General features: G+C 40.2%; 1 protein-coding gene and 1 long non-coding RNA gene across 2 annotated transcripts; one reads left to right on the top strand and one right to left on the bottom strand.

The window, feature by feature from the left end:
• The first annotated feature begins 28,625 nt into the window (after positions 1-28,625).
• On the top strand, positions 28,626-112,564 carry WNT7A (Wnt family member 7A). Its single transcript, XM_003762513.2, has 4 exons — positions 28,626-29,299; positions 32,175-32,401; positions 73,140-73,411; positions 112,041-112,564. Exons 1-4 carry the CDS (start codon positions 29,229-29,231, stop codon positions 112,518-112,520), a joined length of 1,050 nt encoding a protein of 349 aa, XP_003762561.1. The 5' UTR covers positions 28,626-29,228; the 3' UTR covers positions 112,521-112,564.
• Positions 112,565-114,903: 2,339 nt separating this feature from the next.
• Positions 114,904-119,075, bottom strand: LOC116421963. The gene is made up of 2 exons (XR_004232562.1): positions 118,953-119,075; positions 114,904-116,491 (listed from the first exon to the last, which is right to left on the bottom strand). It is a non-coding gene; the product is annotated as an uncharacterized LOC116421963 (long non-coding RNA).
• Positions 119,076-122,246: the final 3,171 nt, after the last annotated feature.

Below are 122,246 nucleotides of genomic sequence, written 5' to 3'. Positions count from 1 at the left end.
AGCTTGTCATAGTTATCCCGTTAAGTAAGCGGGGATGACTGGAGACATCAGTGAGCCCATCAGTCAATCACATTGAAACGCCACATCTCCACCTTAAGATAAAATCAAGGAGCTCATTTTTAAAAAAGGGACCTTTGTTTATAGCGGCTCTTACCTTATTCGTTTTCCAATTACTCTTTCTAAAAGATTTTTGATCACTAGCCCCAAGCATAGATTGACCCTCATGTCTAGTTTTAGGGTAATGATCTTATTCTGTGTTCTACAATTCTTTGTCAAGGGTTATAGGTAGTTGATTTTAAAGACTGGAAGTATTTAAATTCTTAATTCAATTGGTTGTTCAATAACACACCAGAATTTTCTTCAAATAATAATTTTACAAGTACAATTAATGTCTCAGATACATCCTCACATGTCATATTGAAAACTATCCTGGTTTAATTAGACCACGTCTGGAGCTCTGTTCAGCTCTGAATGCCACATTTTAGGAAGGGCTTTGACAAGCTTGAGGCAATCCAAAAAGAGCAGCCACCAGCCAGGAAGAGCCTGAATGATGTGCTATGATGTAAAAGAGCAGATGGAAGGAGCTGATCATGGAGGGGAGAATCTGATAACTCTTCAAATGTTAAAAAGGCTGGCACTGTGGAAGGGGGATTGGGCTTTGCAGATGTTGGCTTATAAGGGAACACTTCCTAATAATAAGAGGTATCCAGAAGTGAAATGTGCCATCTTCAGAAGTAATAAGCTCTCCATCCCTGAAGTTCTTTAAACAAAAGCCAAGGTGCTATATAAGAATATTATAGAAGATCTTGTTCAGGTATGGGTTGGAAGAGAGTAGATTGAAATTTTGAAAGTCTAGAATTTGAATCTCCATCTTCCAATAGCAAGTTCAGTCTTCTTTCTATAGATACTAATATGTCATCAATTTGATGCCTTAGTTTTTTATGTAGGAGAACAAAACATTCACAATAAACACAAAATCATAAAATATGGAATATATTCATAGGAGAGGTATAAATAAGAGGTCTCTCTATTTCAGGGGTCCTCAAACTTTTTAAATAGGGGGCCAGTTCCTTGTCCCTCAGACTTGGAGGGCTGGACTATAGTAAAAACAAAAACTTTGTTTTGTGGGCCTTTAAATAAAGAAAGTTCATAGTCCTGGGTGAGGGGGATAAACCTCCTCAGCTGCATCATCTGGCCCTCGGCCGTAGTTTGAGGACCCCTGCTATTTGTTCTATTCCATTATAACAACTCTGAGATTTAAAGAGGACTTTATTAAAAAAAAAAAAAAACTGTCCAAATGCAAAGAGGTCTTTATTGGTTAAGTTGTAACTTGTAGAAGTAAAGACAATGTGACATCTTGAAGCAACTAAAAATGGGAGTGTGAAAGAGGAAGAAGGGGAGGAAAGAATAATCACCAGGATAGTGCTTATTCCCCGATCAGTACATCAGTACAAATTCCTTCCCCTAAATTTGATAGGTGGGACTCCCAGGTGCATAAATCAGACCATCTCCATGATTCAGAAGCAGGGAAAAGATTTTTGTAACAAAAGGCCCAATTGGTTAAAAAATTCCAGGAAAAGGAAGGGGATAGGCTAAGGAATTGGGGCATGTTTAAGCCTGTTACAGGAAAATCTAGACCCTGAATATGTTTAGAGTAGTAGGGGAAGGTTTTTAACCAAATTAGAAAATCATAGGAAATTCCATTTGAATATTCTATGTCATATTCCAAATGCCAAAACCTGTGTTTTGTGTGAAGGCATAAAAGCTTTGTGACCATTTATTTAGTATAAGTTATGTAGAAAGAACAGGGAACAGGAAATGACTAGAGGAAGAATATGTTTGAGCACAGAGCATAAATCTCAGAATTAGAATCTTAGCAGTCACCCAACAACATTGCTAATCTCTTGTAGAAATTCCCTTAACAAACCCTAGGTGATAGGGCATCCACACTCTAATTAGATCAGAAATTGAAATGTATCAATCCTAGGACAGAGAAATATATATATATATATATATGTACCAGCCAGGTTTCCTGTTTCCAACCTGAAATTCTAGAAGGTTTTCCCAAATGAATATATCGAGTTTATTTTAAGGCAGCAGAGATTAATCAGGGTGGTAATAATGACTTCTGGGTTATAGAAAGGAAGAGACAAGTTTTCTTTCTCTTCTGTTCCTTCTACTGTGCTGTGAGAGGGAGACTGGAACTATGGGCTAATATCTGATTGATGGGGGCAATAGCATCTATAGAAACAATAAAAAGAGGATACATTGTTCTAAGGGTTTGATGATAGTTTTTGACAACAATATCTGCATTCTTGTGAGCCTTCTGTTCTACTTGCTATTGCTGTTATAAAAGACTTGATTTCCCAGCTCCTCACCTTTGCACAGATTATTCCTCATTCCTGGAATGCTTTACTTCCTCACCTCTGTTTCTTGGAATCCCTTTGAGGCTCAAGTCCTCCTCCTTCCTATTTCTCTTCCCCCCCCCCCAATTGTTATTATTATCTCATTATCCCAAGTTAGTTTGTATTTACTTCTCTGTTGTTGCCTTGTGATAGAATACAGTCTTCTTAGGAGGATAGATTATTTCTTTTATGTATTCATCTTTCTATGTATGAATACATTCTATATATTCATCTTTAGTAACTAGAATTGAGGTGACCTTAGTTACATGGCACACAAATGTTAGAGGTCAGAACTAGAATGGCTATCCCAAGGTCTCTTGATTGCAAATCAACACTTTTTCCTCTACATCCCAGTGCCTCTCTAATATCTTCCAACTTGAGCATTCTTTTTAAATTTTATTTTTTATTATAGCTTTTTATATACAAAATATATGCATGGGTAATTTTTCAGCACTGACCCTTGCAAAACCTTCTGTTCCACAAGTTGAGCATTTAATGATAATATTTGCATTTCTGTTTGGAGTAGGACTTGAGCCATAAGCTAATTCAGAGCACCTACCTCATTAGTAAGGGCCAAAGGAAGAGATTAGGGTATAACTAGGAGTCAAACTTCATAATTTGGTTATAGGTGACCTGGTCAAATTATTGAGAATTCCAAATCAAATTGCAGGCTGTTTTTAGGGAATTTTAACTTTACTACTTTAAAGAATTGGACATTGCTAAGAGAAATAGGGACTCCTGGACAGAAGAGACAGACAGAAAGTGAGACACACAGAGGAAGTACTGATGAGGTCTAAATATGGGGTACCTAAATGAAATTAGGGTTCAGTTGAAGTCTAGTGGCAGGTTCAGGGTACAGGGAGTCAAATAGAGCTCCCCTGCAACCCCCTTGGGTTCAGTGCAAGGATATTGAGTTAAATGAAGTCTAGTGGCGGCTTGAGTCCCCAATAAAAGCATTTATTGGCCCAAAAAGTTAGATTGATAAAAGAGGTTTATTATGGCGTTTGGAAGTAAAGTTAAAGTATAGTTAAGGAAATAGACAAAGGTAGAGATAAGAAGGGCACCAGACACAGGATTCCAGTGGACAGAGGGGGCCCCAGCTTGGCCCTTTTATAAAGGGAGATTTAGCTAGAGGGGCCTGTGGGTGTAGCTGCAAGTTGGCTCAGATCTGGGTCCCCAGGTTGGGACAGGTCCAGATCTTCTACTGGAATTCAAAGGGACCAGGATTTGTGAATCAAAAGGTCTTTGATTGATAATTACATTAACTAGGAAGGGTTGGGAATCAGAAAGGAACAAATCAATTCTTAAAGGGACCACACCCACATCAGTACAGTTTATAAAATACCCACCCTGGGAGAAAAATGCTTATTAAATAACCAAATATTGGGGAGGTCCAGGATTTTTTCCTTCCTATTTCCCCATTCTCTGTTAGATCAAAGCAGCATTTGAAGGACATTGCTGATGAGATTGGATTGATTTTCTCCTTAATCTTGTTGAGACTCCATCCAAGTGAGGAAACCCATTGTGTCCTATTCAGGCTTGGATGGGTAAGTGGGGATAGACCCTTAGTTTATGCAGGAGGCTGGGGGTGGTCTGGAAGAAAGAGTGATCAAAATCAACTCCCCTAGTTCCTCATTAGAATAGGTCCACATCTCATTGTAACATTCATTCTCTCATTATTTGTTAACCAATAAGAATTGACTTCCACTCTCAGGAATACCCAATTTTCTAATGGCATATAAGTGTTGAGTGGGTTGCATGCCAGGTGTCTTTGGCATTTGAGAATTTTTGTAATTATTTGCTAGCATAATTAGGAAAATGATTAGTTACCCAGAAACTATGACTCTTGATCTTTTTATGTATTACCCGTGCATAGCCAGCCATACCATCCAATAAACATTTACCCACCTACCTTCTAAAAGACTTCTGGGCCCTCCTGCTAGGATGGAACTCTAGTGTTGAAAATCAACACGTGGGGAAGGACTGGCCTTTATCATAATTTAAGCATGATAAGAGTGAAATGATATGAAAAGGTATGAAAGACCAAGAGAAGCTTTGAGCCAAAAGCAGGAAACCATTTGCAAGAGCAGCAGTTCAGGCTGGGAGGTCAATGCTGGACAGCAGACAAGATACAAGGAATTAGGGGGAGCAGTGGGGAGGGAGCTGACTGTTTCCTGAATAAATAATGTACATTTCTCATGACTTCGGTTGTTTCAGAAGTCATGAACTTTCTTAAAGATGTTACTTTCACTGACAACTCCTTAGAATAGAAATCTATTTCCTTTTCCTGAATCAACAAAATTTCAATAAGTATTCATGGAAGAAATAAGTCGAACGCTGAGCTTTGATGGATAAGTTGGATTCCAGTAGGTAGGGAAGAAGGGGAGGGCATTTGAGGTGCAGAGGGACGTCTGTTGTTGTTCAGTCTCTTTGAGAGCCCATTTGGGATTTTCTTGGCAAAGATATTGAATGAGTCTTTCTGACTCCAGGTCTAGCACTTTATCTACTTCGCCACCTAGATAAGGAAGGTTCTGAGATTCAGCATTAGGCCAGCCCCTTTTAGAAATGTGTACCTATCTGGATTGGCATGTGCTTATCATGAAAGCTGTCTATAAAAAAGCAGTCGGGAGTTTGAAATCGTCTCTTGGCCAGCTACAACACACTTTTGCCTCGAGTCTTTCCTGGGTTTGCTTCATTATTGAGGACAAAGTCCAAACAAAGGTTTTCTTTTAACATTTGTATTCTGATGAGGTTTTCTTTTAACATTTGCATGCTGTCTCTCTCATTGGACTGTGAACTCCTGGACAGCAGAGTTGCCTTTTGCCTTTCCTTGTATCCCAAGTGCTTAGCACAGTGGTTGATATACAGTAAGCACTTAATTAATGCTTATTGATTGAGTTTAGAGATGAGGAACCCAAAGCCTTGAAAGTCACCTTATCTAAGATAAGTCATCCTCTGAACACTGATTTAAACCTGGGTCTTTCCCTCCATGTAAGGCTGTTATCACCATCACCTGCCTTCCAGTTATAGCTGACATTATGTTTCTTGGCTCATTCTTCATTCCAAATGGATCCATCACTACTCCAAGTTCAGCCTCTTGCCTTTGTACCTACTGTCCCCCAAGCCTGGAATGTACTCCCAATTCACCTCTACCTCTTAGAATATGTTCACTTTATCTCCCAACTTGGCACTGGTGTTGCCTTCTACATTAATGCACTCTCCCTTCTTATATTATCTTTAAAAAAAAAAAAAAAACTTATCTAGGGGCAGCTAGTTGGTAGAGTAGATAGAGCACCAGCCCTGAAATCAGGAGGACCTGAGTTCAAATTTGACCTCAGACACTTAAAACTCCCTGGCGGTGTGACCCTGGACAAGTCACTTTACCCCAATTGCCTCAGCAAAAAACAAAACAAAACAAAATCCAAAACTTATCTAGAATACAACTATGTCAACACTCAAACAAAATGTCCCCAGTACCTTGTACATGGTAGGTGTCTTATAAATATATATTCAAATGAATGGAATTTAATTCAGTTCAATTCTCCTTAATTTACAGGTAAAGAAACGGAGGGCAAGTGGTTAAATGACTTTTACTTGATGCCAAATTTGGATTTTATGCTTGGGTGTTTTTCCCAAAAGCCAGTCTAGTTCTTTTTACCTCAAAACTGCCTTTTTTTTTTTTTTTTTTTTTTTTTTTTTTTTTGCTAAGGCAATCAGAGTTAAGTGACTTGCCCAGGGTCACATAGCTAGGACGTCTTAAGTGTCTGAGGCCAGATTTGAACTTAGGTCTTTCTGACTTCAGGGCTGGTGCTCTATCCACTGTGCTCTATCCACTTAGCTGACCCCAAACTGACTTTAAATGAAAAGACACAGTAAGACACAACCTACAAGTCATTGCAATCTAAACACTATATTTCATAAGGCCCCAAATTCAGTGGGTAAGAAATAAAGATGTCACAGTTGAATGCCGATTAGCAACGACAGATGATAAATATAAATCCTTTCAATATTTGTGTGTACCTTTGACGTCAGAATCATGCATGTTTTCATACTGTAGTATGTCTCATTGTTGTTTCTATTTCCTTATTTAAATGAGAATTCTCTCCAGCAGTGATAATAATAATCCATTCATATAGTTTCATCATGATGGAATCAGAATACAGAGGGCTGGATGTTCAGTCAGGAAGATATGTATTCAAATTCTGCTTTTGAATTAGCCAGCTATGCCATCATTAGAGGCAATATGCTCAAACACTCTAAACTTTGGTTTTCTCATTGGTAAAAACAACAAAAAATTAAGACTTAAAGCATTTCTCCCTCAGGTATATGGAACTCATGTGAGAACATTTGCAAAATATCTCCGGTTATAGAGAGCTATAAAAGTGTCAGTTATTACATTTATTTTGATTTTAATCATTTAAAAAAAATCTTTCAGGTTGGATCAATCTATTCAATGTGCTTGAGACCTTCATCTAAGTCTCTTTTCCTGAGGTAGGAATCAATAAAGTACATGGCCTATCTCCTGTGGTCTGCTGCTATCAGTAATTGTCTCTCACCTCCTTTTCCATGCTATCCACTCTTGGTTAGCATCTTCTCTACTACTTCTGGCATACAAGTCATTGCTAGTAATAGGCCAAGTCTACTCATATCCATGAGAATCATGTATCTTCCTTCTTTGTAATTCTGCTGAAGTTCTGGGCTCACATGAATTGGACTCATTTGGGGCTGATCTCAAGAGGATCCATTTTTCTCTTTGACTCAGAGTCCTTAAATGGACATTCCAGGAAAATCTTATATTCCCATGGCCAAATTTCTTCAAATGTGAGTAAAAGAACCCCTACAATAATATATACTTTTTTTTTTTTCTCTGAGTCAATTGGGGTTAAATGACTTGTGCAGATCACACAGTTAGGAAGTGTTAAGTGTCTGAGACTAGATTTGAACCCAGGTCCTCCTGACTTCAGGGCTAGTGCTCTAATCACTGCACCACCTAGCTGCCCCAACAATATATGCTTTAAAGGTACATGAGTGTTAGATATAATTCCCACACAAGTGCAAAAGACATAAACGATTCAGAGGATCCCATAAACAGATAGTTATACAAGCATATAGAGCACTTAAATAGTCCCTCCAAAAGGGGACTAAGTTTGTTGCTACTCCTAATAATTTATAATAATAAAGATAAAAATGATAATAGCTAACATTAATAAAAGCATTATAAAGTTTGTAAAGTAAGTTACATATATTATATCATTTGCTTCTTACCATGTCCCTGTGGAGTATTTGCTATTCCCATCTCTATTTTTCAAATGTTGAAATTGAGACACACAGAGAGATAAAGTGACTTGCCTAGTCTACAGTTACTAAATCTCAGAGGCAATATTTGAATTCAGGTCTTCCTGAGTCCAAGGCTAACACTCTATCTAGAGTGCTACTAACTAGGATATTAGGGGTAGCATTTTGACATTTTGGTTTAATATCTCTTTTCCACAGTCATACACAGAGTCCCTTCTAGGTTCATAATGGCACCTCTGTGTTTTAAACTCCCACAGAAAAGTAAATTTAAAGATTGCTAAAGAAACAATCTCCTTACTATCAGATCTATGACCTAGTAACTATTTGGCCTTTCTCTCCAAGTAGGATGTGGTGCAGAAATTTCTCCCAGGAATAAAATAAATCAGAGAATTATCTTCTCTCTAAAGAAGGACCAATACCAGATGCTCATATCTGGGAGCTCTTAAGTATGGGATCATGTATATGGTATTCCCAAAGCTGTTGTTTCCTAGAAAAATCTCCCTTTTCTAATTAGGTTAGATTTTAAGATCAACCTGCTAAATCAGGATCAAATCCTGTTTCTGATTCTTACTAGGTTCATGATCTTGGGTAAGTAATTTAACTTTTCTATGCCTCAGTTTCCTAATCTGTAAAATGAAGGGGATGAGCCTTAATAGCCTCTAAGAACTCTTCTATCTCTAAATTGATGATCTTGAAGGAATCCAAATTCTCTTCTTGCACAGGGGTTCATGTACAGTGTCCTTGAACTTCCTTCTCAGGCCACATGCAAGTACATGTTACCAGCCTTTTGATGTTCCCACAAATCACCATTAACTGTTTTGGGATAGGGGAAAGGAGGGAAAATTCACCTCCTCACCTCTCAACACTTGAAAGAAAACACCAAGGGAAAGGGCAGAATGGAAGACCCAGAGAGACTCAATAGTTCTATGTGTTCAGGCACATGAAGTAGCCGATATGGACAATTGTCAGAAGGTAGCATTAGTCTCTGAAATCTAATTGTTATATCCCCAGTGAGCATACTCACACTTCATGAGGAGGTACCTTTCAACTATCTCCAGATAATGATTTATACTTTACAATCTCATCCTTGAATGGACTTGTAACTCTCCCTTCCATTTCAACTATTATAAATTCGAATAGTAAAGGGTTAAGAAGTGAATGAATGAATGAAAAAAAAATTAACAGCGTATCTAGTATTGTGCTAATCGTTGGTGCTACAAATACAAAAGTGAAGACAGTAAGCTTTAAGAACTTCAAATAGGGTAAGGTAACACATAGAGAAGAGTGGTAGCCAGGGAAGAATATTTTGGTATGGAAAATTACAGGGATGATTGAGTAAAGCCACAGGGAAATTGATTCACACCCCTTTTCCAGGAGAAATGACAGAGTTCATTTGATGATAGTGAAATGTTATCACACAGTACCGTATGGCTAATTCCACTGGCATAATTTTCTGTGTTCCCAGAGTACCACAACATGTATACACTATTGTCATTGCAGCAAGAAATAGTCCTGAATATGAGATCTGAAGATCTGTGTTTGAATGCTTACTTTTGTTTTTTACTAACTGAGTGACACTGGGTAATCTTGTTAGAGAATGCTTTGAGGAGCAGGGGTTAAACTATATTTACATTTCCCGAGCCCGGGACTTTAGACTATTCAGGGTGATGTGCTTGCAAGAACTCTTTTAGGGGACTTAGTTTCAAATCTCACTTCTGCTACTTATAAGAATGATCATGGGCAAAGTCTCTGGGGCTCAGATCCCTCATCTTTAAAACAAGGGAATTGTTACAAAACAGTCAAAAATAAAAATTGTGAATTTACAAAGAATAAGCTTTATTTTTAAAAAGCTCTGTCTCTTTTTCTCCCTTCCTCTATTTATGTCTCCTTCCTCTCCCCTTCCCTGCTTATTCCTTCCTTATTCCCTGACTCCTTTACAGAGGTGCAGGCTTGTGGATGGATTATTATTTAGTCAAGGCTGACTCTTTGGAATCCCACTTAGAGTTTTCTTGATAAAGATTGTGGAGTGCTTCGTCTTTTCCTTTTCTGGCTAATATTACAGATGAAGAAACTGAGGCAGAGTTAAATGACTTGCCTCGGGTCATACTGTTAATTAGTATCTGAGTCCAGATTTGAACTCATGAAAACAAGTGGTCCTGATCGAAAGCCCATGTTCTGTGCACTATGGTGCCACCTAATTGCCAATGCATATGGTGTAAGATTCCTTCATTGTTTTGATTGGTTTTGGTGAATTCCCCTCCTCCCCCAATTTATTTTTTTTTTTCCTTTTCTTCTTGTTATAAGGAATAAATCTCTGGGAAAGAGAGCAAAGGATACGGGAAAAATCTAGGTGACATAAAACCAAATTATATTAATAGATATCTGCTTTTTTTTAGTTGAGGGAGTTGCAATAGTTGACTTCAAAAGTCCCTCCATCTTTAAATCTATGATCTTACTACTTTAGTATAAGATGATAACAACATAACTGCCCAACTAACCTCAAAGGCTACTTTTTAAAGTTTCAAGACAATATATTTATAGCTCTTTGTAATTATAGGGCGCTGTGTACATAGAAAAGATTATTGTTATTACTACCAAAGGCATCTGCCTGTGACTCAGGTCTAATGCTCTAGAAAGTGGTTTAAGAATCATTTGTCAATGTTTATTCTAAATTCTAATTCTGGTTTTCTGTTTTCTCTCTTCAGTGACTCAGTTATTTACTTCAGGGTGCCTCCTTTTTCTTATATTAACCAGAATAATAATCACTTAATTTTAAATCACATTTTGTGATTTCCACATCACTTTAATGTATGAGTACAGATATGTTTTATCTATGTTATGGTCTTGATTGTCATTCTAGTGACTTTATCATAAGATGAAATGAGATTCATTTGAGATGATTTGTTCTTTGTAAATCTATGTTCCCTCCTAGTGATCACCTCATTCTTTTCTAAGAAGTCACAAATTATCCTTCTAATAACATATATAAATTTGACATCTTTTGTATAACTTTAATTCTTGGGAGATCATAGGGAAAAATGATAAAAGCAGTGTGATATAGTGGAAAGAGTACTTGGAAGAGAAGTGTCAGGAGACAACTGGGTTTATGTCCCACTTATAACCCTTAGAGTTATATGATCCATTTAATCTTTCCAAACCTCAGTTTCCTGATCTATAAAATTGGGGTAATAGTAACTGTAGAATTTACAGGGCTTTTGTGAGGGTCAAATGAGCTAATGTATATAAAGTGCTTCAAAAGTCTTGAAATGCTATGGGAATGTCAGCAGTTACTGTAGTGTTCCATGATTCATGGCCATATATCATCATTGGGAGAAAATTGGTGATAAAAAGATGGATTTCATGCCAGAGAGTGATTTGGAATTACTGAAAGCATTGGTCTATTTCTCCATTGCAATGCAGCCCACTCTTTTTTTTTTTTAATTCTTGGCCCAGCTCAGAACATCTTTTCATCTGAAGGATGAGAGAGCTGTACAAAAGAACTATGACAACTGCCTATTCAACTATGGAAATAGTCTGGGCAATGAGCATCTTTCATACATTTGTCCCCTATAGGTAGCCCAAAAGGCAATAGTAAGATATATGATGGATATCAATAGATTTTAACATTTTATCCCTGATGTTTTGTTCGCAAAAAAAAAATAGCAAACATTCATTCAGGCAACATATAAACAGAAAAAAAGGTTGGACCAGTCATATAGTGAGAGGAAAAGAGGATTTACAAGATGTTAAAAGACCAAGAAGTTCTCCTCGAGTGTATTGGATAGAATTTCTATGGAGGATTTATGGGAGAACATGGTATAGTGGTTTAACTACCTCAGTAGTATGCAGACTGAATCAACTTTATTAATAGAGTTGATAGGCTCTCTTTCAGTCCTTAGAAACTGAGCCAAAGACAGTGCCAGCTGGGAAAACTTACTTGCTAATGGCTCAAACTGCCCAGCTTATTGACAAAGCACAGGAACAAATGTGCCACTTTTCCACAGAATCAACCTAGGAATCCAAGCACTCCCTGAATTTGAGATATGCAACAGTGAAAATTTTTTGAGAGTTACACAAATTGGGAAATTGCCTAGGCAACCCTTTGGACCCATGTCCCTAGGCATGGGGAAGAAAGTCTTTTATCAGTCACAGCACGGGAGGATGGTCTAATAGAAATTGGGTATGCCAGTATAGGTGAATGCCAATGCTTGACTAATAGCAGCCAAGGAATAAGGTGCTATTATGACTTCATGTATAAGCAATTCGAGGCATACAATAGCAAGACAAGTCACACAATAATTCAAAAGCCTGGGAATGTTGCCAGTCTGTTGAATAGTTCCCATAGAAGTCCACAATCTATGCTAATGAGGGTCCCCAGATGAGATGGTATGAATAGGTTGTGCTATGTGATGGAAGGATTACTCAATTCATTAAGATCATGGATACATTGAAGTATATAAGAATGATCAAAATGACTTGTTCTTAATGAATTCATGCTGGTTCCTAATTATCCCTTCATTCTTTTCTAAGTTCCTTAATTTTTTTCTTTTTATTGTGAACTTAACATTCATCAACAAACATTTCAATATATAAAAAGAACAAGAAAGAAGCTTGTATAAGAAACCTTGAACTTTGGTTAAGAAGTGTGTATATCTACTCAAATATATGTATGTATTAAAAAAAATTTAACAAGATAGTAAAAAAACTGGTTTATTTGTAGCTCTTCTGTACTTCTTTTGTTTCATCCTATAAATTGAAAAAAGTTTTTATTAATTTTGAGGGGGAGTGTTGTAGCTATCGCTGTCTATTTATATGCCACCTTACCTCTCCTGTTTCAATAAGAAGTCTTTCCTTGTAGTAATGCTATAGCTAAAATCTAGAGCTTCCATATCAAGGAAAAATAATGTTAACAGCCAGAAAAGAGAAATTAACTACAAAGGTACCACAGTCAGGGTCACACAAGAGTGTGCAACAATATTATAGAAGAAAGAAAAGCTTGGATTTACCCCAAAGACAACAGAGAAAAAAAATCTAGCCCAAGAATAGCTTATTCTTTTTTAAATTCTTGCAAACAATTAAAAATTATCCATTCTGGAATTTTGTTAGAGATCCAGATGAAGTTCATCTACATATAGTTTCAGGAATCTATCCTTTCTTTTACAGAAAAAAATGACTCAGTATTTGTCTCTTCATTTTTTTTGCTACTCTTTTCTGTGATTTCTCAGAAATTAACAATTAAATGCCCCAGAGTTCACCATCTCAAACTCTCTCTGTAAGCTATCATATACCCTGTGTGGATCTAAAAATATATAGTTCACATATAGTCCCTTGATTTTTTGCTACTCTCCTTCACTCATCCTGTGACTCAATTTCTCCTTTGCAATTTTGTACCAAATCAAAAATAACATACTCTTAGATGAAGATTATAAAATCAAAATAGAAATTGAGTAGTTATGTCTTTTTTTTTGGTCATTTGTTCATTATTTTTCCTGAAATGGGAAACAGCAACAGCAATAACAATAACCTTTCCCACACTGAGAGGTGATAGTAGTTAGTCAGGAGGGTATGGATTCAGATTGTGCTTCTAACACTACTTGTGTGATCACACACTAGTCACATCATTTTTCCAAGTCTGTTTATATGTAAAATGGGCATATAAATACTTATAGAGTCTACTTTATTGGTTAGTTGTGAAGTTATGAATGGGTTAGTGCTTATAAAGTTATTGGAACTAGTATAGTTCAGTGTAAAGTATGTTAGATTTGAGTGTTAGACCTGAGTTCAAATTTGGGTTCTGGCTATGTGACCTTGCAATTCAGTTTTCTCATCTATAAAGGAAGAAGACTGCACTAAATGACCTTTAAGTTTACTTCCAGTTTTACATCTGTGATCTAGTTCTTAATTTGCTATACACCAGTTGCCTGATCTATAAACTGGGAACAATAACATCTTCCTGGCTTACTTCATAGAGATATTATCAAGACCAACTTAATCTCTTATAGTTTGCATTCTTAGATATGTGCCCCAAAGAGTAAGTCCTCCCTTCTCTACTGTTTCAAAAGCAGACTGTGAATGCTTTGTCTTGGATTTTCAGTGTCCTATCGGCTTTTGTTCAGGAAGCAGTGAAAATCATTATGTGGACATGACAACATGAACACACTTGAATAGAAACAGAGTTAAAAAAAAAAAAAACCATGTATGGACAACTCAGATTGCATAGAGTCCTAATAGAGGCCTGATAATGCTTGTGGCTTCCATAGAGAACCATGTATATATGAGATGTGGAAGGAAGGAATTAGAAAATACTTGTTAAGTTCTTCTTATAATCATTATTATTATGTTGTTGTTATTGTGATTCAGTTGTTTCAGTCATGTCTGACTCTTCATGACCCCATTTGGGGTTTTCTTAGCAAAAATACTAAAGTAGTTTTCCATTTCCTTCTCCAATTCATTTTACAGAGGGGGAAACTGAGGCAGAGTTGTCCAAGGTCATATAGCTTGTAAGTGTCTGATTCTTTATTTGAACTCAGGTTTTCCTGACCCCAGTTCCCCTATGCCATCTCACTGCCCACAACACCACAAAATCCTGGAAGCATAAATACAAAAATGACATAATCTCTGTCCTTAAGAAGTACACATCTTTTGTGTAACTAGCATTTGGTGGAAGGGAGACAAGCCTTCAAGTCTAATCTTGTTTTACTTTTGTCCTGTAAGGAATAGTAACCGGGGAAGGTAGTGGTTTTGTGGCTTTTGAACTGAAAAAAGTTCCAGATCAGCAATATTTGAAAGGGCAGATAGATATAATTCTAGGTATCCCCTCTCAAAATAGAATAACCAGATTTATGATTCCTTCTTCTAACTCCCTTTCAGATAAGAATCAAAATATCTCTTTCAGATACATAGGCAAAATTCCAAAGATATGTGACCCTGAGCCACTTGTTTATATATTTAGATATCTGAGGAAATACTTATCTTTCATGGGCAACCCAAACTTCATAAGAGTAAGAAGTGGAAAGGGAGCAAGGAAGGTATGAACATGGCAGGAGGATGGCAAGATGTCTAATATGATTGGCCGGATGGGATGGTCTGGCAATTGGGGCCAGCTAGATAGGGTGGGCCATGTGACTTTCTATTCCCATTCAGGACATGCTGGCTCCAATGCCCAAGTTCCAAACTAAATCCTACAGGACTTTGGAGGTCTGGTGAAAGAATCTCAACAATAGAGAGAAAGAGATTTAGAGCCTTTATGGGAGAAAGTGGAAGAGGAGGCTGAAACATTCAGCATTACTCCAACCTGGGAAAAGGCCACAGAATCTGTAAGCTACCAGAAGGCAAAGGATTGGAACTACAAAAATCCATGCTTGTTGAACCTATCCTGAAGAACCTGTATTCCTATCCCTCCACTCATATGATGAATCATGTAGACTATACAGGTTCAAAGGGAAGGTAGGACTCAACAGATAAGATTTTCTCTGATGCTATTCAAAAAAGAAAGGAAAATTTTCCTTTTAAGAGCCTGCTCTCTCTATCTCTGTCTCTCCTTCTCTCTCCACCCCCCCCCCCGTTTTATTTAAGTATATAGCCTGCCTTTGCCTAATGACTCATTACCCTGAATACTTGCAGGGGAAGCAAGGACCCTTAGAGAGACATGAAGCATATTTTGTTGTACATCATTTCATATGATTCTTACAATAACTCTATGAATCAAAGTAATGAAAAAGTTATCATCCTCAATTTGTCAGTGAAGAAACTAAAGTTCAGAAAGATTAATAATTGAATAGATTTGCTCAAAGTCACAAAGTACCAGATATAGGACATGAACCCCTTTCCATCTTTTCAGGGCTTACTTCAACACTGCACCATGTTGCCATGTAAATCAGAACTCTCTGTGGATGACTGACTTGAAATGCAACAGTGCATGCAACAGAATACTACTTTTTGGGAGTGGCAGGAGACTCCGGTCTTTTCCTTTCACCATAAACATTGAAGCATTCCATGGATTAAGTTTGTTTCCCCTGGCACCTCTGCCCTCAACAAATCCCATGAGGTCCCAGGGTCTTATTTGGAAAGTGGTGACCCTAGGTGTCAGCTGCCATGAAAAATAAAGTCCAGCTACGCCAAGATGACCTGGGGAAACCTTTCCTGATGAAGGTGTGTGAAAGGCAAGGGGGTGGGGAGGGGAGTTAATTGTGGTGGTGGTAATAGCATGGGCAGGGAAGGTGGAGGTATGGGCTGAAGGTAAGAGAAGTCCTCTGACTCAAATCCTGGCAGACTGCCTTGGAGAATAAGGTACTATTCAGGGGGAAAGGGTGGCTGGGGAGTGGGAATGGTCTGAAGGGGGAGGAAGGGCTTGGCTCGCCTGGGCATGTGCCGGGGAGGAAATCACATGTGGCACAGGCCTGACCCAGGGACCGTGCAGGGAGGGAGATATTTTAGTCGAGAGAGGAAGGGCCGGGTCCACAAGATGAATCACCACAACCCTGATTATCCTGAGGAAAAACCTTGAAGGGTGGGAGAGCCCGATAACTGTCCTCTCGAGGTGACCACAGAGCCAACTGTCAGCCAGCTCCTGTGAGGAGGCAGGGAGGGGGGCAGAGCACAGAAGGGCAGTCTTTCTCTCACCCCTCCCCCTGAAAAAAATCATCCCTAGTCAAGGCCTGGGATACACACAATACTTGCACCCAGAACAATGAAGATCAGGCTATCTTTAGGAAACCTGACCAAAAAATCAAACACACACACACACACACACACACACACACACACACACACACACGTCATGGGTAAAACCACCTTATAACAAGGTCCTGTTGGCATTTCAATAACTTCACCCTATGTATAGAATCCAAATCAGGGCTACTTTATTAATACAGTGAGTAATACTTCAAGAGTTTTATAATTTCATAGATTTCAGAGCTTGAATGCTTCACTAGATTAGACCAGATGATCTAACCTCAATATTTTCTGGTAAAGGAAACTGAGATCTAGATAGAGGAAGATCATTTAGTTATTAATTAAATGAAGATATGAATCTGAGTCATCTGCCCCCAAATTTAGTCCATATAGGGATTGCTGGACCTAAAATCAAGGAAATCTGAGTTCAGGTAGCTTACAGAGCTATTCTAAATAATGTAATGTGTACCCATGGTTCCTTATTCAGCCCTCTGGGGCCAAGCAGAGGAAGTCCAATCACACACCTCATGATAAGAATCACATTTAATCTCTCTGCCATCTTATAATCCTCTGCATCCATGAAAATATTTATCATGGACTCCTCAAATATTCTCTTCCATAAGCCAAAGATTCCCAATTCCTTCAACTAATCTGAATATATTTATATATGCATACACATGTATATATTATATACAAATAATCAACCATGTATAATATACATATAACATTATATAATATACAGAAGATAGAAGAATATTTATATTACATATGATATACATAGAATATGATACATACACAAGTATGCATATATACATTCTTAGCGTTAGACTACTTAGGTGATTCAAATTTTAGTTTTGCTTACACAGTCAGTTAACCTACTATCTGCCATGCATTATACTAAGTACTGGGGGATAAGAAGAAAGGCAAAAATAATCCCTGCTTTTAAGGATCTCACAATTTAATTAAGGAAACAACATTCAAACATTTATGTACAAACTATATCTATGTGTATATAAACATAGATAAAATACAAATACATACACAGATACTTACACAGAATAAATTAAAGATCAAGAGGAAAGGTATAGCACTGACAACTGAGGGAGAATGGCTTTTGTGGAAGGAAGTCTTTTGTCTGGGACTTGAAGGAAACCAGGGAAGCCAGGATCCCACATTTTGACTGTGTGATTTTGTCATTTTGACTCTATGGCTTTCAGTGTCATCATGGATAAAATAAAAATTAAAATTCAATGAGAGATTATATATATATATACATATGTATAAACATATACATATGTATAATGTATATAATATTAATAAAATAAAATGGTGGATAGTATACATCACAAGGTTTAAATGAGATAATAATTGTAAATCAGCCAATTGTCATTTATTAAACATCTATAAAATGCCTATTGCATATGGAAATATGCTTTATATGATTGTACATATATAACCTATATCAAATTGCTTATCATCTTAGAGTGGGGGAGGAAAGGGGGAAAATTTGGAACTCAAAATTTTATATTAAAGTGAATGTTAAAAATTGTTTTTACATGCAAATTACTTGAAAGTCAAAAAAATGGTTGCAAAGACAAAAGTGAAATGGTACCTGCCCTCAAGAGGCTTTCATTCCATCAGGAAAGGCAATATATATGCATATATAAGAAATAGCCCCTTGCTAGAGGTCATGTTTGGCCAGAGATTCTTGGCTTGTCCTTTGATTTCCGTGATGGATGCTGCACCAAGCGAGATTATTGAGGAGGAGGCCAGGAAAAACTGCTCTATGGGCCATAAGTGATGAGGGGAAATGGATTCTTTCCCTTTTTGTGGTCTTATTTGTTGGGACACAACTATGGTCAACTCTCTTTTGGACTTGAGTGTATAGGAAAGTAGTTTCTTTCTTCTGCTTCAATTCCCAGGAGCCTTTATGAAAATTACATACCAATGATAGGAAGTATGTAGGTATACTTGGGACAAGACCTGGAATCTCTCGTTGCCCCTTCTATGTCTTTTTCTGACCACAGGTATTAATACTGGAGAGGTTTGCCATTTCCTTCTCCAGCTCATTTTACAAATGAGAAACTGAAGCAGACAGAGTTAAGTGACTTGCTCAGGGTCACACAGCTAGCTAGTAAGTGATGGAGGTCAGATTTGAACTCAAGAAGATGAATCCAAACAGGCTGGGCACTCTGGTACCCCCTAACTGCCAGAGCATAGGTGACCAAATGATAATTCAATGAGACAATTTTTACAATCCCAGGAGAGGCTGCATGAAGAGTATTTGCTGCATTAGAGGCAGCCTATGCAAAGATGTGGAGGTGAAAGACCAGGGCCTTGGTGAGGAAGAGATTGTCTGAACACAGAGAATATGAAGGGGATTGGCTAGAAGTAATAGGATAATAAGGCTGCAAGTCCTTGAAATTGTCATGTCAGTTGAAAGGATGTAGCCTAGCCAATTCAATAAGGTTAAAAGATAAAACTTGTGGGATGTTGATTATACCTCCAACATAGGAGCCACTGGTTGAGTCTTACAAGCCATTTAGGTAGAATTTTTAAGTTTAATTTAATTTTTATTGTTTTCTTTATTTTTATGATTATACAGGTATATTTTTATTATTTTAAAATACACATTTCTTTACGAATCATGTTGGCATAGAAAAATCAGAACAAAAAGGGAAAAACCATGAGAGGAAAAAAAAAGTGGAAGAAAAAAACAAGTGAACATAGCATGTGTTGTTTTATATTCAGTCTCCATAGTTCTCTGGATGCAGATGGCATTTTCTATCCAAAGTTTATTGGGACTGCCTTGGATCACTGAACTGCTGAGAAGAACTGAGTCTCTCATAGGTGATCATTGCACAATTTTGTTATTCCCGTGTACAATGTATCCCTGGTTCACTTGTTTCACACAGTATCAGTTTATGTAAATCTTTCCAGACCTTTCTAAAATCAGCTTGTTAATCATTTTTTACTGAACAATACTATTCCATTACTTTTATATACCATAATTTACTCAGCCATTCTCCAACTGATGGATATCTAGTCACTTTCCAATTCTTTGTCATTAAAATTGGGTCAGGATCTTGTAGGTCCAAGCTGTAATTTGGGACATATAAGAAAAGGCTGATATATCTACTAAAATTCTGGTGAGATTCAAAATCAAGTGAGATCAAAGATTAGAGTGGAATTTGATTTCCAAAGGAGGTAAAAAAAATTGTGGATTGACAAAGCCCTTACTCGGATACATAGCTAAGCACTTACTAAATGTTTTACCTCTATTTACCACTCCCAGCCACAGTCACAGGGATAACAGCCAAAGAGAGTCTCTTGGCCTGGCAGCTACCTAACCTCAGGAAACGAGGGAAGCATATGGTGAGAGCCGCTTGACTTGGGTTTCTGGAGGACTGACAAGAGCCTTGGGCCCAGGCTTCAGGAGGAAGAATAAAAAATCCAGGATCCAGCATTCTAAAATGGAAAGGGGGAGGGGCCTGGGCATTGCCTCCTAGAGAAAAGGGGAAAGATCCTGGATAGCCTCAGAATCCTTTGGAGAAGAGATGCTAGTCCCACCAAGCTCCTAGGAGATGGGGGATCAGCAAAGAATAGAGCTGCATTCAGACTATGTAGATCTGATAACAATAAAAACAGCCAGCATTTGTATGGAGATCAAAAATTTATCTTTGTTATCATTTTTGAGCCTCACCATCACCCTAGGAGCTTAGTGCTATTATTAGCTCCATTTTACAGATGGGAGAGCTGAGGCTAAGAACTTTTGATTAACTGGTTCAGAGTTCTGCAGCTAGCAACTGTTTGGGACAGAAGCTAAAGTCAGGTTTTCCTGAAGCCAAGTCCACTGAAACATTTAGATCCATGGAAAAGGGAGTTCCTATCTTGGCAACCCCAAATGTTAAATGTATTTGAATGGAACCCAAACTTTTAGGGTAGTATTATAAGGTTGAAAATCTCTACAGGTCATTAGGGTTTATTGTCCAAAAACCCAAGTTTATTTTCCTTCAAAGGAGAGAGTCCAAATGGAAAAGTAGTGGGATGAGCTGGAGTACAATATGGATTCCTGGGGAGCAGGATTCATTAAGAGAGGGAAGACTCATTAGTCTCAGGGTGCAAACTCAATAAATAAGATAAGATTCTTTTGGTTAGCTTAGATGCTTTCTTCTCACATTCTTTCAATTTCTTACAATCTCAAAAAACTCCTTCCTTCTGAATATACTGTTATCTTTGGATTCTTTCTCCAATACCAGATGCTTCCTCTCTCATTATTCTAGATCCAAAGGATCAGAAGGAGGAGGAGGAGGCATATCCCTTGATCCTCATTTTCTTGTCCACCACCTCCTTCAGCTGATAGCACCCATCATCCTTTCTTCTTTTTCCATCTGTCTTTATCACCTTTTCCCACCTGCTAGTTGCAATTATGTACAACCCTTAGGTCATTTTTTCTTCTTTCCCAAGAAATTCAGCACCTGGCTCTCAATCCTCCTCTCTGCGTTTACCCTAGGTAATCACTGAATGGGTATTGCCTCAGACAAACTGAAGACCTGAAAAAGACCTTAGCTTAAAAAGACCAAAACCACACTTCTGGGGATCATTTCCTGTTGTTTTGACCTATGTCTTGCCACTGAATTCAGATGACCTTGGAGGAGAAAGTGAGACTGATGACTTTGCACAGCTTGCTGACTTGCTCACTTGCAAGTCAAGATATCACTCTCTTGATATCATTGGTTCTCTTTGAGAATGAAGGTAAAACAACAATGTATATTAATGTCAACTCAATGACTCAGTATTCATGACCAGCACTTTAGCCATCAAACATCTATTTATGAGCTATTAAGTTCCTCTTCCATTATTTGCTATGAAGTTCCTCCTTACCATGATCCCATGCTCTTCCAGTTCTCCTTGTGTTTTACTCTTCCTGATCTAATTCTTTATTGTCCTCTCTACCTCAGTCATTCCACCCCTCCTAACTCTCCCAGTTATCACCTCCACTCTGGGCTTCCTTTCTGTCCTTCCTAATCTTGCCCTAAAGTTGACCAGCTCCAACCATACACTGTTCTTTACTTCTCAGTCCTCGGCATCTCATCCTATCACATCTTAATGTGCTGACGAACACCAATCCTGGGTTATTTCCACCATCCACCATCTCTATTCTAACACATGTGTTGCTGAATGACTAGAGGAAATCCTATAACCATACCAACTGGATCCACCACAAATTTATGCAATCTAGTCTTAATTTACCCTCATAGTTATATGCAATCCTTTTATTTTCCTATAGTTGCCTCTTTATCTCATTTTAGACAGTTGTTCTGACTTAGTCCAACCACATGACCCCTCTCCCTCTCAAGTAGAGAACTTTGCTTTTTATTTAATTAGAAAATAGAGAATATCTACTTTGGGTTTCCTAATCTCCCTTATTCCTTACATCACAGTTCCTCAATATGTTCTCAAACTCCATTCCTTTGTTCCGGTATCTTCTGTTTTGGATAAGGAAATGGCAACCCATTCTAGCATCTTTGCCAAGAAAACCTCAAATGGGGTCACAAAGAGAACCTAAATGGGATCACATGACTGAAATGTCTGAACAAACATTCCCAGGTCTCTACCATTCTTAAAAATACCTTAATTTGACTTTCACATCTTTTCTATTCCACTTTGCCTAAACTTTCTTATTTCTACTGAGGTTAACACCATCCTTTCAGTCATCTAGTTTTGGGACCTAAACATCTGATTCAACTTTTCCCTCTTCCAAGGAAAAGGACTCATATGTGCAAAAATGTTTATAACAGCTCTTTTTGTGGTGGCAAAGAAATGGAAATTGAGTGGACGCCCATCAATTCAGGAATGGCTGAATAAGCTAAGATATATGAATGCGATGAATACTATTGTTCTAAAAGAAATGATGAACAAACTGATTTCAGAAAGCCTGAAAAGACTTACATAAACTAATAGTGAGTAAAGTCAACAGAACCAAGAGAACATTTTATACAGTAACAGCTGTATAACAGTAAAAAAATTGTGTGATGATAGAGATGTGAAGATAGACTTACCTCTACTCAACAATTCAGTGATCCAAGGCAATTCCAATAAATTTTGTATGGAAAATGCCATCTGCATTCAGAAAAAGAACTATGGAATCTGAATGCAGATTGAAACACCCTATTTTCACTTTTTTCCCCTTTTTGTTTTGCTTTGTTGCTCTCCTGGTTTTCCCCCTCTCTCCCTGAGTTTTGGTTCCCAACATGACTCATATGGAAATGTTTAAAAAACTCAACAATACTTTCCCCTCTTCCTCCCCCAATAGACAATTAGTTTCCAAATCTTATTTATTCTCTCTTCACATCTTATATATCTGTTCTCTTCTCTCTACTTCATTGCCTATTGCTGAAATTGTTGCATAAATTTCCTAAATTGACTTCCTATTCCCGGTTTCTTCTCTCCAATTCATATTCCATATAGCCACCAATGTAAATTTCCTAAATAAAAGGGTAGAATCTCGTTCCAGTTCACTTTTCCAATTTCCACTCACACTAAAAGATTGGGATAGCAAAGGATAACTTACTCCTTTCTTCCTCAAGGTTCTAAGGATCAGGATTTTTAGTACTATTCCACAAGCCCCTATCTAAAATGATCCTCAGTATTATTCATCCAGCTGGCATTAATTAGCTTTTGTAAAAGGGTATTTATTAGGAACGTATAGCAAGAACAATAATTATAAAAGTAACCCTTCTATTATAGTACCTAAAAAGCAGGGGTCTCATTCTCTCCTTGAATGCATACAAGGTCCCTGAGCAGAGTGGCCTAAATACAAATGTAGTTAGGTACACAAGACTGACAATACCTCTAAATTCCTGGGTGGGCCATTTTCTTTCTTTATGTAGTACTTAGGAAGTTCTTCTTAGGTGTATTCCTCAGTTTGGATCCAAAGATTATTGCTACAGCTGGCACATCTCTCTGTTCTATCTCTGAAGCTGCTGCCATCTTCAGGTGAACTTCCATTCTTTTGCCCATAACCACTGCTACCAGCTGCTTTGACCATCAATACTTCCTGGGATGTGTAGGACAGAGTCTTCAGGGGAGAGGTGCTATCTGTTCTTTTGTTTGCAAACTCATTTCTGACTCAATGCCTCTTGAATAATGAATTTTTATGTATCTTCCATGGGCAGCTACATGGCACAGTGGTTATGGTGCTAAGCCTGGAATCAGGAAGATGAGTTCAAATTCAGCCCCAGTCACTTTACTGTATGATCCTTAGCAAATCACTTCACCTCAGTTTTTTCATTGGTAAAATGGCAATAACGATAGGATCAAATGAGATAATGTTTGTAAATCACTTAGTATAGCACTTAATTTGGCACATAATAGATAATATATAAATATAAGAACTGTTCTTATTACTAGGGTAGAAGATGGCACAGTAGATGGAATGCAGATGATCTTGGAGTGTGATCTTGATCAAGTCACTTAGCCCTGTTTGCCTCAGTTTCCTCAACTGTAAAATGAACTAGAAAACAAAATGGTAAATTATTCCTGTATCATTGCCAAGAAAACCCTAAATGAGGTCATGAAGAGTCAGACATTACTGAAGAATGACTGAATGAAATTATTAGTAGCTACAACCCATACTATCCCTCACTCCTCCCCTCTACATTCACTCATTGTTAAAAAGACTCATCAAGCCTTGACACTGGGTTGGATTGGAAGCAGATTGGGAAATATCTTTATTTATGAATCATGGGCAAAGCTGATTATTGAATCCATGGGAGTTGATGAGAAAGTATAGTATAAGAGATCTCTTGAAAGAGGATTGGGGTATACCCACAATTGGTGGGTGTGCCATAGATGAAGAATCAGCAAAGGAGACAGAATAAATAATTGGACAGATAGGGTCACAAAAACCTAGAGGGCAAAGAGTATGTAGAAGATGACCAATAGTATTAAATGCTGCAAAGAATACAATTTTGACCAGATCATTTCCCTGCTCCAAAAGTTTCCTCATTTCCCTATTTCCTCCAGGATAAAATTCTCAATTTAGCATTTAAAATATTCTATATTCTGGATCCTACTTTCCTTTCCAGACTTCTTCCATACTATTTTCTTTTCTACCCAGGAGGATACCCTGTGAAAAGATATGGAATCGGGAGATAGAGCATTGTAGGTATTATTTATTTGTACTTTGTCCTCTAAAAGGCCATGAAATCAGGGATGTGATACTATGAGTTGCAAGTGAATTGGATTGAAGTGAGGGAGGGTTAGGCAAGGTCATCTGTCTTACTTTCTCCTCTGGAGCCATCTATAGCTCAGGATATAGATGAGGACGACTGAAGATAACCCTGGATACAAGGGGGAGAACTGGATCTTTTTTAGCTAAGAGCTTCAATAGGTCTCAGTTTGACTGAGGCAATGTGCATTCAGTGATTAAGGTTAGGTAATAACCGAGGCAGGGAATGGCCTCTTTTACCTAGTCAAAAAAAAAAAAAAAAAAAAGTAAGGGACAGCATGGAGACTCATGTTTCTGGATCATAAAGCACATGGAGGGAATTAAAGGAGTCAGACTGAAATCAGTGAGCTGAGACCCAAACTCAAGATTCCCAACTCATTCTCAGGTGTTCTTTCACATAGAATTTGCTTGTATTTTAGACCATCAAAACTGGTGGGTTTGCTGTTCCTCAAATTCAGCATTCTATCCCAATTCCTCTTTTTTAAAAAAATCTGTATATGCCCAGAATTCATTCTCTTCTGATTTTTGTATTCTCTACCTCTTAGAATCCCAAATTTCCATTTCAGATTCTGATTTTTTTCCTGGACTTGTGATTTCTTCAGGGTAGAGATCGTCAGGAATTCAGAGGCAGTTAATTTGTAACCCTGATCAGTCAGAGGCAGGATATGAACTCAAATCTTTATCTGGTTTTAAGGTTGGTCCTCTATCTGTTACATCTGACTCCCTTTCCCTAGCCTCCTTGAAGCTTCACTTCTCAAGTTGTTTTCTTTAGAAAGACTTTTCTGACACTGTTCCCCTTCATCTTGCTGTCCTTTCTCAAATAATCAGAAATTATCTATATTTTTCTTCCAGTAAACTGTAAGCTTCTTGAAATCGGGGCTCTTTTTTGATTTTGTCTTTATATGTCTGGCACCCAGTAATGTACCTTGAACATTGACATCCCTTAATCAATGCTTGTTGAATAAGATTGAATATATTCCAGGGTCCACTGTGGAGATATCTTTAATTCCCTCATCTCTCACCCACCTTTTCTCCCTCACCTTCTACATCTTCATCAAATGTTATTCATCTTCATAGCTTTCCTCAGAGCTATCCTTTCCCTTCCATTAATCGCCACCATCTACAGACTCATCATCTGTTTAATTAAAAAAAAAAAACCACAACTTCTAACTGGTTTCTCTGAATCCATTTACTACAGGGCAATCTGTATAAAATGTCAGAAGTTTTTCTAAAGCCTAACTCAAAACCCTTCAGAGTATTCTCTATTGTTTCTAAGATAAAATTTGTCCAGAAAGGTTCACTGATTTGCATCTTTGAAACTTTCTCTAGGTCTTCTTTTTTTTTTTTTTTGTAATAAGATTTCAATACAAAATGGAACTGCTAAATTTAACTATTTTGGTTCTTTCCCCTGACCTATCAGATTGGATTTTGGGGTGAAACACTTTATAAACATGGTTAACATGCTCAAGGAGTGGCAGTTTACATACTTACAGATTTTTAGCTACTTATCAGGAAAAAAGACCTTTAAGCAGAACTTGTGGGAAGCTAGACTTCTTTGTTATTTCCCTTTCCTCATGTCTTCTGATAAGGTAATCAATCAATAAGAATTAATTGAGCCCTTATTGTATGCCAGGTGCTATTCTAGGTACTGAGGCTACAATATTAAAACGAGCAGTCATTTGCAAGGTGATTTTATTCTATCCAAAAAGACAACAGGTACCTTTACTAGTACATACAAAATAAATACAACATAAAATTTCTGGGGGAGTTAAGATCCTATCAGTTTGAAGGTTCAGGAAAGAGTTTATTTAGTCCAGCACCTGCCATTAAATAGCTATGTAATTTTGGGCAAATCATTTTATCTTTTTAAAGTCTCTGTTTCTATCTTTAATATGAAGGGGCTAGAAGAGATGATCTCCAAAGTCATAGGATCAAAGAAGGATGGGACCTTCTGAGGTCATTTTGTTGCCAGTAAGCAGAAGAGGCAGAATTTGAACCCAAGTCTTTTGACCCTTAATCTACCATATTTTCCACTGTATTATGTGGGATCACATTCCCTTTTCAGGGATCACATTCTATGATCACTATCAGAGCTCTCATTTCTTAAGGCTTAAGTTTTACATAATGTACTCCCGGTTTCTTCTCTCCAATTCATATTCCATATAGCCACCAATATGGCTCTGTGGCTCTGTATGATCACTCACAGTGGCTCTGTATGATCAATAGGGAAAGTACTACTCCCTATTTTACAGATGAAGAAACTGAAGATCTTGATGTTTTGCATGTACTAAACCAGCTTCTTCAGGTGAGAGCCAGAGTTACTAGCTCCATCTTCGCAAACTTCATTCAGAAAGAGTGAATTTCTCCCTTCGTTTCTGGCGGGGCTGTTTCCCTGCACCTGCAACTTTAGAAAGCCCAGGACCACACCTGGCCTCCACCTGTCTGTCCCTTAACTGTAGGACTTTCCCTTACGATAGATGCACTTTTCCTTCTCTCCCGCCAGGTGGCGCAGCGAATGTTAGATAGTACGGCTCTATCCAGGTGGATTGACTTTTGTCTCGTCCCAGCCCGCCAAGTTCCCCGTCCCAAACCGGGCCTCGCAGCCTGGCCCCTCTTCATCTGTCCAGGGGCCCGAGTTCAGCCCAAGAGTGGTCGGGGCAGGAGTGGCCATGACATGCTCCTCAGCAGGGAGCCCTCCGCCGAGGAAAGGGGAAGCCCCCACTCCCGTTTTGCAGAGCGTTGCCCCCCATCCTGGCAATGTGTGGAGCCAGGGTCCCCCATCCATGCTTGTAGTCTAGACCCGGAGCTCAGGGAGCAATTCGGAGCTGTGGCTGGAGTGCGAGTGTGGGGGAGGAGAATGGCTACTGATTTATTTTTTAGCTTAAAAAAATATTATTTCCTTTTTTAGGAATAACACCGGAGTCCCGATTCCGGGCCCCACCCCCGTTATCACGGCAGTTCCCTCCCCGGCCCCCTGCGGGGCCACGAGCCTCAGGGCGGGGGCGGATAAAAGGCCGGGTGCGGCCGGGATGCTGGGCACCGTCCCCCAGGAACCAACGGCAGGCGATCGGTGTGGCGCTCCCCGAGTCAAAGACCACGGCTTGGGCCCGACGTGTGCGGAGGGGGCCGGCCAAGACCAGAGTTGCTGGTGCCGCCTCCCGATTCGGGCTAGCAGCTGGGCTGGCGCGCTCTCACACCTTGTTCGGGGCCACTGGGCTCTCCAGCTTGGAGGGAGACAGAGTCAGGGCGCCTCGGGGAGCAGTCCGGGCGCGTCTGCGTGACTACCTGGGCTCCAGACCCCGGCTCAGCGTTCAAAGCCCGCCGCCCTGCCCCCCCCCCCCCCGGGCCCCCGGCCAGGTGAGGCCCCCTCCAGTCCCGCGCTGACAGCTGGGGCCGGTGGGCACCTCGGCGGACCTGGGGACTCCAAGGCGGGGCGCTCCGAACAAGAGTAGCTTGGGGTTAGGGCAGAAATATCTGGCGACCGAGAAGCCTTTGGACCCTGGCTGCTCCTCGACCGAGAGGGAGAGGTGGGAAAGCCGGGGGAGCGAGGCAGGAGGTGCGGCAGTTCTCCGCGAAGAGGTAGCGCCTGGCGCTGCGCTGACTGAGCCCGGGCGTTTGGCTTGCGCCTGCAGGCTAGAGGAGTGCGCGAGCTTGCGCGCGCGCGCGGGAAGACTGTCTCCCCCTCCTCTTTGTCACCCCCCCCCCACCCCTAGCTTTCCCTCTTCCCTCCCCCTCGCGGGGCCAGGACCCCTTGTCTGCCCTCAGCTGGGGAGGGGAGCCTAGAAGGCTACGAGCTTGGGAGGCGGACCGTGCGGCCTCGGCAGGTGATAGCGAGCCAGTTCTCACGCCCCCTCCTCCTCCTCCTCCTTCTTCCACACAGACACACACACGCGCGTACACATACACACTTACACATCCAGCCCTCCTCCTCTCCCGGCCCCCACCGTCTCTCCCCCTCTCCCGCCCCCTTCTTTTTTTTTTTTTTTTTAAAGCAGCACCCTACCCCCACCCCACCCCCACCTTCCCGGAGAACACGCCCCGAGTATTTGGAGAAGAGGCAGATAGTAGCAGTAGCATTGAACCTGAGGGGCTCCGGCTGTGCGCAGACCTGCCGCTCGCGGGGCGACGGGCGACAGACGAAGCGAGAAAGCCGGAATAAAAGAAAAGGAGGGCGGGTGGGGGGAGCGACTAAGAGGCTGGGAGAAGGAGAGAGACAGGGAGACAGACATCGAGAACCTGAGAGATCAGACAGACGCGCACGCACACACACACACACTCTCACGGACCCTTAGCCTGCAAGCGCGGGAGAGAAGACCGGTCTAGAGCCAGACGGACAGACGCCCCGGGACGACCCCCTGACCCCAGCCCCCCCCGCACCCCGGAGACCCCAGGGCGGGATATGGTGATTGTCTCCACTGCCTCTCGGGATTTACAAAGACAGCGCCGCCTGCTCAGGGCTCTAGCTCCAATTCCTGCCCCTTGCCCCCGGGGCCCCGTCCCCCGCCTCACAAGGCGGGGCTCAGCCCCGTGGGGGGCGACCCTGGCCCGAGACTGAGCCCCAAACCCCAGCCCCCTCCCCATCTAGTGCATGTGGAGCTGAGCGCCGCTGGCCAGCGGGGAATATGAACCGGAAAGCAAGGCGCTGGATCTGCCCCATCTTCCTGAGCCTGGGCATCGTCTACATCAAAATTGGGTAAGGCACTTTGGAGGACTGGGCAGGGCTGGGAGGGGCGGGGGCGCACGGTCCAGGACGGGGGTCCGCGAGCATGGGGATCCCAGTGCTCAGACTCTCTCGGGAGCTCTTTGTCCCTTCTCTAGCCCGCGCCGGCTCCTGCCTCCCTCGGAAAGTTTGCGGTGCAGACAAGGAGAGAGAGGTTGCGATAGGTAGACCCGGGGGCGGCAAACTTCCCTGTCCAGGACTCTGGGCGCTGGAGCCTAGAGCGGTGGCGTGGAGAGCGGAGAGCCAGACAGGAGAGGCGGAGGGATGGAGATCAACGCGCGCTCACGTCACCAGATCCACCTAGACCCACATTACAGAGACACATACACACCACAGACACCCAGAGAGCCACGCAGACACAAAGCGAAACCCACAGTCCCCAGACGCCAGAGACACAGACACCCAAAATCATAGACTCACTTAACAAGGTACCCAGAGCACACGCACTCTAGCCAGCCAGCCACCCACTATATAGATACACACGGTACAAGCTCACCCACACAGGTAGTCACGCATACATCACACGGGCGCGCACACACACTGTCTGTCCCTCTGTCTCTCTGCCTCTACTTCTGTCTCGTTTTTCTGTCTGTCTGTCTCTCTAATCAGGTGCCCATCCCAATTCTACACAGTTGGGAACCTTCGCCTCCTTGCAGCTTCATCTCGAGCCTCTTCCTTCACAGTCTAGCCAGCTATCCCCATTCCTAGGCAGCTTTCTTCACCTGGGGGAGACAGACCCCAGAATTTGGGTGGGCTCAGTGCGGCGGTCGGACCTGGGGAGTGGGCGGAAAGGTCCCATTAGCTCTCTGTCTTCTTCATACGGGCCGACTCCTTTATTGGAGTGTAGAACTCTTCCCTCTTCTTCCCCGTATCCACCACATGCACCAGCGACCTTCCAAACTAATCTCTCAGTCCTTTTGGGATACCAGGACTTTGCTTTGGGCTCACTTGGTGCGAGCGGAGCACACTCCCCCTACTACTCACTACCTCTCTCCCTTTTCCCTTCCAGCACAGACCCCGGGCAGTGCGGCTCAGCGCAGCTGGGGTGGGGGCTGGGTCTGGGGTTGGGGCGGGCAGGCTAGGCCTCTGCCGTTTGCTTTTCTGATTCTTTTAAAAAATAACCTCATTGATTTATTTTTCCCTCCCTCCTCTCTCACACATGCCGGCCCATCACTCTCACTTAGCAATCTGGGGGCAGGGACACTTGAGAGCTGGTCCACTGGTTCTTTGGGGTAAAAAAAAAATTTTCCCTCTTTACCCTCATTGACTCACATCCTTTCTGTGATAGGGAAAAGTTGCTATCAGAGTCTACCCCAAACCTTCTGAGTTCTGGAGCCTTGGGTTGTACCTGGCCTAAGGGGCACACTATTGGAAGTGGGATGGGTTCATTGAAAAGGGAAGGAATACTTTCAGTTTTCCTGGAGTAATGTCCCACTTACAAAGGGGAGCTGCTTCAGTTTGCTCTCTCACTTACTCTCTGATGCCATTGTGGAAAGGGCACTGGATTAAATGAAAATTAGGGAACTTGTGTTCTAATTATGTGTCTGAAGCTTACTAGCTCTTTGACCCTCCCTGGGCCTCAGGTTATCTGATTCTTGAATCTAGCTTTTTTGGGACCTTATAGCTTTTCTAGTACAACCCTCTCATTTTCATATGAGAACATGGACAGAGGTTAAGTGATTTCCTCTCCTCCTCCCCCCACTACCCAGGTAATGTGGACTAGAAATGGAATTTGAACTCAGATTCTCTGATTTCAAATGGGTTCTTTTTCTACTTCAGGAAAACGAAGGGACTTTTAACTAGGTTATCCTCACAACCATAAACTGCTCAGTTTTTTGTTTTTTTTTTGGAAATGTGTAGGTTCCTTTTGCACTCTCATTACTATTTTACTTTTCTGACTCAACTAAGTCATATGTTAACTTGTTATAGGACTCCTAGCTTTTTTTTCTTTAAGAACTTTTTTTTCTTCATTGTATACTGTTATGGTGATGTAGAAATTTCCCAGTGATATAGTCTGTGTCTAACCTTTCTCTTCTGAATTCTGGTCAAAATGCCATTGGAAAGCCATGGCAGGTAAACTAGAGCCGGAAAAGAACTCAAAGATACTTTAGACCAACTTTTTCTTTTTACAAATGAAGAAACTGAGCTTAGAGAAGTTATGTGTCTTGCACAGTCACATGAGTATTCAGTGTCATAATGTCTTTTGATTTCTAATTCATACTGTTAGGATCATTTTCTTTCTTTAGCTGAGACAGCTTTGGTTCATACTAGTAGTAGTGATGGTCTTATTTGGCTAATTACTTTAAACCATCTACCCATTCCTTAGGTTATTATTATAAGTATATTCAATTTTAAACAAATTCATTGTATAAAAATTCAAATTTACAAGTCGTATAATTGAGAGGAGTGATTTTTGAATTCTAAGTGATGTCCTCAAACATATTTAAAAATGATTCTATTTAGAAAAAGGTAATTTACACGAATTTATAGAAACACATTTATTGTACAAACTGATGTTTACCTGTTCTACCATCCATTTACAAGTAATGTATAATTGTTTTATTATAATTGTTATTGTATAGATGTTATTATCAACTATAGAGCCATCCCAGAATCCTTCTTCAAAGTTTCAGATTCAGAGAACAGACTATTTTGAGTTGTTATCCTCTTGAACTAGGCACTTGAAATGAGTGAAGGAGATATTTGGCTGAGATAAAGTTGTAGCCTTTGTTGTTAAAAAAGAAAGCTTGGAGTCAGTGTTTGCCCCAGAGGGTGAGTCTGGTCTGACCCTGACCCCACAAACTGCTCTCTGCCTTGATGACCAGTCTGTCTCTCTCCTCCTTTGCAGGGGCTTCTCCTCTGTGGTGGCTCTTGGGGCCAGCATCATCTGTAACAAGATCCCAGGGCTAGCTCCCAGACAGAGGGCAATCTGTCAGAGCCGACCTGACGCTATCATCGTGATCGGAGAAGGGTCTCAAATGGGAATCAACGAGTGTCAGTTTCAGTTCCGAAATGGTCGTTGGAACTGCTCGGCCCTGGGAGAGCGGACAGTCTTTGGGAAAGAGCTGAAAGTGGGTATGTTACCTCTTCCTTGTTTACTACAGAGCTGGGAAGAATCTCAGGGCCACCAAACAAGACTTTGAGCCTTGGTCTTGAGTGCATTGTTACCTTGTAAGAAACCTTACCTATTCCACTTGTTTATTTCATGCCCTTCCTCTCTCTGTGGCTATATTTCTTTGTCATCATTAACTTGTTTCACTCATGTTTGATTCTTTATGACCCCATTTATAGCTTTTTTGGCAAAGGTACTGGAGTAGGTTTGCCATTTCTTTCTCCAGTTCATTTTACAGATGAACTGAGGCAAACATGGTTAAATGACTTGGCCAGGGTCACATATGAGTTTTCTTGACTCCAGGCCCAGCATTCTATTGACTTAATTGCTTAGATGCCCTTATTTTTGAAAATATTACACTTCTTTAAATGTACTATCTCCTATACTTTAATGGAGATAACTCCAACTCTCTTTCTGTCTCTCTCTGTCTCTGTATCTGTCTGTCTCTCCCATATATGCACACACCTTGTTCAGATATTTGTTTCTTCACCAATGAATAAAAAGAGAGGGATGAAATACACAGTTGATGTCAATATTTGATCAAATGCCAGATCCAGAGAAGTAGCCAGTTTATGTGGATTTAATGTGTTTTGTTCTCTTTGACTTAGCTGAGGGAGGCAGGAAGTTGTATTAAATTGTTGTGTAATTTTAATCCCAAGATTAAATGGGCTAGTGTTTTTGATTTTGACCTTAGTTATCCAGATGGAAATTTATGATAATTATGTACTACAGGTTCTTAGCTAACCATTGGTTGCCGCACTTTACTTGGGATATTGCCTACTACTTCCAAAATTTCTTTTACCCCTCTTATCTTATTAAATCCTCCCAACCATCTTAGATGGACAGAGATTATTGTTCATTTTACAGATGGGGAAACTGAGGTTTTGAGAAATTAAGCAATTTGTGACCAAGATCAAACAGTTAGTAGTAATGTTAAGACTGGAATTGAGGCCTTCTTTTACTCTAGTGCTCTCCACTTTAGAATCTCTTGTGGCATTTTTTTTTTCTTTTTGTGGAAATCTATGACTGTTTGGAGTTGTTTGTTTTTGTGTCAGAGGTCAAGATTTCTGGAGCACAAATAATCTCAGGACAACATTAGAAATATGGCATTTAAGTCATTATAATCAGTGGTGATAATCGCCTTGATGACTATACTTCTTGGTCTCCTAAACCTCTTGTCTCTCTGGCTCCGGATAAAAAACTTTCCTTAGGGCCACTTTCTGGAAGGAACACAAATGTGAGTCACATGCCCATTGGGCAACAAATAGAGCAAGATCATTGTGATCACATTGTCTTTCTGTGCTGGAGAGAATTCCTAACTCTTAGTAGCAGTCAGATTACAAAGTATCTCACTTTGCCAGGAGAGAATGATGCCGGCAAGTTGAATTTTGCCAGTGGTCTTCTGCTACTTACATCCTTAATTAAATATCTTGTAGTTAATCACTTCTTTGGCTTGAGATGGATTCTAAGTTTCTTTCCTTGGAATTGGTCCTTGCTGGTTGCTTCCTCTTTGACTTTCTCTTTACTGGGGTCAGATAGCCTCAGGTGCCTGCTAGTGACACGTTGGTGGATGGATGGATGGAAGATGAAGAGGACTGGTTCTTGCCTATTAGGGTGGTCTTCTTGGATAAAGAGCAAGATTGAGAGGTGAGGAGAAGAAGATGTGGCCATTGTGAAAAGGAAGCCTATTGGAGGTAGAGTGGTTCAAGAGAAAATCATACAGAGATAGGTGAAAGGAAACAGCAAAGAATGTGTTAAGAAAGCAGATACAAAGGAAAGGAGAATAGTCTCCTGAAAAGATAGCATAGCCGTTTCTTTTTGTTTCTAACTAGAAGCTACAGAGTCATGCAGAACAGGTTTAGGGAATCAGAGAATCTCTGTTAGAAGGAATCAGGATCAGGCAGTTCAGCCTCTATTGGAACTATAAATCCTGATTTTCTGATATCCAACAACTTTTCTGAACACTGTAAGCGACAGAGAGATCAGTACTTCCAGAAATGGGGCATTCCATTTTGGAATAGAGCCAGTTGTTAGAAAGTTCTTCATCTGTCCAGTTCAGACATAGCCTATTGTACAGGGAGCCCATTGGTAAAGATGTGGCCTCTGAGACTATGTAGATGGGGAATAATTCCTCTTCCAAAGAGTAATTGGATTTGAAAGATGTTTCCCCTGGGACTTTTCTGGGTTAAGCACCTTGGTTCCTCCAGCTGTTCACATGACATGTGCCATACTTTCAGGTCCTTTCTTTGATTGCTTTCAATTACCTGAGAGTGGATAACTTGTAGCCATGCTTGCTGGCTTTCTCTTAGGTATAATCCTTCTCATATTTTGCTCTGTTTTTTCCGCTTCCTTTCTTAATTTCTTCCCACTCTTTATCTTCCTTCTTTATTCTTCCCTACCTATGCCATAGGATGATTAATAGTGAGTAGAGTGCTGGACCTGGAGTCACAAAGAGCTGGGTTCATATCCAGCCTTTTATACTTACTAGCTGAATTACCTTTCTGGGTTTCAGTTTCCTCACCTGTAAAATGAAAAACTTGGATTAGGTGGCTGTTTATAAGATCCTTTCTAGCTCTAAATCTGTGATCCTTTGAGCATGTGGTTCTTGATACAATATAAGCTCTTTGAGAGCAGGGATTCTTTTTCCTCCCTTCTTTCCTTCCCTCCCTCCCTCCTTTCTTCCCTTCCCTCCCTTCCTTCCTCCCTTCCTTCCTTCCTTCCTTCCTTCCTTCCTTCCTTCCTTCCTTCCTTCCTTCCTTCCTCCTTCCTTTCTTCCTTCCTTCCTTCCTTCTTTTCTTCCTTCCTTTCTTCCTTCTTCCTTCCTTCCTCTCTCTCTCCCTCTCTCCCTCCCTCTTTCTTTTCCTCCCTCCCTCTCTCCCTTCCCTTCTTTCCTTTCCTTCACCTCCTTTCCTTCCTTTCTTTCCCTTTCTTCTCTCCCTCACTCCCTTCCTTCCAGGATTTCTTTCTTTCTTTTTGTTTTTGCCTCCTAGGCACCTTATCTACTGTGTCTGACACATACGAGGCATTTAAATGATTATTGATTGACTGTTTGAGGCTATGTTTCCTGTGATCTCTAACTGCAAAGAATCTTGATCAGAAAGGGAACTTAAGGAACAACTGAACCTTGGAAATAGGATCAGAGGATCATAGATCTAGATCTATCTAGATCATTTTGATCTGGAAGGGACCTTAGAGGTTGTTGAGTCCAATTTCCTCATTTTACAGAAAAGGAAACTGAGGGTCAGAGAGTCTAAGCATATAACAAGACTCATATAACCAATACACAGAATAATTTGAACTCAGTTCCTCCTGATTCTAAATCAAATATCCTTTCTAGTATATAACAATACCTCTCAGTAAAAAACCAAAAATATCCAAAGACAATTCCATGATTCAGTTTATTGTTTCCAAATTAGTGGGATTGTGGAAAGGTAGATCCTTCAGTGATGGTGAAGAATAGAGCTAGAGAATAAGAAGAGAGCTGCCTTCCTTATGCCATGTAGTCTGTAACTTAAGATGAGATACTAAATCCTACAAGGAAGGATCTTAGCATGAAGTGAAGATTGGGTTGGTAAAGGAAGAGTTTGATACAAGGTAGTCAACACAGGGAACTCTTCACATGGAAGGAAAAGACTGGTGAGTGGTTTATGCTAGAGCTAGGCAAGGGGGTGAAGCAATTATTGGACAGGGAACCAGTGCTAGGAATAGAAGAACCTTTGAAAGCGATGCTAAAGAAGCCATCAAGGAGACCAGAAGAATTCTTGAGGAAAATAAGTCAATATATATTTTATGAAAAGCTAATAACTACTGGCTATGTAGGTAGTGGTACTAGGAACCAGCCTGGGTTCACCGAGAATAAGCCATGACCAAATGAATTCAGGTTTTGTAGCCTGGCTTATATCTCTACCACTGGAGGGGTATCGTGTAGAAGGATCTGGGTTCCTTTCCTAGCTTTGATACTTTTCAACTGAGTCACTCTGATCAAGTAACTTAATCCCTCTAGGTCTCAGTTTCTTCATTTGTAAAAATGAGGGGAATGTTTTACATTGCCTCTGAGATCTCTTCTAGCTTGACTTCTGTGATTCTATAATCCTAAAACCACTTGTTGAAAATGGTTTCTCTTCATGCTACTCTGTAGTTGTGCATCCTCAGCCAAGTTGCTTAATCACTCTTGGCCTTGGTCCCCTCATCTTTAAAATGGGAATGATAACAGCACTTTCTTCACAAGATTCCAGTGAGGATCAAGTGAGATGTATGTATCAAAAAACTCTGAAAATCTCAAACTTAAGAGTTAACTGTTATTAATTGCTAAATCTTATTTTGCCTTTTCTCAGTACTCATCTGTCTTGACCTATTTACAGGTGGGGTTCTTTTGATAACTCTCATAAAGACTTTTCATAAAAACTTGTTTTCTCTTTTGTCCTTCTTGACACTGTTCTCTCCTAATTCTTTTATCTTTCTGCCCATTTGGCCTCCTTTGTCAGATCTTCATGGGTGCCTCGTTCCCCAATGAAAGGTGAGACTTAGGACTCTGTCCTGAGCTCACCTAAGGTTCAGCTTAGTTGTCCTCCCCTCCGGGGACACCTTTGTTCATCTTTCTAGTTATTAATAGTTTCCCCTTCTTCAGATGTTATGTGTTTCATATATGATTTACATCAGCATAACATACATCATCTTCTCCCCGAGGGGAATGTAAGCATCTTGAAGGCAGGGACAACTTTTGAGTTCTTTGTGATTAGTATATGTTTAACCCGCTTGAATTGACTTTCTTGGTAGATTTACTAGATTGGTAGGTCAGGGCAGTGCTGTAGATGTGGTTATTATGAATTTTCAGCAAAGAATTTGGTAGAATTTCTCAGGTTATTCTTATGGACCAGATGGAAAGATGTCAGCTGGCTGATAGAAGACAACTAGATGGCATGATGGATTTGAGTCAGGAAGATCCAAGTTTTAACTGTGACTCAAATACTTACTGGTTCTATGAGCTCACTTAATCTTTCTCAACCTCACTTTCCTCAAATGTATAATGGAGATAATGACATTTTAGATCTGGGTCCTCAAAAGCCAACTCATTTAATTACCTTATTTTTACAATTGAGTAAGCAGAGACCCAAAAAAATTAAGTGATTTGCTCAAAATCACATAGATAATAAGAATCAGAGGCAATCCGAGGTCCTCTGATTCCAGAGTTCATGCTTTTTTTCTTTCTTTTTCATCATAATGTTTTATTGATGTTTTTAGGTTTTTAAAAAATATTTATTTTTAACATTCTTTTCTTTTAAAATGTTCCAAACTCTCTCCTTCCTTTCAATCCCTTTCCCACCCATTGAGAAGATAAAACAATATAGTATCAACTATACAAGTAAAAGCATGCAAAATACATTTCCATTTTAGACATATTGCCAAAAAAAGAAAAAAAGTGAGAATATACTTCAGTTTTCACTCAAAGTTCAACAGTTCTTTTTGTGGAGGTAAATAGCATTTTTTCATCATGAATTCTTTGAAATTGTCTTGGATTGATCAGAGTAGCCAAGTCTTTCACTATTGATCATTACAACATTGCTATTAACTGTACACAATGATCTTCTGGTTCTTCTCATTTCATTTTGCATCAGGTCATATATACCATGGTTTTGTTTTGTGTTGTTTTTTTCTTCCTGAAACTACCTTCTTTGCCCTTTCTTTATAGCACAATGGTATTCCCTCATAATCATATGCCACATCTTGTTCAGTCATTTTCCAATTGTTGAGTATTTTAATTTCTTTCTCATTGCAAAAGGATTTGCTATAAATATTTTTGTGTGTATACATCTTTTTCCTTTAAAAAAAAATCTCTTTAGAGGTACTGACCTATTGGAGATATTCCTGGGTCAATGGATATATATACAGTTTTCTTTGGGGTAGTTTCAAATTATCGTTCAGAATGGTTGGACCAATAGTACTTTTCTTATTTCCCTCATATCCTCTAACATTTGTCATTTCTGATAGGTATGAGATGACACCTCAGAATTGTTTTAATTTGCATTTCTCAACTCAATAGCAATTTAGAACATTTTTATATGACTATAGATAGCTTTGATTTTTTTCGTCTGAAAACTGCCTATTCATATCCTTTGACCATTTGTTAATTGGGGGATACCTCTTATTTTTATAAAATCGAGTCCATGCTTTTTCAACATTACAATCCTGCCCTTCTCCAATCCCCTGCAGAACTGTTCCTCAGATATAAAGATGAAGTAACTCATTAAAGAAAGCTTATACATGAAACTACCATAGAGTTAGGACTTAAAAAAATCTTGAGACCATCTGATAAAATCCTTAAAAATCTGATCCCAATTTATGATTTCATCAGTAGGTGAACTCCCAGTAAGGAAGCTCCCTTCACTGATACAGTTCAGTCACTGCTTTAGAACTAGTGGTCTCAGGGAAGCTTGGGGCTCTTTGCCCATAGTCATACAGATTGTGACTCAGGTTGGAACCCTAGTCGAAAGGCAGAACTGGAACCTGGGTCTTCCTCTGTCTTTCTGTCTCTGTCTATTGTGCCATACAGCTTTTCACCAATGAGTAAAAATTGGATTAGGATAACTATCCTGCATGTAAGTGAAACCAGTACTGAAATAAAGTATAGGATACACGAGCTCTGGCTTTGCAGCAGTTCATATGAAAAAAGACAACAGGTTTTAATTGTCTGAAAGCTTAGTATGAGTCAACAGTGTGATGTGGCTGCCAACACAGCTAATGCAATCTGAGGTCATCCTGAGAGAAGTGTGGTGTCCAGAAGAAGGTCAGACCACATCTGGAGTATTTTGGGTGCCCTACTTTAAGAGGAATATTTATAAGCTGGACAGCTTCCAGAGGTGTAAAGCAGGGTGGTGAGAGGTCAAGAAAGTAGACCATCTGAAGAAGAGGCAGAGGAGCCAGGGATGGAGGCTTTACTTGGCAAAGTGAAATTTTAAATGGGGTTGAAGTATGGCAGAATTAGGATCTAGTTTTTAGATATCTGTAGAGCCTGTGAAAAAGGGTTAAATTTCTTTTCTATCTACTTGGTACTTATATATGAGTCAGGATTTGAATGCAGGTCCTCCTTATTCCAACTCCAACACTCTCATCTATTTACTGTCTTATCTAGCTGCCAGAGAAATGATAGAGATGGCAGAATACCCAGAATCAGATCTTAAAGGAAAAGAGTCCTTGGCAAGGATAATATTTATGAATGTACATTCATGGGAATTACCCTCTCAAGGGGGCAGGAGAAAGGAAGCAGGACCAGGTGGGAGGAGGGCCTTATAAGTCTTAGAAGGCACAGTCCTGGTGATCCAGGGCTTAAAGGACTTTGTTTCTTGCCATTGTTCTACATTTTGGACTAGTGGTTCCTCTCCTCCAAATTTAATCTACGGGGATCTTTGAAGGAGCCAGGAAGGTGAGATGTCAGGGAAGAGGTTGGGCTACATTGAACATGCATTGTCTAAATTCTGGACCCCTCACACAGGACATTGACCTTTGGAATCTCCTCCAGGAAGACCCTCGATGGGGTCTGGGAAATCAAGCTCTCACTTTCTGTAATCCTGGCCAGCTTGTGTTTTCTCTCTTATTCTAACCCCCCTAAGGCTTGGAACAGAGAGCAAAAGCAGCTCAGGATCCCTCCCAAGATGTGGTTAAGCTGATGTTTTCCCCTGTTCTGTGATCAGTGGTTCCTTATTTACTGTAAATTAAAAATAAATTTGCCTAAGTAATCCTCCAAGTATACCCACAAGCTTAAAAAGAAAAGCTATTAAATTGGCTTGACCTTGAACTCAGGGCTTCCCAGGGCTTCTTCTGAGGTCTTTGCAGTGAAGGGCTACTTTGAGCCCTATTCAAATTGGAGTACAAAACTTAGGGAAAAAACAACTCAATCAATAGGTAGTACTATGGGCAAGAATTTGCTAGGATATACTATGGGATATGAAAAATTATGAGACAAGGTCTTGCCCTCGAGTAGCTAATACTCTCCCTAGGGGATATTGCAATGTATGAATATGGCTATATACATGAGATTTATGGGTAGATAGTAAGTCTCATGAAGGTCAGGTAAGATTTTAAAGGTTATCTGGAAGTGATCTCCCTGGTACATGATATCCCCTCTGAACTCATAGCATTTTATTTTGTAACCCTTTAAAGAACTTGTCTTGTATTATTATGTATTATGCCTTGACCCTTTACTAGAATTTTAAGTTCCTTTTGGGAAAGAAATCTAGACTTTGTGGTTCCTCCAATTCCTAATTCAGTGCAGTAGGCAATATTTATTTTTTATTTTGTTTTTAATTTTAAAGAAATGGCATGGTCAGGAGGTAGAAAACCGCCAGGTATATCACTTTGCCTGGAGAGGGTGGCTTCTTTTAGGATAGTAGGAGAAGAACCTGGAAATGATAAAGTTGGGCCAGACCATGGGAATTCTTGAATGCTATTCTAAGGACCTAGAACTTTATCTTATAGAGTATGTGGAATTTATATAGGCTTTGAAGCAAAAGAATGATCTAAGTGATAGAGGCATTTCAGGAGATTATTGTCTTTGGCAACAAAGGAAGGGAAGGAATGAGGGCCAGAGAAACTGGAGATAAGGGGACCAGTGTAGAGAGGGGGACATGGTGATTGTCCACATATGAGGTAATAAGGGTTTGAACCAGTGTAAGAGTTTCCTAGTGAACCTGCAGGGGAGAATGTTATGATACCTTCTGATCAAAGAGGGCGGCTCCCCTTTTCTTGGCAAGGGATTAATTTCTAGAGACCTAAGTCTGGAGGGTTGGGGGCGGCAGTGTCAGATGGTTAGAAAGCAAGATTTCGGAGTTCAGGAGGCCTTGATTTGTTGGTAGATGCTGGATGGGATGATATCAGTTAGATGGCACAAGACATACTACCCATCTCCTTCTCACAGCTACAGAGAAGGAACAAGATAGACTGGAACTGAGGAGGGGTTTTCAGTGAGCTTTCCTTACTAACAAAGACTAAAAAGAAAAATTTCAGCAAAATCGATGAACCCATGGCCACATTTCAAACAGTCCACACCCATAGATACCACCTTTCCAATACAAAAGGAGAGAGGGACATTTTTTTCCTGTTCTTCTTTGGGGTCATGTTTGTCCATTGAGTGAATTTCTTTTTCCAATCCAATTTAAGTTCAACCCAGTAGACATTTATTTAGTGCCTATTCTGTATAAGGCATTGTGCCAGAGGCTCTACCCCTGAGGAACTTAACCTCTATTGACTGTTCAGATGGCTGATTTGGTTCATTCCATGTTGTTTCTGGTTTTTCAAATTCTAGGGGTTCTCACCCTTAATTCTAAGTCCTGCTCCAATAATGATGTCCTGCCCACAATTAGAAGGATGTGAAATTGGAGGGTTTTTTTTTTCCCATTATTGGGATCTGTTGTACTAAGTCACAATAACCCTGACAACCCAGGTTTCTAGCTCTGACTACAAAATGCTTTCCTCATAACAACTTCATTAGGAATGTGATACTGATATTCTTATTCTCATTTTACAAATGAGGAAACTGATTCAGAGAAAGGTTAAGTGACTTTGCCAAGATCACAGAATAGACAGATAAAGCAGTGATTAAGTACTTAATGTGGGCCAGGAACTGTGGCAAGTATGAGGGGAAAAAAAGGTGAGTAAGCCAGTGTATATCCTCAAAAAGCTTCCATTCTGATAAGGGAAGGCAACACAGAAAGGGGAACTGGGTAGGGGTTCTTGTTTGTGCATGGTGGGTTGTCTGGAAATGTCCAGGAAGTGCTGCAGAGGTCTGAAATGGAGGAAGGTAAGCCCCAAAGCTGTCCTATCAAAGCCTACGGTGGTTCCCTGTTGGCAAAGTCCAGTTCCTGAAGGAAGGGAGTGGATATGATGGTCCAAATGGTATTGAGTGAAAATAGCATGTCTGGAGATGTTCGGGATATGGACCATTACTCAGCATCAGAATTCAGATTTGAACTCAAGACTTCTGACTGCAACAACAGTAAAATGTCCTCAAGGCAGGGTTTTTTCAGTTTTGCTCAGTACTTAAGATTAGGCACTTACTTTCAGTATTTGTTCAACAGGATTATTTGTTGAATTATCCACATTCTCTCACCTGTTCCTTTTTAATCATCATAGGACCAAAGATTTTTAAGAACTAAAAGAGATTTTAGAGACCATCTAGTTTCCTCATTTCACAAAGGCTGGTAGAGTGGGGATGACTTCTTCAAAGCCACACATGAGGTGCTCAAGTCTTCTGTCTTCACATTCAGTGTTTCATATTGCCTTAGAAGTCTGGTAATAGAGGGAAAATCTGAACAAAACCACAGATCCTTGAACTATTTTTTTTTATCAAAAAATTTTTAAATGTTTTAATTTTTTTCTTAATTTTTAAAATTAAATTTTTGTTTTAAAAAAATTTGATCCTTGAACTATTAAAGAAATACTGAAAGATTACTACAATCAGATACTAAGCATTCAAAGCTGGTTATCTTCTGTCCAGTGGCTGAATCCAGTCTACAACATCACCAATTAATAGCCATAGTGTTTTTGCTTCTAATAATAATAGTTGACATTTATATTGCACTTTAAGGATTAAAAAGTGCTTTCCATAACTTATCCTGTCAACATGTGTTTTTGAGATGACTTTAGGAGGGCTCTGGCCAGCTTTTGTCAGGGAACAGCCAAGATGTTTGACTTGGGAGTTAAGAACGGAACTTTTCAAACTTGATTTCATCAATATTAGTGTGCTTTTTCTGGTGCATGTTTAAGGTTTTAAGAACAAAAGATAGAACAAACAAAAAAAGAACTGAGGGGACTATAGTGGTTTTCAGTGTTTATATTATTCAGAAGACTACATGATTTATAGCTAGAAAGGAGTTTAAAGCTTGTCTAGTCCAACTCTCTCATTTTACAGAGCTGAAACTGAAGTCCAGAGAGATGAAGTGACGTTTTTGATTTTTCTTTTTCCAATTTCCATTATTTCTTGTGTCTCTATAAATTTCTTCGTGAACTTCATGTCTATCACATTTTATTGGTGTTTTCTTATGTTGATAAGTATGTGACTTTGTGGATGTGGGAATTCCATCGTCTGACAGAGCACAACCCTTCTGATTTGGCTGATAGTTTTCAAGGCTTGTTATGGGTTAAAATTTTATCATTCTTCAGCCAAATGATTGCTCAAATTGATATACCATCATTTATTCATCCATCTATCCACTAATGGTAGGACATATTTAGGTAATTTTCCACTTCTTTGGAATTGCAAACAATATTACTCTCTTTAAATATATGTCATAGTTTTTCCTCCTTCCATTTATGATGACTCTTCAGGTACTTAATTAATTAGAATCATAGGGTCAAAGAGTCTGAATATTTTTTTCTATTTTTTTTTTGTATATGTCAGATTACTCTCCCCAAAAGTTTGGAGCAATCTGTAGTATATAAATGATTCTGTTGCTCTATGTTCACTTTTGGATCTGTCTATCCATTTACAAAGCTCTGTTGTCTTTGATAGCTTTATTTTTATAAGTTTAGAGCCAAACAGCTATATTTTGTCTCCTATTATGCTAAACTCCTCATATTTTACCTTGGACATATCTTTTCCCATCTCTTTATAGTGTTTATGTTTGTCATTTTTATGGGGATGTTTCTACTATATTCATAGACTATGGAGTCATTACTTCCTACTATAATATACCCATTCAATCATTCTCATTGGATATGTGGGTTGTTTCCATTTTTTTCTATTCTAAAGAAGGCATTTATTGGAAACTGATTGGATGGCCATCAGCTGAATAAAGTTATGGTATATGAATGTTAAGGAATACTATTGTTCTCTAAGAAATAATCAGCAGGATAATTTCAGAAAGACCTGGAAAGGACTGATGTGAACTGATGCTAAGGACAGTGAGTAGAACCAAGAGAACATTATATATAGCAACAACAAGATTATGTGATGATCAACTGTTATGGACAGGGCTCTTTTTAATGAGATGATTCAGGCCAGTTCCAATAGACTTTTGATGGAGAGAGCCATCTGCATCCAGAAAAAGGTCTATAGAGAGCGGTGATCCACATGGTATTTTTATCTTTTTTGTTGTTGTTGCTTGTGTTTTTTTCTTTCTCATTTTTTCCCCCTTTGATCTGGTTTTTTTGTACAGCATGATAAGTATGGAAATATGTTGAAGAATTGCACATGTTGAATCTGTATTGGATTACTTGCTGTCTAGGAGAGGGGGAAAGGGGAAAGAGAGGGAGAAAAATTTGGAACACAAGGTTTTGCAAGGGTGAATGCTGAAAATTATTTTTGCATATATTTTGAAAATAAAAAGCTATTATTAAGGCAGTTATGGATATTTTTGCATGAGTAGGCTCTTCTCCTTACCTTCCTTTTAACAATAGCTTTGGGATATAATCTTGTGCAGGTATATAGTTGAAAAAAACCCAAAAAGATTGACTAACTTGATAAGGTAACAGGTTGGCTCCAGCACATATTGTCCCCCACTTGGGACTAGAGATAGATTTCTTCCCAAGTTAGTGGACCTTTGTTATAGACTATCACATCAAGGGGGTGACCAATAACAAGTGATAAGGATGAGTCACACATTCCTAGAGGGAGTTGGCAAAGTTGTTTCTGCCTCTGGATTCCCATCCTCTCCTTGGCAGAGTTATTTACAAATCTCTGATTAGAACGTTAAATAATCAAAGGGTTCATGAAATCAAATTAGACTCACAGAAATAGAGTTGGGAAATGGTTAGAGGTGACAGAGATTAGAAAGGTTTACAGGTTTGATTTTCAAAGCAAATGTGTTAAGCTATTTAAATCATTCCAAATTGGAAAAAATAACTTTCTTATGGAACTCAGGTCAGAGGGATAACACCTTAGACCTTCGAAAATTAGCTTCTCTTTGGGATCTATGTGAATTTGTGCATATTGGGAATTGTGAGGAAGGTATATTGGGGATTATCTGTGATGTATCTGTGGAGGGAGTATTTATGGGTTATTTATAGGACAGCTACAATTGGGTATTTATGATTTTTTTTAATAATAGCTTTTCATTTTTCAAAATACACGCAAAAATAGTTTTTAACATTCATACTTGCAAAACTTTGTGATTCATATTTTTCTCCTTCCATCCCTGCCTCCTCCCTTCCATAGACAGTAAATAATCCAATTACACACATGCAATTCTTCTAACCATATCTCCACTTTATCTGCTTATCATGCTGCACAAGAAAATTCAGATCAAAAGGGGAAAAAGTGAAAGAGAAAAAAAGCAAGTATACAACAACAAAAAGGTGAAAATATTATGTTGTGATCCACACTCAGTCCCCACAGTTCTCTCTGAGGGCAGATGGGTCTCTCTCCATCACAGCCTATTGGAACTGGCTTGAAGCATCACCTCACTATTGAAAAGAGCTACGTCCATTAGAGTTGATCATCACATAATCTTGTTGCTATGGACAATGTTCTCTTGGTGCTACTCCATTGAGAATCAGTTCAGGTAAGTGTGAGGGATTTTTCTATGGGCTCTGTCTTTGGGAATGTGTATTTATGTGAAGGTGTACTTATGAGGTTGTCTGTGGAGAGTGTGCATATAGGGATGTTTGTGAAAGACCATCCTGGTGGTTACACCTGAGTGATTTTAATCTGTCTGAGAGTATGTTATTAATAGAGATGTCAGTGGTGGTGAGAATAGTTGGCGATTATGGATGTGTTTTTGATGAGCTATTATCTCTGGTACCCTGGGTCTATGGATTTGTTTGAGGTACTCTATCTATGGGGAATTTGGCTGGGGAGTGTGATCCCCAATCTACAAAATAGAATTGAGGAAATGGGACCAGATGATCTTTGAGATCTCTTCCAGCTCTAACATTCTGTGCACATCTTTGTTTCTAAACATGTCTCTGATGTAAGTACTCTAAAGTTTTATGGCCCCAAAGGAAGAATAAAATGGAACATTGCACAGTTCTAGAGTGACATGACCTGTGTCAACAAACTACACACTTAAGAAGCTCTCCTTAAATTAATTTTTTTTCTTTAGAGCAATCTTTTGGATTGAATTATTTGGATCCATTGCCTTGGTACTCTATTTCTCTCATCCTGTGATGACACTGATCAGATGTTCCCATAGAGATCAGCCTCAAGATTTATTACCAAGTGACCTTCTCCCAGATAGGTGACCCAGCAATACCAAGACAAGCCAGTTTGGGAAATCTGCCCATTTTGTGGACTTATTGTTAGGAAGATCTGTTTCAGACGGGTTGTTAGCTGTGACCCTGGCAAGTCATTATTCTGCTTTCTGAGCCTCAGTTCCCTCATTTGTCAAATAAGCTGGTTGGACTCAATAGACTCTAAGGTCTCTTCCAGTTTCAAATCTATGATCCTTTGACTACCTTCCCCTCCTTTGTTAGATGGACATACCACAATAACCTTTGGTCACCTGAAGTAATCTGGGAGAGTTATTTTTTTTTTATATTATTTGAACACACATTTAAAGATGCTAGGTAGAACTTTATTGTTGCTCTAGAAGGTAGAGCAAGGAATAATGGGCAGTGATTCCAGGGAGGAAGATTGGCTCAAAACTTTTCTAGTGATGAAGGCTGTCTGATGGGGTGACTCTTGAGATAATGAGTTCCCTGTGACTGAATGTAAGAATGTGACGGATACTATAAATGAGATTCTTGTATTAAAATTTCTAATGATTTCTAATATCATTTTCAAATTTCAGATTTTGTGAACTATTTGAAGATAGCTTACTCTTCTAAATATGTCTTCCCTTCTGTAAATTAAATATACTTAGTTACTTTAACCTTTCTCCATATGACTTGGTTTCCAGACCCATCACCCCTCCTTCCCCGGCCACCTTGCCCTCAATATTCAAGTTTATTAGTAGCTCTTTTATGGATCCTATGTTCTGGAATGGACACCATAACTTCTATTAATGCAGACTGATGGACTAGTTTTTTTTTTTTTAATCTGAATCATACTATTTGACATATATCTAGAGCCTGAATTCCTCTAAAATCCTGATTTTTTTTCCCACATGAATTACTATCAGTGTGGTAAATCTCATTTTGGATTGTATAAATGGGATTCATGATTTGGATAGGTTTGAGAGGGCAGCATGGTGTGGTGGAAAGAGCCTGATATCTGGAGGATTTGGATTCAAATCCTCACTCTCTGTTTTTTTGTTTTGTTTTTGTTTTTTTTTTTTTTTGTACCAAACAAAGGATTTGGATTGATTTCCACCTTTCCTTCTAGATTTAGGGTTTGTAACCTGTGACATTTTCTGTTCCTGCCTTGTTAGAGGTAGAAAGAAATTTAAAACTCCTCTAATGTCTTTCTTTCTCTTTAAGAGAAACTTAAGGTTCAGAAAATAAAAGTTACTTGTCCAAGATCCCACAGTGACTTAGTAAGAGATAGGAGACCCCCAGTTGGGTGAACTTTCCACCTCATCAATAGCTTTGGATGACAGTTTTCCATTTGTCTTTGAACATGTGTCTCTCCTTCCATTTTTTGTACACATACACAAAGTTCCTACACTCATACAAATGCTTAATCTGTTCTGCCTATACATTGGCTTCCTAAACCTCAGTACTCCTCCGTGTGCCCTTCCTGAGTTTCTACCTTTCATTTCAGTTTGATTTATCGCTATATACCAAGCAGGAAAAGCCAGATCCCAGGGAGTAGGCCAGGAATTAGTTTGTCTTCATTGGGTCATTTACAGTGGGAATCATGAGCTCAGAGAAGCCTTAAACGAAAGCTAACCATCCCAGAGGACTGGCAAGATGGACTGTGTTTTCCATCTGTATATTTTCCTAATCATCATATATTTTAGCTCATGTCACTGCAGATAACTCCCTTTCTGACCCATTGCCTTTAAATAGCCAAAATAAAAAAAATACAATGCACTTTGTGGTTTCCAGTAAGATACTGTAAATACACCCTGATAATATTCCGGTGCAGACCATTTATAGCAAGCCTACAGGGTGGTGGAATGGAATCTATTAGGCAGGTTTGGATACAACTTTATTTCCTCTGTCACAGCAAGCTGTCCTGGATTATTATCTTGCTGAAATGCAAAGTGGGAGTTTAACTATCCTCCCTGTTTTCATTTAAATGAACTAAAAGTGACAGGCTCTGGCTTCCACTAACAGGGAGAAAAGCTTGTTTTGAGAATTCACAAGTTGTCAACACAGGTGTTCAATATTCAGAGTCAGTTTAAAAAAAAATGACTTTGAAGTCAATCTATCTTCCCCCCTCCCCATGGCAAAACCTCATCTTCAAGCTGGTGTTTTTACTCTGGATGATAACTAGGTCTGTCAGCATCTTGGGTTTCTACAGACAAAAACCTTCCTGTTTTCCCTGGGGCTTGCTCTGTGGACTTGACTACCCCTCCAGCTTCTGGGACACGAGCTGGTCACAGAAACCCGGGGGAGAAACAGAGAGAGAGAGAGAGAGAGAGAGAGAGAGAGAGAGAAAGTGTGTTAGTTCTGTTTTCTTGAATGCCTCTCAAGTCGTCTTGCCCAGCTCTAGTCTTGGCCAGGGAGAGGATGGGCTCCCTTCTCATTATGTGATAGCTTTCTACCTGTGTATGGAAGTCCTCAGGAAAGAATAAATAACTGAAAAGTTATTTCCATTGTCCTTAGTGGAGAACAGCTATACTGAACCCAGAGTTAGAAGCTCTGGATCCTGGGCTCAACTCGATTGGGCAGGCTGGGGCAAGATCCTGGCCTTTCTGTGCCCCACTTTTGTCTGAAGCAACTGGACTTGGATAATCTCTTAAGGTCTCTTCCAGTGTCTGGGATCCTACTTTCTAAGGTTTCTTCTAGCTCTGAAATCCATCGAATGATGGTATCCCCATCATTGTGATTTACTGAGAATTTTTTTGCATCCCAATTTAAAGAATATTCATAAGACAATATATTTGAGTCACTGATTTATCATTAAATAGGAGAGGGCTAATATAGAGATTTATAGGGTATTCCTCCCTCTGTTAGCAATATCCCTCCGTTAGTGGATATAAAAACCATTCAAACAACCCCCATATGGCAGAAAGCTGAGCACATTGCACTTCAGTGAGCAGAGGGTCTTTTGGATATTTTTAGCTTTAGGATCCCAAATTCCTGGCTTTGCCATTACACTCAGAAATATAAGAAGCTACAAGGCAATTTGATAGAGTAGAAAGCATGCTAAATTTGGAGTCAAATGACTTTAGTCTGTTATTCTTAATTCTTCTATTAAACTTTAAGGGGAATGTTATAAAAAAGAGAGAATGAACTCTTTTAGAGGGCCTGTGTTCAAATTCTGCTTCTGCTATGTAATACTTGTTATTTAATCATTATGAACCTCAGGTTCCTCTTTTGAAAAATAAGGGATTCAGATTAGATAGCCTTTGAGATCTCTTGTAGCTTCAGTCTGTGATACTCTGTCTAGCTGTTTTCTAGCACTGAATCTATGAGCTTAAGCTGACAGGATCAGTCACTGAGATTTTTCCAAATAGGGCAGACTGGGCCAAGGCAAAATTATGCAGTGAAAAGGCTTGCTTCTGACACTCCTTTTTCAGGATGCTCTAATGCAAGGATCCATACCTTTTTGTTTGTTATGGACCCTCTGGGAACTCTGGGGAAGCCATAGCCCCCTTTTCAGAGCAATGATTTTAAAAGCATAAAGTAAAATACATGGGATTACAAAAGAGAACAGTTCCATTGAAATACAACTGTCAAAATATTGAAAGAACACACAAACACAAGTTCTTGGACCCCAGATGAAGAACCAGTTCTAGTGGCAGTTGCCAAGCCCTTAAGCTGGTCACTACCTATTTGCTGTACCTCACCTGAGTTGCATATAGACCTGAACACTAGACCCCTTCCCCACTCTCAGCCTCAGGAAACTTGTTCCAGTACCTATGACCTGGGACAGGATCTGACCACTGAATCCACCAAAAGTTAATGACTAAATGAATCTTTTGCTATGGACTTTTGCATTTTCATAAAGCCCAATGACCTAAGTAAAAAAAAATAAATAAAATGGTTCTTTCATGTCCCATCAATAGGAAGACAGTAGGTCAGAAAGGCCTGGAGAGACTTACACGAACTGATGCTGAGTGAAATGAGCAGGACCAGGAGATCATTATATATTTCAACAACAGTACTAGATGATGACCAGTTCTGATGGATCAGGCCATCCTCAGCAACGAGATCAACCAAATCATTTCTAATGGAGCAGTAATGAACTGAACTAGCTATACCCAGAAAAAGAACTCTGGGAGATGACTAAAAACCATTACATTGAATTCCCAATCCCTATATTTATGCACACCTGCATCTTTGATTTCCTTCACAAGCTAATTGTACAATAATTCAGAGTCTGATTCTTTTTGTACAGCAAAATAATGTTTTGGTCATGTATACTTATTGTGTATCTAAGTTATATTTTAATATATTTAACATCTACTGGTCATCCTGCCATTTAGGGGAGGGGGTGGGGGGGGTAAGAGGTGAAAAATTGGAACAAGAGGTTTGGCAATTGTTAATGCTGTAAAGTTACCCATGTATACATCCTGTAAATAAAAGGCTATTAAATTAAAAAAAAATAGGAAGACAGTAGGAGACATTTTCTTTTTTTTAGGCAGAAGAAGTTTCTTGGAAATCCTAAAACTCCACCATACAGGTAGATAGTTACCGACCTCAGGTGCTCTCTTGAGTTGTTGTTATTGTGTTTGTTCTTCATTTTCAAAGAGGACCAACTGTATTTAAGTGAGGGAGGGCTGTGCAAGGATTAGTAAGGGAAGGAATATTTTCCTCATTTGCGTTTTCTCTAGTGGAGTGACTTGGCTAAGATCACACAGTAAATGTTAGAGCTAGAATTTGAACTAGTTTTTCCCCATTGTCTCACCATGTCTCTTCCCTCTTTCACCATGTTCTTAATGTACTCCCCTCTTACAAGCCAGGAAATGCTGCTGTGGTTCTTTTCTAAAGGGGAGATTTCAGCCATTAGAGTCTATATAAGTGAAGATGAAGGAAAGAACAATTGGAAAGACTGTTTAGAAGAGGGGCTGATTTCCCCTCATCCTCCCACCTCCTTTCCAGTATCTGAAACATCATCCTTTATCTCCTGTCCCATGCTGAAGACTAGCAAGTCAGTCTAAAACAGCAGAAGAAACTGTTCAGGAATAATTCTTTCTCTGCTCAGGATAGCTACTGTGTTGTTGCCAAGGTCAGCAAGACCTTAGGTTCCTGGCTGTGGAATTGCCCTCTTGTATGCTTTTTTGGGTAGATGGACCACACGCCGCAGCTGCAGCTGAAACCGCCTTCCTGTCTCCCTTTCTCCCTGCCACATTCACAGCTCATTGTTGGCTCCCCTTCATCTTCTACATGAGTACTGAGCTTCTTGTCTTAATTTACATCTTGGAGGTTTAAAGAGACATCAAATAGCAAGAAGACCTGGAAATCAGGAAGAATTGTCTCTGATATATATTTCCTGGATGAACCTGTGCAAGTCTAATAACCGCAGTCTGCTGTAGGCAACTTTTTATTTTATTTTTTTAAATTAAAACCTTTTCTTTTCTTTTTTATATATCTTTTTTAAAATAGCTTTTTATTGATTAAACATATGCATGGGTAATTTTTCAACATTAACCCTTGCAAAAACTTCCATTCCAACTTTTCCCCTCCTCCCCTCCACCCCCTCCCCCAGATGGTAGGTAGTCCCATACATGTTAAATATGTTAAAGTATATGTTAAATACAATATTTGTATACATATTTATACAGTTGTCTTGCTATACAAGAAAAATCAGATTTAGAAAGAAGGTAAAAATAACCTGGGAAGAAAAACAAAAATGCAAACAAACAATAACAGAAAGAGTGGAAATGCTATGCTGTGGTCCACACTCGTTTCTCAGAGTTCTTTCGCTGGGTGTAGTTGGTTCTGTTCATTACTGATCAATTGGAACTGATTTGGTTCATCTCATTGTTGAAGATAGCCACTTCCATCAGAATACATCCTCATGCAGTATTGTTGTTGAAGTGTATAATGATTTCCTGGTTCTGTTCATTTCATTTAGCATCAGTTCATGTAAGTCTCTCCAAGCCTCTCTATATTCATCCTGCTGGTCATTTCTTACAGAACAATAATATTCCATAATATTCATATACCACAATTTATTCAGCCATTCTCCAGTTGATGGGCATCCACTCAGTTTCCAGTTTCTGGCCACTACAAAAAGAGCTGCTACAAACATTTTTGCATTTGTGGGTCCCTTTCCCTTTTTTAAAATCTTCGGGATATAAGCCCAGTAGTAACACTGCTGGATCAAAGAGTATGTAGTTTGACAGCCCTTTGGACAAAGTTCCAAATTGCTCTCCAGAATGGTTGGATCAGTTCACAACTCCACCAACAATATATTATTAATGTCCCAGTTTTCCCACATCCTCTCCAACATTCATTATTATCTTTTCCTGTCATCTTAGTCAATCTAAGAGGTATGTAGTGGTACTGTATGCAACTTTTTGAGATAGTAAGTTATATACTAGGTGCAAAGCTGCATTAGAAAAGGGAGTTTTATCACATGGAAATTCCTCAGACTAATGGTTTTCAAATTGTGGTTTGTTGACCTCTAGTGGTACCTGAGATTCTTTTAGGATCCATGAAATCAACACTTTTTATAATAATAAGATGTTTTAATTTCAAATGCACTAAATATCAAAAGACAACTCACATCAACAAAAGCTTTTCAGGACTGTCAAAAATTTTCAAGAGTATTTAAGGGGTTTTGATACCTAAAAGTTTAGGAATCATTACCCTATACCAGTGAAATTACAGATCCATCCCCTAATCTGCATCCATACCCTATTCATAATTTAATCTCTCTCTATAGTCTTTTATCTTAAGTACACCACAGTCAGTCAGTCAACAAGCATTTATTAAGTGCTTATTATGTACCAGACATCTAGAGTCAAGTGATATAGAATAAAATGTCCTTGCTTTATCAGAACTTAGGACACCTTCCTGCCCCGTGAAAATGTCTCAAAAGTCAGAATTCTAGAGGGGTATAATAACCAAAGTGGTGTGGCTTCCCCTAGCAGTCTCCTATCTCATGTCTAGTACCTTTCTCCCTGCTAATGGTGGCAGCGAGGGCAATGATGATCCCACAATTAGAATTATTTTCATCTTCCATGAGTTTTAGACACTTTTCATCAAACTTCTGGAAAGAATTCCCTACTGGTTCATAGCATGTTCACCCTGTATCCACTTCACCTTCCCTCCCCCCAATTGCTGTGGGAAACAATTGGGTCACACTATAAAAACAACAGCTGACATTTATAGAGTACTTAAGGTTTTCATGGCCTTTTATGTACATGAACTCATTTGATCTTCCCAACAATCTCATTAGACTGGTGCTATTATCATCTTTTAAAATTAATTTTTAATTTTAATTTTAAAAATAACAATAGCTTTTTATTATCACCTTCTTTTTAAAGAGAAAGAAACTGAGACTTAGAGAAGTTACACGGCCCAAGCTCAATCAGATAGGAGTTGCCTGGGGTCTAGCACTGGATTCCATCCAAAATCATAGAAATGAGGCTGGCAGAGTGTGCATGCAGTTTATGACAGTGAAAACCAAGTCCCAATATGAAAAGGGATACCTTTGGACATTAGAAAAAGAAGAATGCTTTAATGTGTGTAATGATTTATATTTTAAAAGACTTTTCCTACATATTATTTAGCCAGCTGACTGACTCCATGGAGAGGGTGCTGCACCTGGAAGACCTGAGTTCAAATATAGCCTCAGACACTTTCTAATGGTGTGGTCTTGGCCAAGTCACTTAACCTCTGTTTACCTCAGTTTTCCTCAACTATAATATGGAGCTAATAATGGCACCTTCTTCCCAGAATTGTGAGGATCAAATAAGATAAGATTTATGAAATATAAGCTTAGCATAGTGCCTGGTATATAGGCATTATAAATGTGATTATTATTATCATTATTATTTCATTTATTCTTCTGTGAAATAGGTAGGAAAGGAAATGAGTCATAGAAGACAAAATAGGTTCACTAAGTTATGCTAAATTAAACTGATTTCCTTTTTTTAATGTAGGCTTATAAAATGGACAGAATACTTTAGAGTAAATGAATCTTGATTTGGTAAAGCATTTAACAATGTCCTTATGATATCCTTGGGAAAGATTTAGGAATGTGGTCTGGATAAGAGCATTGTTTGGTGGATTGGAAGCAAGTCAAAGAACTTATCCCTATGAACACTGGTTAGTGAGTAAGATGGTGCAGTGGATAAAAAGTACTGGATTTGGATGCAGAAGAGAAGGATTTCAGTATCAGCTCTACCTCTGTGTGAGCTAAGGTTCCTTGAAACTCTTCATCTATGATTCGTGATTGTGGAAGGTAGTCTTTCATGGTGGTTGTAGAATTCTGTTCATATGTTTTTCTTGTTTAATATTTTTACCAATGATGGTCTAGCTATTGTTCTTGTCACATTTGCAGATTATATAGAACTGGGAGGGATGCTTAATGTATCACAGGATAAAAATGAAGAATGATTTTTTTTGACAAACTGGAGGGATGGGCTGAAAGCAAGAGGAAACTCCATGTAAAATCTTGTTCTTAAATTTAGAAATTCAACTGCTAGGATTGAGGAGGTAGAGCTTGATCTCAAAGATTTTGGGAAAGACAGTGAGAACTTTTAAAGGGGCTTAAGTTGACTTCCATCTCAACAACTGCCATTTGGATGCAAGAAACAAAAGCCTTAGTTTAGGCTTTATTCAGAGTTAGGAAGACCTAGATTCAAATCATACCTTTGATATAATGACTTTGTGACCTTAGACAAGGTATTTAATCTTTTAATGTCCCTGGGTAACTTGTTAAGATGGTTAAATTGCAAAGCTGTGTTGGTAAAGAGAGTTTCCTTACCAGGGTTCCTTATACCAATGAAATCACAGTCAAGATATCCATTTCCGCACACCCCTTTCCTGAAAAAGAAAATGTCCAGAAAAGAGGGGGTAATGAATAGTTTCACAGGATTTGTTTTACTCCCACATATTGAGAAACATATTAACCAAGTGAAATGTCCAGAGACAGGGGACCATTGTAATAAAGGCTCTGGAAACAATGTAATATGAAAATTTTTGAAAGGCAACGATGAAAAAGATTTGGATACTGATTTCAAGAACTAGAACTAGAACATATAGGTAAAAGTTACCCAGAATATCTTTCTAAACAATTAGAGCTGTTTAATAATGAAATAAACTGCCTTGTAGGGCAGTGAATTCTCTTTCTAGTAGGATTCAAGCAGAGAGACTTGTGAAGGTTGATGTAGAGTGATACTCTTACTCTAAGGGAGATTCCCAACAAATGGTCTTCTGGACAGCATCCGTGGTCCCTTCTAGATTTAACTTTTTTTTCCCTGAGGCAATTGGGGCTAAGTGACTTGCCCAGGGTCACACAGTTAGGAAGTGTTAAATGTCTGAGGCCATATTTGAATTCAGGTCCTTCTGACTTCAGGGGTGGTGATCTATTCACCCTGCCACCTAAATTTAACTTCTAAGGTCCTATGATACCTAGACGGTATCTAGAGTACTAGGCTTGAAATCAGGAAGATCTATATTTAATTCCAAACTCACTTACTAAGCAAGTCAGTTAGACCTCTGTTTGCCTCAGTTTCCTCTCTGTAAAATGAGAATAACAGCATCTACCTCATGGAGTTCTTGCAAGGATTATATGAAATGATATTTGTAAAGTGATTAGCACCGTGACTATCACATTTTTGTGGTTCAGTCATTTTAGTCATGTCTAGCCTGTTCTTTGTGACTCCATGTGGAGTTTTAGAATCAATGACACTAGGGTGATTAGTCATTTCCTTTTCCAGCTCATTTATAGATGAGAAAACTGAAGCAAAAATGGTAAAGTGACTTGCTAAGGATCACACTGGGGCCAGATTCGAACTCAAAAAGTTGAGTTTTCCTGACTCCAGGTCTGTCTCTTTCTGTACTTTGCCACTTAGCTACCTTAAGCCTGTAACATAGTAATACTTTATAAATATTTATTCCATTCCCCTCTCTCCTCCTCTTCTTCCTTTTTTTTTCCCAGATGAGAAACAGAAACTTGGTAGAGTTTAAATCATTTGTCTAAGATGGTATAGCCAGTTTGTGAAAGAATCAGGATTTGAATTTGGGTCTCTTGACTCAGTCATTATTCAGTACTCATCTAATTTTTCCATGTTTATTTTATAAACCCAGTTTTGCTTTTGGAAGATTACAGATTCTACATTCTCTTCTTGTATTTTGTCAGAAACTCTCTCTCCTTTCCCATCTGATTGCTTTATGTTTAGTCAAATGTTATCACTCCACCACCATATATGAATTAAGCACTTTCTCCTTTCCCCTCTTTCCCAAGAAAATCAAAATGCTGTCAAATTTTAGTTTCCAGACTCTTTGGGCCAGATCAGCCTCTCCTCTCCTTAATGCTTTCACCTCTTTCATTCCCTTTATTGTTCAAGTATCTAACCGTTGGTTGGGAAAAGATGTTTTTCTTCATTCCTTTGGAAGTTGAGCTCTTTCCTTTACTATATTTTTTTCTTTCAGATTCTTTCTCCTTCCTGCTGAATAAGGTTTGCAGGGGCCAGCCCCATACCATATTTTATAATAGCACTCCACACCTTGGTAGGAATGTCAACAAATGACTCACAGTGTCTGGATTTTCTTATCAGTTACCACTTGGGAACATCAGTTAGTAAATATTTATGTAGGGCCTACTATGTGAAAGGCACTATATTGATGCTTTGGAAACTGATTTTCTTATGCCCCTGACATGACAACGATAGTCTGTCCTGGTATCTCATTTTTGTCTTCTTTTCCCTCAACCCCGCTCCCCCTCTGGGCTTATTATTTGTATAATGTGTTTGTTTCAATCCAATGAACATTGAATTAGCACTTAGTATATGCAGAGCTCTGGGAGAGATAAAATAAGATACAGTCCTTAGCATTAAGGAGCTTATAATCTAGGACTGGGAATAGGGGGATGATCCATGAATTTCAGGGGATTTGTGAGCATGGATGGGAAAAATATTTTCACTAATTTCTAACTGCAATTTTGGGCAAGAAAACAAATCATTCCAGTATTTTTTTTGCCAAGAAAACTTTACACAGAATCATGAAGATTTGGATATGACTGAAAAGGACTAAATAATCACAAATTTAGTATTCCCTTTATTTAGGGATGTAGGCAACGAACCATGTTGGTTTTAGGCTTTAACAGTCTGCCAATGGCATCTATGACAAAAAATGGTTAAGAATCTGTGCTCTAGAAGGAGAAGAGAAATATCTTCTTTTTGTTTCTGACCCGACCTTTGTTCCCTCTCCTAATGCAGGTTGGTATCTGTTCTACAATTTATAGTCTTTTTAAAAATTATTATAGCTTTTTATTGACAAAACGTTTGAATAGGTGTTTTTTCAACACTGACCCTTGCAAAAACTTCTGTTCTAATTTTTCCTCTCTTTCCCTCCATCCCCTCCCTTAGATGGCTGGTAGTCCCATACATGCTAAATATGTTAAAGCATATGTTAAATTCAATATATGTATACATATTTATACAGTTGTCTTGTTGTACAAGAAAAATCAGGTTTAGAAAGAAGGTAAAAATAACCTGGGAAGCAAAACAAAAATGCAAACAAACAAAAACAGAAAAAGTATAAATGCTATGTTGTGGTTCACACTCATTTCTCAGAGTTCTTTCGCTGGGTGTAACTGGTTCTCTTCATTATTGAACAATTGGAACTGATTTGGTTCATCTCATTGCTGATGGCCAGGTCCATCAGAAATGATCCTCATACAGTATTGTTGTTGAAGTGTATAATGATCTCTTGGTCCTGCTCATTTCATTCAGCATCAATTCACTAAGGGGTGCTAAGTCTCTCCAAGCTTCTCTGTATTCATCTTGCTAGTCATTTCTTACAGAACATACGATTTATAGTCTTAAGAGAATTGGTTGGGATGTTGAAAGGCTGAAGATTTGCTTTGTGTCATGGAGCCCATAGGTCTTAGAAGTAGTTTTGTATTCAGGTCTTCTTAGTCTAAGGTCACCTCAATTTACCAACTCATGTTATGTCTCAGACAAATGACTATTAGACAAATAAAGTCATAGAAGGACACAAAAGAGGGAGAAATAAAGTACTGTGGGAGGCCCAAGGAAGAATAATGCCATTTGGGGCTGGGGTAGTGGAGAAAAGGATGATGATTGTTAATAATAATAGCTAGCATTTGTATACAGCTTTTAAGGTTTGCAGCATCCTTTACAAAGATCATTTTGCAGATAACATAACTCATGTTTCTCTAGCCCTCTAAACCATTTCCTCACAATAATGAGTTGTGATATGGTGAGAAGTAGTGAAATGGTCAAAAATGAGGGAACAGACTTGGGTTTGATCCCTAATACTCCCTAGCAGTGTAATATCAGGCAAGATTCGTTGAGCCTTAGTTTCCTCATCTGCAAAATAGGTAAAATAATACCTTCTATTTCACAGGCTTATAAGACACACTCAAATGAGCTAACATATTTAAATACATTGCAAACATTAAATATTATGTAAATATCATTATTCTTCATTTTGTAGATGTGAAAACTAATGTTAAGTGACTAGCCCAAATTTACTGCACTGGTAATGGCAGAGATGGAATTTGCACCCAGATTCTGTGTTGTTAAGTCATTATTCAATCATGTCTGAATATCTGTGACCCCACTGGGGGTTTTCTTGTCAGAGATACTGGAGCAGCTTTCTCTTTTCTTCTCCTGCTTATTTTATAGGTGAGGAACTGAGGCAAACAGGTTTAAGTGACTTGTCCAGGGTCACACAACTAGTGTCTGAAGCTAGTCTTTCTGATTCTAGGTCTGGTGCTCTTTACCATTTAGCTACTTTTCCAGCCTTTGCCTTTTCATTAAAATCAGTCTGTCTTTCCAGGGGCAGGGGATCACTTGGCACATAGTGGGGTTCTTAATAAATGCTTTTGATTAGTTGATAAGAGGAGTGGTACTTGCAGGATGGGTAAAATTCAGCATCTAGAACAGAGGGTGGAGGAAAGGCTTTGATTGCCGCCTGGGTTTTCTTGAATTCTTAATTATTTCACACCAGTCAATCTTGACTTCAGAAGTGATAAGCAATAAATACCATCAGGGTAGAAACCATCTGCTATTTCTCTTGTTTCTCCCATAGTGCTTAGCATGGATCTGGGCACAAATAAATGTAGAGGCCCAAAGATTATTTGGCCTGACTGTAATTAAATTGATGTTCTCTTGCTCCAGGAGTGACTGTAGGTCCCTGGAACATAGATCTCTAAACAGGGGTAAGCTGGAGTATGGGCACTTGTTTTTTTTAATTGTTTAAAAATATTATGGTAACTGTTTTCCAACATAATTGGCCTCCTTTGTCCTATATATTTTATTTTTATTTTTGTTTGTTTCAATGTTTTATTTATAAACAGTACAGTTGGGTGACCAATAAATGATTTTGTAGTGAGATCTCAGGTTGATATGACAGGGTTTGGTCTTACTATATCTTATAATAAAACAATGTTATTTATAGTTTGTCAATACAATAAAATCCCATTTTACAGAATTATCTAATACTAATGAATTAGCTATAATATTGGTTAAATTATGCTTGCTGCATGTAGATAGGTGTATATATGTATGGACAAACACACATGTATACATATATGCACATACACATTTATATTTACCACATATTTATGCATATATATAGATAAATTCTGTTCAATAAAAAATAGTCCATCATACACGCTAGTTTTATCCCCCATTATCAATGTTCAACTTCATTTAGAGTTCAACTACATTTGCTATTCTAACTCATTGTTACCAAAATTAATTTCGTAATTTTCTTCATTATAAACTTTAAAACTTCAATTAAACATTTTCATTTCATTTCATTTCATTTCATCTCCTACTCCAAGTAATGTCTTACAGATCATGGTGCTTTACAAATATTTGTTGAATTCAACAGAAATGCCATATATATATAAAACATATAACATATTATATTTAGTATTGAACCTCAGAATATTAGCACTACAAGTGATCTAAGAACATATTATTAGTCCATAATATAACTACAAAGGTCTATTTTATTTTATTCATTTCAAACCCTTATTCTGAAACAAGGTCCATAGGTTTCACCTGACTGCCAAAGTGGGATCCTTGATATATGAAAAAAATATACATTTAAGCAAATGTTGTATAGCTTAAGAATACTGATCAACACCATGACCAACTACACAATTCTAGATTCTACTCATTATGAAACTTGCCCGCTTTCTGGTAGAGAGGGGAAAGACTTAGAGTGCAGATTTTGGGAACATGATCAACATGAGAATTTGTTTGATTGATTATACATATTTGTAACAGGGGTTTTGTTTTTCTTGCTTTCTCAGCTGGGGAGTGTGAGGGGAAGTAGGAGAGATTGAAGGTATATTTTTGCTTGAAAAAAAAATTAAATAAAAATATTTGCAGATTAAAAATAAAGGTCAAGAACTCTTCCTCTAAATAGGACCTACTATTTCACAAAATTTGGAGTAGTGTTTTACGACTCCATCCTAAAATTGCCATGTTTCTAGAAGCTCCAGGATTTTCTTAGTCAAGTCAATGAACAATTATTAAGCATCTACTATATACCAGATATTGTGCTAAGTTCTAAAGATACAGAGAGAGGCAGAAAAGGTCTCTGCTCTTGAGGAGCTCATCACTCTAATAGAAAACATGCTCATGAATTTGTAAGAAAAAGAACTAACCCGGATAAATTGTCTTAGTAGTTTCATGAATGTAATTTTGATCTTGTAGATCACCTACAAAAATCTAGGGATCCCATGAGGGAGATTACTGGCTTAAAGCTATTTTAGGGGGCCCAGGGAGGAAACTTTGGTCTCACTGTATTTGTAGTCAAAGGAGCTGATCTTGATTTCCTTGGATACTAGCGAGAAGCTTCCCTTGCCACATGGGCACCTTGATAACTTTAAGGTTTTGAGAGGCAACCTGGTGTACCAGAATGAGGACCAGCCTCTTGGAGTCCTGTCCATGTCCTACCTCTGACATAGATTGACTATCTGCCTCTGGGCAATTCCCTTAACTTGTCTGTGTTCCCAGGCAACTCCCTAAGATTGTTGATGACATTGTGTTCTGATAATGTCCCTGAGTCCTGCTTATCGGTATCTTGCCATCCCCTAGTGATTAATAATGACTCAGGGCAGTCCCAGGTTGCCTGATGTGCTCTACCTCCCATTCCCTCTTGGGTCCAGCACAATTCATAGAATCTTAGAACTAGAAAGAACATTTAGAGATTGTCTAGTCCAATCCCTTACTTTTTCTGATGAGGAAACTGAAGTCCAGAGGGGTAGGATGTCTTACACAAAGGCACATAGCTAACAAGAGGCAAAGCTGGGACTCAGACCTACATTTTTCTAATTCCAAGACGATAGTTTTACTGGTCCATTATATTGTCCTGGTCAGACTCGGGCAGTGCCAAGTGCTCTGGGACTTGGGAAGGAAGTTCCACGTATCATGGAGACCTCAGTCCTCCTCTGGCTCCTTACTCAGGAAGTCCAGGACACTTAGTTCAAAAACCACCTATTAAACACTACATGCAAATGGTACAAAGAGTCATTTTTTTAGAGCCAATCTGAGAAACAAGCTCCCCTCCTTCTTATAGTACAGTGGTGCCTTTCTTTTATAACTTCTATCTCTAAAGACCCCACATAGTTTGTTTTCTTCTCATAGGAATCAGAAATGGTTGTTGGTCAGTGCTGGGACTTGGCTGCCCAGAAGTGACACCTCCTGGGACAAGGGGACAACTCTTCCCCCCTTCTCCCCTCACAGAGAATCTACCTTTTCACTGCTTACTTCATGCTTAGAATATACACGGACCCTAGGTTTGATTTTAACAGTAGGAACAATGGTTTCTTTCAGTAGCCTTCTCAGTCAGCCAGGGATACAAGTGTAGGCTGTGCATTTCCAAGACTCTGAGAACTCCGGTTATTGAAACCATTGTTTTTACTGGGGCAGCAAGGTAGCACAGTGGATAGCACACTGGGTTAGGATAGATAATAGACATTATCTATCTGTAGAAACCTAAGCAAATCACTTAATCCTGTTTGCCTCAGTTTCCTCACCTATAAAATGAATTGGAGAAGGAAATGGCAAACCACTCCATATTTTTGCTAAGAAAATCCCAAATGGGGTCATGCAGATTCAGATACAACTGAACAACAAATTGTTTTTATTAAAAATAATTATAATTATTATTCTTATAGTGATTCAGCAAGCATTTGGTTGGTTTTTTTTTTTTAATTTTAATAGCCTTTCATTTACAGGTCATATGTATAGGTAACTTTACAGCATTGACAATTGCCAAACCTCTTGTTCCAATTTTTCCCCTCCTTCCCCCCACCCTCTCCCCCAGATGGCAGGATGACCAGTAGATGTTAAATATATTAAAATATAAATTTGATACACAATAAGTATACATGACTAAATCGTTATTTTGCTGTACAAAAAAGAATTAATTAAAATATAAATTTGATACACAATAAGTATACATGACTAAATCGTTATTTTGCTGTACAAAAAAGAATTAGACTCTGAAATATTGTACAATTAGCCTGTGAAGGAAATAAAAAATGCAGGTGGGCAAAAATATAGGGATTAGGAATTCAATGTAATGGTTTTTAGTCATCTCCCAGAGTTCTTTCGCTGGGCTTAGGTGGTTTAGTTCATTACTGCTCCATTGGAAATGATTTGGTTCATCTCGTTGCTGAGGATGGCCTGGTCCATCAGAATTGATCATCATATAGTATTGTTGTTGAAATATATAATGATCTCCTGGCCCTGCTTGTTTCACTCAGCATCAGTTCATGTAAGTTTCTCCAGTCCCTTCTGAAATCATCCTGTTGGCCATTTCTTACTGAACAATAATATTCCATAACATTCATATACCACAATTTATTCAGCCATTCTCCAATTGATGGGCATCTACTCAGTTTCCAGTTTCTGACCACTACAAAGAGGGCTGCCACAAACATTCATGCACATACAGGTCCCTTTCCCTTCTTTATGATCTCTTTGGGATATAAGCCCAGTAGTAACACTGCTGGATCAAAGGGTATGCACAGTTTGATAACTTTTTGAGCATAGTTCCAAATTTCAGCAAGCATTTGTAGGATATTTATATAATTATTCTTATTATAGAGATTCTTATTATAATGATTATTCTTCTTATAGTGATTCAGCAAACATTTGTAGAATATTTATATAATTATTCTTATTATAGGGATTCTTATTCTTATTATAGTGATTCTTATTATAATGACTATTCTTCTTATAGTGATTCAGAAAGCATTTGTAGGATATTTGCTCTATGTAGAATTCTGTGCTGTAGAACAATACAAACTGGAATAAGACCTAGGTCCTGTCCTCAAGAAGTTTTAATCTAGGATGAAGAAATCTGAGAGTTGGAAGGGTCATTGAGGCTGCTCACTACAGTCTGTACCTGACTGAGAATCGCCTCTACTAAATCCTCTACTAGCTCACATCACCCTTCAATGAAGACCCCTCATGAGGGGGGAGCCCACTACTTCCCGAGGCAGCCCATTTCACTTTGGGAGACCACTAGTTCTTAAGAAATTTTTATTTAAATCAAGCTTAAATCTTCCTCTGTGGCTTCTACCCACTGTTCACAATTCTGTCTTTTGGGGTTAAGAAATAGAAGATGACAAATCTTTATTCCAGTTGAAAGTGCTTCAAATTCTTTAAGACATAATGTTTCTCTGAAATCTCATCTTTTTCAAGGCTAAACATCCCCAGTCCTTGAACCAGTTAGTCCTCATATGTCAGGATAGTAAAGAAAATTCTCTGGATGCTTTCCACCTTATCAATTTCCTTCCTAGAATGTGGTCCTGGATATTTAGAATATTAATGGAACTATTATTATTAACGATAATAGTAATCACAGGGTCAACTGAAGACAATAGTCCAAATATAATCTAATCAGGAAAAAGTACAGGCTATTTTGTCACCTCATGTCATCTGATCATTAATCCTCTCTTAAGGAAGCTTAAGAGCTCATTCATTTTTTTTTTTTTTTTTGGCTGCTATAAGACTTTGTGGACTCATTTAGTTGACATCCCACTAAAATCATCAGGTCTCTTTCAGATGAATTTGCTCAGTAGGCTTGACTTCTCTTTTACTTGTTAATTTTTTTGAAAACTTTTTACACATTCCTATTACATTTCATCTTCACAAAATTGGTTCAGTGTTCTAACCAGTAAAGATTTTTGAATATTTAATTCTCCCTCATGACACAAGAGTGGAGAGGTGTCTCCCCTCATAAGTCCCATAGTTATTTAACATATACTTTTAACATATTTAACATGTATGGGATTACCTGCCATCTAGGGGAGAGGGTGGAGGGAAGGAGGGGAAAAGTTGGAACAGAAGTTTTTACAAGGGTCATTGTTAAAAAATTACCCATGCATATGTTTTGTCAATAAAAAGCTATTAAAAAAATAAGCCCCATAGTTAGAAACTCTTGATTAAGTATTTGATGGATACGTTTGTCTTTGGTCTAAAAGAGAAGGCCAAATGACCATCTTTTAAAATTTAAGTACTTGTTATCCTTGTAAATAAAATGATTAAACTATTCCCCTCCCCCCAAAAAAGTGGCGAGGCAGCCTTTTCCCCCCTTTCTTTCCTTTCTAGGAGGTAGATGAGCATGAACAAATAATCGTTATTTGGCCAGTGGAAAGATAACATTGTACGATGTATACAAATTCTCTCAACCCAAGCCCTACCTTCTCTTCCACTTGTGATATTGTCTACCATCTTGTTCTCTTGCATAGATTCTTTTAAAAAACATTTTCAAAACATATGCATAGCTAACTTTCAACATTCACCCTTGCAAAATCTTGCATTCCAAAATATTTTCCTTCCCTTTCCTCTACCCCCTCACCTAGACAGCAAGTAATCCAATATATATTAAATATGTGCAATTCTTCTATACATATTTTCTTGGATAGATTCTTAGTATTCATGAATATTGTTGTCTACTTGTTATCCTTTTCTGTGTCTGACCATTACTACTTTCGTGGATCAACATCATCTCCCATCCCCATGAGTGGGTGTCCTAAGGGCTACATCCTGACTTCTCTCTTCTTGATCTCAAGCTGTTCCTGTGAGTTCATAGATTCTGGATTCATGGATTTAGATATGGAAAGAATTTTAGAGGCCACTTGGTAAAATGTTCTTTTAAATTTTTTGTTACAGATGAAGAAACAGGCCTAGAGTGGTCCAAGATCATGTAGGCAGTAAATGGCATAGGAAGGATTTGAATTCAAGCTCTTTGATTTAAATCCATTATTCACTGTATGGTACCATGTTTGCTCTCACCTTGTTTAGTTAAAATGTCTAGGTCGGTGTCTCTGAGATCTCCATATCTAGCCTTAGATGCTCCTTTACATTCTAGTCTCCAAATTCTGTTTGTTATACACCTTGAAGTTTTATTGGCAGCCCAGGTTGGCCGACACTAGACCTTTATGTTCCTCCTCTCCCTTAATTTCACTTCTTTTCCAAACTTCTTTATTTCTGTTGAAGACATCACAACCTCCCAATGATCCAGGATCACAGTGTCGCTCATACTTAACTCTTCCCTTCTTGTTTCATAAAATGAGTTGCCAAATCTTGCTGCGCCTTTGAGCACACATCTCTCTGTCCCATTCTTTGTACTTGCATTGTTGCTGAGTCATTTTTCAGCCATGTCCAACACTTTGGGACTCCATTTGGGGTTTTCTTGACAAAGACACCAGAATGGTTTTCCATTTGTTTTCTAGCTCATTTTACAGATGAGGCAACTGAGGCAAACAGGATTAAATGACTTGCCCAGGATCACTCAGCTAGTAAGTGTTGAGGCTGGATTTGAACTTAGGAAGATGAGTCTATAAGTCTTCAGGCCTGGTACTTTATCCACTGCACTACCTAGCTGCCCACTCATACTCACACTTCCAGTATTCAATTTCAGACCTCATTCCCTTTCAGCTATGGGCTATGGTAATAGTCTCCTAATTTATCTCTCTGCCTTATTTCTCTCCCTATTCCATTCCATCTTCCAAAAAGCTTCTAAAACAATTTCCTTAAGGAATAAGTCTGACCATATCATTTATCTGCTCAAAAATCTTTCCCCCTCCCTTTTCCCCCCCTCTTTCCCCTCCCCCTTCCTTCCTCTCTCTTTCCCCTCCTCATCTTCTCCCTCTCTCTTTCCTCTTTTTCCTCCTCCTCCCCCTTCCCTTCCTCCTCTTCCTCTTACCCCCCTCTCCCATATGACAATGGAGCATGCTAACTGCTGTTGTCCCACTGCTATTCCTACTCCCAGCAAACTGTGAGCTCCTTGAAGGCATATCCAAGTACTTTGTTCAGTATTGGTCATGAGTAAATGTCAACTTGAAGTTACTATAAAATTTTTCCATCCCCTCCATACTCGTGTTATCCTAAGTTTTTAATCATTCTTATGTGCAATTTAGAATTCTATACTTTGAAGCTCATGAGGCACTTTTCTTATAACAGCTCTGTGGAATATATTCTTTTTACATAATGATCTTTTTACATAAAATGGAAACCAAGTCAAGCCGTACTCAGAGGAGTAAAAAATCTTGTGAGATTAGAGATCAATTATGATGATCTGTGGCCTGCTGGGATCCGAAAGCTCTGAGATCATTCTCCCCTCTAATGACAGAGGAACCTTTATGAAAGTGGGATATAGTTAGGACTGAGCCCCAAATTAGAAATTGTGAGTGAGTGAAAAATTTTGAGTTAAGGGGTAGTGTGCCCTTCAGAACAGAAGGGAATTATTGCTATCTATATTCCCTAAGTTTCTTCTAAGGCTTTGTCTGTGCTCCTTGTGCCCAGACCTTCCAACAGCCAGAAGATATGTCTGCAGGAGGCTGACTGTAGCACTTGCCAAGAGCCTTTTGGAATGTTGAGTGCCTACCTTGGAGGTGCTTGGTCTTATCATTAGAATCCTGGGCCTAGGAAATATTTAAGAAGTCACCTGGTGTAATCCCTTCCTCTAGGTGGGACTATCCCTAAGCCATGTTATATAGTTGAGAATTGAACTTGTTTCCAAAAATCTTCCTTTATTTTGGCCATTTCATACATCCTGTCTCTCAATTAACCGCCCCCCCCCCATTCACCCAGGAATTTCCCTATATAATATTGCTCACTGTCAAAAAATGTCTTCCTTAAGTCTAACTTGAAGTCCTCCTGATGCAGGAAGTAATTATAGCTTATTTTCTTTGGCCAGCCCTCATGGAGAAGGAGAATAGCTGATTATTATCTGTTTTGCAATGGACTTGAATGCTAATTGCTATTTCCTAGGTTACAATCTCTGAATCAGTGCTCTAAGATGCATTCATACATCAAAAAGTTGTATTTAGTACACTTTTGTTCTGGGTTTTTTTCATTACTCTTTGCTGATTTTTGACCAATGGCATGAAGAAGGTAGGTTCCTTGGTGAAAGGGAGAGGCTAGCTGAGGGACATGAACGCATTTCTATGGAAAATTCATATGGATTAGGAAACAGAGATCTAAGGTGGGGAACTGACCAGTCAAGGGGCATATAGATAATTACTGGCAGAGTTATTGACATTTACAGGAAACAGAGGCCAGAGCCCACTTTGTATATGTGTTTGTATCCATAAATATAGGACACATCCTCATTAATAGCCATGTGTACCATTGCAGCTGACTCTTTACATGCTTTTGGACTCCCCTTGTAGTACATATCGTTGCCAGAATCATTTCTCTTATCTATTGATCCACTTATGTCATTCTTCTACTCTACATCAAAGATGCTAGATTCCAAGCTGGATTCTACATTGGATCTTGGAAGCAAAACCAAAGATTTTTGAGCAGGGAAATGGTAGGTTCAGACCTATTCTGTGGGGAGATTGTTTTGGCAGCTCTTTGGAAGATGGAATGGAATAGGGAGAGAAATAAGGCAGAGAGATAAATTAGGAGGCTATTAGCGTAGTTCATAGGTGAAAGGTGATGAGGGTCTGAAGTGGATCCCTATTGATCCAAGTAAAGTTCAGAATCCTTTATTTCACCTTCAAGGCCCTTCACAATCTGTTGCCACCTTACCTCTCTAGTCTTTTTTCGTCATTCATCTCCACTTATTTAATGTTTCTGCCAAACTGAATGACTCTATGCTTCCTAAACACACACCATATTCGACATTCCTTTACTTTGATTGTTCCTTAGATCTGGCGGGTCCTCCAACCCTGTCTGTGCCTGTTGGATTCATTTTCTAAAGCTCATTTCAAATATTGCCTCCTTTAGGAAATCAAAGCTGCTCATCATATTGTTATGACCTTCCCTTTCTATCTGTCCAATATTCTGATGATGGAATAGAGCATTTATTAAGTGGTTATTGTGTGCAAAATACTATGGATATGAACAGAAAATAAGTCTCTGCTGTTAAAGAACTTCCATTTTTAAAAAATGCTATTTTAATTGCATGTGAATTTATTAATAGAAATAATATGTGCAATAAAAGTAATTATAATTTTCACATTCAGTTTACATATTTTCTTTGTCTGGAGAATCTAGGGCACTGTGGAATATGTTTTTAGTCAAAGAGCTTCCATTTTAATGGGGGGAGACAAGGCAGGTAGAAAACTTTAAGTGAAAGGCGGATAGAAGGGTTCCATGGTCCTTAAAGGGATAGTAACAAAATGAAAATAAAAAGCTATTATTTAAAAAAATAAAGCTCTTCCTAGCCCAGCATCCCATAAATTTTGACATTTTGTCTCATTATTGTCATTCTCTTTAATAAAATTATTGATCATTTCTATCATTTGTTGCTTGACTATTCTTTTTTAAATGTCATTTCAATTGATAAAATGCATGACAAAATGCCAGGGATGGGTGACCAGAACTTCCTTTTCCAGGTCTATGACAGATGTGGCTGTAGAGCCTCCAGGAGCAGTTAGCTGCCAGGTTGCCACAGGAGTTGTCTCAGTTACATGGTACAGTGGATAGAGTGCTAGCTTTGGAGGTTGGAAGGATATCTTTTGGAAGATATAAATTCAATTTTGACTTTAGAGACTTACTATCCAGGTGTCCCTGAGCAAGTCATGAGGATAATATTGCATGAGGATCAGATGAGATAATAATATAAGGCCCTTAGTACAGTGCCTGGATATGGTAGGTGCTATATAAATCTCTTTATCATCCATCTCTATATTAAAATGCACGTATGTGTGGGTTTGTTTATGCTGGCAAAATGGGCACATCTGTATGAGCATATGTTTCTGGTTGAGTATGGGTGCATGTGAGTATGCTTATTTTTTAATTGTATTTTATTAGCACTTGAATGTTTTATTAAATTCTTAGTATGTGTTAAGCACTGTTGAGTTCTGGGGATACAAAGAAAAAAGTTCTAGCCTTTCTGATAGAAGGAGGAAGCATTCTGAACTTGCATCTAATGGGGGGATGCTGCCCAGGGAAAGGAATTCTGATCTGAGGAGTTAGGATGGTCAGTTAATCCATTCATAGGACAGAAGCAATGGGGCTGTCAATTTGCTTATTCTTCCCAGAATTGGCAGCAGAAGAAGAGGCAGAAAACTGATTAAGGAAGGGATGGGTTCCTGATGGACAAGGTGATGGGGTATATGGATATGAAGCACAATTTAGGCCTGACTAGAGACTTCGACCCTTTTGCCCCAACTTTCCTTGTTATAGCCCAGGGTAATACCTAGTCTCTCAGGCTCACGGTCTCGGGGTCATCTTGGGATCCTCAATATCTCTCACTATATCCCACGATTGATTTCACCTTTGCATATGTCTCCAATCCATCCCTTCTCTTCTCTGCCCCTGCCACCACTCTAGTGCAGGCCCCCATCCCCTCCCACCTGGATTACTACAATGGCCACTGATGACTTGCCTGCCCTAACCCTCTCTCAATCCAACCCATCCTCCATTCAACCTCTAAAAGTGATTTTCGGAGCTACAGGTCTGATCATGTCACAACATCCCTTCCCCCAAACCTTCTCCATAAATTCTCGTGGCTTCCTTTTGCTTCCAGGATAAAATACAAAATGCTCTTCATGGCATTCAAAGCCCTTTATAACTTAACCCCCTCCTACCTTTTCAGTCTTATGAAACCTTCTTTCCTACAGATAAAAATAGGAAACTGAAGCTGGATTGTAGAGTTTGTACAGAGTAAGGTATAAGGTATATTTTGAAAATAAAAAGCTATTATTTAAAAAAATAAAGCTCTCCCTAGCCTAGCATCCCATAAATTTTGACATTTTGTTTCATTATTGTCATTCTCTTTAATAAAATTATTGATCGTTTCTATAATTTGTTGCTTGACCTTTTTTAAAATAATAGCTTTTTATTTTCAAAATATATGCAAAGATAATTTTCAACCTTGATCTTTGCAACTGTGATCCATTTTTTTCTCGCTCCCTTCCCCTTCCCCCTTTCCCTAGACAGTAAGTAATCCAATACATGTTAAATATGTGCAATTCCTCTATACATATTTCCACAATTATCATGTTGCACAAGAAAAATCAGATCAAAAAGGGAAAAAATGAGGAAGAAAACAAAAAGCAAAATGCAAGCAACCAATAACAAAAAAGTGAAAATATCATATTGTGCTCCACATGCAGCCCCCACAGTCTTCTGTCTAGTTGTAGATGGCTTTTCCCATCACAAGTCTATTGAAATTGGTCTGAATCACCTCCTTGTTGAAAAGAGCCAAATCCATCAGAATTTATCATCACATTATCTTCTTGTTGCTTTGTACAATGTTTTCTTGGTTCTACTCACTTCACTCAGCATCAGTTCATAAAACTCTTTCCAGGTCTTTCTGAAATCATCCTGCTGGTCATTTCTTACTGAACAATAATATTCCATAACATTCATATACCATAACTTATTCAGCCATTCCCCAACTGATGGGCATCCACTCAGTTTCCAGATAGGAAGAACTTTAAGTGCCAAATAGAGGACTTTATATTTGGTCCTAGGATAACAGAGTCACTGGAACTCATTGAGAAGAGGAAGGTGATATTATCTAATCCTTCAGAAAAATCATTTCCATAACTGATATTGGTGGAATGGGGAAGGGGGAATTGAGGTCAGGGTATAAATAAGGCTATAAAAAGGAAGGTAGTCCAGTGAGAAGATGCTGAGGGCTGGCACTTTGGGGTTGGAAGAATAGAGAGGGAGACGATGTGTGTGAGAGATGTTGTGAAGGTGGAAATGGCAAAATTTGGCAATGTTTTGTACATGAGTCAAAGAGGAGAGTGGAGGATGACATTAAAACTACTATGAGGTGGGGAGAACAGAAGGTTGATGGTACCCTTAACAAGAATAGGGAAATATGGAAGGAAAAAAGGTTGGCAGAGGAGGGCTACCTACAGTGGAACTAGGCAAGTTTGCATTCATTGATCATTTTTGATCACTCACTGATCAAGATGACTGACCTCCTGAGCAGTTATTCCAAAGATGAATAGATTAATTCTTCCATTGATCAAGAATATGGTTTTAAGGTATCCAGTCCAATGGTATTGTTCTAGGTGGGTAGCAGTTGGTTTAAGCTTAATAAGGCTACTTTCCTACCATACCTGTGAGATAAGTAGTAGAAGAATTATTAGCTCTTATGATAGGGAAACTAAGGCCCAGAGAGACTAAATCATCTGTCCCTTGTTACTCAAAATACTTTAATCAACCTAGGATTTCATAAATGAGACTATTAGCCCTATCCATGAAAATTATAATTTGTATTACATAGTTAATAATTGGAGGAGCTATATTAATGTGTGACTATATAGGCATGACTACTGGATATATTTATTATTACATATAATTATTATTTTTTTATTCATTACTATTATAAGCTATAACTTGACTAAGCTCATAGATGTCAGATGACTGGATGAGAGACATTTTACTGCTGTCTCTCATGTTTCTATTCTGGAAAAAATTCATGAATGTCTTGGATAGAAAATGTATATGGGAAGTAGAATTCTAGGCCTCCTCTTCTCTAGGTAAAATTGATCATCCTTCCTTTAGTCTCATTTTAATTCAGTTGAAAAAAGAATTCTTGTTAAAGACTTTAGAGATGTTGTGGTATAATGGATAAAATGCTGAGCTCCACGTCAGGCAGATTAGGCTTATATTGTGGTTCTGGTGCTTATTATTGTGGAGGAAATTTCCCCACCAGGAGTTCCCTTCACTAATGAAATCACAGGTTGGTATCTGCCTGTTAAATCTATACAGGGTTCTGCTGGTAAATGTTTAACAACACGTTCTCAGAAAACAATGTGAACCTGACAAACTTTTAAGTTTAATCTTCATTTTCTTCATTGCTTTCTTAAGTCTAGACTGTTTATAAAACAATAAATCAGGTCCTTATTTGTGGCTTATAGATGTCTAAGATATAAATATACATATTACAAATTTAATAATCAGCTTGCCTTATGATTCCAACTTATCCTTCATCTCCTGCTACCATAACAGAATCTTGCTAGCTTCCCAGTGCCTGCCAAAGTGGACCCTGTAGTCTGGGTTCCCAATTCCCCTTTCCTCAGAATCTCAGTTCCTACCACAACATGACGCCTGTCTTTTCTTTCAGGGAGCCGAGAAGCTGCGTTCACTTACGCTGTCATTGCTGCTGGTGTGGCCCACGCCATTACAGCTGCCTGTACCCAGGGTAACCTGAGCGACTGCGGCTGTGACAAGGAGAAGCAGGGCCAGTATCACCGGGATGAAGGCTGGAAGTGGGGCGGCTGCTCTGCCGACATCCGCTACGGCATCGGTTTTGCCAAGGTCTTCGTGGATGCGAGGGAGATCAAGCAGAATGCCAGGACCCTCATGAACTTACACAACAATGAGGCTGGACGCAAGGTAGGGATCTGGGGGGTCTGGGAGGCAGGTGAGATGGCTGGGGACAGCGGCATATTAGCCATCAATTAGATCCCAAAATGTGTAAATAAGACATTTATATGACTTTATATTATATTTAACATATGCCTATATACCAGGGGTCCTCAAACTTTTTAAACAGGGGGCCAGTTCACTGTCCCTCAGACTGTTGGAAGGCTGGACTATAGTAAAAACAAAAACTTTATTTTGTGGGCCTTTAAATAAAGAAACTTCATAGCCCTGGATGAGGGGGATAAACGTCCTCAGCTGCTGCATCTGGCCCACAGGCCGTAGTTTGAGGACCCCTGTGTATATATATGTAAATGTACTGCACTGTTAAAAAAAAAACCCTGCAAAAATGCAAAATAATACACTTCTCTAAATATGTTTGTGTGTATGTTGTATGAACCTATGATTTCATCAGTGTGAGGGAACTCCCTGGTGTGGGAAATTCCTCCCCTGATGCAGCTCTGGCTCCTATCTCTATCTTTCCCCGAGTTGCCAGAAGGTCCTGAGTGACCTGTTTTTGGTCACTCAGTTCATAAGTGTCAGAGGTAGGATCTGATGTTCCAGTTCCCATCGTGCTGCAGATCAGTCCATCCACATACATTGATTTTAGGTTAAGTTTTATCCTGTTGCTAATTTCCCCTCTCATCGATGAAATAAAACCGAGAGAAAGCCCAACCTGTTTCCTAGAACTCTGAAGCTGCTTGCGACCTTTTTAAGCTTCTACAACATGAGTCAGCAGTTGCTGAGAAAGCGTGCATGAACTTAAACAGCATTCATGGAATCCTGGGGGACCAGGATGGAGCAGGTGATTATCTGACTGGGAGCTGCCCTGGTCAGACTACATCTGAAAGATGATGTTAAGATCTGGGGAATGTATCTTAAAAATGACTGATAAATAGAAATGTATCCAAGTGAAAGGTGACCGGTGTGGTGAAATCTGGAGACTATGTCAAAAAATAAGCAAAGGTTTGGAAAGTTTGGGAGCACCCATTTCAGATATCCAAAGGATTTTCTTCTGGAAGAGGGAATGAGCTTCTGCTTATACTCCAGAGGGGCCAACTAGGACCAAGGAGTGAAAAATAAAAGTAGAGAGATTTTGACTGGAGAGATAAACTCATTACCAATGAAATGGAATGGTCTGCTCCATGAATTCTTGATCAATGGAGGAATCTAAAGAGAGTCTGGTTGGCAACATGTGTCAGGATATTGTGAAAAAAAACTTATATGGGGGTTGACATTAAATTGGATGCTCTCTAAAGTACTTTGCACTTCTAGGAGTGTGTGATTCTAAACCATGATATTCTGTCCCATTATGTGTGTGTGTGTGTGTGTGTGTGTGTGTGTGTGTGTGTGGTGGGGCAGGGGTAGTTATTACAAGGTGAAAGACCGGGTGTAGTTGCTGAATCACTGTCAGTGTTCTTTGAAAGACCTTTGGGGGAAACAGAAGTGCCCCCAATGACACTCCAATTTCTGTTAAAGAGAATGAAATATGCCAATTATTGAACAATGAAAATGACTTTTGATTTCTGCCAAGATTCTAGAACACAGTAAAGGGAGGGAGTAAAGGGAGGGTTAGCAAATATTTAGAAAAGGAAGCTGTGTAAGACCCATCATGGCTAAATCAAGAGCAAGTCACTCCAATTTAACCTCATTTTTGGACAGGATTACTACACTGAAAGTCATAGGAATGCTGTAAAAAGGTGCTAGACATAATCTTTCCAAATTACACTTGTAAATCAGGTGAAAGATGTACAATTATGTAGATTCAGAACTGGTTGACTGGCTAAACCCAAAAAGTGGGAGCATGGAAGAGAGTCTCTGCTGGAATATCCCATCGATCTCTGTATGAGCCTGTGATACTTAACTTTTTATTAATTCATGATATGACTTAAAGCATCCATGACATACCCATCAGATTTGTCAATGCATGATACTAGAAAGGATAGTTAACACATTAGATGGCAGAAATAGGATCCAAGATCAATGAGTATTTATTAAATATATTCCTTGCATTGGAGGAGACACTAGGTATCCAAATGCAAAGAATGAAACAATCCCTATGAAAAGAGTTTATGTTTTGACAGTAAAGAAACCAAATAAATAAATATAAAGTAATTAAAATAGAATGTAGTTAGGGAGGAAGGATGTTAGCAATTGGGATGAGGAAAGGCTTCATATATAAAATGGTTATCTGAGTTGTATCATAAAGGAAGAGAAGGATTCTGTGAGGTGAATATGAAGAGGAGAGAGTGTATTTCAGGTGTGGATTATGGTGCAAGAGCATGGAGATGGGAAATAGAATATTATTTAATCTTATCTTGTTTTTAAAATTCCAATTTATTTTTAAAAATTCATTTAAAAAATGAGTCCCAAATTCTCTCCTCTTCCCTCCCACATTGGGAAGGCAAGCAACATCATGTCAATTATGCATGTGAAGTCATCCAAAAGTTATTTCTATATTAACCATGTTGCAAAAAAGAAAAGGCAAGAAACAGAAAGAAAGCAAAAACATATGATTCAATCTATACTCGGATGTCAACAATTCTTTCTTTGGAGGTGGATAGTATTTTTTCATCATGAGTCCTTTGGAATTGTCTTGCTTGATTGTATTAGCAGAGCATCCAAGTCTTTCACAGTTGATCATCCTTACAATATTGTAGTTGCTGTGTACAATAGTTTCTTGGTTCTATCACTTCACTTGGCATAAGTTCATATAACTTTTCCCAGGTTTTTCTAAAACATCCTACTCATCATTTCTTATATCACAATAGCATTTCATCACAATTATATAATACAACTTGTTTAGTTATTCCCCAATTGATGGACATCCCTTCAATTTCTAATTCCTTGTTGCCACAAAAAAATTTATTTTTGTATATATAGGCCCCCTTCCTTTTTCTTTGATTTCTTTGGAATACAGAGAGAGTAGCAATATTGCTGGTTAAAAGGGAATACGCAATTTTTATATCCCTTTAGGCATAGTTCCAAATTGTTCTCCAGAATGGTTGAATCAATTCACAACTCCATCAACAACTCATTAGTATACTTATTTTCTCACATCTCCTCCAGCATTAATCCTCTTTTTTTTTCCCTGTCATAATAGCAAGTCTGACAGGTGTGAGTTGGTACCTCAGAGTCATTTAAATTTGCATTTTTCTAATTGATAATGATTTAAAGCATTTTTATGTGACTAATGATGGCTTTGATTTCTTCTAAAAACTGCTTGTTCATATCCTTTGACCATTTATCAACTGGAGAATTGCTCTTATTTTTAGAAATTTGTCTCAATTTCCTGTATGTTAGAGAAATGAAGTCTTTATCAGAGAAACTTGCTACAAAATCTCTCCCCAGTTTCCTACTTTCTTTCTGATTTTGGCTAAATTGGGTTTTTTTTTGTGTAAAACTTTAATTTCATGTAATCAAAATTATTCTATTTCCTGTGATTCTTTCTGTCTCTTGTTTATTTATAAACTCTTTCTTAGCCATAGATCTGACAGGTATATTTTCCCCACACATTTCTAACTTACTTATAATTTCATCCTTTATGTCTTATTTTGTTTTTCCATTTTAATCTTATTTTGTTACAAGCTACAGAATGTTGGCATATGCCTTGTTTCTACCAAACTGATTTCTAGTTTTCCCAGAAATTTTTGTCCAACAGTAACTTCTTATTCCAACAGTTTGGTTCTTTGGGTTTACCAAACATTAGGTTACAACGGTCATTTACAAATATATATTATGTATCTACCTAATCTATTGTATTGCTCTGTTACTATAAAGATGGAGTATTGTTTGTGAGGAACAGAGAGAGTGATAGTCTGGGCAAAATATCAGAGTTTTTTGGGGGGTTAATAATGTTCGCACAGAGGGTGAAAAGATCATGAGATGTAGGATGTTGAGGTGAATTTGAGAAGATAAAATTGAACAAAGATAGAAGTATAGTCGTACTGTTCAGGGTTCAAAAATTCAACTTTACACATATGATATATGGCTAGGCAATAGTTTGCTAAATAGTTTGGGTATTTAATGGTTTAGAAGCTTAATAATATGAGCTATTAGTGTGATATGGCAGCCAAGAAAGCTAAAATGATCTTAGCGAGTGAGGAATATAGCATCTAAAACTAGAGGGATTGATGATCCCCCTGCCTGCTGCCTCAGATCACATTTGGATGACTGTATTCAGTTACCAAAGCCATATTATAGGAAGGACATCGATAGGCAGAGCATTGTCTAGAAGAAGGTGATTGGGATGGAGAAGGGCGTTGAGATCATCCCATATGGTTGGCTGAGGGAGCAGGGAATGTTTAGCCTGGAGAAAAGAAGACCTGGGTCTAGGGGTGGGGCAGGATAGCTATTTTCAGGTATTTGAAGGGCTGTCACATGGAAGAGGGATTAGATTTGTTTTTCATGGGCCCAGAGGGGAGAACTGGGAAAGACGGGTTACAAAGAGGCAAATTTAGGTTAGTTTTTGATGTAAGGAAAAATTTCTTAATAATGAAAGCCCTTCCAAAGTGGAATGGACAGCCTTGGGGAGTAGTGGGTTGCAGCCTCTATCTCAAACCTATCTTCCACCAAAATCTTCCAAGAAGGCTGGGGGAATTCTCATTGAGCTCAGAACAGGGCCTGGCACCCAATAAATGATTATTGATTGATATATTGTAGGGTAGACTCCTGTTCAGGTACAGATTTCACTAGATGTCCTCTTAGGTCCCTTTTAACTCTGAGGGTGGTGAGATTCTGGGATTTTGGGATTGAAGCAACTGGGATATGGTAGGTAGTGGTTATGCTGTCAAAACTAATCTACCCATAATACTCTTAAATAATCCCTGAATCAGATTAAAATGAAATTATGGAATAGTTAGTAAAAATCAAAATATGATGTAGCAAAATCATGTTCACTTGTGGTCTTCCAAGTCCATTCATAGGCAGCAGAAAGATCTGTTTTTATTTGAGTTTGACACCATTGGTGTAAAGGATTAGACAGATTTAAAAAACTTAGTTCCAATCTTGAAAGTCATTTAACTTTTCTAGGCCTCAGTTTTTTTATTTGGAAGATACAGTTCAATCCATCAAACAATTTACTTACCATGTTCCATGCACTGTTCTAGATGGTGGGGATACAAATATAAAAATAAAATGAAATCAGGAGGTTGGTTGGATGGAGTTCTTAACACAGGGTTCTTAAATTTTTGTAACTATTTCAATATAATTAGTTTCCCTAGTAATCCTTTACATTTTATTTTATGCATTTAAAAAGATGACTCTCAGAAGAGGTCCCTAGGCTTCCTCAGACTGCCGGAAGGATCTAGAACTCAAAAATAATCCCTGGAATGGACAATCTCTAAATTCTCTCTTTAAAAACCTATCAGTCTATCAGCCTGTGATAATGGGCACAGCATAGTCTTTAAATGATCACATCCTCTTTCCAAAGAAAGAAAATGTGAGCCAATCAAGAGAGTCAGGGGGAGAGGGTGGGGAAACCTGGGGCCATTCACAAACTGGGCAGCTTGCACATCAGTTTCCTTATTCATCCTTTGGAATAGATATCCCTGCTCTGCCTCCTGTAAGCAGATTGTTAGCTGATCCAATGTTTAGATGTGTGTAAAAGTATTTTAAAAAGAAAAAAAATTGAAAAGACTGTATACCTGCAAGAAAAAGAGACTTCCAGACCCATATGTCTGAGGTATTGGGAGTTGGTGATAGCAGCTTCAGCTACTGTGCAGCTGAATTGGATTCCCTTCAGGCTCCGACATGCCTCCTCATCAGCACAGTAATTGCTATAGGGATCACTTTCCACCCGGCTGGCTGGCTCCCCTGACACTTTGAGAAGTAGTGGGTTGGCAGCAGATCTCTCTCTCTCCCTCCCTTCTCTCTCTCTCTCTCTCTCTCTCTCTCTCTCTCTCTCTCTCTCTCTCTCTCTCTCTCTCTCTCCCCTCTTTCTCCCCTCTCTCTCTCCTCTTTCTTTCTCTTTCTCTTCTCTTTCTCTCTCCCTCCTTCTTTCTCTCTTTTTGCCTGTCTGTCTGTCTTCCCCTCCTCTCTCTCTCCCCTCTCTGTCTGTCTGTCTCTCTCTTTGTCTCTGTCTCTCTGTCCCTGTCTCTGTCTCTGTCTCTCTCTTTCTCTCTGTCTCTCTTTTTGTCTGTCTTCCCCTCCTTTCTTTCTCTCTCCTCTCTCTTTTTGTCTGTCTGTCTGTCTGTCTGTCTCTCTCTCTCTCATCATGTTATGTACATTTTCTTCCATCTCTTCTCTCACAAAGCTGTTCCCTCCCATATGGAATATCCCTTTCCCTCTAGCTCTAATTTTTACTCATCCTTCAAAGTCTAACTCAAATATTATCCCTCCATTGAACTTCCTTCCCATATCAACTTTGCTGGCATCTCATTTTTGGTCCTTTTCACATCCTATCTCCCACTAGAGCTCCTTATTCATGTGCCTTATCTGCCCTATAAGAATGTGAGTAAGCTCCTTTTGAGTAGGATCTGGGTCTTGGTCATCTTGGTATCCTCCTCTGTGACTTGCATAGGGCCTTAGATGTAGCAGGTGGTCAGTAATACTTGTTGACTACAATCACAAAATGCCACAGCTGGAAGGAATCTTTGAGGTCATTTTACAGTGGAGGAAACTGAGACTTAAGAAATTTAAGGTTTGAGGAAGCCTTAGGTAAGCAGGTAGCCTTAGTTTCAGTTCAGAGTAAAAATCACCTCAAATGTAGCCAGGAGTTAAAGGTCCAGATCCTTTATTGTCTCTTTCCTTGGGCACTGTTAGTTTTCTTAGAGGCCTGTCTTTCTCCTTGGTTCCAAGAGCTCTTGCAGCTAGTCTTTTGCCTCTTCCAGCTAGTCTTTTGCCTCTTCCAGCTTCAGCCTCTCTTCCTCTGAATCCCCATAGCCTCCAGCCAGCACAAAGGTGATATATGGAATGAATCCGACTCCTCCTCCTAGAGTGGGCTTGTGGGTTCCTGAGTTGTGAATCTCCTGGACTCCTCTCTGACTTGTGAATCTTGTAGAACTCCAACAAGTACTAAATACATTAGTGAACCAGAGAACTGCTAAGCACGATGATAAAATTAGACAACCGACTTAGCGCCTTGTAAGAATCCTTACACTTGTTTCTCTTCCAAACTGTCCTAAGGCCCGTGACTTGTAGGCCTCTGCCATCTCTGTAGTGCTTAGGACCTTCCCTTCATCTTAAAACCCACCCAGTCCTGTACCCTCTCCTTTCTTCTTGTTCATCTGATAAGCCTTGAACTAAGTATGAACTGAAGTTATAAATTTATTAAAATGATAAATGTTTGATGACAAAACTTGAGGAAATATTTTCATTTAATGGTGGTATTTTGAAGATATAATGCTTTAGTCCAAATGTAGATTTCAGGACCCAGTGGTAAGGTCAGTGGGGGATATATTTTAGAACTGGTGTGAGAAGAGCTTCCCTTTGGTTTTCACTATCACACTGTGGAGCTAGGTCTGATCCTTTTCAACCCTTATATGTTCTGAGATGGAATTGGAAGGAAGATGAGCTAGAGGTCTGAGCGTCACCATCTGCTGGGATGACCAGGCAGCTGTGACGAGGCAAGCCCTAATTCATCCTTTCCCGGCTTTCTCCGTGCTTTCTTCCTAGCTGATCTGCAGGCTGACAGTTAACCACGACAGAGCTGTGCGTTCTTTTTCTTTCTCTTCTGGGTCCCTGCCTGTTGACACCATCTGGACTCAGTGACCTTCCAGGACCCTGTCGGATTTAAATCTATGATCTTAGGATCTAATCCCAGTTGGCTGCTTCTCCTCAAAGAAGCAGCTCCACTCCGTGGGTTTGTGGGATCATAGGTCAGGGGCTTGGAAGGTACCTTGGGGGTCACTGAGGCCAGTATTCTCATTTTACATATGAAGAAACTAAGACCCCGGAGCTCACGTAACAGAAAATAAGGGACTTGCCTGTAATTGTTCAGGTATTAAAAAATGGAGTAAAAAAATTACTTATCTAGCTCTTCTAAATTCAATATATTTCCATTAATAATAATAATATCTTATATTTGTATTTTCTTATATATTGTATCTATGTAGCCACATAGATGTGCATATGTATGTATGTGTTTATATATATAGATATATGTATATATATGTATATGTATAGATATAGATATAGATATATAGCTATCTTTTTTTGAGCCTCAACAACTTCATGGAATAGATATTATAGATCTTAACATCATAATTATTATTATTATTATGTAGGAAAAACTATATATATATGTATATTATACTACATCCATTACATGTATACTATATATGTGCATATATATGTATATCTGTGAGTGTATACACACATATACTATAGATATTATTGCCTCCTTTTTACAAATAAGGAAGTTGAGGCTCAGAGAGATTAAAAGCCTAGAGTTTGACCTCTCAGAGGATTGCTGCCAGGGACAGATCTTGACGTTGATTCTAGCCCCTTATCCATCACTATACCATGCTGTCTTTTACTACATTATTCTAGATGTGAATTGCTCCTGAAGTCTTTTCCTTCATTTTGAAAATTTGTGTTAGGCTGAGTGTACTTATGAGTGTGTGTGTGTGTGTGTGTGTGTGTGTATGACTGTATGAGTGATGGATCCAACTTTCTTTTCCATGGGTCTCCCAGACATGGGGCCAAGATAAATTTACCAGCAGCTCCCAGAACAGGACAAGGTGTCCAGACCTAGGGGCTTCAAGATCTCTTTGCCCCAGGCTGGACTAGCTGTAGGATCCAGGGCAAAGCTGCAGGAAGACCCTTTGGGGACTGACTTGGATCTGGCTGGGCTTCTGCCGATGTCTGCTTGCATCCCTGCTGATCCCCGAGGAGTTGGAGCTGTTGTCTCTCTAAGGATCAAGGGAAGAGGGCATGTTTGAGGAGTGAGAGTGAATGCCTGTGTCCTTCATACCTTCAAAGGGGAGAAAGAGAGCCACTCCAGAGCACTGTGTATCCATTGGTGGTTGTTAAAGACCAAGATGAAGGGGACAGGAGTGTGAGACACTCCTATTGTTCTCAGATCCTGTCATCCTGTGTCATTAGCTTGCTCTGTGTGGGTGGTGAGACAAGATCAAATTGCCTTTTTTTTTTCTTCTGGCTGTCCTTTCTCTCTCTTTTCTCTCCATCCCCCCCTTCCTTGAACAGCAAGCCTGCATATTAGGGTTACCTCATGCTGTCTCCTGAGTCACCATGATCCGTGGCTGTGACCCGAGAGCAAGGCTACCTCAAGGTGGCTTGTCAGACCAGGGACAGAGCAGCTCCAGTCATTTGTGGGAGTGAGAGGGATCATGGCGATCCTTTGTTAAGCTGTGGGGTCTTGTCTGGGGCTGTCTGGAATGAGGAGAGCTCTGGGGAAGTATGAGGATGAGACATGCTTTCCCTCGCCGGAATCTCCTGTATGGGGCTGAGAATTGCCTTGAGGCCAGATTAGGAAGTGGTTTCCAGTACCCAGACTCAATCAAAGTCCTGTTACAGTAGTGAAAAAGGCTTTCGCAAGGTGTTCATCCCTGTGACCAAGTGGGATTTTTACCAAGAATGCCAGGATGGTTCAACAGTAGGAAAGCAATCTAGGAAGCAGTCTCTCTGAGAAAAGGAATCATCCTGCCAGACATAGCACCAGCCCACTTTGATGAAGGCATTGTGGTGTGGTGGGCAGAGCATTAGGCTTGGAGTTAGGAAGGCATAAGTTCAAATTCTACTCCGATTGTCATTACCTGTGTAATCCCAGGTGAGTCACTCTCAGGCTTAGGTTTTCTCTTCTGCAAAATGAGTAGGTTGGATTAAATTCCTTCCAGCTAGAAAATCTCTGATTCTATGGCTATCAAGCAATTGGTAAATAGGTATTGTGTTTATAGTTTATAATATTTAGAAGGGAAGGCAAAATTAATAAATAATCAATAAGGTGCAAAGATCATGGGCTTTTAGAGTGGGAAAGACCCTTTAAAATTCTTTAGTCTAGTTCTTTCATTTGCCTGACAAGGAAACTGAGGCTCAGAGAGAGCAGATTGTAAACCATAAGATTGGGATTTGGTGCCTGATTGATCCACTAACGTGTGCTATCATTCTCCTGTGACTGACTGGCAAATAAATGTCAATAGCTCAGACTATTTCAGGAAACTTGGTCCATCATTATCTCTAAGCTGAGAACTTGGAGCCTTGAACTCCTTCGTCATTAGTACTGTCCCTACTGATGCCCTCTGTGTTGCTTGTTCCCACCCACCTCTTCAGGCTTCAATTCTGATTCTTTTTGGAGTAGGCAACCCCTTTAAATTTATAGATGATATCTCTATTTCATAGGAGATGGTCTTCAAGAGATGCTGGGGCCAAAACATTTACATGGCTAACCTACCAGTCAGTTAGTCATCTATTAATAAGACTTGCCATGTGCCAGGCTCTATGCTAAGTGCTAGGAATACAAAAAATGAAAACAAAAAGCCAAAATAACCCAAAAGGCCTTTCCCTTTAAGGAACTTACATTCTAATGGGAAAACATGTAAATGATGAAATACATTTTTAAAGGATATGTGTGTATATATATATATATAAATATATTACATGATGTGATATGTATAATATATGAATATAATTTGTATAAGTTAATTTACATGTTCATTATAATTTACTATATTATATAATATGTGTTTAATTTACATGAAATACATAAAGTACAAGATAGATATGCAGTTACATATATATATATATAGCTTGCATTTTTATGTCTCATTTTTTTCTCATGTCTATATATATAAATATATATAAACACACACACACACACATATATATATATGAGAGAGAGACACACAAAGAGAGAGAATAAAAGAGAGGGAAGGAGGGAGAGAGAGAGACATACAGAGAAGGAGAGTAAGGAGGGGAGGAGTGAATTCTCTCTGGCTCATTATCCCAGAGTGAGGAAGGCTATGTCTTCTCAAGGTTCTAAGGTATCATGAAGAATGGAGATGTCTTTTTTTCCAATGCCATCAGTTCAACTCCCCAGCAGTAGTGTTCTTCCACTGTTAGGTACCAGTGACAAGTGCTCTACTTCTATTTAATCACTAAACACCAGTTTTTATGAAGGGATATTTATTTCAAAGATATGAAAATAACAAAAGTACGAAAATTTGTTCCTGATACCGTGGAGGCCACACTTTCCTCTCTTTCAGTTCAGTCTCTGGGAAGAATGGGCTCAAACTTAACTCAGTTCCTTCCTAGCTTTGGTTCCATCAAGTTCACAAATACAGCATTACTGTTGAATGAGCTGTTGTCTAACCAATTGCTGGCCTGGGACTCATAGTCACTCTCTGCTCTTTGGGAGCATTGATGCTGAACTATCAGCAAACCCAAAGGCTGGTATCTCCAGTACTTTCACCTAAAGTGGAAAAGAACAAATGTTGAGTCAAGACAAGAATTCAGACCTATATGCAGAACTCCAGGTGGTCTCCTTAGAAGGAAAAAGGCCCATGGACTGGTGATGAATCTTTCCAGATTTAAGTCAATCTGGTTCTCAGATGAAAGGTGAACCATGATGGAACCCTTACTCAAAGCCCTGACCAGTGCTTACCTTCTCCTTCCATTACCTCTAAGAGCCAAAGCATCAGAGTAGGACCTAACAGGAAGATCAGCCTTGTTGCTCTATTTATGTCATTTATGACTGGCTGACTAGCCTGATTAGGACTTTGGTATTCTGCCTTCACAAACATACTCAGGTGATGACTAGTTTTCTCCTTTTTTTAAGCTTAATCACAGGTATAATTTATCATTTTCTATGACAACTGTCTTCCAGTCAAAAACATCTCCACAAAGTTCATGAATCATTCTTTAGAATAGAAAACTTAGTCTCTTCACATAACTAGAGGGGAGATGGACATGATCACAGAGAGCAAGACTGAGAATGGGGGGGAAGGGTGGAGTATTTCCTTGGAAGGTAGATGCTCATGGAGTAAGGGGTGGGGAGTTGGACAAAGAAAAAGGAAGGAAGGAAGGAAGAAGAAAGGCAGCAGGGCCAGGAAGGGATGAAGTTCATCCCTGAGGGATGTTTTGGGGTCTCTAGTGTTGGGAGAGCACAGAAGGAAGTAAAAGTTAGATCTGTCCTTATTCATTGCCCTTGACCTAAACTGAGCTGACTTGAGCTGGACTCCTCATAGAGAAATTGCCCTCTCATAGCTAGAGGAAAAGCCCATAAGCTGGCTTAAAGGAGGGAAAGAGGTGTCATAGATATGAGCTTAGTCAGAGAGGAAAGCTCTTTCTTTCTAGGGGAGTTTGGCTATCCCTTCTAGCCCCTTAGTTCTTCTTTCAACAGACCAAATGAAGTAGAAGGTGAGGATTGGAGCTGTTTGAGCCAAACCTTGAGAGAAATTTCTCATTAAATCAGTCACTGGCCATATCTTCTCCAAGCTCTAAAGACCCCCAGATATCTTCAACACTTTTCTTTGTATTGGATGGCTGTGGCTTTCTGATACTTTTCATCTTAGGAATCCAGCATGGCATAGTAGGAAAAAAAAAACATGGAATTTTGGGTTATGTATCTATGTCTCTCCAGTCTGTCTTCTCTCTAACAAATGGGTATAATAGTAGTTACACTCACATACCTGTTGTGAGGATTGAATGAGATCCTAAGGCCATGGAATTAGAGTCAGAAGGAAACTTTTAGTCTATTCCAGCCCATTCACTTTATGGCTTGTGGAAGCTCAGTCTCAGGGATGTCATCAATTGGTACCAAAATTCTTAGTCCTTCATTTTTACACAATGTTTGGAGGTCTATAAACACTTTACTTTGTCATGTCCCTTGATACTCATAACAGCCTTGGCTGTTACTAACTAACTACTTACTACTCCACTTCACCTAGCCCATACCCATTAGCAGTGGGGTTTGGGAGTATTGCAAAGCAGCTTCCCCCCAAAGTCAAGGCCTGAGAAGAGGCGATCTCCTGGCCCTCTGCCTTGTCCTGGTGGTCAATAGAAAGCTGACATTAGGGGTGGGGGAATAAAGATTCCAGACTTTGATTTTTACTCACCCTTTTACTTCTCCAGATAAAAGCTTAGTTTTAGTCTGGCCTGGGTAGAACCAAACGCCTCTGCCCATCCTCCTTCTCTCTTTAATTCTAATTGCAGACATTTTTAGCCCCTAGCTCACAAGGTTGTTTTGAGCATCAAGGGACACGACGTGTAAAGTGTTTTGTAGACCTATCAATGAACTATTATTATTTATAGTGTTCTCAAGTTTGCAAAGCATTATTACTTCATTTGATTCTTGAAGCATCATGCCCTGATGAGGTCTGTATTACAAGTATTTTTTTTAATATACAGATAAAAACTGATGCTTGAGGAAGTTAAACAACTTCACGATTAGTTTCTGGGTCTTAATGACTCCAGGTTCAGTGTCCTTTCCACTCCTCCCTGCTGTGTCTTTTTCTTTCTTTCATTCTCTCAGCCTTTACTGCTCTTGTGATAGCAACCTGGAACTGTGGCACAGTGGTTAGAACTGGATTCCAGTTCAGATACTATCTATTTTACTTATTACCCTGTGACCTTGGGGTAAGTTGAAGACAAGATAGCGCAGTAGAAAGAACATGCACTTTGCAATTAATGGGTCTGAGTTTAAATCTTGGACTTGGTAAATTGCTTCCTTTCTGGGTTTTGTTTGCTCTTCTGTAAGATGAGAAGGTTAGAGGAAATAAACTCTGAGGTCCCTTCTAAATCTGTGCTTCTTAATGGCTTTTTCTGGGACTCAGTTTCCTCAGCTTTAAAATACTTGGACTGATTGGTCTCTATAAAGTCTCAATCTAAACATCCTGTTTAGTTCCAAGAAGTTTCAGGAGTTGGGCCCAATTCTGAAACATTGTATCTCCCAAATGTAATTTTTCTCAGCCCCTGAGACCACACTCCCACCCCTTGCTCCTTCAGTACCTGGTTGGGCCAGTATCTCTATTCTGTAGATCCCCCAGTGTTGAGTTTGATCCATCAGGGACTAGTGTAATTTCTGTATCCCATCATGGCGGCAACTTCCCATCCATTTCTCCAAGAGCTTAGTGAGACTCCCCTTGACAACCCCCTGGAGCTTCCCCAAGCAGAAACCCTGCTCTTGCCCAATCACAGGGCACTTTCTACAGGGAGCAAGAAAAGAGCCTGGGGTCTGGCTGTCTCACTCCCGTTGGGTTGGATGATATTTGGAAGGATCAAGGATGTATTTTTATCACTCGTTCATGCACTCCTGCCTTGGAGATGATAGTTGTCCTTGGGCAAGACCTGACCTGACAGACAAGCTCTGTGTCTTGTCAGCAGCAAGAGTGAGAGATAAAGGGGATATTAATGTCGTTCTAGGGAATTACGAGATGGCATCAGGCTGCACAGGAGTCAGAATGGGTGAGGAGGAGCTCTTTTCCTACTGCCGCTTCAGTCTCAGCTAATAGGACATTCTGACCCTTCTGCCCGAGGGACCTTAACTCCCAGCTGGCTGCTCCATCTCCGGGGGTGGAGGAGAGGCTTCCTGATTCATCCTCCAGATTAAGGGATGATGAATCTGCTTGCTCACCTGCAGTCTGCTTTAGAGGCTCAAAGCCTGGGAGTCTAGTGTGAGCCGTGCCCACGCCCAGCTTGGATGTGGGGGTGGTGAAAGGAGCCATCCTGCCACCCAGAGTGTGCCCAAGGATTGGGGTTGGTTGTTTGCCCCTGCAGCATGTGCCTGTAGCTCCCCCATTGCTGCTGGGGAGTGTCTAATTTTGGGGACATCTTCCCTCCTTCTGACCTAGTGCTGTAGAAGAGAGAGAAGTTTGGCTCTGAGTAATACTGGGCAAGGCCTGAAGTTTCCCCATTTATAAAATGAGAAGGCTGGACTCTATGAACTTTGTGGGGGGTCTTCCATTCTAAATGCTGTCATTTTATGATATCTTAGGGAAAAGGAGGGACCATGGGATGACTGCTTTAAGCTTCTAGTTCAAAGCATATGAGGAACAAAAAACATCTCATTTAGTCCCAAGAAGTTTCAGGAGTTGGGCCCAATTCTGAAAGGTTCCATCTCCCAAATGTAATTTTTCTCAGCCCCTGAGACCGCACCCCTATCCCTTGCTTCTTCAGTATCTGGTTGGGCCAGTCTCTATTCTGTAGTAGTACCTTAGATCCCAGATGAAATGTTACCAGTTTGGGGGACTTTGGGAGGCCAACACTAATTTACCTTCCCAAATGAAACTCTGTGGGGTCTCGTGGAATTTGTTCATCTATGGAGAAGTTAAAGGTGGATGCCCAGTGGAGCAGCTTGTAGATTAGTATCTTTTCTCTAGGGTCAAACTATGCTGGGATTCGTCCCCCCTCCAAAAAGAAATCTCTCCACCTTCCTCCCCACAAAAAAAAAAAACACAACATGTTTAGGTAGAAAGTCTCTGATTTAATCCATTTCTATATTTAGTGCCATCTATGGAGAGTGCCCGTATTCTCCAGGTGCTGCTCCAGACCAGACTAGGGCCAGACCAGGTGGATGAGGGCTGGACCAAGACTGGCTCCATCTTGCTTCCCACTCCCTGCAGCCCCCAGGGTGGGGGACAGGAGGGGCAGGGGCGACTGGGGCTCAGCCTCGTTGGAATGTGCAGCTCCAGGGAGGTGAGCTCAGGGGGATGGAATTTCACCCTCGCTAGCGAGTGAGGGAGTCACCCACGAGGCCCTTGGCGGAGGGATTTTGGTCGTGTAGTTTCCTGCCCCTGTCCGGGTGCTCGTGGCGTCAGGGAGAGGTGAATTCCCAGCCCTGCTTCATTGTATGGTGAGTCAGGAACCCAGGAGGTCTTCCAAGGACCCATCTCCATGACTACCAGGACAGAGCAAGGCAGGGGAGTGGCTGCAGATAGAGATCTCCCCACAATGCGGCCCTTTCAGCCACAAGGGCCACTTACATATTTGCCCCCTCTGAAGGGCCGGGAAGCACGACAAGGGCCTAGCAAGGAGGACTGAGCTTTGCAGATTCTCCACCCACCCGAGCCGACAGCAGGGGCTCAGCCGGGGAGCCAGCCAGCGCCCCACTGGGAAAGGATCTGTATTTCCCTTCTCTGGGGCATGAATTGGCTCCAAGTTCCCTCAAGTCTAGGAGGGCGAGGCGGCTTCCAACTCCTCCTACAGGGGTGGGAGTGAGTCCACAGACCTGGGCCTGTGGCCCAGGTATGTCTGGGATGGGACGCAGAGAAGGGTGTCACTCTGGTGGACTCCTGTCCCTGTTCGGATAGCCCTTCTCTCACAAGGGACCCTTCTTTCCCCTTCCCTTCTGGGGTGAGGCAGCCAGAGCGGGCTGGGGGATGGCCAAGGTCTCCCAAAAATGAGCACAAGGGGCTGTTAGGGTGGGAGACGAGGAGAAGGGACGAGTGGGGAGGAAGGACGGCCCGGTGAGTAACGGAAGCAGAGGAGGGCAAAGCAGGCCCTGAGAAGGAGGCTGGGCCCTACTCCATGAAACCTGTCACGCCCCAGGGCCCATGCGCCTGGAAGCGGAAGCTGGTGAGCAGCCAGCAGTGTGGGGGACAGCTGGAGCCATGGAGATGGGCACCAGCTGGAGAGTGGGGTTTTCCAGCTTCCTGAGATGACAGCAAGAAGGCATCGCCAAGGTCTAAGGAGCTTGTGATGGAGGCCTTGATAGCGAAGGCGTGATGGTGGTCAGGAAGGGTGGACTGAGATAAGAGGGGCAACTGGGTGGCTGCAGGGGAGGGAGTGGCCAGGGAGAACCTCAGGGCTCCATTTCCCACAGAGAAAAAACTGGCTAGCAGTAGCAACAGCCTCCAGGGTCTTATCAAGGACTCACAATGCTCCACTCCTGGAAATTGCCCATTTCTTCTCTGTCAGTGCCACAAGAGAAACACAGCCAGGGTAATCAGAGTAATTCCTCTGGGGAAGTTCCCTTCCCCCTTCTCCCTCCTCAGCACCTCCCCATCCAGGAGAAACCTCTTGTCTCTCTGGGAGTTAGTAGCCACTGTAGGAAAATTCAGGGTCCTTCTGCTTGCTGCCAATGGCGCAAAGCTGGGTGCTGGTATCTCCTGGTTTCCAGGGCCTTCTGACGGAGCTAGGACAGTCCACAAGCAGACCACTGTGGCCACCTCTGCCTTGGCTTCTCAGCTTTGGGACTCCTGCCCTGGGGTTGAGCTAATTTGATTAGTGAAGGGGTGAGCACAAACCCAATTAGCCCAGGATTATTTTATTGGCTCCTGATCTTGCGTCACACCTACAGCTCTTCATTTGGGCTTCAGGAATCCTATCTACCAAACTCCTGTTGTTCCTGGAAAGAACATCTTAACAGTCTTCTCTGTGATTTAACTCTCTGTGCTTGTGACTCGCCAGACTGCTTCCTATTGCTACTCCTCTATAATACGTGTCTTCCTCTGTTAGAATGCAAGTTCCTTGAAGAAGAGATTGTTTTATTTTTTTATTTGTATTCATCTCCACTTCCTTTCCCCTCCCTTCAAATCCAGGACAGTGGCTGGCATACAGAAAGTAATTATCACGTGGATTTAAAAAAACTAATTTTTTATTTTCAAAATACATGCAAAGATAGTTTTCAGCATTCAACCTTGCAAAATCTTGTGTTCCAAAAGATCAAGAATTTCAAGGGTATTAATAGAAAAATGTAAATGAAGGTTATTATATTATATTATAATTATCATATTATATATTATATTATAAGTAGCAGTCATCAAAGCCATTTGGTACTGGCTAGAACTACAGAAATCAATTAGTGGAATAAGTTAGGTTCACAAGAAACAAAAATCAATGACTATAGTAATTTAGTGTTTGAGAAATCCAAAGACCCCAGCTTCTGGGATAAGAACTCACTAACTGACAAAAATTGCTGGGAAAACTTGGAAATTACTATGGCAGAAACTAGGCATTGACTCACACTTAGCACCCTATTCCAAGATAAGGTTAAAATGGGTTCATGATTTAGACATAAAAAGTGATACAATTATAAGCAAATTAGAAGAAAACCTTGTGTTCCAATTTTTCTCTCTTCCTCCCCCTCTCCCCTAGGCAGCAAGTAATCCAATATAGGTAAAACATGTACAATTCTTCTAAATATATTTCCACATTTATCACGCTGCACAAGAAAAATCAGATCAAAAAAATGAGAAAGAAAAAAAAAAGCAAAGGTGAAAATACTATGCTGTGATCCAAAATTTAGTCCCCATAATCCTCTTTCTGGAAGCAGATGGCTCTCTCCATCACAAGTCTATTAGAATTGGCCTGAATCACCTTATTGTAGAATAAAGCCAAGTCCATCACATTTATCACATGTTTTTTCATTCACTCACTCATTCATTCATTCCATATCCCTTGCTAAAAATGCCTTTCTTTCTCTCTTTGCCTACTTAAATCCTACTAATCTTTCAAGACCCACTTCAGGTCCCATTTCCTCCATTAAGCCTTCCTTGATTACTCCTTAGGTCTCTTGTCTCTTCCTTCTTTTCACTAGCATCTGACCTGACAAACTCATATTTAATCACACAGTATCTTGTGGTATTGTTCTCTAGCTTCCTGAAAGTTAGACTTTTGGGGAGGGGGCTGTGTTGGTGGTTGAATCAATGTAGTTTGTTGAAGATGAGGGTGATCGTTGGCTGTAGGAATAGAGAAGGTGGCTGCTGTAGATGTAACAGTGGGGGAAAATATTCCTTTTTTCTCCTAAATAGCCCATCACAATTTGCTGTTTAGTTTCCATTTAGAAGATCAGCTGAATAAGGGCTTTTAAAGGGCTTTTCCTTGAAGATTTATCATTGTAAATCTCAATTAGATTCTTAAAAATTTCCAAATCCTGGAAAGAAACACGTAGAAATTGGATGAACGGATCTCAAAATTCCTCCCCAGTTTTGACCTTTAATGTTTGAACGTTCTCTCTCCACAACTCCCATTGTCCAGCTCTAACATTCTGTGTTCTAAAATTCCGCTTACTAAGGTCTTTTGTATCTGGCATTATTCAGTGTTCTAACATTTTGTGTTCTCAGGTCCATTCTAGATTTGACATTCTGTGTTTTATAATTCAGTGTTTTAACATTCCTTTGAACATTTTATATTTCAAATTTCTGCGTTCGAAGGTCCCTTCCAGGTTTGAAATTTTGTTTTGATGTTTTGTATTCTCAAATTCCTTCTGGCTCTGACATTCTATGATTCAAAATCCCTTTTTCTAAGGAAGACACTTTAGGTGTGTCTTCTTCAGACACTTTTGTGTTCTGAAATTCTATTTACCAAGATCTCCTTTGGCTCTGATGTTCCAAACTTCTTCCTAGTTCTGAGATTTTATATTTTAGGGCAGAGGTATCAAACATGTGGCCTACAAAATTTCTGCCAATCTTAACCAGATTAAAATGTAGTTGGGAGATATTTAATAAAATAAATTAAAAAAACAGATACTATTGCACTTAAAATTGTCGATATATGGTCCTTGGGGGTCTTTCTGTGGTCCCCATTTCTATTTGTTTGATCTTACTATTGGTCCCTTCCAGCTCAGATATTCAATGTCCTTAGATCTCTCCTCTCCCTAAAATTCTTACATCCCCACAATGACCTAATTGCTTGGATCTGTGTCATTAAGATTTTGGACATTGGCTAAAAGAAAAACCTTAACCCTTGTCTCTGCAAGCAAATCAAGTTCTTATCCCTATATTCTGTGTTGTTGGGCATAGTAGTTTGCATTTCTTCTATTGATTGATTTCCATAAGGGACTGGGGAACAGCTTTTGGACTGCAGGGGACATCAGACTCCAACCTGGCAAAAGGCTCAGGTGTCCAGTGGCGAAACCTTTCCCCTTGGGGCCTCAAACATTGGCCACTCGATTTCACCCAGGATATGGAAAGTTTAGCTGATGGCCATTCAGCTCAGGAACATGTTTGAAATCCAGCCCACCCTGGAGAGACTAGAGTCATTAGTTTCAGGGGTCCAGTCTTAAGTGAGATGAACTCTTGGGTCTCAGTTTACGTTTCAGTGAGTCCCGAGTCAAACGCCGCTCACTGGTGACAATCAGGCCTTTGTTCCCTAGAGGTGGAGCCTTCCAGTTGCTGGGGACCCACAATACTCTCTGTGTTATCAAATCTGAAGGGGCAAGGAGTGGGGGCAAAGAGGGGCAGGGAAGCAAAGACACAGACTTGGTTTCCAGAGGAGTAGTATTTGGGCTGGGCACACGGGGTGTTAGAGTACAAATAATCAATTTGGATAGCTCTGCCCCTTCTTTTAAGCAAACCCTATATGTAACATTCCAAATAATGTTGAAAAAATAAAATTACTTTGGATTAAAAGTGAGAACACCTGGGTTGAGTCCCCAATCCTTTTCTGTATGATCCAGACAAATGCATTAACTTCTTTGGGCTTCTGTTCCTTATGAGAAGACAAAATAAGATCATTATATCAAAACTCTACAGAAGACAAGTATTGTGCAAATATTATTTCTTATTATTCTTGATGTAATAATATAATTAACAGTATTTTATAGAGACATCATGACATGAAGGATAGATGGATGGATGATGGATTGAAAGACCCAAATTCTTATTTTCCTTGAACACAAGAATTTATGTTATGAAGTAGTTGCTAATCTACATTGATAGATTCCAAGCCATGAGTTCTCCACATATCCAGGAGGAAACTCCCTCCTCAACTCGACTCAAAGCCATAACACTTTAGGGGACCTGTGCTCTTCCTTGATGTGGGTATTCCCTCCATTGGTCTGTATTGAAATCAGGATTTTTAAAGTTTTTTGTGAGTCTTATGAACCCCCTAGACAGTGTGTAGTATCATGATTTTAAATACTAAAATAAAAAAAAAATTGTAGGGTTACAAAGAAAACAAGTTACAGGGAAATACAGCTAGTATATATGAAAATATATATTAAAAAAGAAATTGGGAACACTTGATCAAAACTTTTTACTCCTGTATGATTCTTATTTAAGATTTTCCCATAGATTCTCCACCAAGGGTTTACCCAACATGCTCAAAACCTTTCTCTTGGTTTTAAGACTTTGCTAGGATCAGTATAGGATTCAGGCAGTGTCCATATGTTTGTTAAATAACCAACCATCCAATAGAAACTCAATGAATGGAAATTGCCTCTTGTAGAGAATATGACATAGAACTGTATGCTCCCTCCATTGATTTAGTCCATCAGTATCTAGGAGAGGTACCCAAGGTGCACAGTGAGTTGAACCCAGAGTTGACTAGGAGGAAAAAAGCCAACTAGATTTTGTTTTTTGGAAAGTTTGCATGCTCTTTCAATCCCAACATGATCCCTAACACACCAACAAATCCTTATAAACAAAAGATAATTTTTCTTCCTTTTCTTGGGTAAAATGTGACTTTTGTATAAAGCAAACTTCATTATTAACATCTTTAGAGAATGAGATTCTCTGAATAAATGAAATGGATAAATCAAAAGACATGCATTCAGCTTTACTATATGGCAGGTATGGTGGTGAGGGAAAAGATCATGATTTCTTCTGTGCTGGGCTACCCATGGTATCTTACACTGCAGAATAAGTGCCCAGGCAATATTTGTGGAATAATAGAAGGAATTAAAAAAGAAAGAGCACAGAGGTGGTTTCTGCCATTCCAAAAGTGTTCTCCATTTTATATTTTTAAGGTAGTTTTCAGTAATCTTTTCTTGGTCCAAAGGGATACTATTTTGACCAAATATATGGCCCTTTTCTGTTGTTTCTATCTGGACTCTGGGTTTCTATCTGACAAAGGGAACAAATCCCTTTGAGTCCTGTTAAAAGCTTTGGTTTAGAAGTGTGGGGAGAAGGAGAATATTGTCTACAGAGGGGCTGCTACTTACCCCCTTTGCTTCGAGTAAATGAAAGTGAATCACCTCTTAGCTAGAGTCATTCCAAAATGCCTGAAGTCCATAGCAACTCAAGAGTGCTATTTCAAGTGACCACAATGGGATAATTCATTGGCTTTGGGATGTTTGGCTTATGGGAATAATAACTAATAATAACAATAACTCACATTTTCGTAATGCCTGGAAGTTTGTGAAGTACTTTGCTCATAAAAGCTCAAAGTATTGTTATCCTCAATTGCAAGTGGAGGAAACTGAGCCTTACAGAAAGTGAAATGACATGGTAAGATCCTAAGTTAATAAATACAAGAGCTGATTCTCAAACTCAGGTTAAAGCCAGGGGGATTTTCAGAATAGGTTCTTCTTGCAGTTTTACTCTAACTAAGTCAATACTTATTTAGAAGTACCTCTGGACATATGTACCTAAACTTGTGCTAATAGCAAATAATTGATTTTTCAAATAGTATTTTGAGTTTGTAAATCACATCTACAATAGCTGATGTTTTGTAGTACTTTAAAGTGAGCAAATCATATCTACAGAGATAATTTCATTTATAGCAACCCTTCCTTAGCTCGATTTTACAGATGTAGAGATTGAGGCTCAAAGAGCCTTATACTTATGATCACATACAACTAGGTCAGAAGCAGGATATAAAACCCAGACTCTACCTATGGAGCTAGTACTCTGCCTTTTATGATAACTGTTGAGAGAGGGAAAGATGTAACACCTGTTATCTTTTATTTTCACTTTTTAATAGTTCTAATTGCTTTAAAAATTATTTGTTTAATATTTTTACCCAGTTATATTCAAAACAAATTTTTACATGTGTTTTAAGATTTTTGAATTTAGGTTCTCTTCCTTATCCCTGTCCACCATATGTGAAGTTATTAAAAACATTTCCATAAAAATCAAGTTGTGAAAGAAAACATAGATCTCCCACACTAATGAAAATAAAAACCCTCAAGAATAATTAAGTTAAAAATAAATCGAGAGTAATAGAGAACGCTTCCATCTATATTCAGGCTTGATCAATTCCTTCTCTGGGTATGGATAGGATTTTTCATCATAAGTTCTTCAGAATAGGTGTGGATGATTGTGCTACTGATAATAACAAAGTCATCTACAGCTGATAACCTGTTGTCTTGATGTTGATGTCATGAGCTCCTGTTTGGGCATACAACATATTCTGGAAGATAAGACTAGTGCGGATGAAATGATGGTGATAACTGTATTTAATGTTTGAAAGGCATCCTTCCACTTTACAGTTGAGGAAACTGAAGCAGACAGTAATTAACACTGATGCTACAGGCATCAGTGAAGTGACTCAGGCAGAGCCAATCACCTCTCTCAGGTGTCTGAGGCCACACTGGAACTCAGATCTGTTTGGATCTCTAGAAGAGGAGGGATGCTCTTTAGGGAGGTAGGACTTGTCTATGTGAAAATGTCATCCCACTCTATGTCATTGGGGTGGGTGTACAGCTTGATTAGAGGCACGGAGATGGAATGAAGCTGGTAGAAACTGAGAACTTTTTAGAGTTAATGATTAACACTGAAGAGTGAATGTTGGAGAGGAAAAATGGGGCCAGATGATGGAAGACTGAATGTTAGGCTTAGAAGCTCAGGGATTGATTTAATTTAATTACCAGCAAGAAGGTCTTACAGTCAGAGACCTCTGTGGCTGAGATGTATGATCACTGGTTGTCTTTGTATCAGGAGGGCTACTTCTTGGGGGAGTGAGTGGGGATGGGAATGGGGGGGGGCAGGTGTATCTCGGTGGAACTGTTTGTATTTTGATGGCAGACACATCTAGGCAACATCCCTTAATTTGGTCTTTACAGTTTGGATTTCTACAACTCAATGCCATATAGCAGGAGACCACTGGGTTTTATCACTCATTAGCTGAGTGGAAGACCTTTCTTCCGATCCTCAGGTTTCCCATCTGCAAAATGTACCAGATGATTCCTCGGGTCTCAGCCCAGTCAACAGTTCTGGTCTCCAACTTCAGGCTGGCTGACCTTAGCCCCTGGGACTGTGCCAGGGTCTCTCAGTTACCCTGAGCTCACTCTGCTATGGCTGGGGGGGGGTTGGGGCAGGAGGATAGGGAGTGGGGGTCATGCCTTTCTTCCTGGCTCCTCTGTTGGGGATTCTAGCCCTGCTCTTTCTGCCTTTTCACAGTTGTGAGTCTGTCAGCATTTTAATTACAGCTCCCTCCTTTCAATGCTTTACAACTCAACCGTAAAAATGTGCCCTGAGCTAAAACTTGGCACCTGTGAGTGATTTACTTCTGTGCTCATTTCTATATTTGGTGCCATTGAAAACACAGTGGCCAACTCTTCCGAGGCAAAGGAAAAGAGGCATTTTTTTGTTGTTTTTTTTTTTTTTAGAATAGATGGATTTCAAGAAAAATTTTTGAATATATTTCTATTTAAAAATTCCAGGGAAAAATACTTAAGATGATCCTATGTTTTAGAAGGAACCTTAGAGATCATTTAATCCACTTTCTCCTCATATAGATAAGCTAAGACATAGCAAAGTTTAATGATTTGCCCAGGATCACACAGGTAGGAGATGTAAAGATTGAAATCGAGCCCCCTGATCCCAAGGTGCAATTTTCTCTTGTTATACTATATTAGCTGGTTATTCCTTTGTTGGGAGAAGGTACCATCCTCTCTTCATAATTGGTTTATTCACAAGGTTTTCTTGAAAGTTATTTTTGTAAATTATCATTTGCAAGTACTCTTTTCCAACAACCTTCCCCACCCCCTTGGGCTGTGTTTTTAGCTGAAGCTGCTCTGCCATTAATTTATTAGTTGATCAGAGAAGCTTCTGAGGCTGTTCAGTATAATTTTTTCCTTTGAGCTAATTCTCTTTGGGTTTGGAAAACTGAGCTAACTCTGTTCAGATCGTCCCATGGTAGCCAGCTAAAACAAAGTCAGATCTGAATGGAGACTCCACTACGATCCTTTTTGAGCATCCAAAAAGAGTGAGGACCATGGTTTTCTTTTTTGAAATGAAGGGTTTTTAGCCATAAGGATGAGGGGCAGACCATGAAGCAGCCTCCCCCACCCCCACCATTACCTCAGGGTGAGGGGTAGTAGTTCTTCAAGATTCTCCCCTCTCTCTATCCTACCTCCCAGGCCCCACCCAACTCTTAGCTGGAAATGGTGAGGAAGGAGGGAGATAACCAAGGGTGGTTCCTAACGATGGAAAGTAAAAAGACTCCACCAGAAACAGGAAAGATGATATTAGGAAACTGGCCTCTGGGAGCCTGACTCCTGGGGGCCCAGGGGGGCGGGTCAGAGGTCAGGAGGAAAGCTGTTTCCAGCTTCCAGGACAGCTAAACTGGTCACTGGGATACCAGCTTCTTTTCTCCAGATTTATACTAGAAAAGAGGATTTGGGTCTTTTGGAAAGGAGGGAGGGGCTGAATTCTGATTTGGGAGCTATTTAACCTTTGCGGGGGAGGGGGGAGAGAAATGAGGGGTCAGGACTGGGAGGAGGTCAGCACTATGGATGCTTCTATTCATTCATTCACTCATTTATTCAACAAATAGTAACTGAGGTAGACTTTGGTATGTAAAACCTTGAGCTAGATGCTGAAGGGGCCACAAAGATGAGCCCCGATCATCTCTGGCCAAGGAGAGGGAAATGCTTCTTGTGCCATATTCCTTCAAGCTTCTCAGAATCAGTCTCTGGCCAGAATTACTGAAAATTCAAGGGGGTAAAGGTTCTTATGTACTAAGATGGATAAGGATGTGCCATTTGGCACTCATGGCTGAACTGGATCCATTACTCAAGTTGCTGAAATCAAAGTCAAGATTCTAGTTCAGCAGAAAAGAGGGGAGAGAGAGAGAGAGAGAGAGAGAGAGAGAGAGAGAGAGAGAGAGACAGGAAAAAAAAGACAAAGAGAGGGAGAAAGAAAGAGAGACAGAATGGAAGGAAACCTATGGGGACAAAAGTGGGGTGAGGGATGGGGGATGGGTGGGAATCCCCAGCCACTGAGACAAAAGCCAGAAAATTCCTCTGGTCTAAATGATCCCGTCTGGCCACCTGCACCGATTGATTCAGCAGATAATTGCTCAGTTCTCCAATGGAGGTAGTACTTTTCTTTGGAGAATTCTCTGAGGGTACCCCCAGGAGCTGTGCCAGGTTTTTGGTGCCAGAAGACAATCGGTCTGGGATTCTGTAAGTCCTTTGGGCAAGGAGGAATTGTACCCCAAACCTCACAACTTCCTGGCTTTTCTGCCCCAACGGCTAGGGCCTCTGAGACTTGCCTCAAATTCAGCTCAGTTTTCTTCCCTTCACTTTTTGCCGAGTAGCCACTATATCCTCAGCCCCATACCAGGCCACTTAAGAGTTATAAGACAAATGCTCAGACCTTATGCAGCTTAAAATCTCACTGAGACTAGAAGACCTGTATATACAAGATAATAAAATTATTATAAAAGGAAAAATGAATAATTCCTTTCTCTGGGCCTCAGTTTCTCATTTACAAAATGACATGATTGGCCCAGATGACCTAATCTAGGGCTCTCTTTCTCCACCTCAGAATCCTGGAAGAAGTGCAATATCTGGGGGCCCTGAAGTCAGGAAGACCTGAGTTCAAATATGGCCCCAGACACTTAACATTTACTAACTGTGTGATCCTGGCCAAGTCATTTAATCTCAACTACCTTGCCAGGAAAAAAAAAAATGCAACATCTGTCTGGTATAGACAGCTATGTGGTACGGTGTATAGAGCGCTGGGGGTTCAAATCCAGCCTCAACTTAGTTGTTGACCCTGAACAAATAACTTAATCCTATTTGCCTCAGTTTCTTTATCTGTAAAATAGAGATAACAGCATTTATCTCCCAGGATTATTGTGAGGATCAAATGAGATAATAATTGTAAAGTGTGTAGCACAGTACCTGGCACATGGTAAGCACCATATAAATGTTAGCTATTATTATTCTTATTATGGGTGTATGTGGTATGGATCATAAGTGCTAAGGGAACTTGGAGAGGGAGACTAGAAAAGGAAGACTTCCTGAAGGAGTTGGGTTGAATTTGGCTAAGTGGAAAGGAAGGCGGAAAAAGAAGGAGCAGAGCAGAGGGTGGGGGAGCTAGAAGTGTGGAGTGTCTGGGGATCACTGAGGTGGATGATCCGGTTGGAGCATGTACACAGCGGGGAGTTGTGGGAGCCTCATTTGGGTGGGTGGGGTGGGGCAAGGCTGCAGAGGGCCTTGAATGCCAGACAGACTAGTTAGGATTTGATCAGCTAGGTGGTGGGGGGTGGGGTGCGGAGTCAGTGAATGTTTTCCAGCAGGCTACTGGCATGATGAAACTTGAACTTCCAAAGAGGACAGATTTGGGCCATGAGGTATCAGTCTCCCTTGGTGTTGAAACCGAAAACAACGTCATTCCCCCGGCAGACGCCGGACAGACAGACCCCGAGCAAAGCTGTGTGACTCGGGGCAATTTCTCTTGCATTCCAAGGACGGTGTTTGGGGATGGGTGCCGTTCCCAGCTCAGTCAGACGGGAATATTCGGCACAAGCAACTGTGACTAGAAGAATGTGGCCAGAAAGAAAAACTTGAAATATTCACTGAAGAATTTTCCCTCCTCTCTTTCTTTCATCTCAGTTGTCCAGAAGGAACACACCTGCACCCGAATGAGATGCAGCTTTGGGTGGAGAGGGATCGACACTTTGTGCTGTGGAAGCTCTGGGACAGGAAGGATGGTGACGAGAAGGGCTCCCACTCCTGCAGCATTTTCCTGGCTGCTTCTGAATCGCATAGACTGAGATCTAGGGAGTTGGGCAATTTGTCCCAGTTGGGGACTTGAACTCAGAGCTTCTGATCCCAGGGTTTTGCTGCTCTGAGCCTGTGGCACACAGAAGCGGCCTGAGCCGCTGTCTTGTCCACTGGGCTGTAGTCCCAGGAAAGGAAAGAGGGAAGAGGAAGGGAAGAGGCAGGGAAAAGCAGTGGGAAAAGAGCTGGGTCTGCAGCGGGGATCCCGAGTGACATTTAGTAGTTGTGTCACCCCAGGGGCAAGTTAATTTTCTCATGTGTGAAATAAACAGCACCATGGCTTGCTAAGGTCTCTAAATCTCCAGTTGTACTTACTCAGATCCTTTAGTGAAAAATCTCACAAAGGAAGAACACATGAGTTCTGCTTTAAGACAATTTAACATGTAATCTGAGGTATAAAACCAGTAAATTAAGGGGGAGATGATTAACCTTAGAAAACGATTCTCCATCTCACAGATGAGCTCATAAACTCTACATCTAGAGATGACTTCAGAGGCTGTTTGATCTGACCCCCTCATTTTATAGATCTTTAAGAAACTGAGTTCTAGGGAGATTGTGACTTGTCTAAAGTCGCACAGTTGGTATCAGAAGCAAGATTTGGAATCCAGGTTCTCTGACTCCAGAGACATGGATCTTCCTGCAAAATCCCTTTAAATAAAGGATTTTTTCTAGTCGCACTTAAGTTTTCAGTTTAATTCAGTAAACATTTAAATGCCTGCTATGTGCCAGGCACTCTACACTAAGGGCTGGGGAAAGAAAAAATGGCAAAACATAGTCCCTGCCCTTGAGGAATTCACAATCTAATAACATGCAAACAAATATATATATTATAGGATAAATGGGAAATAGAAAATGGAAAAATTAAGAAGCATTAGGGACAATTTGAGGAACAACACTGGTCTAGAGTGGAATGCATGCTGAACTTGGGAGTTGGGAGACCTGGACTCAAATTGTGACTCTGCTATTACCTGTGAGAGTATATAGGTTGTTGGATTGCTCTAGCCTCAGTTTCCTCTTCTGTTAAGTGGTTAGATGCTAGGAATATTCACAACACTGAGAAAAAAAGCATTTTATGAATCTTAAAATGCCCAGAAAATGTAAGTGATCGATCTTTGGATTTCTTTTGGTGAGAAACCTCTTACAGTCCTCCTTGATTTCCATTCCTTCCCTCTGGCACTGCCCTCAGAGTTCATTGTGCCCATATCTTATTTTTTGTAGAGTTGTTTGCAAGTTGTCTCCCCTACTAGTCTATAAGAGCAATGGCTGTTTTTTTTAACCTTTCTTTGTATCCCTAGAACTTAGAAGGAAGCCTGGCAGTGATAGGTGTTTAATAAATGCTTGTTAACTACCTGGCTCTTTGACAAAGAGGTTGGGTGCAGGGATGGGGTGAGCAGAAAAGACAATTTTAAAGCTCAAGTGTCTGCTCATTTCATAACTAGCCTAGTTACTGAATCTGGAATGAAAATACATGTACACTATAAGGCAGAATTTAATTTACATTAATCTGATTTCCCTAGAACTTGATAGGCCTATGGCTGTTGTAGAAAGTGAGGGGTTTCTGTGCTCCAAAGGATTTTCTAATCCAGGGATGCACTCCAAGCTGGTAATATTCCCCTGCCTCTTTAAATGCAGGACCACTTATATTTCTCATTTGGAATTGGTTGGATTTTAAAAGATTGGCTCTTGAGAAAAAAAGAACAAACCAACCCAAGTGTGATAGTATCTATTCTGGGGATGAGCCAGGAAGTCATCTTGCAGCCAAATGTTTCTCAAGGCCCCTCCTCAACTCTCTAAGTGGAGGATGCCTGGGGCTCGCTTTGGTATATTGTTGGTACTCCCTAGGTGAAATGTCAAGGGGAGGACAGTTTCCTTCTTCCTTCCAAGGGTGTGAAAACTCCCTCCTTCCACTTCCTGTGTTCCTGACACTGGACAGAAGTGGCCAGAGAGGTGGGGAGCTGAGTTCAGGGATACTATTAAGTGTTTGTAGTCATGGAATTTTTCAGAGCTGAAAGGGACCTTGAGTTATCTAGAAAGATGGTAAAACTGAAACTTAGAGTGGTAAAGTCACTTCCAAGGACAGGCAGTGAATAGCAGAGATGGAACGAGAATTTTGATCTTCTGGCTCCAAGACCCTCATGCTCTCTTTTTGATCCTCCAAGAATTTCTGTGGGTTTTTCATCCTATATGAATGAATCAGCTCTGAGAGTGGGGGATGAGATCAAAGAGATCAAACCTGTTCATCTCAGGTAGTAGACTTGGATGGGGCCAAGAACTGGGCCAAAGTGAGCAGGAATGAGGAAAAGAGGGCCAGATAAATTTAAACACCCCAAAGCAGGCCAGCTGTAGGACCAAGCCTGTGAGCCAGGGGGCGGAGTGGTGGGGAGGCTCATCCTTTTACTAAAGACCAGAATATGGCATTATGTCCCAAGTTCAGGCAAGGAGGAAGGTGATTAGAAAGCAGATGTCCAGGTAAGGATCATTACCCAAGAGAAGTGCCCAGCCAAGAGAAATGACTTATCCAAAGTAACACAGACGTTAAGGGGGAAGAGCAAGGATTTGAATAATAGAGCTGCAAGGAAGTAATTTATTTCAGTCTCTTAGAGGTACTTTATTTCAGCCTCCTCATTTTACAGATGAAGAAACTGAAGTGAGAGATTGTCACTTGATATTTAGCAGCTGTATAATCCTCTCTGTTCTTCACTTACCTATCTGTAGAAAGAAAATTATAATAGCACCTCCCTCTCAGGAGCTGTTTGCAAATTGTTTCCTCTACTAGTTTGTGAGAGCAGGGGCTGATTTTTTTTAAACTTTTGTTGACAGGATCAAATGAATTACCATATAAAACTTTAAAGCTCTAAAAGAAATGCTAGATGATGATGATGACTAACTAAGGTCATCCAAGTAGTAGGTACTAGAACTGAGATCTGAATCCAGGCTTTATAACTCCACATCCATTGCTCTTTCACTCCATACCCAGTGTTAGAAGAGGGGGCAAAGCAAGGAGATTGAACAACAGGTGTGGGCTCCATTAACAATAGTAAGAAAAGAAATAATTTGATATTATGCCAACCCTTTGTCTGAACCCAAGAGCTCTACAAAGGAAAAAGGCAGTGTGGTGTGGAAGCTGGAGAGATACGCTTTTAGTTGGCACAACCTTGGTCCAGATCCTGCCGCTGATACCATGCACAAGTCCAGCTGTTCACTGAGAGCCAGGTGCCTTGCTAAGAGCTGGGTTTCAACAGAAACGCAGATTTATTTCGGGGTGACATTGAGCAAATCAATTCCCCTCATTATCCTTCAGGCAACTTGCTTTAAATTATTTACAATTGTGGCATATTTTTTTGAGGAGGAGTTGTTGCCCATGTAGTTGACATGGGTTTTGCTAGAAAAGATTAGCATCATCACCATCATCACTATCATCAGCCATCACCATCATCGCCATCACTCATGACCCATGACCCATTAACCATCCCCATCCCCATCCCTATCACCCTAATTTGCCTTACAGTTACTAAGGGTTCTCATGGGCACTCTTCACTTGACCACAGTCATCCTCAGAGATAGGAAGTACAAGGATTATTGTCCCCATTGTTTGAATGAGGAAATTGGGTTCAGACAAAAGTGACTTAACAGAAGCCACATTTACTTGCTTGGACTTAAATTAATTTCTTTCCCTTCCCAAGTGTGATGGGCTTTCGGCTTCACTTCAATGCCTTTTATTTTCGATGAAGTAGACAGTGAGTGGAGAGAGCAGCACCAGCATATCACTGAGCCCAGAAACTACATATTTTTTCCTTTTTTAAAAATAATATTTTTTCATTTTTCAAAATACATGCAAAAATAGTTTTGCAAAACCCTGTTTTCCAAATTTTTCTTCCTCCTTCCCCTAGACAATAAGGTTAAACATTTGTATTTCTTTTAAACATATTTCCACATTTATCATACTGCACAAGAAAAATCTGTTCAAAAGAGGAAAAAACGAGAAAGAAAAAATAGCAAGCAAACAACAATAACAACAAAGATGAAAATTCCTTGCTGTGATCCATATTCAGTCCCTGTGGTTCCCTCTCTGCATGCAGATGGCTCTCTCCATCACAAGTTTATTGGAAATGGCCTGAAACACCTATTGTTGAAAAGAATCAAATCCATCACAGAAACTCCATATATTTTTTTTTTTTATCTGAGCAGGGCCTGTGTTTTTTTGGTTGTTGTTGTTGTTTGTTTGTTTGTTGGGGGGGAGGAGGATCCCAAAGACAGAACATGGCTTAGCATGAGATTTTTTTTGGACCTACCAGCCTCCTTTGCTCCTTTGATTCAAAGGAGGCCTTGAGGAGGATCCTGCCCAGTGACCAGCCCTGGGTCTGGCCTAGATTACATCCAGTTTAATGTCAAACCAATGAGACCACTGAGGTTTCCCCAAAGCATAGTTTGTAAGATTAGGACTGCTGAAGCTAATGTGATTATAGTACCCATCACTCTGTTTTCTCTGAAATGCCCACTGCATGCTTGCTAATCATGATAACAAAAGGAGGAGGCTGACTTGTTGGGGTGGGGAGGGGATGGAGCTCACCCTTCAAGTCCAACATCAGCTCCAACCTTCTGGGACACCAGGCAAAGACCCTGGTAGAAGACAAGTGTTTAAGGAGTAAAAGTGCAAGTGATCATCATGCAGGTGATAAAATACAAAAATTCTAAAGTGTGTGTATGAAGATATGTTAAAACAGACTTGCAGATTAGGATCCAAGAATTAACAGTTCATAAGTAGGCTTAGGCAATCCATCTTTTTATAGGTATCATTAAACCACTGATCTTTACTGTTTACCAAGAATGAAATTTGAGAATCAGCATGGCACAGTGGATGGAGAAATCTCCTGGAAGCCAGAAAGAGCCAGATTCAAGTCTCACTTCTGAAATAGATCTACTCTGAAATGATGGGGAACTTATTTATTCTTTTGGCTCCTCAGGCAGCTTTAATACTGTACATTTCAGAGAAAATGCAGAAGAGGGAGTAGGCCCTTGTAAAAGGGAGTTTCTTCTTCCAGGAGCCCACTGTTCTGTTCCTGCCAGCAGAATCATTCACATAAAGCACCCTTGTAACTTATTCAGAATGAAGACTGAGAATGAGTTTTCATGAGGATTTCATTTGGTTTGACAGAGACATAACTTTGGAATATTATTCCTGCCCTCATAGAGCTTAAAATCTGTTAAGGGATTATGGCATATACACAATAACAACACTTAAAAAAACCCAGACTTTTGTTTTCTTTGATGGAATGATTGTATCACCATCTATCAATGCAGATTGACATGTTCTCTGCAATTAAGAATCTTGGAGAGTTGCTTGGGGTGGCACTGAAAAGTTGTATGATTTACCCAGTGTCCCATATAATCTGTGTGTACCACAGAGAAGATCTGAAGCCTAAGATCTCTTCCTAAGTCAGCTCTTTATCCATATTGTGCCCTTCTGTCTTTCACTTAATACAAAACAATACACTATTTAATTTAACAGAAATTAGTTGAGGATGCTGGATTCAACAGATATTTATTATGTTATTGTTCTCTAGTTGTTTTCAGTCATGTCCAGCTTTTCATGACTCCATCGGGGGTCAGACACTGAAGTAGTTTGCCATTTCCATCTCTGGCTCATTTTACAGATGAAGAAACTGAGGCAAACAGAGTTAAGTGACTTGCTCAGAGTCACACAGTCAGTAAGGTCTAAGGATGGATTTTAATTCGGGAAGAGGAATCTTTATTTGATGTGTCACTAACTGTGTCAAGTCCTTTTCTAACTCTGTCCAGGAATGCAAAAATCAATAAGACATGCCATAGATAGTACTGTGAACCAGGTTAAATATTCCAAAAGATACAGACATAAGATAGGTCCAAACCAAGGGTCATGTGAGATGAAAACATTATCTGAAGTTGGACTGTTGAAATCCTTAACTCAGTAAAAACAACAGTTCACATTTCCACGACAAATTTGGAACCTTATCTTACTTGATTCCCAAAATAAAGGGATGTAAGTAAGCCCTTTGACTGCAAGGATTATTTTTGTTTGTTTCTAAGGTAGATGGTTTCTGTGTTTCTGTATCTCTAACACCCAGTGTTACAATGTTACAGTGCAAAAATACTTTGTACATATTAGATTATTAGTAACCACTTGTGGGGTTGAATTGAATAGCACCATGAGGTATGCACTATATCTGATACCTCTAATCTAGTCTCCCCAAAGTGGAGATGACCCTGGGTTCTTGAAGCTTGTGCCAGTATGCACAAACCTATGAGGTGTGTGACTGTACTACCACTTGTGCACTCCATAGGCTGAAGCAGGAAGTATAGTAGAGGGAAAAGCCTGGGAACCTGGATTGTCTTCCCTCTGATACCTCTGACCTGTCCTTGGGCCAGCTGCTCAGCCCCCTTGATCCTGACTTTTCCCATCTGCAAAAGAGGGAGATGGATCTGATGGCCTCTAAGGCCTCCTCCAGCTTTTTTGATTTGTGAACCTATGATCAAACCCAGCTTATATCTGGAAGAAGAAAGTGGAAAAGGAGAAAGAAGTGGAGTTGGAGACCTTGATTGGAATAAAGATTTTATTATTTAAATAATTATTATTATGATGATGGGCAAGTCATTATTTCTTTGGGCCATAGTATATTCTCAGGCACAAAATTAGATGAGGACCCCAGTATCCCTAAATACCAATATTATCATCAGAAAAAGGACACTCATTAAGTGATGGATTTATTTAGGCTACAGTAACTCACAAAGAGTCTGGTAGCAAGAGGGATTGTGATCTGCATCAGTGGAGGCAATGGCCATACTGATGAAATTACAGTTTTTTTCCTGAAATATTGCAATCAAGCAATAACAGATATTCATTAAGTACCTACTATGTACTAAACACTATGCTAGAATAAGTTCAAAGAATAAAATAATACCTATCATTAAAAGACATATTCTAATTGGGAAGGAAATAAGTGGATGTGTATGCTTGTGTGTATATATGTATGTATATAAGCATACATAAACATATATATGCTTGCATAGGTTTACATGTTTAGATAGATGGGTTTGAGTATATGTATATACATATATATGTGTTGTAACTATATGTATAGTACAAGCATTAAGTTAACAAATATAAAAATATGCTATAATGTTTGGACTAGGTTTCTGGAGGTCCTTTGGATGGACCTTGGTCTTTAGGTGGAGAAGTGATGAAGGCAAGACAGCCACCAGGAGGATGGTTAAAAATGGAATGTCTCTCTTCCAGTCCTTCTTAGCCCTTATATACCTTATTGTAATTATATCATTACAGCACACTGATTATGTGTGAACTAGAGAATCATTGCATCACCATACTAAGTACTAAGTATATATGTGAACTAGAGCACCATCATCTCATCAATTCCACTGATTTAATACCTTGTTTCAAGTATACTTCTCCAGAATTCTGGTCCTCTACAATATACAAAGTCATTAAAATGCAAGGTAGTTTAGAAGGAAAGGCATTAATTAGTAAGGGGATCAGGAAAGGCATGTTCACACAGACAATGGTGCTAGCTTAAGGTTTGTTTTAAAGGAAGAAAGGGATTCTATGAAGCTAAGATTAAAGAAGAGGTACATTTCAGGCATGTGAGATAGTGCAAAGATATCGAGATGAGAGGTTGAATGTCATGTTTGAGGAACAGAGAAAAGGTCATCAGGTCAGTTTTCCAGATTTCCAAGAAATCTAGAAAGATAGTTTGGGGCTAGATTGGGTAGGGCTGAACAGAACATTTTACATTTGATCCTAGAGACAATAGGAAGCCAGTCGAGTGGATTGAATACAGGAATTACGTGGTCAGATCCATGCTTATGGAAAATTATTTTCATAGCATTGTGTAGGCTGAACTGGAGTGGGGAAAGATTTGAAGCAGGGAGACCAGTTAGGAGGGATGTTGTAATAATCTAGGTGAAAGGGCTTGAATTTAGGTGGTAGCTGAGTGAATAGAAAGATGCAGCTGGATGTGAGATGTGGTTAGGAGAGAAATGTCAAAATTTGGCAACTGATTGGATAGGTGAAGTGAGGGTGAAAGTCAGGAGTACAGGATTATGACTAGATCACTCTGAATCCGGGAAACTGGAAGAAAAGTGGTGCTTTCCACAGAAACAGGTAAATTTAGAAGGATTAGATTGAAGGGGATTGGGGGAAAAGTTACAAGTTCCTCATTGGACATGTTGAGTTTAGGTTGGATGTCCCGCTTGAAATTTCTACTAGATACTTAATTGATAGTGAACTGAAGCTGAAACATAGAGCCAGAAGCTGGATATGTGGATTTTGGAGTCATAAAGATACATAAAGACCATAGTTAAATCCATGGGAGTTTATGAGAAAGAATAGAGTAGGAAGAGAAAGCTTGGGGAATACCCACAGGTAGCATGGGTGAAGTGTATGATGAACAATCCTAGAAGATGACTGAGAGGGAGCAGGTCCACAGGTAGCAAAAGTAAAGCAGGAGAGAGTCATTTTACAGGATACTTGAAAAAAGACATTATTCAGGAGAGAGGAAGGGTGAAATGTAGCAAGAAGGTAGACAGAGATTAGCACTGAGAAAAAAACCAGATTTGTCAAGTAGGAGATCACTCCTAAATCCACTATGCTGTACTAACTAAATTCCAATTAGTCAGAACCAAATTTGCCAGCATCTTTAATGAAGTAGATTCTCGCTTTGATTCCCACTATTAAGAGGAATGCCAGGTTGCAAGAAAAGAAATGGACAACATTAATGTGCATATAATAGCAGAATGCTTGGCACATACACAGGTGCTTAATAAATGTTTGTTGACTTGAATTGACTTATTTTCATCCATGGAATGCCTTAGATTGGCTTTGGAGAATTACACTGGGGGAAAGGTCACAGGCAAAGAGGTAAAATTTCCTAACCAACAATTAGAGTTGTCTCCAAATGGAATGGCCCACCCCTAGAGGGGGAAGGAGAAGAGGAGGAGGTGATTCCAGATGTTGGAGATCTGTGAGCAAAGGCTGGATAATTGCTTCTTGGGTGTCTTGTGGGGGGAATTCCTTTTTCTGTATGCATTATAGTTGGTGGATGCTGAGATCCTTTTCACCTATGACTTTGATTCTGTATTTCTCATCTTCACATCAATGGCCCTAGGGGGCTACAATATCCTTAGTTAACAAAGTCACATACGGTTAGACTTTACTGATGAAATTAGGGACACTGGGATCAGACATTTTTACAAGAATTTTCAACAAGTGTTGAGCTAAAAAAGGGTTCTCTGGTTATCCAAATGAGCCAGAATATTCATTTCCTGACCATTCCATTTAATTAAGACGACTAGAGTGATGGGCCTTGTATCAGAAAGATAATTTCCTTGCTGTGTGACCCTGAGCAAGTCACTTAACCCTATTTGCCTCATTTTCCTCCTCAGCAAAATGAACTGGAGAAGGCAATGGCAAACCACTCCAGTATCTTTGTCAAAAAAGCCCCAAATGGGGTCATGAAAAATTGGATGTGACTGAAATGATTCAACAACTACTATTGTGATTTGGTGTTGGATATTTGGGTGGGAAAAGAATCCATATGGCATGGTCTAGTGGAAAGAACTCCAGGTTTGGCTCTTTGGAATTGGTTCAAATATCCTCCCCTCTGTGGGCTTCATTTTCCTTATCTGTAAAAAGGAAAGATTGAACCATAGAAGGGATTCTTCATCGTTTTTGCTTTATGTATTACTTTGGCAATCTAGGGAAGCTTATGGACCCTTTATTAGAATAACATTTTAAATGCATAAACTAAATATACAGGATAACAAAGGACATTTGATGTATTGAAATTCACTCATCAACATAATTTTTTAAAGAAATTAAGATAGGTTTTCAATCAATAGGTTAAAAATCCTTGGACTAGATGATATGACAAGTATCCTCTGGTTTGAAATCTTATGATTCTATAGTGCTATAATCTTTTCAAGGACAGGGACTGTCTTTTACCCTTTTTTGGTATCCTGGGTATATGGTAAGCACTTAATATTTAATATTTATTGACAGTCTGCCTGTCTCTGTTTAGCCAAGGATTCCACTATTTTGAAAGTTTTACAGAAAATGTCTGAAAATAAGATATGTAGGAAGGTTTCAGTTTATTTCTGTTTAGGGGAAGAGTAATGGATTAATTGATATATGTAAGTCTTTTCTAGACAAAAATTTCTCTGACAGCATCCAAAAACAGTATGCAACTGAACTCGATTTCTCCTGGGAGCCAACCTTGTTACCAACTAGCTGTGGAACCCAGATTTGTCACTTTGATGACTTTATGCCTCAGTTTCTTCGTAAAACAAGTGGATTGTTTTAGATAATTGACCTTCCCCTCCCCTCCCCTCTTCTCCCTTCCCCTTAGGGCCTTGCTAACCCTAACAATTTCATTCTTGGGTCTCTTGCTACTCTTATATTTTCTGTTCCAAGGTTTAACATGCTATACTCCTCTGAGCTTTCATACTTATAATCTGTGCTCTAGAATAAATTTAGGAAAGATGGAGAAAAGTCCCCATAAAGAGGAAGGGCAGGGAATGATTGCAGGTGTGGGAGGAGGGTCTGGTCCTGTGGCTTCATTTAAATGACTCTGTTATGTTCTTGTGTTCGTGTTCGTGTTCTCTCTCTCTCTCTCTCTCTCTCTCTCTCTCTCTCTCTCTCTCTCTCTCTCTCTCTCTCTCCCTCTCCCCCTCTCCTTTCTCCCTCTCCCTCTCCCTCTTCCTCTCCCTCTCTTTCTGTCTCCATCTCTCTGTTTCTGTCTGTATTTCTCTGTCTCTGCCTGTCTCCCTCCCCTCTTTCTCCCTCCTTTCTTCTTCCTCTCTACTCTTCCTTCTTCCACTCCATCCTTCCTTCTCTCCTTTCTCTGCTCTTCCTTCTTTCCCCTCTCCCTTCCTCTCTTTTCTTCCTCCCTCCTCCTCCTTTCCCCCTCTCCATCCCTCTCTCTCCTTTCTCTCTCCCTTTTCTTCTCCCTATCTCTCTCCTTCTCCTTTCTCTTGCTACAGATACTGGAGGAAAATATGAAGCTGGAGTGTAAATGCCACGGAGTCTCTGGCTCGTGCACCACTAAAACCTGCTGGACCACGCTCCCCAAGTTCCGCGAGCTGGGCTACATCCTGAAGGACAAGTACAACGAGGCTGTGCACGTGGAGCCCGTGCGGGCCAGCCGCAACAAGAGGCCCACCTTTCTCAAGATCAAGAAACCCCTGTCCTACCGCAAGCCCATGGACACGGATCTGGTGTACATCGAGAAGTCGCCCAACTACTGCGAGGAAGACCCGACCACCGGCAGCGTGGGGACCCAGGGCCGCATGTGCAACAAGACGGCCCCCCAGGCCAGCGGCTGCGACCTCATGTGCTGCGGCCGCGGCTACAACACCCACCAGTACGCCCGCGTGTGGCAGTGTAATTGCAAATTTCACTGGTGTTGTTACGTCAAGTGTAACACGTGTAGTGAACGAACAGAAGTGTACACGTGTAAGTGAGCTGGGAGGGCTGCGCAGATACTGGGGGACTGGGGGGGGGTCAGGGGGATGTGGACACAAAGGGGGAGGGGACGCAGCTGCTGAGCCATCCTTCCATTCTGCCCCTCGCCATCCCACTGCGCACTGAGAAAGGAAAAAGGAGGGAAAAAAGGAAAAACTGAGGAAGATGTTTGTACGTGATCTAGCCCGACCTTTGCCGGGTTGCCGCCAAGATCTACCGGCTTCTTCCAAAAGATCAGCTTTGAGTGCGGGTTTTTTCCTAGCTTCTGAAGGGGAAGCTGGGACTTCCCTGTTAGATCCCCGAAAAGAGCAGAGAGCCCCTCCCCTAAGTACACTCAGCCACTAAGTCACTGGAGTCACTGTGGGCCCACGTGGCCTTAGGCAGACCACCAGGTTATGCCAGACCAGGCCCCCAGAACTCAAGGGGTCAGCCTCCCCTGGGAACAAATGGTTCATTCTGCACAGTGACTGTTTGTTCCCCAGGAATCAAACACGGCAAGAAGCACTGGAAGTATGAGAAAATCTTTGCACCCGCAATCAGTACCCCAGTGTGATTATTCCTGCAGAGTGCTACCCCCAGCCCCAGCACTCATGGAGATGCTTCAGGAAACTCCAGGCTGGTTTTCATCTCACTCCAGTCACTTCAGCAAATCCTGCTATTGCTCCTGCTGCTGTATTATGGCTAGAAATGAGATGGCCTTTCTTTGAGTTGCCATTTTTTTTTTAAAGCAGGGACATCAGGCTCCTGGGCTTGCTAATAGCAATATTTAACAATTTATTCAGATAAAAAATAATATTAATTTATTTAATTAAAAGAACTCTACCACTACTGGAAAAGATTCTGCAATCAAAGTAAGTTCCTTGCTTTCTTTGTGGAATGATTTTGTCAACTGGGCAAGGAACAATTGGAATTGTACATAGTTATTCTTTATGCAGATATTTCTACTAGTTGATTTCGCAAGTTATTCCTTGCAGTCCTAGATGTTTAAGTATAAAAGCAGGCATCTTTTTACATATATATATATTTTTTGCTGTTTGCTGCTAGTTGTCTGGAAACCCAAGTTGGCATTGATCTTGAGATCTTTATCAGGACATACCTATACCCTCTTTCCCACTATCCCTTCCAAGTAAGGCTATCCATCCTAAAAATTGAATCTGAGATGCCTATATAGAGAAACAGAAATTAACTCCAGACAATTTCCATCTTTTGGAAAATGACCCATAGGATAAGAGAGTATATTTTGTAAGAGACTATTTTTATATGAATATTTTATTTATACTATGTTTGCCTGTATCATGCTATAACCTGTTCTACTTCTCAAACCAGGCAGCCATCTCATCCTGTTTATCAGAGGAAGGCTGGTGAGACCTTGGGATGGAGGAGGCTGGGGCTCAGAGCACATCTGAGTCTCTTCCCCTTATATCACACAAATCCCCTCTTGGGATCCAATCTGCCAAGTATGCAAAAGATCCTTCAGTCACATGGTTCAAGGGCGTGATTGGTATTAATAGGATACTCTCTGAACCCATTTGGAGGAAGAAAAAAAAAGCCAACTCCAACAAATTTAAGCTCCCTCTCTCTTGTGGCCTGGATCAGTCAATTGTGGCCCTGTGATTAGCAAAGGCATTGGATGTATTGGCCCTGAAATCCCCACATTGTGGGACTGTCACAATGGATTGGATCAGCCCAAATCAGCGGGCTTGGACATTGTCAACCAGACACACACACAAACATACACACACACCAATTGCCTCCCACAGACAGTGGTTACCTCAGAATCCTGTTTTAATGATGCAGTGGGTTTGAGGATATATATGCCTCCAGCTTTTGCCAACATTTTCTTAGAGGACTTTCCCACAAGACACCAAAATATTCAATAAAAAAAAACAGAACATTCAACCAATCCACTTTTGGGTTCTTCCACCTAGTCATTACCAAGCAGCTGCATCCCCCAAATCACCAGTGGCTTGATGGATTGGGGAGTGCATTGTTCATGACTGAAAGGGGAAACCACCCAGAACAAATTGAGAAAAAGTAGGTTTTCTTTTCTCTCATCCTCTCCTGTCCCCTTTTGCCTTTCCTTCTCTGAGGCGACAGGTAGAAAGAGGCATTCAGGAGTCAATAAGGTAAAATTTCTAAATTCTGTATGTTCTTCTCTCCCCAATTTAGCCAGATCTCCCAGCCTCTCATACCCATTGCTTCCCAAGCTAGGAAGGTCTCCTTTGAGAGAGTGTATATGACGCAATGAAAGAATCTTGAATTTGAATCCTGACTCTGCTGCTTAATTCTTGTGTAACTTACCTTCCTCGAACCAGCCCAATTAACTTCTCTGGGTCTCAGTTTCTTCATTTGGGAATCTTCTAACCATTTTTTGTATCATGGTTTCCTTTGGTAAACTGGTAAGGACTGGACCCTTCTCAGAATAAAGTTTTTAAATGCATACAGTATGAAACATCAGATTGCCAAGAATAAAAAATTACTTGGAAAAACTATATAAATTATATTTTAAAATGCAAGTTCATGGACCCCAGGTAAAGAACTGGATTAGATAATCTCTCAGCTTTCTTCTATCTTAAATCCTGTGATTCCTAGAGGATTGAGTGTCAAATAGTTGATGTGCCTCTGTAGTTGGGTCTGCTTCCATATATGGCTCTGTGTATTGTTTGTGTGTGGGAGCATAGGATTTAGAGCTGACTGGAACCTGGGGTGTGAACCAGATTCAAATGTAATTGGAAACACTTAAAAATCAATAAAAATACAGTAGAACATAAATAATGTTATCATGTGGTTTTCTAAGTCATTATACTCCTGCAAGAATCCTTAGGTACAATTTAATGGCTATCCCTTTCTGTTTGGTCTAATACAATCCCAATGAAAGATGGAATACACAAGTTCAGAGAGAAATGATTTTCCAGGATCCAGGAGAATTTGAACCCAGGTCTGCTGATTCCAAATCCATTGCTTCTTCCACCACTATACCATCTGTATTCCTTTACATGTTTATGTCTCCATCGCCCTTTTGCCTCGTTTCTTCATTTGTCCATTGTCCATGAACACCATATGTTTCTGTGTGTTTGTCCCTAATTTTTTTTTTCTACCTAGTGATGAACAGGAATTGATTGAGGTCATTGGTGTCCTGTTCTTTTTGTATTCCTGATCTTTCCTCTTGGGATTTGGGAACTCATTCCAGTCCCTGCCCTTTAGAGGAAAAGGGAGTTAATTGGGTGACTAGGGAAGCAGGGAATTCTAGAATTTACTCTTGGGGCTACCCATTGATTCACAGTGTCCCCTGTGATCTTGGCACCAGAGAAGGGGGTCACATAGTAAGGAGGCACAGGGTCTCCAAGTCTCATACCTTTCCAGGTTTGGTCATCTGATTAGGTGGGATTTGGGGGTAAAGCTCTTCTGGGAAAACAGACTGCTTCACAGAGAGTGTAATTAACCCCCAAACCTGGCGTTCCTCTGCACACCTGCCACCTCCACCCATCCAGTAGGCCTGTTTCCCTACCATTCAGCCCCAGGTGACCCCTATCAAATTGTCATTTACTTTCACAGTGGGGAGTCGGGCCCCAGCTGAGCATATAATTAAAAGAATGAAAGTCTTTTTCGTAATAGGAAAGTTGTTATCTTGTCAGCTTGGTTATTTTCATGCAAAAACATCACAGGTAGCTCTTGCTTTGGGCTTGCCTTTGGAGACACATGGCAGACACTGCCCTTGGAGACTACAAGTCCATCAAGGGTGAGGTCTGCTTCATCCTGTGCACCCAACCCCCAAGGACATCTCTTGGAGCAGAGCCCTGAGCCTCCTCCCTTCCTCCAACCTGCATATGGCCTCCCCCATGCCAAATGAGTTCATCTCTTCCTCCCTTGAGGTTAGGATGGAGGAGATAGATGTCCCATCTCTGCACAGATAGTGACCGCCATTTTGGATCCTGGCCCCTGTTCATGCCTGGGGCTTCAGTTTTCCCATCTGTAAAATGGGGATAAATAATAGTTATCTACCTCACAGGATTGTTGTGAGGATTCCTTCATTAACATTTATATGGCACTTTTAAGCTGCAATACAATGATGGACGCTAAGTATTATTATAGGCTCCTTAAAAATACCCTTCTTTAAACACTTTTACTCACAGTAATAAACATTTGGATCTCTGTATGATGAGAGTACCTGTTGTTTCTTGAAGAAGTGGTTTCCTTCCTCCTCTCCATCCCCCCCAAACCACAACAACACAAAACAAAAATTGCCAACTTAAGCCAGCAGTCAATATTTGAAAGTGGTTCTAAAAAGATCCTTTGCAAGGAGATGGTGTGGTGAGAAGTATGAGGATATAAAGATGTGTTCTAGTCTCAATCTGCCCCTCATTTCTTCCTATTGGTGGACTTCCACCATGCTCTTTTCTTTAATAATGAAGTTGTTGGATTAGAGGTGGGTCTCACTTGCTTCATCTGCAAACTTAGGGGGACTAGATAACTTCTGATGTTGTCTCCAGTTCTAGACCCTGGTCTCTATTTCTATGTCATCATGCTGTCTTTGTGTAATGGAGGCTAACCTGGAGTGCTGGGGGAGGATATATTTCTCCACTTCTGTTGAGGTGGGAGAAGGTGCCAGTCACTCATGGGAGAAGACATCTGGATGAACCTTGAGGTTGGCTCTCCCATGGCAGGGCTTATTTAAGTCATTCCCTTCTCCCTGATTGCCCTACCTCTTTTGGGGCAAAGTTGCCAGATCAGTCCCAATAGGGAAATGGCGCTTGATGAGACTGGGCCATCTCTATTGACAACAATTCCCCTGGTGAGCTCTCATTTGAGGCTCAGACACGGTCAAGATTCCAGATTCATTTTCTACTTTACGAAGTCATGGTTAAGTAGAGACATCTCCATAACAGAATCCAATTGCCTCACTCTATACACTGACTTTGGCAGATCCCCGGGGAATCAGTAGAATCTAGTATATTATATCCAGAAAGCAGATGGCCGTGGAGATACAATGGAAAGAGGAATGGCTCTGGAATGAGAAGACCTGGTTTCAACCTACCTCTGATATTTACTACCTGTGTGACTTTGCATGAGTCACTTGGTCTGTTTACTCATCTGTAAAAGTGAGGGAGTTGGACTAGCTGGTCCATTCTGACCCTAGATCCATGATTAGGAGAATTTGGGGTTTGAATATTGACTCTACTACATGGCACCTGTGTGACCTTGGCCAAGCCACTCTTTTTGGCTGGTCGAGATAATCTTTACGCTCCCTTCCATTTTTAAATTCTGTGATTATATTTCCCATGGTATTCCTATTGTACAAATGAGGAAACTGGGACCCAGCAGGGTGACTTCAGTTTTAGGAGTCCCAGATGCCAACGGCATGGAATAATAACAGCCAGCATTTACTGAGCACTTGAAGGTTTGCAAAGTGCTTTACACATGTTATCTCAGTGGCTCCCCTCAACAACTCTGTGACCTTCCCGGGGTCAGACAGCTAAGGGCCTGATGCTATATTTGAATGTAGATCTTCCTGACTTTAAGTCCATCACTATTCACTGTGCTGTTTAGCTGCAAGATAATATTTGTAAAGCACTTAGCACAGTGCCTGCACAAAGTAAGTACTTAATAAATTCCTTTCCCCCTTCCTTCCTCCCACCCTCCCTTCTTTTCTTCCTTCCTTCCTTATTTCCTTCTTCCACCTTCTCTGCCTCCCTCTGTTCGCTTTCTTTCTTTCTTTTTCCTTTCTTTCTCTCTTTCTTTCTTTCTTCTTTCCTTCCTTCCTTCCTTCCTCCCACCCTCCCTCCTTTTCTTTCTTCCTCCCTTGTTTCCTTTCTTCCACCTTCTCTGCCTCCCTCTGTTCTTACTTTCTCTCTCTCTCTTTCTTTCTCTTTCTCTTCTTTTTCCTCTTTCTTTCTCTCTCTCTTCCTTCCTTCCTTCTTTCCTTCCTCTCACCCTCCCTCCTTTTCTTTCTTCCTCCCTTGTCTCCTTTCTTCCCCCTTCTCTGCCTCCCTCTCTTCTTTCCTCCTTCCCTCCCTTTCTCCCTCTCTCCCTCCCTCTCTTCTTTCCTCCCTTCCTCCCTCTCTTCCTTCCTCCCTTCCTTCCTCCCTCCCTCCCTTCCTTCCTCCCTCCCTCCCTCCCTTCCTTCCTCCCTCCCTCCCTCCCTTCTCTTTTCTTCCTTCCTTCCTTCTCTTTTCTTCTTTCTTCTCTCTCTCTCTCCCCTTCCCCCTCCCTCCCGCCTCCCATCTTTGCCTCCCCCTTTCTCTCCCTCTCCCTCTCCTTCCCTTTCCTTCTCTTCTTCCTCTCCTCCCTCTTTCCCTTCCTCCCTCCCTTTCTCTTTCTCTCTTCCTCTCTCCCTCTCTTTTTCCTTCCCTCCCTCCCTCCCTCCTTCCTAACAACCAGGAGAGATTATTCCTACCTAAGAAAGGCTAATAGAAGTGAATGATAATGCTTACCATCCACCACTCACACACCCTGATTATTCTCTGCTTGGGGATCACTCAGAAGATCTCACTAACAGCAACAACTCACATTTGTGTAGTAGGGCTGATGAAACTCCTTTCCTCACAATAGCAGCCCTGGATAGGTGTTATTGTCCCTAACTTAAAGAAGAAAAAAGTTAAGCTGAAAGGAGACTCTTGAACTGTCCAAGAACATACAACTAGCTAAAATTTGAAGACAGTTTTCTTCAAACTGCAATCTCACTAAACCTCCATTTATACACTGCTAATACTAATAGATCTGTGATTTCATGGGCACACAACATTTCTGTTGAGGAACTCTTACAAATCAGATCTGCCTCTTTCCTGCAGCTTTCAGTGTTGAATATTTTGGGAACACTGAGAGGTTAAGGGACTTTCTCAGAATCACACAGCCAATGTGCATCAGGGGCAAGACTTGAATCCAGCTCTATATTATAGATGAGAAAATTGAGCTTTAGTGACTTACACATGGATCACATAATTTGTAAATGTCAGAGCTCAGACTTGGACCAAGAGTCTTTCTCTGTGCCATACAATACTTACCCTTTTCTAACCTGCTGAATGGACTGAATTCAGATATGCACCCATGAGAGCTCAAACTGCAGCCAGCAAACAGTCCTGAGAATGCAGGCTGGAAATTAGAAGAGCAGAACCCTGGCCTCCAGGAGGCTGGGGCTGGAACCAAATGCACTCCAGGACAAAGAGGAAGCCTTTGCAGGGATCCCCTTGGGTGTCTGGCTGCTAACAGAGAGCCCTGATGCTACTGCCGGTGGGAGGGATCCAGCCCCCCAATCTGGCCCGATGCTGCCTTGCAGAGACTGGGCCTGACCCATTGTTCTCCCTTTCTCCCACCACAATGGCATCTCCTCCATTGATACAGCAGCCACCAGTTGCTAGGACAACGCCAACAGCCTGTAGAGAATGCTGTCAAGCTGCTTGGAGAACCTTCCTCCTCCCTTAGCAAAATCGTCACGAAACCCAACAGGGCTTAGTTTTGTTTCTGCTGTTTGCAGGCCTGTGTGCGCATACACACACACGAGAGAGAGAGAGAGAGAGAGAGAGAGAGAGAGAGAGAGAGAGAGAGAGAGAGAGAGAGAGAAGCCCAAGGGAAAAATGCTGAAAAGGATTCTAATTTAAAGAAATTTCTCAGTTTTCCAAAAGAAAACCCTGCCTCCTATCCCTGTCCCAGCATCCATTCATGGAATACTGGAGCTGGAAGCAATCTTGGGGATTGTCATCAACATTATTTTTACCAACTTTCTCTGATTCTTCTCATATTTCCTATAGTACTCAGGGTCTTTCTCCTTTGTCACTGTCACCCAGGGCCACATAGCCAGTTGATATCAGGCCTCGGACTTAAATCCCAGGATCTTCTGTGTCCGAGTTCACCAGTCTTTCCATCATTCTATTGCTATTGTCTACTTTGCATCATTCATTATTTATGTACTTGTCACACACCCCAGTCTCCCTCTCCCTCTATCTTGAGAACATAAGTTCTTTGAGATCAAAAAACACACTATTTTTTCAGCTTTTTTTTATCTCTGTTTTGTCCAGTTCTTTGTCTTAATTATGATAGCACATAGCTTGATAAAGATTTGTTCAATTGAGGGCTTCTAGGTGGATCAGTGACTAGAGCACCAGCCCTGAAGTCAAGAGGACCTGAGTTCAAATCTGGTCTCAGACACTTAACACTTCCTAGCTGTGAGACCCTGGGCAAGTTACTTAACCCCAATTGCCTCAGGAATAAAAAAAATTGTTCAATTGAATCACCAGCATCACTAGCATTAGCATCACCACTCTCCACCATGGATTTCTAAATCAACAGATATTTATTAATCATCTTGTCTGGTGTCAGGTACTGGGTTGAGTTTAGGGTTATGCTATATATATAGTACCTGGCATTCAGAAGGCGTTTTAAATACATGCTGATCCAGAGACAAAGATGAAATAATCCCTGCCCTCAAAGAGCTTACAATCTACTTGAGGAATACAGAATTCAATATAGATAAATAAAAACAAGATAGTTTGAGGAGGGAGAGAGGGATAATTGAGGGGAATGTCAAGGAGAAGACTTCCCAAAGGAGCCAACATTTGAGTTGTTCTTTGAAACAAGAAGGATGGAAAGATTCTGATGGACAGACATGTGGCATTTCAGTCATGGAGGAGATTTTATGTGAATGAAAAGAGAACAAAAATGGATTGTCAAATTCAGGGACTTGTTAGTAAACCAGTTTGGCTGGAATAGAAGAATCTGTGAAAAAGAGAATTGTTAAGTAAGAGAATTCCCAGTCAGGCTACAGTTTCTTGGCAGAGCGTACTCCAAAAACAGACTGAGAAAAGGTTGGGCACAGATCTCAGAAGAAGGGGAGAAAAAGGAGCATCCTTTTAATGAGCTGGCAGAGACCTAGAGATGCAAACCATCACCTGAAGGGATCGCCAATCTACTCACACTGATGCACACAAGGACACAGATATCTGCCTCCCCTGGGAGGCAGGTGCATGTTCATCTCTGTGCATGCTTATAGGCGCATGGACCCATAACCCTTCTTGTCACCTGCCATCTCATTAGGGCCTCTGAATTTGTGGATATGGAAGCTCTCTTCACCTTTCCAGATCAGAGCTCATCTATAAAAGTGAAGGGAGGTATAGAAGTATGTTGTCTATGCTCATATAGTTAAGTGTGGGAGGTAAAACTTGAATCCACACCTTTCTGGATATAAATTCAGCAACACACACACACATATACATACACACACACACACACACACACACACACATATATATATATATATATATATATATATATATATATATATCACATATTTGGAAAATAGTTTAGATCTTTAATTTCATGTCATTCATGAGCAAGCTCTATTCTGACACTTATGGGCTGCTTGCCTTTGTCTTTCAGTCTCAAGAGTGATTTAGGGCATGGGTAAGTGAATGACCCAGGGTTATGTGGCTAAGAATATTGGGGCACAACTCAAAGCTGGATTGTGCTGACTCAGAAGCTAGCCCTTTTGCAATCGAGCAGCTCTGCCTCTCACATCTATAGGGGACCAAGCTGGGATTTCAACCATTGGGGGCAATTCCTGGGTGAGAAAACACCTCCCATTAATACACCTTAAATTCTTAGACATTTGTCTGGGGACACTGAGAGGTTTAAGTGATTTAAATGATAATTTATCAGAAGCAAGACTATAAAACCCAGGTCTTCCTAATTCCCCACACTGTCTCTCTCTTAGCTCTCTCTGTGTATAATGTATT

The sequence above is a fragment of the Sarcophilus harrisii genome, chromosome 1 (assembly GCF_902635505.1).
Source record: "Sarcophilus harrisii chromosome 1, mSarHar1.11, whole genome shotgun sequence".
Lineage (NCBI taxonomy): Eukaryota > Metazoa > Chordata > Mammalia > Dasyuromorphia > Dasyuridae > Sarcophilus > Sarcophilus harrisii.
Note: the sequence above shows the minus strand (reverse complement) of the source record. Positions and strands in the feature narration are given on the sequence as shown.

Coding starts and splice junctions, on each gene's coding strand:
- WNT7A (XM_003762513.2), top strand. CDS start 29,229: ATGAACCGGAAAGCAAGGCGCTGGATCTGCCCCATCTTCCTGAGCCTG. Junction 29,300..32,174: donor ATCGTCTACATCAAAATTGG/GTAAGGCACTTT, acceptor CCTCCTTTGCAG/GGGCTTCTCCTCTGTGGTGG. Junction 32,402..73,139: donor TGGGAAAGAGCTGAAAGTGG/GTATGTTACCTC, acceptor CTTTTCTTTCAG/GGAGCCGAGAAGCTGCGTTC.